Source organism: Magallana gigas, chromosome 6, assembly GCF_963853765.1.
Source record: "Magallana gigas chromosome 6, xbMagGiga1.1, whole genome shotgun sequence".
NCBI lineage: Eukaryota > Metazoa > Mollusca > Bivalvia > Ostreida > Ostreidae > Magallana > Magallana gigas.
The window spans coordinates 12,458,999-12,582,149 of NC_088858.1; the positions used below are offsets into that span (position 1 = coordinate 12,458,999).

The following is a 123,151-nucleotide window of genomic DNA, read 5'->3' on the forward strand; positions in this document are numbered from 1 at the left end:
AAGTTGTTTAAATTTATTAGTCAAGTAAATTGATGAAGTGACCATATTGGGCATTAATTTAAATGAAATTCAAAATTACTGATATGATTGTAGTGTTTTGGCAATTTTAAAATTGTTTGTAATATTAAATTTTGTTTTTTACGTATTTTTACATAGTATAGTAATTATGGTAATGTTTTGGGAGTTTATTAAATTTAACAAGCTCATCAAAGAAAATCATAGTCCTATGGGATCAATTTTCTGATATGGAGTTCCATTGTGCCATAGGAGAAAGTGAGGAAAATTTGAAACAACTAATTGCATCTGTCAAAACTCCTATTAGAAAGATATTGAAAGTTTTATCAACAGAAGAGCATTGCTTGGCTACCGGTATTTCCATTTACTGCAAAGGGAGGGGTTATTGTCATTTTGCTGGTTTTTCTTTAAATCAATTAAAAAAATATATATATTATCAGATACATACATTTGTAAATGTATTACCGTTATAGATATATATTTACAGTGAAATTCTGACAATTTTGATTTTAATTTTTCTTTGTTAACAAATTTTTTTTTTTTACAATTCTAGAATTAATTTTTTTTTGTATGTGTTCCAAACCTTTATTATTCAATTCAAATATTTGTCCAATTTGAAATTAGCCTTGCGGGGGTATTAGTCCCATTAGGACGGTTTTAGTTTGTTTTTAATTAATGAATACAAGTAATGTGGAGCAATATTAGCGAGTTTTGTTTTTGTTTTGTAGGTTCAGTATTGTTTCAGGATGAAATGAATCATTCCCAGGGTGCAACAGGAGGGGCGGATGTTGTGATAAATATGGATGGTTTGGATAAAAATAGGTTTCAGCAACAAATGCAACTGGTAGACCAACAAGTAAGTTAAAATCATTAATGATTATTTCTTTAAAAATCACATGATTACTAAATTCATAAATTCTCCAAATACATTTGATGTACTGGATTTGTGAATTAACTTCAAATATAAAAAAAATGGATAACTTATGGTACTCTAGTCAGTTAATAGTTAAGTCTTGTTGATGCCACGATAGTTGTTTGAACAACTTTCAGCAGAATGATGACACCCATTTTAATGAAAAAGGGAAAGTGAATTGACATTGATTTATGAATTTACTTTCAAGAGTTAAACAGCTGTGATTTTGTTCGGTACAGGATGATTACATACAGGACAGAGCAGATACCATGAAGAATATAGAGAGCACCATTGTAGAGCTTGGCGGTATATTCACTCAACTGGCACACATGGTTAAAGAACAGGAGGAAATTGTCCACAGGTCAGTCCAACATATTAAATGTGGATAAGAAGACTGAGTGCATCTTGTACCTTTTCTCCATCTTAACATAATCTTTCTGCATTTTTTTTTTTTTTTTTTTTTAATATACGTACATTTGTACATTTATTTTTCAGAATTGACTCAAATACAGATGATGCGGTCATGAATGTGGAAGCAGCACACAGTGAAATTTTAAAATACTTTCAGTCAGTGACATCAAACCGATGGCTAATGATCAAGATATTTGCAGTCTTAATTTTGTTTTTCATCATATTTGTTGTATTTATGGCATAAACCCCTCGTTTTACCCATTCAAAGAGTATGGACCAGTCATCACAAGAAACAAAAGCAGAACATTTAAACATGTGTAGTTTTCATCCCTTTGACACAGAGTAAGAGAGTAAGCTTGATGGTGAAAGTGTGGTAGTATGAGTTACTGATATGTGCAGGGATGTAACTCTTACAGTTTTGTTTCTCAATCTCATCTGTTATATTAAACTTCAGTGGTGCAATGAACTTGAAACATAACGACAGAAACATCTTGACTATCATCAGGTTTTACTTGCAAGACGGTATTTTTTGCAGTAATGTTTCATTGTTTGGTTGATGATCTAATACATTTTGATAGTATGTATTTTCCAAACCCTTACTCTGTTTATTTCTTCTTCCTGTTTTTTTTAATCGAGCTCCACAAGTGTTGTATATGTGTAATTTATAAAAATAATGTGGCAATTCAAACATTGTTCATGCAAATTTTGAAATTAAATAGAAAAATCTGAACCAGTTTTTGATTTCATATTATTGTTGATACGAAAAATTTGTGCAACTTTCTTTCAGTCTTTTTTATTTTATATTTTAAAATATCAGACGATTTATGTACTTCTTTAAGAATAAAAATGATTGCTTATGTAAATTATTGATTGAATATTAAAAGATTTTCATATTTTGAGTTGGTTATACATGTACAATAATTGCTTTAAGAACTTTTTTTTCTTAAATCTTAGAAAGTGTACCATCACTGATAGACTTTGTTTTGGTGTAGGTATGCAAAAATATTTTTGATCAGAATAAATATGTTGAAGTTTTTGATAAGTTTTAATCAATCAATATACACCATTTAGGTTGATAAAACTTTATTAGAAAGCAGAATTTATGTTTTTATTGGTAATTTGGCTGCATTTGAAAAATAGAAATGACACCATTTTTTCATATTTGAAATTTTCACATCTATAAATCATTGAATTTCTTGGACTATTGGAGAGTCATTAAGTAATTAATTGTAATTTTTCAAATTATGTGCTAAGAGGATCAAGCCTTTGTAATTCAACACTTTTGATATGTCTTAAATTATTACCAGTATTAAATTTATTAAAAGTAAACATGTTTTAACTGTCGAATACATGATTAATATACTGTTCTGTGTGATAAAAAACTGTTTGAACCCCAAAACTCTCTCAACATTTGGACATGCTTCTCTTAAGTATTTATGTCTCACTCAAAGCATATTTGTGTCCCAAAGGTGAAGCCAAGAGAAGTCATATACAATGCAAATGGAGTCAGCGTACCATGTACATTGTAATTAACAACTAATAATCATAAATGTATACAACAGACATGGACAATTCTGGTCCATTCTTATGGCTGATAATGAAGTTTTAAAATATCACACATTTTATTTCAAAATACATTTATTTTATTAAAATTACATTGTTTTACATATGTATACTTTGAATTGTTATGTGATGAATAAATGGAGAAAAAAAACTCATTGAACATGCTTATTTGTTGTGTCTTTTGAATGAATTTCGTAAATAGTATGAGTAATCCCAACCAACCAGCTTATATTTGAAGTTATACTTTACTCATATTTGACTTAAAACCATTTGGTTGCGTTTGAAATCAAAATGAGCAGTTGTCTTCATTTCAAAGACAGCTAGAAAATGTTATCTACGAATACAAAAAGTATCCTGATTCAAATTGGCGTGTAATAATTACTGTTCACTAGAAACTGACGTTGCTGTTTTCATATGGTGGTGTGTTTCAATTAAACTGCGCCTTTGTATCGACATAATGTTTAATTTGATTACTATATTTATAAATTAGCAGAAATTATTTGATTATGAAAGACAGCATGATGAAAAAGAAGTGTATAATACGAATAGGCGAAATATAAGCAATGCAAAGAGGTTATGGTTTGCTACAATTAATTCAGTAAATATGAATAAAAGCCTCATGCAGTTGGATTTGAAATCGGAATCTGCGGTCCGTTGACTATTGAGTTATGATGATATTCAGTCAAATTCATTAATACATACAATTTCAAAAAACAAAACATTTTATTGGCTATCGATAAGCAAATGTGCCTCATTTATTTGCTGTGTATTTAATATTTTTGCATTTTAATACTTTAAAAAATGTACATGCTATTCGTGGTTTCAGTAAGAAACTTCTATATAATTTGAAATTAATATAGAGTTAGTAAACTAGTGACTAATTTGACCTTTTATTTATTTATTGCTGGAATAAAACACCGCTTTAATAAGATTAACATCCGTCACTGTTATCCCACGTGCAAAGAATCTGAACAAGATTTGTTCAAACAACAGGTATATGTAGGATTAATTTTCTGGAAAAGTATCGTAGATGATCATATTCTTTTGTAAAGCCAAATTATGAAAACAATCTGGCAAACTTAATTTTTAACAACGTAACCAGTGTAATGGAGTCTCAATTCTGAGAATGACTGTGGTGCAAACCATTCAAAAATATACTAAATATTTCTCATCATTCAGTAAAAAAAAATCGTATCTATTTGCTCATTGAAGTGGGAGGATACGTATGGAGGGTAATCGTGTTCAAAAATCCAGACATGTTAACTTGTAAATCCGAATATGTAATCGTGTTGGTGTGTGAGTCTGAGTATGGATATGTGTAATTCTGATCGTGTAACCTATAAAACTCAGGGATAAACACTTTAGAGTTGACCCCGCAGGCCTTCGATCTAATTTTTCCTACAGATGCCAATTGCAGCTGTAAAATGCTGTTTGTTATTTACATGTAACCTGCCACTATAATACAAACTGTCCATCTGTAGTCTCTGCATTTGTATTTCCGTTTTCTGAAATATCACCGCTGACATAATGTAAAGTCTACAAGTTTGTCGAATTTTGACATGACCATATATGGAAACAGTGACGTCACCGATAGAAAAAAAGCTAGCTGCAGGTAAAGGCATGCCGCAATCGCCGGAATAGGGACGGAATAAATATATAATTTTTTTTAGGTATAATCATATTATCTCTGGATAACAACTTTTCTTCGAAAGTATTATTTTTTTGAAAGTTATCGATAAGAAAAACAAAGAATTTAAAGACATTGGTTTTGAGATTTTGATTAATATGAGACATGAGAAACGACACCCCCTTAAAAAAATAAATAAAAATTCCAAAGATAAGGTTAACTGTCGTGAAATTAAAATGTGTATAAATTATTTTTAAAAATGTTTCATTTTGCATTGTTGTGCAATGAATAGGGAAAAAAGCCTATCAAGCTTGTGAAAATTGGTATTTTTTAAAATTTCAAGCAATTATTACGGGATATAAGCATGACGTCCTGAATGTCGGTTCAATTCAGACTCACTTTGTGAAATTGGTTGATAAAAAATTTCCGGAGAGCTATTATAATACAGCTTTACAGCCACTTGTGAACATGTACTGTTTACCATAAAGCAACTACTTAATTTTGTAAAATTATCGTCTATACAGTATATATTTTAGAATAGTTTATGATTTAAACTCTACCAGTTCATATACGATCAAATTCATATGACCCACCACGTTCCTTACTTTCAGAAATCTTTTTTTATAACAGTTCTATACTCTGTCCCGGGTTTTTGCTTCCGCCACTTTTTGTTGATTTAACATAAAAATACACATAACTGTGAAAGAAGTACAGTTGAAATCGATGAAATGGAAAATATCCAAGATATCTTCATTGACAAATTATCCCTTTTCACCCAAAAAAGTTTACAGGAACGATAACAAATTTCTTACGGAGATTTATAATGGGAAATGTTTACATCTTTTCTCCATTCGGAAGTATTTGGGACACCTCGCGAAATTTTCCAACGTTATCACCCGGGCTTATTAATGGCTGATGCAATGCAAAATCCACGTAGACTTTCTATTTTGGGATGTGTATCGAAACCTGAAGCGGTAGAGGGGCGTTTCAAAACAGATAATCTGGACATTTTTCATATAAGTGGATGAACGTAGTTTGAGCTCAAAGGTATTTATAATAATCGAAATATCAAGCGAAAAGTGATGGAAGCAAAAACTCGGGACAGAGTATAGATTGTTTTATTATTTATCTTTCACTTGCACAACAAAATCATTTTGACATTTAAAAAAAGTATAAATACATGTATAGTTACATACATTTTCCGCAAAAAATTAGCAAATCTTTGCAGGTCGTTTATTCTAACTAATTCAGAAAAATAACAAGAGACAGGCTGTCAATGTGACAGCAAACCGGGTTTTCTTTTGTGTGAACAGAATTCATAATCCATTTGTCAATCCTGAATTGATAAATACTAACTATCCAAAGAAATGGGGTACTCTATATGCAATATTTTGCCAAAAAATGAGTAAGTTCAACAGCTAATATTTTTTTTCTCCATAAATTATCATAAATAAAAATCCTAGCAATTAGCATACCTCTGATATATTTATAATTGATATGCAAAAGAATAATTTCCTATCTCGAAAATCGACGAGGAGTTATTGGTACAATACGGGTACCTTTTTGGCAGACACTCGCCCGCCCGCCAATTTCACCATTTCAATAATCGAAAAACCCGGTTAAAAATTCTCTCGAAAAATTCTTAGAATTCAGAAGCAATGGAGCTACATGGGACCTCACGGCGTTCTCCGAACCTCATGCCGCTCAAAATATATTTATCCCCGTAGGAATTTTTTTGATCCGTCTCATTTCTAGAAAAGAGTACGCATTAACTTATTAATATATTCCATTTTAAATTTCATGTCAAATTATTTTAGAGAAATGAGATATTAGGCATTTCTTTTTAACCCTTATCATAAATTAGCGCATTCGTCACATCGGCGACGATTTTTACATGCATGACCCTCTTCCTGTTTGGTCCAGTTTCAATCATACCTCAAAAATTTTTCTAAAGATAATACCGGTATTTTCGATAGAAAAAGTGTCGTTCATTAAAAGCTTAATGCAACATTTTAGCTGAATATTATGTTTATTTTTCATCCATTCCGGCGATTACGGCATGCCGTTTCCCCGCAGCAAGGCAGCTGCCATATAAGGTCATGTCAAAATTCGACAAACTTGTAGACTTTACATTTGTCAATTTGTATTATGTCAGATGTGCTAATGCCGAGCCTGAAGATACAAATGCAGAAACTACGGATTGAAAGTGTGCAAAGTTGAAGGTTTGATTAACTGATGAAAGCAATAAAGTTGCAAATTGTGCATCATGCGAAAGAACTGAGTCAAATCTTACACGTGTTTATTCCTGAGTTTTATAGGTTACACGATCAGAATTACACATATTCATACTCAGACTCACACACCAACACGATTACATATTCGGATTTACAAGTTTACATGTCTGGATTTTTGAACACGATTACCCTCCATAGATACGTGCGTGTTGTTAAGGGGGAATATATCAAATATTCCACTAGTCTACAAGGAATCCCTTAGTTTATAATATTACATTATCAATCAGAATTTGAGAATACTTTATGACGCCCCCCCCCCCCCCCCCCCACCACAGATTAGGAATTTCACCCCACCCACCACTTTCAAAAATGATGCTACGTCCCTGTTATACACAATGTGGGTCATTCTGCGAGTATTGATCAGCTAATGAAATAAAAAATAAATTGATTTATAGTTTCAACAATATTATATATATATAATATCACGAATTTTTTATCAGTGTTATCAGATTAAATAAATGAAAGAGTTAACGTTACCTCTCTTGGATTTTATATTTCCTCAATACATAGTCTGATAGTTTTCGTCATGATTTGATCTCTATATGTTCAATATTTGTATAAGGTACTGAAAAACTACATTTCATGACGTTATAATTAGTATTTCAAGCTCATTCATTTCTGGTTGAGACATCAATGAAGAAGTTTAATTTTAACAATTTCACATAATAACTTTACTACAATCAGATCATGAATTATAACCCAGAATGACGGGATATGTTGCTATGCACTGGCGTCGGAAGCAAATTGAAGGTGGGGGGCTAGACTGATCCTCAGAAATATTGAGAGAAAAAACCCTAATTCCCAAATCATGAAAATCCTAATCCGGGGGGGGGGGGGGGGGGGGGTAGACCTATACTTCCAAAACAAAAAATCTTTCCGGCCATAACATTTTTCCCCAAATCATGAAAATCCTAATCCGTGCGGGGGGAGGGGGGGGGGTATTCCTTTATTCCTATAGTTCCACTTAAAAAAAAATCTTACCTATTATTTATTACAATTATGTTTCCTGCGAAAAAAAGTGGGGGGGGGGGGCCCTGAACCCTCTATTCTGCTATATGCCTTATGGTTACAGAGGCGGATCCAGCAATTTTGAAAAGGGGGGGTTCCATTTTATGAAAAACAATATGTGCAAAATTTATCATTTGTCAATAAACAATGACTTTTTGACCGTTTTCCGTGCGTATACAACTGTATTTAATAAACATTTATCTCATCACTATCTATTTCACATCTATTTCATCATCAGAATGCACTGCATTATTGAACGTTTTGCCGTTTTGGTTTAGGTAAGGAAGATTTGCATAATATCCAGCCTCAAGAAACCCAGCAATGAGAAAGTGCGTCTATATATATGCTTGATAGAAAAGAAACACTAAGAAACAAAAAATAACTCAGACTAATTACGACAAACTATCATAAAAATGGATATTTTGGTAAAAAAAAAAATTATGTCTTTGATGTTTTTAAATTCTGAACTATTTATCGATTTTGGTTTCTATCGATTGCCTTCTTAAATAATTAGGTCTAAATGATAGGATATGACAAAAGAATGGGAATAATTTATCTGCTGAATAAATGGTATGTGTGTAATACAATGGTAAAAGTAATTGTCGTCCCGGAACTTGATGTGACCTCTGTTATGGGTGCGCTACATCATCTGGACTAGTACAGATGCGATCATATTTAGAAAAGTTTTTAAAAGGTGGGCATTTTCATAATGGTTTACATATAAACCCTTTACATGGTATTTTTGTAACAGAATTTCCGATTCTTGGAAACAGAACAAAAAATGCTTTCTTTTGTGTTTCATGTGGGTATGAAGGTGTCTAGCATTCCAGAAAAATAGCATAACCCGCATAAGCGGGTCATGTAAGTTTCTTTGTATTTTTCGTATAAAAAGAAGTAAAACTCGTCTATTATTATTACTTTATTTATTTAACTAAACAATACATTAATTTGAAAGCGGCTTTTTAAAGTAAAACGAATGCGTACTTGAACGTCGTTTTACTCGATGGCTTGTCAGTTCAAAACTGTATGAACTATCATCATTCTTTTTAAAAAGAAATAGTCTAAGAGTAGAAAATACATTGTAGATGTTATTATAAATCTGTGTTTTAGCGATACAGCTTATATACTTTATTTCGATAAAAAGTCGATAGTTTTTTTTCATATAAGAACAAAATTATGGGACGCAGTACAAAATTTTTTCAATAAGCAATTTTAAAAGCATTTATTTGAGATAATTACAGTATTTCTATTATAAAATGGAAAAATGGACATTAAAAAGGCATTAAACGTTTTCAAAAAAAATTCATATGTCCCAGAGAAAGGGGGGGTTCCGACCCCCGGAACCCCCCCTCTGGATCCGCCAATGGGTTAGGTCTAACTTAGCAAAAAAAAAATAGGGGGGGGGGGGCTAAGTCCCCCCCTTACCCCCCCCCCCCCCCCGGTTCCGACGCCTATGCTATGATCAGAAAAATACAGAATTTTTATCTATAAGGTGATTCGTTAATGGGGAGACAACCTCGTTGTAATGTGAAAGACATTTCGATCCGCCTCTCTATTACAATTCGTATATCGTACGAGGTCACGTGGTAATTCACATGATTCACTCAGGAAACGCAACTTTCACGCGAGAGACTACCGAGGTCGGACGACAACAAAAAAGTTAAAACATGAAATATTTGGTTCTTGTGATTGTGGCTGTGCTTTTTTCAGTGGTGTCATCAGGCCCATTGTTTAAGTCGTGTGGTAAGTAATAAGTTGTGCGTCGTATTATCTGATTTACCATGTTCACCGGTCCTGAGGCTTAAATTTTCTGATGGGAATTTAAGTAAATAAATCGGTAAAGTGAAAATATCTTTGACGTTCCTGTTAGGTAATCATTGTTAAAGCTATGTTTGACATTTGAGACTCGATGATCGTGTGACTGTCAGACCAGTGCCCTGAGAACAGTTCGAATACCGGCGCCTGATATACCAGTTGGTAGAGATTCAGGGAGCCGGGGTTCGAATCCCGGTCTGGTCCGTCTTTATTTCTCCCCGTTACTAGCAGGTTACATTTGGTTCTGTGCCACCCAGGAACTGACAGGTTAACTCCTGCCAGGGGAAGAGCCTGTGATGATCTTCGAGGGCGAAGATCATAATTTTAAAGGGGATCGGGAGGAATATTGTGACAGTAATATATCAGTCTGGATCAAATACCAGCACAAGATGAATCAGTTGCTACAGCACCTGACTAGAGATTTAAGGGGGTCGGGGTTCGAATCCCGGTCTGGTCCGTCATTATTTCTCCCATCCCATTACAATTGCATTTGATATTAATATCCAAAAATATGGAGAATTTCAATAGGTCTTATTAATCAATTCTAGATATGATTAAATCATTCATTAAATAAATTTCTGATGATTACATGTGTAATTTGATTCTTATAATTTGTTTGATTTTCTTCACAGATGGTCTAAACAATGTGAAATCTGCCACAGTAACTGGATGTTCTGTCTCTCCGTGTACTCTTGTGAGGGGGAAAAACTCTACATTTAATGTTAATTTTGTTGCAGGTCAGTATATTTATTATTTACTTTTATCTTGAGCAACAGTGTGCACTCAAATTTGAAGGATGCACATACGGTACTTGATATAACTAAATTAAATTCAATAAATTGCGTGACAGTCATACTGATTCAAATCATTTGATTATTAGTGCCAGATAGCTTAGCTGGTAGAGCATCTGAATAGACTAGTCACTAAAATATTTTTGAATATCTTCCTTGTATGAATTTTAATTACTTTTCACTAAGAAGAACATTTTTTTTAGCAAATAACAAAAAGTGACAGAAAAAGAAACCTGGTAAACAATGCAACTTCATTTTAATACCTACTTCCTCAATCATAGAATGTCACATTGTATAAATGTGAAACCTTCCTGTGTTGTTGTAAAGTTAACTTTGATAATTAGTTTGTTTTCAATTTACATTATATTTTGTTCAAAAGTTTAATTTTTTTTTACTAATTCTGTTACCAGTAGTACTTTATTGCTGTTAGATTTTTATAACTTGTACACAGATCCATTTTATATCTGATATGTCTTGCTTTTAGCAAGTCAAAGACAAAAATTATTTTGAAAATTGATATCTCCTTTAGACAAAGCGGCCACTCAATTGACGGCTGTAGTCCATGGAATCATAGGAGGTGTCCCAATTCCCTTCAATCCCCCAAATACAAATGGATGTAAAGACTCAGGAATTAAGTGTCCTGTGGCTGCTGGAACCACCTATGACTACACAAATACCATTCCTGTTCTCAGCGCTTACCCTAAAGTATGTGCATTTATCACTTATTGAAAAAAGGTTATCTTAAGCTTTATAAAATTTAATAATACTGATAAAGCATAAATTGATTTACCAAATATTTTTTTCAACTAGTGGAGATATGACCACTGATTTTTGAACTCTTCTCCACATTTAATTTAAAGAAATTAAACTATTTTTTTTGCTTCCTTTTTCAGATAAGACTTATTGTCAAGTATGAGTTGGTGAATGAAAAGAAACAACCAATGTTTTGTGTGATGCTGCCAGCCCAGATCAAGTAAAAATAGAAAAGAAACATTAGGTGAATGATCACTGGTAACTTTATGCATAATTAATAATGTGTTAGAATTAAAGAATCTCTAAATCTCTTTAGAAGCACAGCTGATGTTTTTTTCTTAAATATTTTCGATTATCATGTTTTTACCTTTATTTGTTTACATTTATAAACAGAAAATGTGTTTAGAAAAGATGTTATGATTAATTAGGAATTTTACTAAAATTTTCTTGTAATATGGCAGTCTACTGTTCGAATATTAGACAGATTGTACAATCTATTAAAGAAATTTATTCATGTATTATAGTAACATGAAAAGGAATGCTCATGTATTTTTCTATTTGTCCATGTGTGTATGACTGAACTTCACATAAGTGTCTGCAGAGCATGCCTGCAGGGTTTTCAAACTAATTCTAGATTGCCTGACTTGTAGTAATATTATACTTCTTATGTTGTAATTTTCATGTTCTTAAAGTCTAACCTATAACCCCAGTCTAGTCTACTGATTTGGATATTTTTTAATAGAACATCTAAATGGATGAAACTTAATGTCGAGTGCACATTACATTTTCATTTTTGTGTACTGATGAGGACTTTGGTTGTACCACGGTAAGTGCAGCTACCGTGTCCTATCTGTATTATGTTTATGTTCACATGTTGTTGGGTAAATTGGATGCACATATTTCACATTTTTACAAAACATTCTCTACAAAATATAAAGGGTTATATTTTGGCACTTTTTTGTGCCGATTCTGTTGTGTGAATCTCGTGCATTTTCAGTGCACGGCTGTTAGTCGGGAAAGAAAGATTTTGTGAAATACATGTATATAATGATTAAGATACATGTCATTGGTTATTGTTTGATATGGACTAAATCATTTCTATTCAACAATGATAACAAAAAAATTGATCAAATAAAACGTTTCTCTTAAATTAGTGACTGTTTATTGTTTTTTATCAGATGGGTTAACATGTAATTGGGTTTTATGTATGTAAAATGGTTTTTGAATCCTAAACCAAAATTGACAGAAAACGACAATATTTACACCCACAGAGTATTTAATCCTATATTTTTTTACTATTTAGTCAAACTATTAATAATAAAGAAAAATTACATAAGTTTCAGTATCTTTTTATTTATGGAGCTCTTCTAAAGAAGATTAGTCATATTGCAGTCTAAAAATTGATGGGAACGATCGCCATGCCTTCATAATCCGTGCTTTTTTTTATAAGATATTTATTTCTTATTTCTTGTCAGACGCCGTTTATATAGAACAAAAAAGTGTGAAATGTGTATATTAAAGGAAGAAACATTGAAAATAAAGTTAAATTGATATCATTATAGTGTCCTACGGGTAATATCCTTTGCGATCACGCGCGCAAAATTATTTATAAATGAGTACATGTAATCAGCTAACACAATAATGTGGATCTGATATTTCTCTTAGTGTCGTTATAGTTATATAAGTTTGAAACCAAAAATGAATTGTATTTAAATAAAGGCGAATGCATGCGTATCCAAAGTCATGGCATATGCCTGTTCAGTTCCAAAACCTTCATTTTATGTCTCTCTGTAATCACTACATACAACTTGTGTAGTCAATGTTTACAAGGTGATTACAAGGCTTTTCGTGGCCAGTTGTTTACAAAAAACATGTGACTACTTGATATAGTACTCTCACTGCATAAGACTCTAAACCACTTCAGTTGCTTGTTTGAAGGAAACAAAATGATACGATGGATTGTTGCTCTTGCCTTGACATTTTAAGACTACTTACACGAACGTACGAGTCTGGAAGTGTTTTACAGATAAACATACAGCTTAAATACATTTTGACAGCGAAAGTGAAATAATGATTCAGAGAGAGAGAGAAAAAACACAACAGAGAATGCAAATGGTTTTATTTCAAAAAAGGCATAAATTCATATACAGCATCTTCGCTAGCCAAAGGTTTACGATCCACTCTGCTCCTATACAACAGAGAAGCACAGTGGATCGTAAACCCTTGGCTAGCAAAGATGCATATTAAGTAGTTTGATGATAAGGACTGTGACATAGAACATTACGTGTCAATTTCCATAGGAAACAAGAAACAAAATAGGTAGCTATTGTCGTCGGCCTTCAAATCCCACTTCACCGTTAGTCGTATCTGAAAAAAAACATACCATACTCGTGAAAACCATGCAAAAGCTATGTATACAGTATTGAAATTAGGCATGCACACACAAACACACACACACACACACACACACCCAATGAGGGTGTATATATGCAAACACGAAATATGGTGACCCGAAAACTCCCTGGTTTATACTATTGCACATAACAGGGAGAAACTGTATATGGTTAATGGATTGAAACGGACGATGAACCATGTAAAAACCTCAAGTGTTTGGAAAACTGAGAGAAATTTCGATTCATAGTGAGATACATTTTCGCTAGCCAAGGTTTTTCGGTCCACTTTGCTCCCCATATGGGAAGCAAATGGACCGAAAACCCTTGGCTGGCGAAGATGAGTGAGACATTTGAAAATAAGATACTGGTATCCCTTTTCATAGAGTCCATGAGTAATGTAATGTATAAACATATTAATCAATACTTACGTTAGGGTATGTGGGAAGAACATTGAAAAGGCCACTGTATGTGTACTGGTCCCCACTTTTTATAGGACACGTGATGTTACTGGACTGACAGCCATTTGGGTTTGGCATTCTGAACTTGATAGGTATACCAGAGAGTATTCCGTAGATCTCAGCGGTTAAGCCTACAGAATTCTTCGCTACAAATGACAATAGAACAGTTTGTTTATATCACGTTCTTCTATAGTTCATTATGATATATACAGATAGTGAAAATGGTAAAGAAACATTTTTTCTGTGTGTTGACATTATATTAAGATTTACAGGGGGAGAGGACAACACACATGTATAGAAAATTCGCGCCACTGATTTATAAACGGGAGGTAACTGTTATATATAATTGAATCATGTGACTCCAATGAGCTATAGCCTATAGCGTAATATTGCTACTAACCTGCGATAAATGTTACAGAAACGGTGACATTCATTCCATGATGAAATTTACAAGGTTGCGCTGTGCACGGAGAGATATCAACAGACTTTATGTCTGGAGTTCCATCTGTAAGGAGATTGTAATTATAATCTATGAAAATAAAGAGAATTTTGGACCCAAGAGTATTGTCTCCATGGTAGAAGTATTACATGTATTCAGAATTTTGAATCAATCTTGTCCCATAGAAAATGATTTTAAGTTAAGGCTTAGGATTCATATTCTGTATAGCGCAATACTGAATAATTTAAATATTATTTGAAATCAACAGTACTATGCAACATTTTATATTCTTTTGTTAAAAAACCACACGAAAAATAAGGATTGTGGACTGACTATCTTAGTACGCACTGTCCATTGAAAGTAATTTTGCAATTTGCTTCATATGTACCATCATGACTACTTATGCGCAGATGATAGGGTTGGGGCATTTTATTTATTTCATTCATTAAAGTAATCAAATTCTTACATAGAGACCTAACTAAAACAAATGATATAAATTGACTGTTATTAGCTATTTTTACTATTAAGGAGATTACCAACTATTTGCTTTCTAGCATTTCGGAAAATTAGCGTTAAATCTCACTATGGACCTACCAATTGGGTTTGATCTGAGCTAAGGCAGCAATTCTTGTGAACTTTTAATTTATGTAGCTATACTAACACTGACTAAGGTTGTAATTTTTTCGGTCGATAAGATTGCCATACGAAACCCCACAGAAGTGCATGCTGCATGAGACCTTATGCCTGGATATACAAAGCATGGTGCATGATCATTAAGAAAGCCGATGTAACTTACCGCATTTCTTGAAGTTGATCGGTTCACAGAAGCAAGTTGCCAGAACGCCAACCACCACGAGAGCGCACACGAGCGAGAGGGACATGTCTATTGTATTCCTTTGTTTCGTGTTGTCTGTTAATAGTACAAACGGTGAGTTCTTGCCGAGGTTTGTTTATATTCGGGTGAAGTCACGTGGAAATTGAATGGAAATGTCCCTACATGACCTTCGTTGCGCAAGAGGGATTTAAAGTACGTAGCATGAAAATATAAATAAAGTAATGTTGAAGCCAACTTTGATTTACTTTGGATGATTGATTTACAAATATGTATGATCAAATTCGGTTGATAGAGATGTATATATATTTTAATTGTATTGAATACTTATGATTCTATAAACTGACCCCATAATTCTTAAAGTTCGGTGACCTACAAAATCAAACTTTCTATCAGTCGGATTTATCTTATTTGGTGATAAAGTTGCAAAATTTAGGAAAATGTGTCTGATTTGGACACTAAATCGGCATATCCGCTTCTTGAATAAGATAGCTTATCAGACGATTCCAAATTAGGTTGCTTGTTTAGTAACTGTTGTTTGTGAATGTGCCGTTCTTTGTCCATCACAACTTAGTGACATGTGACTTGTTTACATGGTTCGTCAGGCAAAAAGATCGCACGTTGACTTTACGTCTCACTAAAACGCCATGATGATAATATTTAGAAGGAATATCAAGTTAAAAAATACATGTAAAAATACTTATTAATTATTATCTATGTCGAAAAGAGTGTATGTATCCATTCTGAATATTTGGATGACTATGTGTGGTCACCAATGAAAAGTTCTTTTTAACATGAATCAATGTAAATGTTTATAATGTTTGTTTGTTCATTTGTTTCTATCAAATTTTACAGTGTAGTTAGCAGAAGACGAGTCTGTGACGATACTTTACTTTGCTACAGTAATATATAATTAACTCTTTTTTGTACATTCATTACATATTTTATTACATCAAAAATATAAACGCACACAAAGAAATAATTGAATAAATAATCATGAAATATGTACAATGATGACTGAATGAATGTGAAACGCGCCGAGTACTGTCCACATTAAATTGGTAGTGGGAGGTCGGTCCTTTAATCAACAATTTGAGCAGGCCATAAAAAGCACACCATATCCTTCCCACTGTCATCTCTGATTTCTAGTTTTGCAACGAGAGAAACCTGAAACCAAGCATATATGACATTGTGAAAGCATGTATAGAATTTTGGTACATGTAATGTGAAAGTGGAATATTATTATATATAACGCTGATTCAAATTCACAATTTTCGCCAAACCACATTTAGTACGAACTGTACCAACATACAAAAATAATAAGAAAATCGACAGCTAATTTTGGGTTTTTTTTTATTACAACATGGAATCAAATGAGGACTTGATGAAAAATAATACAATTACCTTTGGATAGGATTGTTCAACCTTCAAAGCGTTTAAGTAGACAATTTTACTATTTGCATTTATTGGACCGGAAATGAGTCCCTGTGAAACCGGAAACGGAACGGGGACTCCACCTATGATACCATGGAGGACAGATGTGTATTTCTTGGATTCTATCTCTATTTAAAAAGAAAAAAATGATAATGATAAATACGACTTTCAATTACAGGCTTTGCAAAAGCATCTTAAGAATTGCATCTCTCTGTCTTACTCGAGGTAAATTCCACCTTCATGGTAACATTAACTCCTCTCTTGAATTGACATGGTTCTGATGGACAGGGAGTTATCTCCACTTGGTTTATGTTCCCAGTCACGGATCCTAGCATACGACAGATAATCACAATTAAAACATTGTTATTAATATAAGATTATAGTATCATAATCAATATGAACAATGCATTCTCGATATTTGGTAGAATTTCTACATATGTAATGATATATGGTATTTCTTAAAAACGGGGGGGGGGGGTTGTTTCAAGGTATATGTATTAGGTATTTCCAACTAAAAACGATGTCTAAAACATGCAACCGCTTCTTAATCGACAAACAATATCAAACAGTTTAGACTTTCATTTAAGTTTTTTTTTTAGATTACAAAATTGAGTTCTTCATAGGTAACAAAAATTTCCAGGAGATTGGACATTCTTTTATTATCTATCAATAAATACTAGTAATAAACATGTATCATATTATATTTCCTTTGTTTAAAGTAAATTGATGCAAAAAAATAATAATAATAAAATTATTAAATGATAGGTATATGAAAAAGTAGAGGGCAACAACATACCACAATCCTTGACGTTGATGACATCAGCTGTTACGCAACACGCAACAACATGAAAAAGAATGGCTCTCGTAACAGTGTCCATCTCTCTAAGTTACAGACGAGAAGTAAATGATGAATAATAAAACAACTCTAAAAGTACCAGGTCTCTTATAATGGAGTCTTTATATATATATACAACTGTTAAAACCCGGCCTTGTTTTTGACTTTGGAATCGTTCGATCGTTTCTTTTGTCATACGACTTTGCGCGATAACGACTTATGGGCTGATCGAAGTCAACTGTATAGGACATGTCGTTCTAGAGTCATAGGTTACATTGTACGGTATATATCTTGTGCTGACCAACTGAAATAGGGCAGATTACGGAATTAACATACTTAACGATTTGTAAAACAGGACACGTACAAGTTAGCTGACGGGAGGTCAAAATAAATTATAGATATTGAGGTGTTTATTGGGCGAGGTGACATTTTAAAGCTTTTACTTTTTAACGTTTATGTGTACAGTGTACGATGAACTAAATTGACAAAACGAACGTACATGTTTCATGAAATGTAAACAAAAAGGAATGTAGTATTTATTTCATTTTTAAATCGCAACACGTACATTTATTTGGCGTGTCGTAACTTTGAAAAAGATTCTGATCTGGAATTTTGGAAGAAACTGAAACTTCTCCTGTAAGTCTTTTCATCTGAATCAAATGATGATGCGGTTGTACTTAGGAGGAAACGAATGTTGCGTTTATTGGTGAATTAAACTGATAATTGATGATAATAATAACAAACCTATTTTCGTCCCTCTCTTCAAGTTGCAATATTGAAAGGACAAACTTTCAAATAAGGTACTTAACCAAACGGTCGCAGATGCAAAGGTTTCTGAATATTTTGAGCGGATAATAACTTTTCCCATTTTATGGTACTGAAGTATTTTGAAACTTGGCATTGAGTGTTAGTGTACCAATTTGACTCTGCCAAGCAAAATGTTCTTAGAGGGACAAGGTCAAGTTTTCAGCTATTTTTTTTAAATCTGAATGTTTCAATGTGGTATTTTTAATAATGAACCAAAATTAAAGTGTCAGTCGTCGAGATACAGAGCTTGCACTCTTTGTTATGTAAACAATTATCAGACTAAATTTTGTTTTGTTTTATTTTTTGTCTAATTACTGAATATTGAAAAGAAAATATAACGATATTGTTTTCATAACACCTAGCCAGGAGAGAAAAATCTACTAATAAAACAATTTTTTACTATTATTTTCAACAAACGTAAACAAAAAACATGACACGAGCCTTGATTACATAACAAAGAATTGTGAGCTCTCTAATAACTCGACAACTGACATTATCTCGCTGAACAAAAAATAAATATCCCTCATGAAGCTTTCAAGTCATCAACAACAAAAGAAACATGGTTTTCCGCTTAAATCATGAGCAGGCTCCTTTAAATTAAACAAACAATGTTTTCTGAAGTGAACAGTACATTGTAGTGTGACCTTTGATTGTCATGTATAGGGATCATGTACCCCTTCTTCGGTACTTGTGTACTAAGTTTGAAGCATGTAAAGTAAACTTGGATGTTCTTTTTAAGATAATGAGTGGGCAACACTTTCAGTCTTCCGGTTGATATCTTGAGGCGTTTGACCCTTGACCTTTTCCCCCGTGGCTTCAAAAACTGACTGGGTTCACTTAATTATCCAGCATAGGATTTTTAGGAAATTGATCAGACAACACTTGAATTTACAGTATGAGTATAAATCAATAACATTACATCATGATCTGGATTATTCATACTCCAAATATATATGTGTTTTTTCCCAATTTTCCTGTTTCCCGCAGTTCATTGTCTCATATGAAAAACATAAACCAACACAAAAATCGTTTAAGTTTTAAGTTTAATAAGAATCGAGATAATAGGTGTGGTGCTTAACCCACTATCATCGCGGGTACCACAAAACAAGCGAAATCTTTCCCTGTGGAATCCTGGATCTCCCACTTTACCACAAGAGAAATCTGTAAAATAAAGAACTCGGAATGATTGAAAACTCGAGACCTATGAAGATCAAATCAATCATTTTCATCTTAAATATTGAAAAAAAGAATGATTCTATAATTCTTATAATAATGTGTACATTGCTCTAGATGTCATGATGCAAACAATTCTAAAGAACAACATTTTTTTTCTAGATTTTAAAGAAAAAAGTATATACACTTAAGAAGAATTTTTTTTAACCAAATAAGAAATAACCGTGGGTATTATATACCGTAGGAGGCTGTGTGCAAACCAGCTCATTGATATAATTTTTAGCCTGTTTCTCATTCATTTGAAATATAAATAATAAAATACAGACTCTTGTGGAAGATTTTTTTCTTCGTTCGTAAAACATCAACAAAATCTGATATTGTGAAATCGGGCAAACACTCTGTGTTTGCATTAATACCTTAGGATAAGCTGGCTCTACAAAAATGGCGTTGGTGTATGTGATCTTCTGGTTCTGTTGGATAGGGACGGGAGGGTTGACATCGCCATTAGCGGTGGGGAATGGTACTGGGACCCCGCCTATAATGCCGTGCACGACCGTCTTAAACGTAGCGGAATTGGAATCTGAAAGTCAAATCAGCAAAGATCAGTAACCGGATGATCACATTTAAGTACTACCGGTATTGTGGGATAACACATTCATTGACTTGAACTGAAAAAGCACCTAGAAAAACCGTAAAATAGTGAAATGCAGAAACAGGGAGAGGACTTTTTTGGCATTTCGTACTACTCAACAGCTTGCAATAAAATTATTAGAAACTGCTCATATGCATTGGAAATGGGGGAAGGGGGGCTTCGCCCCCCTTTTTTTTTGCAAAGTTACACATTACTATATCCAAAGACCTTTTTTTTCTTGTCAAGATTTTTCGTGAGTCTAGCCCCCCCCCCCCCTCCCCACTTTCAATCAATTTGCTTCCGACGCCACTGGTGCTTTAGGCAGAGAAAAATACGAGTTTGCTTTTATTTTCGGTAGCCTCCACGTCACTTCAAGTAAGTTTTCAAACTGGTGTACGTCCAAGTGTAGAAACAGAAAGAAATTACGGCTTTAAAATGCATTGCATTCTTACTAGGAAGAAAATCAATGGAGATGGTGACGTTGGTGTTTTTCTTCAGCTGGCACGGCTCTGTGGGACACGGGTTGACGTCGACGCTGTTTATTTTACCCACGACAGACCCTGAAAGCAGAAAAGATACAGTGGATATTAATTTTTTTTTTGTTAATTAAAATCTTTTAAATAAATGACTTTCTGGTCCCTGTTTTGCATAGCGCACTATTTGAGATATTGATTTAGTGGTTCAAACGATTTTAACCACGATGTGAAAGGAAATCCATGTATACTGACTGGAATCGTGCACAAAAAAACGCTTATTTTTTAATTTATAAATTTGGAATTTCATGAAGATCAGATTCGAATAAAACGTATTCCCGCTATATAGTTTTGAATGAAATTTCGCTCGTGTATAATTTACACTTACCACAATCTTTGAATTTCACATTATCAGCAAAAGAGATGGATAATAGAGCCAGAAAAATGCACACGCGAATCATTTTAATCGTTGTCTATTTAAAATATTAATTAAATTGATGAAATCTACTAGAACCTTGGCGATCACAGCATTCCTACAAGGCCGGGGGTTATCAGGATAAAATACAAGGCCACTTTATCATTATCTGCCCTTATGGAACCCTTATCAAGCGAAAAATTGACCCGGAGTGTATGAAAGACACTGCAATATAATATTGCATGCATACTTTAATATATTACTTTCTTCAAAGTGCTTCCTGTGGTTTGATATTTCAAGCCTTTGTCTCTTCAGATTGGTACAACCCAGTACTGGCCATATTTGGAGTAGATTGTTCGATTAGGTTCAAAGTTCATGAATGCACACTTATCAAGTAGAGCAACCCCTCCCCCAACTGTTCTGAACTTCACCTACTTACTACTACCCTAGTTTTCATTGGATTAGTATGATAGTGTCTGTAAAACAGGTTACTTATTTAAACGGATAGAGAGAAAGATCGAGAGAGAGAGAGAGAGAGAGAGAAATTTTCTCTTTAAAACGTTTATACAATATATTAATAAAAACAGAGGAGCGATGCATCAATGTAGTACACAATCTTGATACATGTATGAGTAAAATCCAAATATAGGGCTCAAAGTTTGGAGGAATTTTTTTTTCGGTCGGGTGCGAAGGCCTGAAATTTTTCGCTCTTGTGGTACATGTATTTTGTGATTTACATAATATATTGTACCAAAACAATGACGTATTATATAATTAAAAATGCATAAATATTTGGCGCACATGCCTCGTTGTCGATGTTTTATTATGTCCTCAAGTTTGGATCCTATTCCGAAATTTTGCGCAAAATTGACTGTTATGCTAACTATAAATGTATATGTACTTTCAATGCAGCTTTCGAATGTAAGCGATTTTGTCAGATTTATAGTGTCTTATCATACATGTAAAATTTTCCACGACCAAAAATTAATTTGTCTGTATAGTAATACTATTTTCTCGACAGATGTTAATATTGAATTTCGTATATTTTAAAAATATTTTTCTTATTCTATCGGCAATCTGTCTAGTACGGAATCTCATTACAAAACATTGAAAATATCATAGCATACCAACAAAAATAGTATAAAAATGCAATGCTATGAGATTTCTCTGCAGTGCTATGATATCTCTATGCTATTATTGCTTTGTTAAAACAAATTATTTATTTGTTATAACAAATTGATAACTTGTTATAACAAATTATTAATTTGTTATAACAAAATACTAATTTGTTATAACAAATTGATAATCTGTTATAACAAACTACTAATTTGTTATGACAAATTGATAATCTGTTAAAACAAACTACTGATCTGTTAAAACAAATTAATAATTTGTTATAACAAATTGATAATCTGTTATAAAGAATTACTGATCTGTTAAAACAAATTAATGATTTGTTATATAAAATTGATAATCTGTTATAGCAAATTACTAATTTGTTATAACAAAATACTAATCTGTTATAACAAATTAATAATTGATCTGTTATAACAAATTACTAATCTGTTATAACAAATTAATAATTTGTTATATAAAATTGATAATCTGTTATATCAAATTACTAATTTGTTATAACAAAATACTAATCTGTTATAACAAATTAATAATTTGATATAACAAATTGATAATCTGTGATAACAAATACTAATCTGTTTTAACAAATCAATAAAAAATACTGTTGCAGCCCTAATACGCTTCCGTATTAACCCGTTGTGATATCATGGTGTGCTACTGTAGCGTATAATTTTGATAGCAACAAAAATCATAATACATGTATGTACAGCCTTGTCCTGGAAATATTTTTCATCGGGATCGGAGTGCGAGGATAAAAATGTCGTCTTAGAGTTTCGAGAGTCGTGAGACCCAGTTTGAAAAAGTTGCAAACATTTATGGAATGTCGGTCGGAAAGCAGATATTAACTGCACCAGTTCGGTTGCTGAGGAGGAAATCTGACTTTGCTCAATATTCATCGGTAATTGTTTTACAAAATCTACTATTGTACTATCAAAATAATGTCATGAATTTTAGACATGATCAATATGACCCAGTTTTTAACTTCAGGTAAGTGCGTGTACCCATTATTTCTTCCTATCTTTACCTCAAATAGAGTAAGGAGTGTCCCTCTCTCTTTTGGAAGTTAAATATTGACATGTCATTTTGTTAAAGAGAGTCAACTAACTCGGAAATAGAGACAGATATGAGAGACGTATTTCTTTTTCATGATACTCTTGTATTATATATTAAATTAAAGCTATGATGTACGTATATGCCTAAATTAATGAATGCTTGTTTTTTAAAAGGAAGAAATGTTTGAATTTTTTATCAAGCAACATAAGTTATAATCTTTCTGCAAATTATGCAATTGAATTCAAACACATTTGAAAGTATGGGATATAAATTCCAATTAATATTTTTTTACATTGTGGTCCAGAATGTAAACACCCCAGTTTGAAATAGCCATTATCATGTGATGTTGCAAGCTTTCATAGCATGTAAACAAGAAGTTAATGCAAAAGGGGTGTTCGTATGTGTTGGTAGTTGGATATCACATTCAGAGACAAATAAAAGAAAAAGACAGAGACATTAAAAAGTGTTTTGAGTCAAAAAAATATCATTTTCTCTAACATTTGATAACTCGAGTACTCAATTAATACCAATAAATAATCAGTCATATTTGTCACAATGTTTTTTAAAAACAGCTCATCATATTGACAAACTTTTGGTCTGCTTTCCAACATCACAAGAATTGTGTCAGGGCCTTGCAAGCATTACAACAAACATAATTGATACAATTACAAACAAGTGCATATATGATTAATGATATGTAATGTATGCATTATAGTTAATATACAGTGCTTGGTTATGAACATATAGCCTGGTCATATTGAAAATTAAATAAAAGTATAACACTGTATAATTGCAAGTAATATATAAGGAATTCATTGAATAGCCACCCAGTTTATATGAATATAAATTGTGTTGATATTGAATTTACTTCTTATAATTTTAATTGTATGCATTTCAGTGTAAAAAGTATTTTTAAGGCTGTTTAATTTTTCAAAGAACAATAATTGTGCAAAATTCAAATGTTGTCAAGCAGATTGATACATTTATCATTTGTCCTGTTGTGACATATAAGCAACATTCTTTTAAACTACATGTATTTTTTTCAGCTCATCAAATTTTTTTTCTTCCCAAAATTGAATTATTAATCAATGAAATAGTATTGTCGTGTTGGCAAAATATTTAAAATATAAAGTGATAATTTAAAAAAAAAAACTACACAGACTGTTACATTATATAGTTTGAATCCCCTTAGCTCTAGTTAAATTGACTTTTGACCTTTAAATTGTGTTCATATCATATCTTGGGTCAGCTCGATCTGCATACATGAATTTTGTTTGTACAGGTCAGCTCATCTGTTGTCATAAGTTTTCCTGTGTATTATTTAATATTTTTCTAGCTCTCACCAAAATATGGTACAAAAGATCTGGATTCAACATGAAAAAATTATTTAATAAAAAATCATTAAAAGAAAAGTGTTGATCTAGTATACAAATATATTTGATATTGTATATATACAAATATATATGATATTGTAAATAAGATTATCATAATATATCATTTGGAGGGGGGGGGGGGCACTTTTTTAAACTAAGTTTATTCAAATGAAGGAACACATTTATATAACATTTTTAAACTAAGTTTATTCAAATGAAGGAACAGATTTACATAACAATCTAATTATAAATAAAATTCAATTTATTTTATCTTCTACTGCTACTCAATTTCATCTTTTATTAGCAGCTGTAGCCCATACAAAATATTGATTTTTTTTATTAAATTGAAATTAATAAAGAATGGTTTATTTATACAGAATTTTAAATGAATTTTTTCTTCTTACTTGTACAGGATTCCATCAGAAATGGATTACTTGGGATGGTTGGAAGGTAAAAAAAAAATAATACTATAAAATACCTGGTAAATATCAAATTAGGTTTTATTTGTTGGTGTCATTTTCTTCCCTTACCATTAATTTTTTTTTACAGAACACCTCTTGTGAGAATAAATAAACTTAGTGATGAAACTGGTAAGTTTTTTAATTCATATTTCCAGAAAAACACAGTATTTTTAAAGACTTGTAACTTTCAACTTTATAGCTATATTCCATTCTATGATTTCAATGAAGTTTGCACTTTGGAATTAAATATTTACCGGTATTATTAAATATTGCTGTGCAGGTTGTGAGATATTGGCCAAAGCTGAGTTCTGCAATGGAGGTGGATCTGTGAAAGACCGAGCCGCATACTTCCTAATTAAAGATGCTGAAGAAAAAGGTTACATCTTTCTGAATGTGAAAGCTTAGGAATTTTATTAAATCATTATTTGGTACATGTATGGTGTATATATTTTGGCTTTTGAAATGGTCATCATATCAATGATGTCTTGCTCACATTTATGAGGAAACTGTCCGTTAGGCACAGGTGTTAAGTATTTAATCACAGGCATTTATTCAATATCTAGAATCTATATTAGAGTGTAGTATGTTTAAGTCTAGTGTTACTGTTGCATATACTTTAAAAATTATCAGAATTGCCATTTGAACACAAGGCAAAAGTAAGAATTTATCATTGCTGCTAATTGACATTCCATTCAATTCGAAGTAAGATACTCCAGAAATCCTCTGTGAAGTTATATGATAAGAATTGACTAGATCATAGGGGACAAAGTTAATAGAAGACAAGTTTACAGAGCTTGTTTGCTGACATTGTTTTAGGGCTGTTAAAACCCGGAGGGACAGTTGTAGAAGGGACAGCAGGAAACACTGGGATAGGGCTGGCACACATGTGCCTGGCGAAGGGCTACAGGTGTGTCATCTTCATGCCAAATAACCAGTCCAAGGTAGGATGCTGCAATCTAAAACACTATTGTTTTTTAGAGTTTTATTATGCTGTTATTAAAATTTAAAAATGAATGCACTTTCTTTGTTAATTTTCTGTATATTTTGATCTTGCTACCGAGATTAGTTTGTTTTTTTCAGGAGAAAATTGAATGTCTTCAGACTCTTGGAGCTGAAGTTTATCCTTGCCCTGTAAAACCTTGGACTGATCCCGATAACTATAATCACCAGGTCAGTCAGAACAGATTCACTGAGTTCCAAGAAAGTAGTAAAGTTGGAAATTAAACAAATTAACATGTATGTGACTGTGTAATGTTTCAGGCTGCTAGGTATGCACAGAGTTTGGAGAATGCAGTGTGGACAAACCAGTTTGACAACACAGCCAACAAAAGAGCCCACATTGAAACAACAGGACCTGAAATCTGGCAGGAAACTAGTCTGTTTACAATTATCCATCAAGGCTTTTTCAATATCATATCAAATATTTGGGATCTTACTTTCCTAGTTTTCACTAGAAATATTTAATGTACATTCCTAGGTTAATTGATCCTTTGATTTATGGATTTGTTGCTAGTTTTCATCCATAACTACATCAGAAGCACTTTTCCAAAAAAAATAAGAGTTGAAAAACCTTATTGATTGTTATTGTCAATGTTTGATAGTAAAAAAGTGTGACAAATTTCTGATATTGATGTAACATGTGCTTACCATTGGTAGACGGTAAAGTGAATGCTGTTGTGTTTGGCACTGGAACTGGGGGGACGTTGGCAGGAGTGGGCACTTACCTCAAAGATAAAAATAAAAATGTCCAGGTTTTCCTAGCAGATCCCCAGGTAAATGCTTTCAAATTATTTCTTCTCTGGTTCACTTACTTTTCTCTGATGAAGAGGTGGCTTACACATTCTAACAGCAGTTCTATATGCCCTATACTGATATAGAAATGGTATTTTTATGACATTTGGTGACAAAATTGAATATGGGTTTGATATTTCCTAATGAAATACTAGAACTATTCATTACTTAACAAAACTGCATGGTGTTTTTTTTCTCTTTTTTTGCAGGGAAGTGTGTTATATAACTATATAAAAAATGGAAAACTTGAGCGAACCCCTGGGGATTCCATAACAGAGGGCATTGGCCAAGGACGTGTCACTCAAAACTTGAAAGACGCACCAATCGATGATGCTCTGGCAATTAAAGATGTGGATGCTGTGGAATGGGTATAAAAGTACATTATTTAAAGATAGCACTGCCCATATTCTTACCATTCAATTTGTTTGGGATTATAATTTTTTTATTCATTATTTTCTTTTAAGAAAAAAGTTCCTATAGTTATGCTACATCAAGAGCAATAAAACAAATAAACATCAAATTTTACTGTATTTTGTTGTATTTAGATACACACATTTGCATTTTGTACAAAAAAATATTTATACTTATAATGGCAGGGCAGGAAATAGTCTGCTTTTTCTAAAATCAAACAATAAATGGGTATTAAATATGAGTTGCATGATTTACCACTCCAAGGAATATTTTACATGGTTTAAAGCAAGTAAATGTTTAAAAGAAGATAAATGAAAAGTTATATGTCTTAGAAATTAATCATACTTTAACTTAAAAAAAAAATCATGCATTGATTTGCTGTAGACCTTCAGACTTCTCCACGAGGAGGGATTCTTTGTGGGTGCATCTACAGGACTGAATATAGCTGCTGCCAAACAAGTGGCTGAGTTAATGGGGCCGGGCCACACCATTGTCACCTGTTTGTGTGATACAGGCCAGGTAGGGGAATCCAACAGATTCTTTATACTTGTATAGCAATTTTTCAAATATAAATCTATGAAATATTTTAGAGATTCTGGAGAGTTTGATTTAAGAATTGTTTGAATAAAACTTGGGTCTCTAGAGATGTACAAAAAAATTGTATGGAAATACCGGTATATGAAAAAACCTATAAAATTATTTCTTTCAAGAACCGCAATGCCCCAATTTGTAATAATATCATTGTTAAAGCATTTTGTCAGACAAATATAAGTTTGATTCTAAATTATTGAAACAGCAATTTGGCCCAAAAAGAAGGCCAATGTTTAACAAAAGAATATTGGGGGAAAATATAAAATCTTTATAACAATATACAGGTACACTAGTAAATTATTCAGATGTTTTTGTATAAGACTTCAATAAGCTACTTAATGATTAAAGTTATGGCAGTTTGGTTCACAGTCCTCATGTTCTGATTGTGATATTCCTAGAAATCATTGATGAAGAGATGTACATTGTACAAATGAAGATTTAATATTGCAATTGTTATTATTCTGTCCTATGGCACAATTATTATCACAAGGAATGTTTTTATGAGATGCATGTACAGTTAAATGCAAATGTAAAATGCAAATAATTATTTTCTTTCAAAACAAATTGGATTTTTATGCATTTATAAGGAACAGCCAGGTTACATAAAATGTGATATATATATATATATATATATACTTTTTAAACGTACATTTATGTTATCATCATATCAACTAATTTGAATGATGGTTTAGATATTTGAAAATATAACTCATTCTTTTCAGTGGTGTTTTCTAGAGCCAGTATTAGTTTAATTTCACAGGAGTAAATATATTCCTCCATTAGTAAAGGAAATTTATGCATGATTACTCATACTTTGATTTGAAATTAAAAAAAAATTACAAATATATATCGTTGTTCAGTCTTTCTCAAAACATAATATGCACTCGAAAATTTTAGAAAGGAATGTTGTTGTATGTGATATTGTATGTGCTATATAATTCATAAAGGAATGCTGTTGTCTGTTCTACATATTATATAGCACATACAACAGCATTCCTTTATGAATTTTGAAAGTGTTGGATAGGCACATGTATTTCTTAAAGCAATTCTTTCGGAATTCTTGTTTATGTTATGTCAATTTTTTAGAAATTTACTGAAAAAGCGTATTCCTCCCTACAAATCCAAAATATATATATATATATCCCTATATGATCCATCAAAAGTAGGAGTTGTCTATCTTACCTTAATATTCTTTGTTGTAGCGTTACTATGGAAAATTGTATAGTAGAAAGGTTCTTCAGGACAGAGGTAAGAAATAATAAAAAATTCCAACTGAAACTGATAATTTAGCATACCACTGATTTAACAGTAATTTCAATTGATAACACATTAGAACATGTATATGTTATATATAAAAAGGATAGTGATTCTTCAATTTGCAGATTCAATTTTCATTATACTGCAGAAATTTTGATTTTACTTGTTAATAGAAACACGGTTACATTTTGAAATAGATCATTTCATATCTTGTGTATCCTATCCCTGATTCTGATTTTGAAGTCCAAAGTCATTATAAGAGTGTAAGGCCAGAGCATCAAACAATATTGGAGCTCATTGAAGTTAACACATGTACATGTACTTGCATTTTACCTTCTTACTAGCATTTTTGTTAAATGTATAAACCATTTATTCGGGCTTTACACAACACTGTCAAGTTGCTGACAGTGTTCACAAGGCAATTGAAAATGAAAAAAGAGAATAGAGAGTTTTTGCAAATGAACATGTTGTTGTAGAAGGGGATCGTTGAACAAAGTAACTACTCAGTTTTCAAAATGTTCACATCTGGGAGTATACACACTTCCGATTGCTTCGTTTACAGAACTGTTTTGAGCAGACCCAACATTCCCATGTTTATGTTTTTCATGACGTTAAACTTACATTAAACAAATTCATCGTTATGTTCTAAGTATTGTTATGTATACATTTTTATATGCATTTGTTAAGATGCATTTTTAAGAGTGTGACTGTGTATGTCTACTTAAAACTTACTAGTATAAGTGCATTTTACACTCAGAATTGTACATTAAAGTTACTTACCTTCAACGTGACATTTATCATACATGTATAAAAGTAACAACAGCTTCAAAGTTTGGACTACCAATAACTGATGGTTAAAAAACCTTAATAGTTTTTTTTTTGGGGGGGGGGGGGTGTTAGTAAAGAGTACAGGTTAGAATTGTTCTTATATAAAGTTATTCAAACTGCAATTTACTGGTAATGTCTATTAATATATTTTGAATGATTTGGAAGTGATGAGAGTATCCAGCATCTAACACAAAATTGAACTTTGTTATATGAAGTTCATATCTATTAAAGTAAACTTTTAGCGATTAAAAAAGGATGGGTGAATGGAGCTTATTTAATAGGATATAACTTACCTAAAACATAATCCTATTTTTCTGTTTTTATTTATGTTTTTCAAACCCATCAATTGAATATTTTGATGTCATTGTTAACTTAACAGAAAATTCTAAAAATTTTGCCGAATGGATGAAAAATCAATAGCTAAGTGGATTATGTTGTAAAAAAAGTTATTATTCAATGGATCAGTCTTTAGTGGTTACTATAGAAATGAGTTTATATAACACAGTAGGTACATCTGCTCAATACTCACTAATAATAATTGGATTTAGATAGTTTACGCTTTAAAAACTGCTAAGCAGTTTCTGAAAAACTATAAATAAGCTGTCACAGTCCAAGTTTTAAGATATAAATTGAGTACGGTAGTTAATGAGTTAATTTCCTTTCAATTGATTATCAACTTTTTTTCTACAGAAAATAAGCAAATTAAAAGTCCCTAATGTCTACAAACAATATTAAATATATGTTTTGCATTTTGATGCATTATAGACACAAGTCATGTTGGGACCTAGGCAAAGTGTAAACCTTTCTTTTTTTTGACATAACACACAGAATTGAATTTTTTTTGAATGACCTCAATTTTTAAAGTGTCAATTTATGATTATTCTTCCCTTGTTTAAAAACAATTCTAAGGAGAGGACACGGTAAGTGTTTAAAACCGCTCAACCCCATTGTTTGTTGCTTCATTAAAAAGAAACACCTTTACAAACTTAATAAAAATAGATTCTATTTTTAGCAACAAAAATGAATGGAATCTTTTTATATTACCACTGGTGTAAACAAAACATACTTGTTACTTGACATGAACAGTTTATTTTGTTTCCACTTAAAATACTTTATAAAACTGTTAATGTACGTGTATGAATATGTACATGTATGACTATTTATGTAAATGTTTTGTACCCTGAACGTTTTCCGTCAAAAAATAATTCTATTGTGTGTGATTCAAACAAGAAGTGCTTTGCATGTACATGTAATCAAATTGGCCTCTATTAAAGATGCTTTCATTGTTGATGTTTAACAGAATTATTTCGTTTGAAGAAATTATATATTGATATCTATCTTTTATGCGCATGTGTTTAGACCCCAAGAAAATAGAGATGATCAGATTTTAACAACATTTTCAACATTGTCATGTACCTGTGAATTTGTAGCCTTTGAACTAATCCTCACTTATACTTGGTTGGTATTAATTTGAGGCTATGAACACATCCTCTTTCATGATTAATTATGGAAAATGATTGTTATCTATGACACGCCATATTGACAAATATGAGCTAAACATAGTTTCACAGTTGATAAACTAGGTTTTATATCGACAGTTAACTATAGTTTACAAATTGTAAACTATAGTAAATGAATTATTACCTATAGTTTTATCGATAAAACCATATCTAACAGTTGTAAACTATAGTTTACGAATACCAATCTAAGTTTGTCTGTAATGAAACGTTCACAATAGATTTTGCTAATAAAAATTGATTCACATCTGCAACTACAATTTACATTCATGAACTATAATTCATAAGAGTTGTTTATCATAGTTTCACAAATTGTGAAACTAAATTTATCAGATCAACTATGTTCATCTTGGATAAAGGCTATGACCGTCCTTTTCTCAGAAGAGAATATCTATTCCTGAGTGTTTGTAATGAGAGAGAAAACAATGCATAGCATAAATTTACTGGTATATTTGATTAAACTATTATCATGTATGTTTATTTTTATCCTATATTGTCCCCTTTTGTTTAGATAAATCCCCTTTTGGAAACTTTTTAAGATTGGGTCCCTTAAGCAAAAGATGTAGTCATTGATCAACTCAATACCGTATTAAATGTATTTTATAGTGTCATTGCTGTAATATAGAAATGTATAGCATCAGGAAAATCAACAGCATGTTATGAAACTCAAAGAGGTGTTTATGAAAATTATGTCCTTGATAAAACAAGTGTTCAATTATAAAGTCTGGTTGCATGTTACAAAAGATACATATTTTATATTTCTATGAAATTTGATAGAGTAAATTTTGTAGATTAGCCTTTAGATTGCTACATATTACTTAGTATACAGGTACCAAACTATATACACATGTATCTTGATTCTCTAGACGATTTATTTGAAAATAGGGAGATACATTTCTCCAATTTTTTTCATTGACTTAGAAAATTTGAATATGATAAAAGTGTTATGTTACCGTTAAGATCATGCTGAGCTTTGGCAAGTCTCTTGAAAGTGTGTATATTTAATCTGCAGTGAAACTTTAGAAAACAAATTACAATTCTCATAGCTGTTGTTTTTTGTGTGATTATGGGAAGGTACTTGTATGTTATGGCCATCCCAATGTTAGCGCTAACATTGTAAGAAAAATGCCAGAAACAATTTTTTTTACCCTAGGCCTGTTACATGATTATTATGCATGTCGCCATTTGTAAATTATATTTTTCTTCCAATGGAGGCCTCAATAAAAAGAAAACCAGAGAGATTGTCATTTTTAGAAAGAACGAGTAACAGAAGCATTTATGAAATTTTTTATATTATTTGAATTAGACTAAGATGTATGGGAACATCAATAGTTTTACAACATCAGTGAAAAATAATGTATCATATTTGTTGCATTTATTATAAACATTAATGAATCCAAACATTGAACATACATATAAATACATGCATGATGATTTAACATTCTAATATTTGAAGGTAAAACCATCATGGAATGAATATTTCATTATGCAGAAATGTACATGTTTACAGGTTTTAGTTGATTTATCTTTGTCTATTCTATACGAAAGCCCATTGAGCTCATTTTCATAGGTAAAAAGAATTATTTTTTTGCGAATAAACGCGTAAGTTTCGCGAAAAAAAAAATGCCTAACTTTTGTGAATAAACGCATAATTTTTGCAAATTCACGCCTAAACTTCGCGAATAAACCTGAAACTTCAATATAAATTTGTCATTTGATACAAGAACTCTTAATATGAAGAATAACAATTGAAAAGTGTGTCTGACAATAAATTTTTGAGATGTTGAAGCATAGTTATGTGTTATAGAGTTGATTATATGCTGTATCTGTAGTAAATATATCAGTGTCAGTATGATAGACAGATTAAGTAAAGCTCTCTTAGACAGTATTATAATAAAACATACGATTGAGAGAGAGAGAGAGAGAGAGAGAGAGAGAGAGAGAGAGAATGTTTTGTGATAAGACAACTGAGTCTTCTTTATTAGACCATGTGTATCATTTAGTTAGCTGATGTCCTACAGATGAACTAGCAGTCTGATTACTCTTCACTGGCTCCATTATAATTATTTTGATTTTCGTGACAATCAAAATATAACAATGCCAGCGAAGTTTTGATTGTAATCAGACTGGTGTGCTTAACATTACATCAGAATTGTTCTTTCATATCCACAGCAATGATTAAGTAGGCTAAGAGTACTTTAGTTCTTGGTGGGGCCCACTTTGAAGAATCTCGCTCTCAATTATATTTTCAATTACAAAAGCACATCTACATGTGTGTTAGACACAGATGATTTATGTATGCTACTTTAAGTTACCAGTACATTATTTGATAGAAAGTAATTATTGCTTTGCTCCTCAAGATGCAGTTTTGAACTTAACCCTGAAATCAAGAGAAGAAAATGCGATTTATAAGAAAAAAGAATTCTATGTTTCAAAATATTTAAAGATAAATCTGGGTTACATTTAATGATAAGTAGTGAATTTTTACGAATGACTCATTCCAGGAATGGCTGGGCTTAAATAGGACGTCTTTAGATAGTAAAACGGTACAACTAAATGGCATTATGATATGGGATTCAATGTTTTCTTTAAGTTTGATTGCATTTTGGTGTCTTCATGGAATGTTTTTTGAATATCATAAATAAGGAATTCCATCAGAATTGTCGGAGGCAATTAGTATGTCAGGCTTGAGTGCTCAATTATAACTCTTGAGAATTTACATAATCTAGCACTTAACCAAGATGTATGTTAAACTGCTTGTGTATGCTCAGTAGAAAGAAGAAATGAAACAACTTCAGGCAAATGAATAGTCTTAGTTACCATAGTGAAGATCTGGTTATTTTGGTTATATTTTCAGAACTAAAATCTTCTCTCTCTCTCTCTCTCTCTCTCTCCACACAGCAAAAGGCTGTTAATATTGAAATCTTAATTAACGTTGCCGCTTCCTTTAAGTCTGATTTCGTACATTTTACACTGTTGATGGCACATGTACTCGGAAATGCTGTAGGGCAGAAAAACACACCACAAACTAGCAATACTGAAATATTTGTTGGTGACATATAGCTAAATGCACAGTGTCAGTGCCCATAACCTTGTACTTAATCCAAGGTTCATTAATCTTATCATTTCCCTGCGTTGAACTTGCCTTTGGTTATTTTCAGTCGATACTAATACAATTGTGAAAAACGATTTCCATTATTTTCTAAAAGTCATTCATTCTGAAATCAAAGCACCTAGACATAAAATACATATACACATGTATTGACTTATAAACTCATCGAATCTTTAATCACTGAAGCAGAAAAACACCAATTAAAGTCGATTCTTAAGATTATCAAGTCTCACCCTTACATGTACCTTCCTTTGAGTGATGTTGATGAGTGAGAAGGATTCTAGTGTAGTCTAACATTAGAAAACACATACTTCAAGCATAAGTGTATTTGATATATTTTTGAAGACTGCACTGCCGAATGTCTACAGTTTGCTAACCATCAATACAATCAATTTGGAACGTATTTATATCACTCATTTTATATCATCATTGCAGTCTTGTTTCATTATGGGAAATTGATACAGTTCCTGCTTCATAAGAGTGAAAGGAAAGTAACACTTAAGTTTTTCAATTACTTTCACTTTCATTAGGACATCTACGATTGGTGTCATTATTGATAGCGAGGGAATGTTACGTGAATATTACTCAATAATCAAATACATACATAGCAATGCCACAAATCTTCTCAAATTGACAAGTGTTCTAGCCGTATTAAGCAGGGCATTTTGACATGCATGATCGTTCACTTAATTTTATGATAGAAATTTGTAACGAAGCAAAACTAATGTTAAAGTTTGTGAGTCGATTGGGTATTACGTAAAAACAACCAGTCGACCCTAATAAGGTTCTCCGACTCTCAGACCGCAAAGTTTAAAAGTTTTAATTAAGATGGTATTCTGGAGTTTCAATTATTGTCATCAATGTCCATCTGATTTGTATCGGGAGAGTTCAGTAGGTGAAGTGGAGAAACTTGTATTACCGTCAAACAAGAAATAAGCTTTTACACCGTTTCACCACTTCACTGAAACAGTTAACGATTACAGCCCATCGTAAGAAAAGAATGAATATGCTACAACTCGTTTTTGACGTATTATCCCGTATGTAATAGTGATCGAACCTTGCTAAGGGATGGACACCGTTAATGAATTTTACTAAACTACCAAATATGGAAGAAAAAAAAAATAACAGTTGTCTGAAAGCCATAATTAGAATTGATCATCAGTGCTGCAAAAATAGAGCAAAAAGTTAATAATATATGAAAGTGACACTTAAAAAATGTGTCTAAATGCCTTTTTTTTTTTATTAAAAACATGTATAACATTCACAATAATCTAATTTTATGGGTTGTTTAGCAAGTGTTTTTTTGAGGCACCCTGTTACATGACTTCTTGTGTTTTAGGTTTGCTGGATGCCGTGCCCGAGCCGTATCGTAGGTCTTTGCACGACTAACACGACGGTCATTTTTCAACTCCTCGTGGAACTGGTGGTCTTCAGACCATGTATTCGAGACCGACAACGTGATAACTCAGCAATACTCTTCCAATCGAACATAAGTGATTCAATTTAGATTCTTTTAAAGTATACACAGGATTTGTAACCCATAAACTTAAATTAAGATTTTTTGAATAAGCACATTAGTAGCTTGTGTATGTCTTAAAGGGACATGTAACGGTGATTATTTTGTTTCTATGAGTGAAAGGGATATTTTTCACGGTTATGCAAACAACCTATGCTGCTGATAAGCGTAAAATATACGCCTATTGTTTTTCTGGTCAAATATGATATTTGATTATTTTTGTACCATGCTGATATACTTTTCAATCTTCGGTGCTAATGTTAAAATTACTATTAAGATGTTACGAACATCCGATCATGTAGCAAGATGATAGTAATGTGGTAGTAGCATGATCCGAATTGACTATACTAGCATTTTTTATTTAAATTTTGGCGATATCACAAGTGTTTATGATCCACTCATACATATTTTGTAATAAAAAAAATCACAATGGAACACTGGTTTTAATTCATTTTATTTTTGACATGAATTAGGATTGTCTTTGCGCTGCAATAAAAAGACGAGTTTCTCGTAAAATTTGGTAACTACGAAACGGTGCCTTGACATTCGGGGCATCGTTGGAAACGTGCTAGTTAACGGTCTCGCATACAAACCGTGGGCTTACTTGCTGATTATTTTTTATATTCTAGTACAAATGTAAATACATATATATATATATATTTATTAATTGTTTTATTTGGTGTTTTATTCAGAGACTGTGGTATAAAAACATGAACTGTTGACAGATTTTAAGAACCAATATCACTTTTGGTAACATTTCCTCCGGGTAATTTCTTACCAACCAACTGGAGTATCATTTGAACTACTAGTACTCTCGAGAACGACAAACATTCGAAGAGTTGGTCCACGGTCAGTAATGCTTTGAGAGCCTTGCCTCGGGTTTCTGACGTTGCCCTCATCGGAACGTTTTTAGTCAGCTAAAATTGGCTTATAATAGCAAGTTCACATACGAAGATGATTTGCTTATAAAGGAATAATGATTTATTAAAATATAATTAAACGGTAAGATATAAAAAAAAGTAGGTCGACAAGATTAAAACATATAAAGAAATTAATCAGTGCTTTTAAATTGTCATTTTGTGACATATTTTTTTAGTCTTACATGGGGTGTAGAGAGCTGATTTTCAAGTTGAAATGGTGAATAAAGGAATATCGGCGTTAAATACCACGTAAAGTAAAAAAAAAATAACTGCTATTGTTTCATATGTAATGATTTTTTTTTTATAATATAAAGAATTAATGATATATTTGTAGGAAGTTATTTATATTAAATGTTTTGTCCCAATCAGTCTATGCCATGTTTTCCATTATACATATTTTACTGGAGAACCATTATAAGCCTCTCTGTTGACTTTTGGTGACTTAACATCATTACGACAGTTAAGGGGCTTTTTGTGTAAAATGCATTGCGTGTCAAGAGAAATAGCATATGCCAAGTTTTGTATCATTTGTAATTACAGCTAATCCCTACGCAGAATGGGGGAAATTAATTTATTTTGTTTCTGCAATTGTTGTCAATTTGACATGGAAAAAGTCTTTGCCTTAGTCGAGTTGTTCTTTACAATTCCCTGTGTAACTATTATATGAAGTAAAATACTTTTATCTATTAGATTAACTACAAAATGTTCATTTAAAGTTTACGATCGTGTAACTTTCGTTAATACTAAACATTTTGAAAATTGCTTTTACACTTATTGTTTTCAGTTAGTCATGCCGAGTCAGTTTTCTGTAACTTTGTTGTCATGAAAGATTTAATGCATGAAATCTCAGATAACATAAAAGCATATCTTATTTAATTGGAAAAAATAAAAAGGCATGCATTTCTTGTTCTAAATTAAAGAAAAAAGATACACGTGTATTGTTTTATGTGAAGTACCATGGCAAGGTATTTTTCTTTCCCTTTTCATGACCGTATGGTGTGTCCAATGTCATAAATATACACAATACGTAGAAATATAACCCTTCTACACCTAAGTCATGAAAATAAGTATTCTGATGCTGTGTCTAATCAAAATGACTTCTTGAAATTGTACATCTTCTCGTTTTACATAATTTCATGAATAAAATGATTTAATGTTTGAGCAAATTACAAAAAGGTGCACGATTATTTATTAGATTAAAAGAAAAACTTTTTATTAACCATAGAAGATTCGAATTTTTTTTTCAAGATTTGCTCTTTAACATTGTATGCAGAAGGCTTACATACCGGTATTAGTAATACCCGCTGCCAAATTCAAGTGATTTTTGGCATCATGATATACATGTATATTAAAATCAAATAGTCACATAAAAGGAACAAAAATAAAACATAAAAAAATAATGTAGATTATCCTTTTCCTACAAATTTGACAAAAAAATGATAAAGAACTCCCAAATTAGGAGCATCTGTTCATTGTAAATTTATCATATCGATTAACCAACGTGTGCGTGCGTTTGTATACAAGTATGCGAAACTTTAGCCGTCCGACTTGACTGTTTCATTTAAAGAAATATATTTAAAAAAAAGAAAGATTTAAAACTGAAACGATGCTAATCCTGAGAGACAAAGCGATAAAAAAAGTACGAAAAGAATGAATAAGCGTTTGCAGTACTGCTGCTTTAGGCTTTTATTTTCAGTGTGAAAATTGGGCCTTAGAACAAGACTTTGATCAGGATTTAACAACTGAACATTGAAGGAAATTTCTCAAAAATTACAAAGTTTTAATCGTAGTATACCATCAATATAAAATATCTACCTCTGGGACAAATACTTTGATCGTGATCAGACATAGTCGATAAAGCACGCATCCGAATCTCCAGGGTAATATCATCAAATTCTTCTTTTCATACAACATGCACGGTCATTTATCAAACACTACATGAAATTTACATATTTACTGCACTGTACATATTTATTTTTTATACATGAACTTATTCTTATTTTCCTAAATTCACTTTGAATCACAAATGACACGATGTACTCTACCCAAATATGGTTATTTAGATACCAATTTGACCACCTCTGCACATTTTAGCGGGAATTTGGTCTGAGAAACAATTCATGTACTATGTACAAATGTACTCATTCCGATTAATTGATCTGGGGTTTTTATTAAGTTTTTGAAAGAACCTTGAGGAAATGCAGTTGAGGTTTGGGTCACTTCGTACAGCTTGCATTACTTAATATGGAAATACCCCAAACGAACTTCCGCAAATGAAGAAATATTGCGCAGCGTTCTGTTATCTAAAAGCAGTGGATTATATGAAGAAATATTTATGCCAGCGGTGGAAATTTGTTGCAGAAGCTAACGGGCGTTTCCCTGAAAAAAGCTTTTTATCAGTTGTGTGGGCAGATCGAACAATTAAGAGCGCCTTTTTAGTGATAAACTATTTGCTAATCTTAGTGTCACAAATCACACCATGAGATTAAGGAAGGAAATCGTACTTATGCAGTGGGCAACTTCGTCTTGAAACAGTTTCATGAGAGAGAGAGAGAGAGAGAGAGAGAGAGAGAGAGAGAGAGAGAGAGAGAGAGAGAGAGAGAGAGAGATTACGTAATTTTATATCCTCAACATTTAGGTTTTCCCAATCGCTGCCAGTGATAACATATTGCAAGACGATCATGAATGTCAGTTTGCTACTTAAAAATAAATTAGAGAAGTCACATTAGATAAAGGAAATAGCTATGCTTGTGTCAAAAGCAATCTCGGTGTAGTGAAGTGCGATATTTCCATGATGTATAAAATGCTGAGTCAATGATGAAAGAAACTTGGAAGTGTTGAGAGAAAAAAAGGTTGTTGAAAAAGACGCTCCCTAAACAAGTACGGTAGGGTAAAAGCCCTGTTGCTACCATAAAGAGGTAGACATTGGACAAACAATCATCTGTACTTGCTAAGTACACCAATTGGCATTAAGAATAGAGCGAGGAACAACATTTTAAACATCTTATAAATACAGTATCGAAAAGGCGCTTTTGAACTTTAATTTTTTTAAGGTCACCTGAGTCACTGAGCGGTTGGACTAAAACCATCAATATTAATGCAATCTTTGAAAAATCACCTCTTTTACTGCTGGACATCAAGCAGTCAAACTGCTGGCATGATTGTAATAAGCTTAAGCCTTGAGCTCTCTGCCTTAGGTCAGGGGTGCTGATATTAGGGTGAGGCTCTAATGATTTTATAATGAAAATGCATTCTTTCAAAATCTTGTTCTTTGATGCTGAATATTATTTAGTTGAACTATAAGTACAAATTTATGATGAGGAAGAGCGCCTCTTCCAAAATTGTGAAATTCATGGTTCCTGGGTAGGTGTTCTTGTGTTAGGGTGGGGCTCTAAATAAGCAGTAATTTTTTGAAAATCTTCTCCTCTGCTCTTGGGTATTAATCCGATGAATTAAGTAATTAGCTTTGATATGGAAGAGTGCATCTTCCAAACTTATGAATATCAAGGCCCATGGATCAGGGGTTCTGGTGTTGGGCAGGGCTCAAATGATCATATAGGATGTAATTTCGACCATTTTTTTGTACTAATGATTTGTTCAATTTTGTCACTGTATGTTATGCTACATTTTTAAAATAATTTCGTTTTTTAGAATTTTGAAAGTGTGTTTGATTAAAGCTGCTTGGTCCGATTTTTTTGTAATTACAGTATCAAAATTTTTTTCATACAAATCATTTATCTTAGAAAGTTACGGACTTTCTCCTATTTACACCAGCAGAATCAGTCTCCTTTCAAAGTTAGAAATATTCAAAGTAAATAAAAATAATTTCTCTTTGGGCAAACGAAAAAACAAACCAAAATGCATCACGTGAATGTTTAGAAAAGGAAACCGCTTGGTTTCGTCCCCCAAATGATTAGAGTTATTCAACCCGCATGCTATGCATCGATTGTAAAGAAAGCAGACTTTAGAAATATTAGCGAACAAAACGTACACATGTTAATTTGTAATTTGTCTGATCATTTCGACCTTTATTTAAAGCGATGTCAAAGTCGTAATACAACCATACCCGTCTAATCGTCAGGGGTGAAATTTAACATGAGGCGAAATAACGCGGTACCTTTTAATGACATTTGTTTTGTTAGCAAATTTTGTACGTATTTTTCTTCATTGAAATTTGGCATAATTGACTGGTAAAACTACCGCAATGTTTATTATTATACATATACTAAGCACAGCCATCATTTAAAAGCGTGCATAAAATTTGATATAAAATCGGACCAAGCAGCTTTAAACGATCCTGGAATATTAAAAATGGTTTCATTTGTCTTGTAATTTTAATGAACATGAATACATACATTTCAAAAGCCACAGTACGGATACTCAAGAAACCGATAAGAACCATGGGTCTCTTGTACATTTTTTACAAGAGTTTTTATTCTGCAAAGTATTTCGAACTTTTATTTAAAACTTGTACTTTGAAGAATCTTTTAATTAATTTCAGGTTTTTATGTATGATATGATGGCAAGACTTAATGGAAGTTATTGGTACTAGTCTTATGATTTGATCATCGTTTATTTTTTGGCCTTGTCTGGTCTTCGTTCAACAACCTCCTATATGCTAACGTACAAATAAGTAGGATTGCTCACAGAAGATAATTATCCATTTTAAACCTGTAGAGTTCGAATGCAGGGTACTTAGTATGATATTGAGAATAATATATACCAGATGAAAAAACAAGCAGTGCTTATATGTCTATCTTGTGTTCCAAGATTAGACTTAGAGACCCCAAAGATTCCGATTTATATTGGGGTGCCAACGTTATTTCTTAATATGATAAGAAGATCAAGAATGTATATAATATTTGTAAGTACCTTTCATTGATCATTGTATTCCTGGATACGGTTCTTAAGCTTAGTTGTAATTCTACACTTTATCGTCTAATTTTCTAAATGTAGGTATGTTTAGGAAATGTATTATGCGGAGATATGTAGGCTGATACATCTATGTTTAGCAACGACACTAATGAGGGAATAGCTGCCCTCGTATGTATAAATATGGTCATATGGAATAAAGAATATGAGGATTGTTTAATCAATAGTGTTTAATAGCGCTCTGGAATTTTGCAACAACTTGATTATGGGATTTGAATTTTCCATGAATCATAAAGACTGTCATAAATAAAACATGTCTTTTACTGTGAAAAGATTTGCATTGTATTTTTATTCTTTATATTATAAAAAAATATGTTTCAGTTCTTTTCAATTCATAAATTAACTTTAGAACTTAATCGAATTATATTGATAATTTATAAGCATATCTTAATGCATACCATAAGGATAAGGAAGAAACAGGCATATCATGTGTTTTTCAAGTTTTGAAATTATGAAAATGTCATAAACAACATGTAGATGTGTCAAGTTGTGTAGAGTGCAGGCTTGTCAATCTCTTTGTTTTCATCTTATTTAACTGGTAACAGATGTGAAAGAATTTCTAAAATGTGATTGGGAAAGGATAGGACGATTTTTGAGACCATGTAAGGGGTGGAGAGTACTTGTAGGTAGCGATCTTCGACTAAAGCCTACGGTTTCTGTGAACTCTGAAATAATCTCACAAAATGAACGAAGTTTCCGCAATATCCTTTTCTATTGTTTTTGGTCATTTTGGACTCCAAAAAATTTATAAGATTATCAGGATAGCTGAATTTTTTATGCTGATTTTCAAAACACTTATGTACTCTTTAAACACAGCATAATTGATAAAAATGTTGTGGTTTACAAAAATAATGTGTAAACAACTATGGCGTAACTAGAGGAAGGAAGATCCCACGTTCACATCCTATTGTTGTGATTATGCATGAATCCTCTGTGTAACACTGAACCGTATCACCCTTTTATATCTTGTCTCATCAACAGAATGTTGTTAATGTTTGTTTATACCTTGCAGGGAAAGGGTTTCTCGTACGTTGGGTTTTAACGGGTCTTTGTTTGAAATACGTAGGGTGCTCAAGGTTAAGGTATGATCTCAGCGAGCTTGAGAAGACTTATCCGAAAAGTCCGGAATCCTAGTTGTATTCAGTTCGTGGAACGGAATTAAAATAATACTGTAAATGTAGATAAATCTGTAAAGCAGTATCAATTCAAGACTTATATGTCATGATCATTTCCGCGCTGTTCTGTTTTTGGACTTTCTATTCTATAGTATTTCAATATGGAAATTTTAATTCTATAGGATCGAAACGAAATGCATGTAACATGGGTTTTCTGGACTATGGATCAAACCCACAGTTTATTTTATTTATACACAGTATATAAAACCCATGCAAAGTACGATTGTACCCAAGATTTAACCAAATACTAGTCTAGTATTCTTTGGTTTTTTGTTATGTCTTTTTTGCTTTTTTTATTTTTTTGTTTTTTCACGGGTTTTTTTTTGGGGGGGGGGGTTACATTTTTATCTTTCATTTTTTGCCGTGAGACTCCAAATGACACATCTCATATCTTTAAAAAAAATCGCATAGGGAAAGTAATCATTAACCGACGATGTTTAGGCAAGCATGGCGGAAAAGTAGCCATGTACTTTGTATGTAGTCTTTTCATTAGTTATTTTCTTCAACCTGTTGTTGTTATAAACAGTATATAATTTAACATTGCGGTTGTTTTGTTTACTGATAAATTGCACTTGTTCCCTCCCACTTTATTTGCTACTGTCGCACTGTTTTTGGTTCAAATTGTTGCGCAGTAGAAATATGTTGATGGACATTCATAGTCGTCGTACTACTAGTACTCGACACGTAATGGCACCGCCATTTTAGTTGTTGAAAATAATGCTATCAAAGTCCGTTGTCTTTTATGAGGATCGCGGCGAGAAATTAACTCGTTTGTATTGTGAACTATATGAATTTTGAAGAAACAGAGGCTGTCATTTGATTATGTCTATCGAGAATAAATTCAAAAATGTTAAAGTAAAATGATTGAGAATGATGAAAATTAAGTGTATGTATAGAGACAATCGCATTGCTATGCAATTGATGAAACACAGAATTTGGTGTTTCATTGCTCATTTATCTTCACAATATTCGATCAAATGGTGTTTCAGTATACGATGATATTTCCTTTACCTAGCTTATGCATAATTGTTGATTTGGTTATCAAACTAATCTGTAAAACGACCTGTGTTTGATAATAAGTAAGCCTTGGTGAGAAAAAGATTTACATTCAGGCAGTTTTGTAATTTGTCAACAAGTACACCAAAATATAATTCTGCCTTTTCTTTGATCAAAATTAAGGATAATATTGCAGATATATACATGTAGGTATGATACAGTGTCAGATTTTTTTTCTTTGGGAGTGTTCTGTTGATAATACAGTTATTTTCGGCGCAAATTAGAGAACAAGACTCCCGAAGCATGACATTGGATAGCGGAGATGCGATAGAGCTACTCATTAAAGCATTATCTTGTTCATTTTTATACATTTTTCTCCTACATTCGGTAAGCGTATATACATTTACGACGGTAAAAACCAAAATTAGTATGGAAAAACCATATTCTATAGGTCTTTTGATTCCGTTTTGTATTTCAGGTCGTTCGTGAAAACAGTATTTACCGCGGGCATAAGGAAATATGTATTTATATTACATGAATCAAGTCCAGTTTCTAGATATCTTCAAAATAGCATTGCGAGAAAGCCGCTTGGTGGAAGCCTTAAATATACGTACATGTACACAGTTTGTCCTCAGTTTTTAAATTTTTAGAGAATTCTTTTCAAAAGTACTTTGATTTCGCGAATTTATTTAACTTAAATTATTGTGTTTATATACATGCAATACATGTTATTTTATGAGATCATAGTACATCTGTGTATATATGTACATGTATACATAAAGCATGAATGGTCATGGCCATTTTTTATACTTTAAGAGTTCATTTTTAAGAAGCATAGTTAAACTCAACCCTGTTTAATGATATAGGAAAACACTTAAGTTCTACAAAACTGAAACATTTGGAAATTTCTTATTCAAATAATATAGTTTATGTTTAGAAAAATAATTTTTCAAGTTTTTAAGTGGATAAGGTGGGCAGTTTTTTTTACCACCCAACCTCCTGAAATCTCCAAATATAGACGTCTTTCTTTATTGTATAATAATGCCATCACGCTACCATCCTCAGGGAAAAGCCGCCATTGCTCTTTTAACAGAGGTTTCCTTATATGGCTATCGCTTGATGGAGATCAATACTTCACTGATGCGCCAGCCTGTGTACTATGGCAAGTTGGTTAGGTACAAGAGACAGAAAGACTGCATTTTTGTTTAAGGTTGTAGTTGTCCACCCCTCAAAGTTTTTAAATTAAAATGGACTTGATGCATTTCTGAGCAAAAGAAATGGCGATGATTTAATTTTCTATTTTATAACTGGTTTCACCAGCAGAGTGAACGCATGCCTTGCCCTTATAGTATAAAAAAGGTGTGATGTTCGAGCTTGTAAGATTAGTATGCAGTAGTTGACCGGGTACGATGCGACATATCATTTGCTGGACCATTAGGCTTAAATTTTGTCGAAAGCCCGTGGCTGCATTACCATCTTCTGGTCAGACAAATCATATGTTGCTCAAGACAAAAAGGCAGGACTTTCAACGTTATAGTTATAGTGTGAGAACCATATCTTATTCCTTGTCATTGTTGACTAGTAATTTGCTAACAATATGCTTGTGATTAAAAATATGAATTATAAACTTTGTCTAGTGTACATAAACTTTATATTAATAAGAATTTTATCAAAATAAAGACTTAATTAACCAAAATGCTCTTCAGTATTTCGTTAAAAATATCTTTGTACACTTGTTTCTCGATGCATTATTTTGAATAGTGATAAATGCGATGTAATAAAATAATGTATTTCAAAATTTATTCTGAGATTATTTTTGTTCGATTCGGGATTTTTTTTAGTGGACCTTATTAGGGCGTGCCTCAAATTTAAGCGGAAAATTCCGCGTTGTGTGGCTCCTATTTATCTTAGCAGCCAGCTGTCATCTATTTATATTTTACGAGAATAAACTGCCACACTGTATCTCCTTGAAAAATATGACATGCATTTAAAATTTAAAATCTACATCCTTTTTGTAAAGATAAATTTATTACTAATACACTCTGTGGTTTGATGAATACATCCGCAAGTGAAAAACATTTGTCGGGAAGGTTACGTCTGTGAAAACATTATTTGTGAATGTCACTGCATTTATTTTCATATAACCTATGAGCTTCATTATATTTTAATAAGACGCAGAAAATAACAAAATGAATTAAATCTTGTATATTTATTAAAACCAGAAATATGCTCAACTGAAACGTACAATTTCTAGAACAGCAAAATTTATGGACAAAAAATTAATATACAATTAAAATGCATAATATTTCCGAACCAGCGGTAAATCTTTGGACGAGTTTAAGCAAAATATGAATAAAAACATGAGAAAAACTTGAGTACCAGCCTCAAAGACAAAGGGACCAGCCCTTAACCGTCTTATTGACGTTAAAGAAAAATGTTAGTGATCAGTCAAGAAAATAGACAAGCGATTCCTTGTAAGATTTCTATCAAAATCAAAAACAAATTCTCCATCTTAATTTTCATTAACGACCAGCGTTAACGAGGGGGTGATAGAATGAGGGTGATGATGACATAGATAATTGATAACTTCAAAAATCTACACAATAAAATGAAGGTACAAGTACCGATCTAAAAATACAATATCGTTTGGAAAAAATATATAGATGTTTGATAACTTCAAAATCTACACATTTAAAAGACAGCGAGACCAGCCCAACAATCTTGTACAAACGAGAAAGTACACTTGACAGTACGGTACAAAAACACATGCAAAAGTACAATTGTATCAAAGATATAAAAGTGTCCAGTTCCAGCCAGTGGAACTTTGCACAAATTTGTCCAAGCATATTTATTTACACAATCTAAAACTCGAACGAAAAATGTTTGAATTCCGGCCAGCGGAATGGTCAAGTCCTATGGCTACCTCCGGTCCTGCGGATCGCATGGAAATGACGAAATAGTAGAAGGAAAATGGCAATATGCCATACGGAAAGAAAATCGTAAGTCGGAACTTACACAACGGCCTACTGGGAGTCTTCGGTGAAATCCTGCATACCTGTAATTTTTAAAAATAAAAAAAAATTAAAATATTGAAGAACACATTGTTTGTTGTTTGTACAGCGAAAAATATCGGGGGAAATTTACTGGGTAAGATGCTCAAGTATAACTTACCACTTGGCGTGCAAGAAGAAATGAGTTGTTTGAGTTGATACAACTCAGGTTCCGGATGAACGTCTGGGGTCATCCTGAAAGCCGGGTGATTTGGCGGCGTGGACGTCATTGACAGGTCCATCTTTACCGACTCCAAATCCCAGCAGTCAGTCTCCAGTACGTCATCCAATGAATCGCTTTCAAAGCCCGATTCCGGTGTGAGGGCAAACGATGAGAAGTCATCGCTGTTGAACTTGTCGTCTGCTGCGCTGATTGTGCTGTAGGGAGATGATGGAGATGGGGAGTTCTCGAAACTCATCACTTGCTGATCATCGCTTCGAGATTCCACCTTGACCTGCACTGTCTCATCTTTTGGTTTCTCTGTGAACTGTAGGAATTCTTCGATATCGAAGTCATTCGTCAGAGGTTCATGGTTTTCTTTGCAGGCTTCGTGTTCGATGGGCTCTTCTTTGATGGTTATTTTCTCCCTCGCAATCTTCTGAAGCAGTAGGATTTCTTCTTCTCTCGTCAGCGAAACATTGTCTATTTCGTTGAAAAACGAATCAACGTAATCAACGTCAAGGCTTGGCAAGAGTTTTCGCGGCTCGCCATTTGGATTCATAGAAGCATTTGGATTTAGTTGTCTTTGCTTTAAAGCACAAAGATGTTTTGCGATGAGCAATGGATCTATAAGTTTGGTCTCTTTTACTGTGCGCACGGGCTCACATTTCTTTGGTGGTTCTGGGGATGAAACCGGTGAAGGCTCGGGCGTAAGATAACATGGTGGGATACTGACATCAGGAACAACTTGCTCTAATCGTTTCTCTTCGTACATTGGTTTCGGTGAGAAAACATCAGACATGTAGCTTTTCTCCTTTGGCGACATCATCACGGTGGATAGGTTATGGGCGTACATGACCTGCATGGGCCCCTGTCCTATTCCGCGATGATCTCCTCCTCCAACGTGAGGACCAAAGGTGTTCCTGTAGATGTTACTTTCAAATGATGGTGGCAGTGGGGTGGTGTCTTGTGGTGGAGAGAATGTGTTTCTGTGCGCAAGACCATTGATCATGCGTGGAACTTTGACGGGCGGTTTACATGTATAATTTTCTTGGATCTTCCTCTTGAGGGCTTTGAGTGTATCGGTGTGACCCTGGCGTCCGACGTTTGGCTGAAACCCATTTTTCATAAACATAGTGGATTGGTTTGCTGCAACAGGGTTTTGCATATAAGGTGCCGTTTGCGCTGTGAGCGCGTTATCGAAAGGCTGCTGACGAGAGAAGAAGGGCGGAGGGAGAATACCAGAAGATGGGGACATGACATTTTCCATTGCTGGTGTAATGGGAGCACAAAAAGCAGTACCAAAGAAGAAGTCGGGAGATCGGGCAGCGTAAAGGGCGAACAGTTGGCCCTGGACTTTGAATTGGTAGGCTTCCTTCTCGCTGAAACAAAATAAAAGAAGCTCTAAATTTATGCACAAAAACCTATGAAAATGAAGCATCAAATCTTATTTATAGTGCATGTTTACTTTAACTACGTAAGCATTTACCTAATGACTTGGTTAATGCACAGAATTACTGGATCATCGCTGTTTGACAATAAGGCTTGGCGAACATGCATAACGATGTTGACCCAAATAATTTCGCCCGATGCTGTAATCATGCGAACAGTCATCATGCATCCCATCTCATGTCGAGACTTGATCACTGCAAAAGAAATTCCGAAGTGTTATTTTTATCAAAACTGCATACCAACATGAAACAAAGGAATGCAATTATTGAAACGGAAAATATTTCTGAAGTTAAAAAAAAAAAATCTTACATTGCACATGTTTCTCTCGGGCTTCATAAATGTCTTCGGGATGCAGATAAGAGTACCAAGATTTGCTGCAGATGTCTTCATTTTTAACCCCAAGATGATACTCCCCGTTCTCAGTTAGCTCGATGAAATTCATATCGAGCTGATGCACGCTCTTAAAAACCATGGTGTTGTTCTGAATAAGGCTTTCCTTAATGTCGGGAGTTATAAGAGGAGAACAGAGCGCCATGAACACTTGTTGCTCTGTACCCGGTTCCTGTCCTGGCACAGTTGCAAAGTGTCCTTTTACATGCATCACCTACGAGAGAGAAAAAAACATAGAACATGAAATTATTTATTCCCACGATCTATTTCTTCATAACATATGTTCTTTCTCAAATAATGCGGCACTCCAACCTTCTAATCTAATCAGAAGCACATGTTACGATTTACGTCTTCTGATGTTCAGACGTCCCATATCCAACTTGATTACACAACTTGAGTGTCGCTACATTTTCTTAAAATGTTACTCTTTGCTTTCAAGTGTTCAACAGGTGCGCGTATGTAAATGTGGTGTGTATTAGTCATCTTGACTTCTTCGGGGTTTTTTTTCTTTTCGTTTTTTAACTGTTTCACCTTTGTGGTTTAGTATTACCTGCGGGCATTACCGGAGATAAAAAGAGAATACGTCATCTCTGTCATAGTTATTAATCCGGGCAGAATAATTTTTTTCACAAGAGTAAGATGAAATGTATGATAATGAGTGTTCAGTGGTCCGCGAAATTCGCCATAAACTCTATGACACGGAACATTTGTAACCGGAAACTATCATTAATCATATGGATCCATCTATCTGTCCTCTCCCTCGGGCAATACGTTGGCAGACGTCCAGAAATATGTCATACTTTTATTTTCTCTCGAGCAACTTTATAAATACTGTAGATATTTAGATATATATCAAAATTGTTGCCATAAGGATTTACATTTTTTAATGCAGCAAACTTAATAAAAAATAAAAATCGATACAATATGTGCAAAACGCGCATTCGTATTGCACTCTACACATTAACAGTAGATCTCCTTTACGTCTGAAGTGGTGGGCTATAAAATTACAATAAACGGGCTCTTTGAGGGGGTTTTATTGTGTGTGACCCACTCAGTTGCGCTTCGATCGATAACTGTTATACTAGATTGCTTCCAATGTTTTACATGGCAGTTTGCCAGATCTTTGTGAAACAGGTAACAGTTTAAGGGAGATAAAGTGAAGAGGACATCCGGCTTTGTCCCCGATAGACGTCATCAGTCTAACAGGAAAACTCTCCAGGCGCATTAGTGAAACCAAACACCGGCTCGGGAGAGCTATAGAGTGTGTTTAGAAATAAACTGAACTAAGATATTTACCTTGACGTCGCCGAAGCCAGCTTGTCGCTTGAGTGTTCTGGACATGTTCATTCTACAGAAGAAGGCCACCTCTTTATCCGGATCAACTTCTCCGGCGCCGTGTAAAAGCTGGGCGCGAACGGTCCCATGGTCGCGTTTGTCAACGATGTCAAATAGACTGTCTCCTTGAGTCTTCATGTCGACCTTTAAAATCAAAAACAATTTATTTAATCCGATTGTTTTTAATATACTTTAAAAACTCAATACTTTTGATTAAGGTTTCGCTGAACTAATTGTTTATGTAATGTACCCACCATTGAATGACCCAAATATTCAGTAACATTCTCCGAAATGTACACCAGTTTTCCTTCACGTGTGGTAACAAGCAAAAACCCAGTCAAAGACTAAAAAAGAAATTAAATATGCATTAAAATGTATTACTTCTTTTTAAAGGGAATTGAGTTACGCCATTAAACAGTGGTGGGCGAAGGAATGTTACAAAAAAAACTATTGAAGTAGTCTGTTTCTAATTCACTTCTCATAATTTAAAACGAATTTTATTGCTGTGTAATATTTTGAAAACGTCTATCGTTTCCTCTCATATCTGTATGACCTGTTACCGCTGACGTCAATCTAGACTAAATATAGACATTCGCCGTTGTGTTGCGATGAAGGTAAAAGGGACATGTTTATGGTGAGCCTACACACATAACATGCTAACTGAAGTCATTATACAGAGTACTTAATCAAATCTTTCGCTTGTACTCTGTCTGCTGTCTTAGACAGTGCTTCGATGAGCCATTAAAATTCACCGCCTCGGGCTAATATCATATATCACTCAACGAAGCGAAAAAAAATTTGACCTTTAAGCTCTATGACGTAAATGCTGGAATCTATTATTCTAACAGGTAGGTTAAATACCAACTGTAGAGAAGCCCATTTAATACGTACATACAAGACGTAATAATGTAAGCTTAAGATTGAATTACCTGTGAAAAATCGCATGGTGAATCCGATGAGGTCCCGGGTGTGGCATTAAATACTGAAAATAAACAGATGACTGTGTCAGTAGAAGTTAAGAGGCTTTCGTCATCGTCTGATAAAAATTTAACCCGGTGAATAGACATTTTGATAAACACCAACACACACACACAAATCAAAAAATATATATAATTTGTCAAAAACTTACGTTTTTGTAAGATATTACATTTCCGGATAAAAACACAACTGAGGGACATGATTTGTAACTGAGAGAGGCGTTGTCTGGCGCTCTCAGGGAGGGGCAACAGATCCCGCAGGGTTCCGATCTCATTGTTAATTTGGTCGCGGCGTTGTTTGGATGCGCCCTTGTTCGATCTGAAAGAACGAAGAATTTTTTATCTTCAATGGCGGAATTTTCCGTTTTGACTACCCACTCACAAAAATACACGGCAAGTATAGTGGACATCCATCCCAGAATCAGTCACTAAAACACAACACCAAATACCTACCTTTCTAGGTCCAAAAGAGCCAGCTCTTCTACAGGACTGGGAGCCATTTTGACTAATTACTCATATAAGCATACACTTATTCCCAAAGTAAAAGCGGACCAGCCGCTCTTTAAAACGCACCACTCTATCAAATGACCTACAAACGGAGGTTCAGGGCATATAAAGCGCATATACGTCACTCACTTTTTCTATTGGTTGATTCAGTCACGTGGGGCTTTTTTTTTATTCTACGTAGGTATATTATTATATATTAAATATCGATTTGAAATACCGCTAAGATTATAATGGAATTGACACCAAAGTGGTTATCAAAAACGTATCAAATTATAAAGAGTATTCAGTTCTTTTCAAAAAAGGTCAGCTTAAAAGAATGTATTTTCAAGCACACATATTTTCGGGGGCCCAGTGAGCGTAAAATTAATAACTTTGCGTACATTTAAGAAAAAATTATATGTAGCAAAATGTAACGCGGAATGGCGTTTATACAGTTCTCCATTGTTCTGTTGCATCCTCGTTAAACATTATGTCAAACTTGCTATTGGACACGCCTATAAATATTAACAATTTCCATTAATTACACTTCAATCCGCGACTTGAATTAACAGTTTACATAAATATGAGTACCAATGTATCCAAAATCGTTATAACTGTACGATATGAACTTTTAATATTAGTTGACATTCCAGGTTGTTGGTGGGTTGTTGTTGTTTTTTTTACTTTTTAAAAATTTGTTTTTATACTTATTTATTATTGCAGATAAGAGTCTTTAACATCATCATTAATTTCCTATATTTTCTTATTTCATTTTTGCAAATGCGAGTTCTTAATCTTATGAATTCTGTTCGACTGATTTTAAGTAATTTTTTTAATTCGAATAATTTGAGCTTAGACCCGAAATACCAGTATTCTCTAAAAAATACATTCATGGATGTTTGAAATGGCAGGTCTTTATCGAACATTGGCTGCTGTTTAATGCAAACTTAAAATGTTTCTAATAATGTCAATGTATTTCAATATATAAACAATTAAACCTTTATGTTAAGAAGAATATGGTAATCTTGAAATGTGGTAAAATCAATATTCGTATCGTTGAAATAAGAATAAGGAATATTTTAAAGGCATTTTTGACCCCCAGCAATCGTCTTCAGAGAAGGTATCAATGTTTACCATATATGGTGAGCGCTTGAATTGCTCTTTCTATATCGTTTCCATATCGCGTAATGCAACTGATGTTGGGATCAATAAACAGAATCTAATGCACCAATGCTAATAGAAAATACAATGCAGAAATACAGAAACCAGCATCCAACGGTAAAACTTCATAAATCGTTTATTTATTTATTTCATCTAAGTACTATGAACAATTACACTGAGCAAATTATTTAAGCAAAGCTTTTTTAAAAAAAACCATAATTATATAAATATTGATAGTACACAAGGTTCGAGCTATAGTTTATATAATGTGAGGGTCACACCAGATTGGCCTTCCGTGGGATAGATAAGAATCAAAGCCAGAAGAGACGGTCCAATAACTGGTGTAACGAACAGATGTTGGATTTCTCGTATTCTGAATATGGGAACGCAAAGGGCACTACATTGAGCGGAGGTACATATGTGTAGGAACGGGGCTTTATACTTTGTATTTAAGCTTCACATTAAAATGTTAAGCAGTCCAATAAAACTTCTTTAATTTGCGCCGAAATAAAATTCACCTCTCCGTATAATTTGCAAACTATTGCAATGTTCTGATAAGAAGTTAAGGGTAATAATTTGAGGGGGGGAAATTGGGTAGAGTAATTGGTACTGCGTAAGTTTACCATAAAGTTTTGTTTAGTCTGCCATTTTGTCAAAATGACATAGATGGCAGAAATTGTCGTCCGTGCACTTTAACCCACATTAAATTGTTCAAATGTTGGTGAGCCCTAGTGAAAATAAACTTTTCTAACTTAATGTAGTTATCCTTAAACCAAAACGATTTCTGCTCAAGAAATATAAATGACAGTTATAAAAAGTTGTTTTCTATTCCCAGTCATCATAATTTTTATGCAACGATTTACTGAATTAATGAATTTAGTTAATTTCTATTTCATGCAGAGGGAAATACACGACAAAAGACCGATTCATAGTGTTACATAAATCGAACCTGGAAATCGTCCTTTGTTAAATGGTATTACCAGAGATCAAAATGAATATTAAGTTATCAAGTGCAGTTTTAAATTTGATGTTTTCGCCCAGATGGGAATAGAGACTTTCTCAATCATACAACGATGCTTTAAGGAAGTTGTCTACATTATGTAAATATTTCTCATATTTCAAATTCAATGTGAAAGCATCGTTCTATCTATCTAATTATCTATATTTATGTGTGCATTTTTTATTCCTTATCTGAAATAAGGCGTATAATTATTTGTTCAAGTCAATTGTCTTATCTGACTTTCCTTGTATTTGAAAGGATAGACAAGTGAAGACAACTAATTTGCATATTTAAATACGGCTGTGTTAAACCACAATCACAATGCTACTTCTAGCAGGCCATACTGCCACCGCATTGTGAATCTCTTAGGGACCCCCATTTGATAGGTTTCACATGGAGTGTTATTCGGTCAACAGTACTATCATGACAGTTTCCGTTCACCCATAGAAAACATTATCTTGATCTCAATACTCATGATATGATCTTGTTCTCGATCTTTTACTTTCAGACGTATTATCATAAAACTACTCCGGACTGATCAGTTTACTTAACTAACCTGCAGTAGATCAGATGTTCAAAAATATACCTGTTTTATTTGTGGATAAATTTTTTGGGATTATAATACCGCTATTCATTCAGTTTAAACCCCCGAATTTTATGACGTACATTTATTACCATGACCTTTCTCGCTTACGTCGAAATCCCCGAACAATAGTTGATTGAGCATTTAAAAACCCTCAATGAACTCGTGGGGTTATTTAAAACTGGATAAACTCTATATTAACCCGGTGTCCCCGGTCGTTTGATTATAAAACCTTCGTCGTACCATCCGTGTGTATTGAATAATAAATGAACAAATACGGTAAATGCACCAAACAACGCAAAAGTTACGCATATTTTGATCAAAATAAGTAGATAAACAGGATAAGCTTCCCTGGACATTGTCCAAAATCTGGACATAACACAAATATATACGTAACGTATCATAGCAAAGCTATTGACCTCAGAGCGTTCTCTCTCTCTCTCTCTCTCTCTCTCTCTCTCTCTCTCTCTCATCCTTTTAAACAATCTGGTAAAGATAAGACATTCATGCAGTAAATGTTCAAAGCAATCGGTTTGTCATTTGCTGTATAATAAAATAATCAAATGAGATTGTTATTTAAAAGGCAATGTCATTGCAACAAAAAAATCATAAAGATTTAACCAAGATGAATGCGAGGTACCACTCGGTGCCCGTCACAAAACAGTGTCTTGGCGGGCATTTTGTGTCAGTGTAAATGAAAAATTAGAGTTGCAAATACTTCTTTAAGAACAAAAAAAAAAAACGTAGCTTGGAGGTTTTAAAGATAAGATTGAGTGCTTATACACACGTGAATTTTTATTTATATAATTTTTTAAGCTGTACATTTTATGTCGTAATACATCACGTCGTCTTGCGGCCCAGTTGTTAAAATATATCTCTCTCTCTCTCTCTCTCTCTCTCTCTCTCTCTCTCTCTCTCTCTCTCTCTCTCTCTCTCACAAGTAACAACTTGACCTTCCAAGCAACTCCCAGACTCTTGATATTTTTTCTCTTTTTTGTAATTTCTCTGAAGACGTTTTGCCTCTGGCAATATTATGATATATAAAACCGCTTATGAATAATTCTTTGGATCATTCCGACACTTAAAAATTACAAGCTCTTCTCTATTTACAATGTATGTAAACACTGGTTGTGGCGGAAATAAAAATGGGGGTTCCCCAATGGTAAATAAGTCACACTCACTTGAATACAATACAGGTTTATTTTACGTGGACATATAAATAACTTGAGGAAGATTAACGATGCTATATAGGAATTTCCATCGTATGACTTTTAAAACAATAATTTAAGCCTTGTTCTTTATAAAGCTAGCATGAAGAGGCGTTTCAATGCACTATACCCATAAAGGAGTTATTTTGATACCGACCATATATGGATGATTCGAAACATATGTATCCTAATGAATTATTAGTTTTCGAATCCAATTATTTACACTGAAATTCAAATTGTGCATGAGTAAATCTAAAGATTTAAGTTAGTTTTAGTGATATATAAATCATTTTCATCCGAAATCAGAAACACAGACCATGTATAAGAAGTAGTTGGAATGTTTGTGTTCTTCAAAACAAATGTATACACATGTAGATATTTTATGATATTGTTTCCAAAGACCAAAATTCACAATGATAGAAACTATTGCAAATGATCAGAAGGCGTATTTTAAATTATCATGTGTAGAAGGGGGTCTATAAGCGACACAAACAGAGAGTTGATTCCAGCCTCAAGTTAATTGTCGAGTCTGAGATTGACGATGTTGTATCGTTTATAGCAAAAAAAAAACCAACCAGTCATTCCAGGTGTGTAAGAAACAATTGAAGTGTGTAAGTATATGGAGGAGATGATTTTACACTTTTGCTGATCAGAACAAGACTCCTGTTTACTATGCAGTACATTAATTTCACCACAGAAAGTGACAAGTGTCGTCAAAGAACAAGGTAGAGCGGCTGACAGAAGTTGACTTGGTACGAGACTGACGGACGACTGACAGTTATGGATGCCTTCTGAATACATTACAGCCCACAGGAAACAAGTAAGTGTACGGCAATACACTAAAACTGTTGGCATTGTGTTTTCTATAGCTTTTTGTTCTGGTATCGAGAAGCACCACAAAACTGATCTGATGAATAATTTGTCCATATTTAATAGAGTGTTTCTGACTTATATTTTATAACAGTGTGCAAGTATGTAATTGTAAATGCTAATGAACTTCGATATCAATCAATAAAGATTTGCATGTTTAAAAGCAAACTTTGAAAACTTTCGGATATAAAGTACAAGTAGTCAGCTAAACAGAACCTGCATATTAAATACCAACATTTATTAGATTTAAAAAGACATATACTTTACACTTTATTGATTTCATCTAAATTATGAATTTTAAACAGATTGAATAGGCAAGAACCTGAAAGTACTGTTGTGTTTTAAAAAGTTGGCCTTTTTTACACACATTCTCTAACAATGTAAAAGATATACTAGTAATATCATACGCCGCTTAAAATTCGTCCATTTACGATCACATTATTGGACAAATAATTCTTGCAATGCATAATTTACCTTATATACATTGTATGAGGATGGACCGTTTTACCTAGTGTTTAATAGTATTTATATATAGGCGAATGATTTTTTTCTCCAGCAAAAATAAGGATCATTTCGCCGTTCGCGTAAGCTTCTAAATTTAAGCAAACAAGTTCAATGAATGTTGAATGTAAGGACAGACCGTGTGAACTAGATGAATTCATTGATGTAAGACTTATAATCCTAGCTTTATAGAGGGATTAAAATGGGTGTTACGTGACTGGGGTTTAGGGGGAATTCAAATGAAAAATTTTCGGGGATCCTTTTTTTGCGCCAATAATACAAAATCTTTGCTGATAATCCTGAAATCCCCGATCATGATATCCTCTGGATTTTAACAAATTTGCCACCTCAAAGTTAAAATAGCTTACTACCTACAGGGAACATAGACTCGTACTTTTATAATGACTACTACCATTCACTATATATATATATATATAATCCAAAAGTTCGTGAGAGAGATACTTGTTAATCAGAAGCTGTCTGAAATCTATCGGCAAAAATAATTTCTATTTGTCACATTTTTCTTTTGATCCGTTCAATAAATCTTTCTTCAATCTCCAGGGAGAGTGAAGACGGGCGCTACAAAACCATTTACTGAAACTTGAGCCTTTTCGTCAGATACTCTCGCCTCATACGGACATCACAGAAAGATAATAAAAATATATTACTAATATGGTTGACGATAACGTCACTGACACTTTAAGACATATCTTTGATTTTCAGGTTTTATATTACACCAGCAAATGAAACACCTTTCAATAATGGAATATTTCACTTCTCTGAGAACTTTGCAGGTCAATCCTTTTTTCAATCAATTGACAAGAGAAAATCTACGACGAAGGTTTGGCAATGAAAAAAAAATGGTCAAAGATTTGTAACATTGTCAAGATAACGGTATTTCTATTACCCTCTCTCTCTCTCTCTCTCTCTCTCTCTCTCTCTCATACACACGTTAAATAAAGTTCTCTCTCTCATACACACACGTTAAATAAAGTACAACTCATACTACCTTTTGGAAACTAATATATTTTCTCACCTGAGCATTTAATTAATTCAACAAAAACAACAGTGTTACACTGTGAAAGGATAACAGCGTAGTTTTTTAATATGATATGATTAATTTGAAATATGATAATTCTGAGATGTGAATCGGTGCAGGAAAATGTGTGTCTAACAAATGAGTTACAAAAGTACGTGTATAAGCTATAGTGTATGTTTTACTACCGAGTGAATGGTGTTGTCACAAAGATTCTATAATTGCACTTCATGCAGTGAGAATAAGACATCTTAGACACGCTGGATGACATGGTAATCTGTGTGTTATCTGTATCTACACTGGCAAATTTCAAGGACCTTCGGAAATGCTTTACGTACAACAATTATATATATACTTCCAGATTTTCTGTTTTATTTTATTTCTGTTTCAGTGCCCATGCATTACTACTTGAGACAACGACCGTTTTGAATCATATCGTATTCACTTTCTTTCACTTTCGAAGCTATAAAGACATTAATTAATTCGAAAGTACTTATGGTGAGTCAGTGATATATCAAGTTGAAATATGTTGGATACAGAAAAAGTATCGCAAGGCTCTGATATTTACTCCCTAATGTTTTTTTTTTCATACAGAATTGTATACAGATATCGGACATAAGGGGGCTTGTTGGTCGACGTCATTTTTAGACTGTATTACTATCATTATAAAAAGGACTGTATATATATATATATATATATATATATATAAAGATATGGGAAAATATTTAAATTTTAAAGCTAAGACATTTGGATCTTTTTTTGTTACTAAAAATATTTTATACCTTAACAAATCAAATTTAAGGAAAATCTTGTAGGCGACTTGTTGACCATTGAGCCCCCTGAAAACACTGGCTTAAAATTTCTTTAGTTGATTTGTCGGTTTATTGAAATAGTCGAATTCTAACGAATATCGGTACTACAGCAGCGTAATATCGAACTGCATGATGCTATGTTCACTAATATTAGACTGCCAAATGTAAACAATTTTTAGAATACGGGAACAGGTTGATGAAACCACAGCAGATTTTAATCCTATGATGTACATTTATCTTATATACACTGTACTAAATTCTTATCCTTCAATGTCAAAAAATCGAGTCATTATTTTCCCATTATGTCTCATTGTTATAGTAAATTAAATTCATATAATTCTGTTTAAAGTAATTGCATACAATGTTTGATGGTGTGTTAGCTCTTAAATAACATCAGTGACAAATAAATTACTGCAAAAGATACGCTTACATAACTATGGTACGCTAAAATGACATATTATAGGAACAGCCATAGCATGTTAGTTTTCAAATGTAATATGGTATGCTAAGATAACAGAATAATAATAAGAAGCGACTGATGTAATGTTAATATATAACAAGGCCCATAAAAAATTGTGTTAAAGGTAACACTGATTAAAAAATGAGGTAGGTAGGGATTTTTTTTTTAATTTTATCATATTTTTTTCTGCATGAATCCTAAGAATGTTTGTTTGTGTCATATTTAAAAACAGATTTTTTAATAGAAATGATATAAAATTCACAATCGAAAAAAACCCAGACATTTAAAAATGGTAGGATCAGGGCATTTTGTAGGCCTTAACACACAACGTTTATTTTTAGGCCCAACGGTTTACTACTATTATGACTGCACGCTCTGATACTGTTATACAAGCTCATATCTTGCTGCAAGACAAGAAGTAATGCATTACATACATGTACGTGTAGATGTACGTGTACCAATACCATTAGACCAAACTCAGCGGCAGCAACGAAGGTCTGAATACTTATATTGAAACTACTCTTATCTGGAAAAGATGCGCCAAGTGGTTGCTGTAATAAGCATGCAGGGGTTGTCTTTCTTCATTTGGGTTAGCCCATGGTATATTGATCTTGCTTAGGTGGATAAAATTAATAGGTTTAAATTATAAGTGAATCCATGTCTTCTTTTTGGAGGTTATTTCATTATTAATGAAAAATTCAGCTGCACATTTTTTCTCTACATCCTCTCAAGATAGGTCGGATGAACTAGGTATCAAATGGAAAAATATTTATTTAAATGTTTGTAACTGTTAATTAAGCATAATCCAGTTTTGTGAACGAAAATTGAAATGATTTAGACAGATGGTGAACAGGAAATCAATCTTTAATCTGAAGGACATGGGATACTCAACCAAAAAAAAAAAAGGAAAAGAAATGAAAACTTGTGAATATAAGGAAGTTTTCGACAAAAGCCGATCTTATTTTTGCATTTTTCCTTGTATCTACTGTATGTTGAAATCTCGAAAAAAGCACATTCTTGGTCAAATAGGTACATCTTACATATAAATCAATTAATCAAATTTAGTCTTCAAACAAATAATACGCTTTAAATGGCTAAATATTATTAACATGTAAAATTCACTTTCCATGCGTCTTTCATGATTCTAAACAAGTTCTAAGGAAACATGTATGATAAACTGTTTTATTATACATACATTAGAATTGTATGTTCCAAAACTACAACAAAGTTTGCACATGGGATGTCTCCATTACTGAACATTATGACAGGCAATAAAATCCTTTTTATTATATTCTGGATATCATGATGTTATATCGATTTGAATAGGTCCTTGTCTAGCCTTTACAAAGACTTTAATAGGGCTGCATAGACATTGTCTTATTTAGACTTTATTAATTTCCTTAAGAAGAAGAGCCTTTTTTAAAGATATAGGAAAATATTCAAATTTTAAAGAAAAAATAATTTGATTTATTCTTTACTGAATAAATATTTTATAGCAAAAAATAATCATAAATTTAAATATTTGTTAGGCTTGTTGATTACTTTGGTGCCCACCCATTCCCCTTGAAGCTGCAATTACGTTGCTTTCTCTGATTACACTGTACATTATTGCTGTGTTTATTTAAACAATAAAATACTTTCTTTGGTGATTCATTCGGGATATGAAGGTAGCGGCATTGCAGGAAAAATACACAACCGGCGCTAACGAGTTGTGTATTTTTATTTATTTTTTCTACAATGATCGTTACCCTTATAACGCACATGAATCATCAAAGAAAGTTTTATATTACCATCTTTTTAACTAATTAATAAATTGATTACGAAAAGTAAGTAAAATTCACTAAATTACTATTAATGTTCATAAGAACGAGCCAAATCATCTCTTGTGAGACTTTGATCTTAACATCATCTTTTCTTAGGTCGCTGTAGGTTACGACCAATCGATAAACAGTGCGTGTCAATTTCAGTCCTGTCCGTTTCTTGTCAGTTTCAGCTGCTGTAGATTTCGACCAATCAATAAACGGGGCGTGTCAATTTCAGTCTTCATGGCTGTTTTTATAGAGCTATAAATTAATAAGTTTCGGAATACTACTTAATAGATGTAAATATAATGATTTGTCATGCAAAATGTTAAACTTAAAGGAATAAACTCACCCAACAGATTGTTTTAAAATGATATTTTCATAGATCTTTTTTCAGTTAACTTAACAATTATACTGGGGGGTTTTAAAACAGCATTCAATTTAAGGTCATGGCAAAATGTGAAGGAAAAAGTCCTTCGGGGGATTTGCCGTTCGATGCACAAACTTTTTAAACTATAGAAAGTATTTATGAGATGCAAGACACGGCTAATTTAAAGCTAATCTTTTTTCTGCAACAGTTATAAGCATCAAGTATTCGACGGTGGCAAACATTATACATTGTGTGTGGTAAACGTAATGTCATCATTGAATATTTAAAACAATTTTCCACCGGGTTCTGTGTTTAATTTTTGATGCAGCGAGACATTGTTTTAGTTTTATAGTACAGATGATTCCAGAGCAGTCATAGATATCTGTGTGTTTTTGACACACTTTTTTTAGTTCTCTACTGACCTTTGATGACGTCAATGGAACATCAATAATTCTAGGCTTACCTTTTATAAATAACCTTGGGACTAAAACACAAACCTGTTCCAAAACATGTTGAAAATATTACGCATTTCAACATATTAATAAATTATTTTTAATTGCTGGTTTTGTTGTTAGAATTAAAAAAAAATAAATCTCCTGGTAATTCTATCTTGAACTCTTGACTAATACGCATGCACACAAAAAAAAATACACCTACCCCATTGTTGACGTCGAATCTTCGGGATCATCTCTGCTGGGTGTGGCCAATAGTCGATGATATGTCCTCGCTTTGCGTCGCGTGTCAAAACTTTGACCCTGGTTAAACTCTGAACGACTAGCCTGCCTGTACAAAGCATCGTAAGTGCTACACTCAGTACTTAAACCCGACCCCCCGGGAATATCAGCAGTATTAATAGATAACTGTTGGTGACTTCTGGGGACATGGTAATCGGGTACGTGTACGTGGGGATAGGACTGGTCCTGTGGTTCCGTTTTCATTTTAGTGTACGTATATTGACAATTATCTCCATATTCCAAGACTTGTGCTACATTAGACTGTTGTTGTTGGACATTGCGTCTGAATTTGAATGGAATGGGTCCAGTGTTAGAGGAATGATGCGTTTGGGGATACATGCAAGCAAACAGACTTGTGGAATACCTATCCTGTGTACTGCATGGAAGAACGGTAGCGCGACAGCCAACCCCACTGAATTGAAAGATAATTTTCTTGTTATATTGAATTTCAATTTCCAGTTAATAAGCATTCAAAAAGATCTTTAATTCAGAAGATGTTTTATCTAAATATTATTACATGTATTTGTTCGAAACTTCACCCCCTCCCCATGCACACCCATCCCCATGCACACACATTACAAAAACGCACGTGTGCCGCGAGTAAAATATGTATTGGTTTCTAACATACGATCGGGAGTGGCACCATATACGTCCTTATTATCACTTCATTACCTTCCTTTTATAGAATATCTGTCTATAGGTTGCTTATACCTTCTTCTTCTTTTCTTTTTTTTTTACAATAACACTTTCAGCTTAATCCGAATCTTTAGTTCATATATGTATAGAGCAGAGCAAAGTGTAGTATATTTATCTATTTCATATTTTGACGAGTAATTTATTTTAAATTTGTTAAAGTTTTCCCGAGACATTTCAAGGTAAAGTGTCAGAAAATTAATTAAGCAATAAATCCAGCAGGCCATAAGGTAAACATAACAGATAAAATCCTCATGGTTTTAACTATGTGTTATTCTTAACCCCTCCCCCAGTTTGCCTCAATCTTGTACAGTGTTTGTGCGAAAGTTTTAGATCGCCTAAGATTATAAAAAGATGTCGATATGTTGGCTTTTCTTTATTTATAAATGTAGCTAATAATCATTTTCCATTTTTAATTAGTTTTTCTAAATCTAATTTTAATTTTATATATTAGCAATTGTTTTTTGCTCAAATGTCAACTTCAACACGAAGTTTAATTTGCAACAAAATTAATAATACGTCACGAATTCCGAAATTTGAACAACAATAAAGACGACATGATCGGCAGATAAATATAAGTTTAGTGACTGGAAACAAACATTTATATTTTGGCCCTAGACATTATAGTAATTTAAAACATAACCTCAATTCTAAATACGATCAATTTATTAAGTTAATATGCTATAACTTTAATTTGATTCAGCACCCACTCTCTCTTTCTCCCCCCCCCCCCCCCTCTCTCTCTCTTACAATCACGATAAGAAAACATTTTGTAATAAAAGTTTTAAAACGATTTATAATCTTTGTATATTTTTATAAAAATGAAATTCCACACTGTGATAAAATCAAGAATTATATTTAAACTACTGAAATTTAATTATTTAATCTACTGAAACTTCATTTATATCTTTGAAAAACCCTTAAATTACAATGTCCTGTTTTCATAATATATCATGTTTCCTTCTAGCCCTGGGTGGGTGTAGATATTAATCACTGCAGGGTTTCCCCAAAATCTTATACAATTAACCTCTGCTGGTGCTTTTAATTTTTTTTTTTACTTAAAAAATCTGCGTGTCCTAAAGTTTCAAGCTATTATAACAATTTTGTTTCACACCATTAAGGAAAATAAATTACAATAGAGTGCTGACCTTGTATTCTCAATGTTGACAAAATTTTGCCCCATCTGACTGTACTGAATGGGCATCTTCTCATCGGTGTCAGTCTTAAAGGGGTCATACAGATGTGACCTTGTTGTTAGGTCGAGCGTGTCGTCCAAGCTCTGGCGACGGCTGAGGGTGGAGGATGGGCCAGGGTTTAACCCAAGGTCCAGACTCTTTGATACGCCCTTCTCCAGCCGTGGACGACTGGACATCCTCTGAGAACACGACCGCTCGGAAAAGTCCGCCAGTGGATTGTAAGTGTCCCTGGGGGTGGAACCCTCGCCCGACTCCGTCCAAGGAGGTGCTGCACGGGTAGAGGTGTAAGAGACGGTAGCCGACCCTCGCTGATAGAAGTTTGATATAGTTATCGGGATGTCGTGTTCGAATTCACAGGAAGCTCTCCGATATTGAGTGGAGGAACTCGAGGCCGGTCCGTGAGGTGTATTGGAGCCGTATCCACTCTGCGAGAAGTCCAGGGGTAGGCGTTGTCGAGATGACCCAGGGTTATCCATAGCAAAGACGTTCAAATCCTGCGTCGTTGAAAGCAATGGTGCGCCCGTCTCTTTCACTTCACCAAAGACTGGGAGAAAAAGAATCAAATTAGCGTTCATTTTCTCTCTTACTACAAAATTTAATCAAAGGATACAATATATCACTGTTACATGCACTAGTTGTACATATTGATTTACCTATATAGAAAGCGCATCTGACCCTTAACAAATGCAGTGTGCGTCAAGTTTGACGCAGTGTAAACTGAAACTTCAGGTAAACGTACCCGTGAGCCACCTCAGTAAGACTATCATCTGTTTGTAGGTTCGAGCGTATTTAAACTACACGTGCGATGACGTAGTACCAATTGATTGGCCCTCCACGTAATCAAAGATTGATTAAGACACATTAACATTTATGTCTTGACATTGTATAATTCTTTACAACTGGAATTGGCAATTAGTAAGGGACTAGTGAGAATAAACAGAACGATCAGAGGAATGAAACAGCAACAGTTACAAGCGCATTAAATAATAAAAATCCTTACACACAGGCCTCTGCAGTAAGTGACGACATTCTGTTTCCAAACTCATCAAATTTTCATTAAAGCGAGCGTTATATCGGCTCGTCTGTGACGCAAGCTTGTGACATAGAAACCATATCGGAGTAAATTATTTATGTCAAAAGTCGAGGCTGGCATCAGATGTTTATTATTAGAGAAGAACATTACAATCGTTAGACGACAAATTGAAAACAGGGATTGAGTGGGAAGCAGTCATTACTTTCCAAACTGAATGAAAAATTTATATACTACACACAAAGAAAACTTGTTTATCGAAGGTAACAAGATAACTATGTATTTATACCTACAAAACAAAAACGGACTTCACATATAATCTGCGGTAGATATGAAACAATGAATGAAGATACGGGCTTGAAAAAATCAATTGGAATCATACACTCCTAAAGAATTTTTGAATTTCTATTCATTAGAAGAATAAAAAGATATATACATTGCGAGCAGCGATGAAGCTTTAGTGACTGTCAATTTTGAAATAAGATACTTTTTGGTGGTATTCTTACAAACAGACTTCGACGTTGTTGCAATTAAGACCCGAATACACGAGTTCGTCAGTAGGCAAATGTACATTTCATACAGACGGATTCATCATCAAACGTATACATTTGAAACACTGTGTAATGCTAACAATATAAAATTGAAGAAAAAAAATACATTAGTATATTATTTCAATCCTCTCCCATGAAATAAAGTATTTAAGTAATATATTGAATACGATCGTTCTATACTTACGTTCACAGTGCGAATCTCCTGTAAAAGTGAAAGACACGTGTAGATTACAAGATATCAGTGGGTAAACTGAAAGTACGCTAATCTATCCCTGACGGAATGTCACGTCATACTGTTAAAATTAGATCGATCAGGGGGCGATTTTCATTTCGGAGTAAGATTTTTTTTTAGACGCCTACATGGTAGCAAGTGCGCGTTTTATAATTTTTCTCGAAGTTCCTTCAGGAATCGTGCACCAATTTTTAGACTCATTAAGTTACAGTGACTGAAAAAAAAATCGCCAACATAAATGGTTTATTAGATTTTTTTTCTTACATAAAGTGTGAAACCAACTTTTCTGCTTATGCTAATTGCTAAGTGAAAATTAGTAATTCTCTTGAACAATTATAATGTTGTTTGGAGTGTGAATATACAGCAGTTGGCTTTTAGCACTTCTTCCCAATTGTCTTGTCAAAAAAGATCCGGGACGTAAGGAAGCGTGAAAAACACTGATGAAGTGTTGATAGCAAATAGCAAGGGAAACTTGCGTCAAATTAAAAAAAAAAAACTTTAACATTAATGGCTTGCCCTGGAAATACAGTCGAATGATCAAATTGAGCAACTTAGAATTTTATGATTTTTTGTTTTGGCTTTAAAGCTGAAAAGAAACAGTATCAATATTTTGTTTCTGTCATGTTCTTACTTCCTTTTATAAAAAAAAATGTTAAATTTGCTTTCATATTTTTGAACAATTGATATGGTTAATCTTTGCTAAGATCCCAGAAATCGATTTTAATAATCAAATAAAATATACGACATTCCAAAGTATACCAGGAAAGACATTTCAATCTTCAGAATCTTGTGCGTACAGCTGCCGAAGGGTAAGATTTCCCTCATTGTAGGATTTTCCCCGCTGTAAAATTTCTCCAATTGTACGTTTTCCCCATCCCGTCATTTCCCCCGTTGTTCGATTTCCCTCATTGTAGGATTTTCTCCCAGGAAAAAAAATCCTACTCTAAAGCAGACTTTTCATTAAGAAAATCCTTCTATATGACCATTTTTCTCTTTATTTTCAACCAAAGTGGTATTTCTCCCATCAATCCTTAACGTTGTGATTTAATTTATAATTATAATCAATAGTATATAACTCTATATAGACGAATAGTCAATAATTTTAATATTAGCTCGTCCGAAAAATATTGGCTGGTCAATATTTTTTATATTGACCGACTATTAATATTGTCGGGCGATATTTCGTCCCACGGGGGCAAATATAATCAATGAAAAATACTTGTATAATTTTAGTGCAGCAATCGAGTTAACATGCACATATTCAATAAAAGATGGGAATACATGTTGTATAATATTTTGAAGAATTTATTGCATTCTAAAATCCATCTGGATTCAGCACCCATCTAAACTACTTATATCTTTTGAGAGAAAAAGAAGAGGGCACTGATTGGGCAAAAGGGTACAGCCATTATCTCAATTAAGAAATGAAGTATTTATATGATATGCAGGGCGTTACTGGAAGGTGACAAGTTCTACTCTCCCTCCTCGGAAAGATGATTCTAGAGTTTGAATTTTTTTTGGGGGGGGGATTATTTCAAAGTGGCGGTTTTTGGCGTGAAAGTACATTAGAATTAGTTTTCGCAGAATGAGCGTTTCGGTGGTGTTAGGGATAATTACGTAATCTGAATGTAACCAATTAATTCACCACCATTAGTTTTAAGATTCACATAGTAAGACATTGAAAAAAAAACCACAAGACTAGATAGTGCCAACAAAAAACATTTACCTTAAAATAAAGGTACTTTGCTGACGGACAGCTGTAGTTAAAATGCAGTATCATGATTATACATGTTTATAAGCTGTGGTTTTGTAATTAAGTTATCAATGAGACTCGTAGTCTTGACTTATTTTTTGCCGACACTTTTTAACAATAAATCGCTCTTTCAACTTTTAATTGTTATGCAAACCTTCGTAAAATGACTATTTTATTGCCCATAGTCCCTTACAATGTCAAATACTAATACCGGCATGTGACATGTGATCTCCCTTTCTAGCATCTTTTAGTGCATATACGTATTTTTCTAAGATGTAATCTAAGGTGCGCACAAAGAATTTGAAAGACGAGATCCCCATTTAGATTTTCTAAGATTATGTAAGTATAACTTGCTTGCATATATCTGATCAGCCAAAGATTATTGTTTATATAAAATTTAAAGATAACGTGAAACTACCGGCAAAGGAAAAACATTTCCGTGTTTTCTAAGGCGAACCCCTCCACGTTTGTTTATGATAACCATGAACAATAATACAATTTGAGCTCTCCTGACGTTTCTTGTCGCCTTGGTTACGGGACTGACCTAGTTTACATGAATAACAAGACTTGTGACGAGAAGTCGCTTCCACTGTAGAAATGACATAACAGATCACGTGATAACAAACGTATTTATACCCAGTGCAGCTAATTTTGTTTTCGAAAAAAAAGTTCAAAATCAAAGCACAAAGGCGTTGTAATGAAGATTTTGAATTATTTGAAATATTGAATCGTGTCGATACTAATTTACCAGGGGCCAAAACGTTTTTTAGGGCGTAAAATGATGATAGAGCAAAGTTCTGGTTCTAATTAAATGGGAATCTAGCAAAGCAGATATCAATGACATTTTGCAACTAACCTTTATACCCAGTTTGACATAGTGTGATTATTCATATACATGTACATATATTGACATCCACTAGGTATTTTCATCTCATATGAGCGATGAACGCATACTACTACAGACGAAATCGAATCACGGCGTAACCTTTTTACATTGATTTGTCAGATACGCATTCCCTGATCTTTTTACACTGCATTCAAACGTTTTTATTAGCAGTGTCCTGGACTTTTCCGGGTATTAATTTACAAAGTTTATTCAAGTACCTAAAATGAAAGTGTCTATCTTTTTCTAAATGATACATGTATCTTATTTCATACTTTATGGATTTACCAAATAAGTAAAAGTAACTTTTATATGTAGAATGACTGATCTTATCTTCTAAAAAAGTGTATAGTGTATAAACTGGAGGTGTTTTTAGTAACTTAATGTGAATGAGTTTTTCTATACAGTTAATTTGCATGAATAAATAGTGCAAAGGGTCGAGTTCGAATCATGTCTGCAACAAACTCAAATTTTTAAAGCAGCGTCTATCTAGTTTTTCCAGTTTTAACTACTTCATGTTGGTCAAAATTTACTCCCTTGCTATTCAAAGGGTCAGAATATTTAAACTTTAAAATGAACGAATTTTCTAGAGAAATCATATCAAAGAACAAGTATTCCTAACGAAAATATTATGTATGCAGTATAAGATGACCGAGTAAGCCTTTAATCTAAATTCCTTTATTTACATTCACAGAGTTTTGACTTTCTGAAAATGCTGGATACACTTGATTTAACTTTCATTGTCACAGAATCAAGACACTGTATGACGTAGTACTAATGATGTTCAAAAGAACAACACGTGTTCAATGTATCATGGTTACGAGCCTCGGGCAAGTGGAGGCAGCTCCGTCAGCCTGGAGTAGTCCATGGGTTCGATACCTCGCTGTGGGGAAATTGGACAACAACAATTTATCATTTATAACAGCAAAAAACCTTGGGTTTTTAAAAAATTATTCAAATGGGATAGTCGTTTGCAGGATTGAATATTGCTTGATGACGTCATCCCGGATTCATTTAGACGTAAATACTGAACTTTAAAAGTACGTTTGGAACAATTTAAAGTATATTATTGCATTGTTCATTAGTTTTGTAAAAATGGAAAAACATGAAACATTAGTTGATAATCATAAAAGTTTGTTAGTCATGCAAACACACCAATTGAATAGAAAAGCCTGCGCTGTTCTCCAGTTAATAGAAAGTATTATAAAATAAATATCGTTTATATTCTATTCTCAATTTATATGAACATAAAGTTATGTTTCTTTCATCAATTTTCTTTGATTATTTGAAAAGCATGCTTATCTGGTTTTTTTACAGCCTTTCAAAAGCAATTTACAAAAATGACGTTAATTAAGGTGTGTTTACTAGATAAATTACCCTATATCTCTGGTTCAACCGATCATATTAAAGTCAATCAAATAAAAACAAAATATCTAAATACCTCGGGGTGGAATAAGGTTATACATGTATATGACATATATGCATGTCAATATTTGCATGCCGTTCGGGCAGTTTCCAAGAAAAAGAAAAAGAAAGTATGGAAAAAGAATGAATTTAAACCAAAACTTTCTCCTTGCCTGTAAATGAAATCGGCTGTACGCAACTCCCTATCAGCAAGTTATTTCACTTCTCCCTAGTCAGCAACCTTCTCCCTACTCAGCAACCTTAAGGTGGTTCTCCCTACTGAGTAACCTTAAGGTGGCGGGATGGTCAACAAGTTAGTAATCAGACCTGCTTTAAACTCTTAAATATGATATACACGGCTGTGAACTACATTTTTTCATTGAGTAAAAAAAAAATCCAAGCTTTTAACATTAAACTATTTTCTATATCTTTATACAGAACTCTTCGTCGAAAGGAGGTAAAAAGTAGCCTTAAAATGGCAACAACAACCCTTCAGCCCTCGTAACAGCTGTTTAGCATATCAGTATTATTTGACCTTCCCAAATCAGGTCGGAAATTTAATAAGTTATTGTTGTTTTAATGCATTACCTCAAACATCTTTTTTAAGGGAAGAGTCTGCGTTCTCATTTAAAACATTTTTACCGATACATAAATATACGAATTTTGAAAATAAAGTTACATTTGAAAAAATGTAATGTAAAAATATTCAGTCGGCTCTGTAATATATTAAGATTTTTTTCGTCATTGGATATATGTAGAACTTCTTTTATGGTTTCTGATTTTTTCATTATATGTATCAAATCTGGAAAGTTGCAACAGCCGTATGTCTTATGCAAGCAACGAGATGATCCTACTTTTCCAAAAGTTCATTTGTCGATTCAAGATTTTGTGGTAGTAAGCAAATATTTGAGTTTTATTTTTTAATATTATCTTTCTAACACGGTCTAAGGAGCAACTTCCGACAGGCAAATCAATATTTCTAGAGTGTTTAGTGTTTTAAATTTTTTTTTAAAAATCGTGAAATAGATTTCAAAAGCACAGATAAGCACAAATTCAACTTAAATGAATTCCGAACATAAATATTGCATTATGAAAAAAAAATATATAAAGTGGATAATTGAAAAACTAGAGTAAAACGTATATGGTGACATTACCCAGCTCGCTTTAATTGACAGGGTGTTAACTTTTACCTGCTCCTTTGGGAGGACTAGAAAACAGCTAAAGATTTGGCGTGACATATATTTGAGATTATATCAGTTTTACATCATGTTTAAAACTTCAAATGAATTTTTAAAAAAAATAATAATAAAAGGGTTCGAATGAAGAAAGAAATATCGAAAAGCTCGATTTCTGAAACATGAACTTATATAGTACATGTATATGACTGCGCTAGATATAGTTTGCAATACGATAACACAGGAATCGAGTATACGGTTATAGACACTACCAGGTGACTGAAATCGATTGTGGTCTAATAAGTCTATTTTTAAATGCAGTTTCTTTTTTTTTAAAGTTTAAATATGTTATGTTTCTAAGCTCTGAGGTCAAAGCTAAGACAAGCATTGTCCTTACAATACAGAGTAAGAGGAGAGTGAGCTCGTCTGAGTTTGTTTGCCAGTGAGCAAATTGTTAACGCAAAGACATTACGCATTTTCATAATTCTAAATTAAGGACAAGAGCGTACAAGGCCTGACAAATACCCCCGTACCCAGTATTTTCAAATGGCATATGAACATATAAAAATTCTTTACATTTGAAAGTGTGCATCAGTACATGTACATGTATAATATAGAACTGCATTATCTGACAAATAAATAACACACATTAATACATGTACTTGGTACTTATCTTCTTTGTTTTATTTGTTTGCTTCCTAAACATTACAGCATGATCTCATATCTGTGCTAGCGCTATTTTTACCCGACATTGTGGGTACAGAACATGAACATTACGTAATTGTTGTCATTATATAAATGGTATTGGATATCTTTTTATAATAATCCAACAAAAAAGCAAAAAAAAAATGTTTTACTTAAAAGCAAATGATTTAAAAATAAAATGCCGTCTATACGATTCGAACACCCTCTCCATCGAGAAGGATGGACTACGAGCCTCCGCGTATGACAGTGAGCTACGTTTTTTTCTTTGTTTTTTTTTTAATACTGATTTTATTTGAAATTACATACAAATTGCTTGAGGTAATACCTCCGCAGAGGCCCTCGTTGTATACCTTACCTGGGGTGCCAGGGGCCCCCTGGATCGGTAACTATGTAGCAAAAAAAAAAAGAGGATACCTTATACATTTATATTTTTACAAAGTAAATTAAGTTAATAAAGTGAAGTAATATAATTATAATCATAGTAGATCATACACATATCTAACTTAATAGTGCGAATTTGTCATTTTTTTTCCTTATGTAAAGATTTATTGAAAAAAAAAAAAAAAAATATATATATATATATATATATATATATATATATATATATATATATATATATATATATATATATATATATATATATATATATATGAAAACAATTCTAAGTCATAATTTAAATACAATTTACGAATAAACATGTAATAGGAATTGACAATTGTGAATATAGAGAATATAAAATGCGGTACTATGCGGTAGGACTTGCTTCTACAGTCACAGTTCTTTTTGTCCTATACCGCATAAAAGTACGAGAGCCAGGTCGCCCTCTAGTTCATTATATTCTATTACTAATTATACAACATTATTGTTATTACTATTTCATATTTTACAATTTACAGCATTTCAGAAAGAGTTTTAAGTATACAGTAATCAAAATTGACAGTTTGTGCTTGCTGATTTACAAGGAAAAAGCTTGCAAGCGATGACCTTAAAAATAAAATTAGGCCTTCATTTGTGACATTGTCTTCCATCAATTTACATTTCATTTTGTATTTAAAATTTTTACATGCAATGAAGGATATTACATTGTTTAAAACTACATTGCTTTGGTTTCCATTATAAATAAAACCCAAAACAAGATGTTTCCAAGCAATATTAATTTTCAGTATAGCAGAAACCTTTTTCCAGATGTTTTTTACAAGTATACAGTCGAAAACTTTTTTGTATTTTCAATTTCTCGACAATACGTACAAAATTTATCAATATTTTTATTCCATTTGCTAAGGTATAGATTATTTGGCAACAGATTGTGCAATAATTTAAAATTAAATTCAGCAATGCTTTTATCATTAATTTTTACAATTTTTTCATCATATATTTTTCGCCAACACAATGAGTTTATGTCGCTAAATTCATTTTTCAATTTACTCTCCATGATAGGTTTTTTGGATTTGTCATCAAGTAGTATTTTATAGAAGAAGCCAGATTTCGTTTTACCGATATCTTTTATTTCTCCTTGTAATTTAAAATGAAATTCATTTTTGATATTTATATATCTCCTCCTGCTTGTATCATTATGTATTTTAGAGTGAAAAACGTTTTTTAGTGTTAGATATTCACAAAGATAATTTCTTTTCGATTTTAATATAGTAGCTATTTCATTGAGCGATTTAAAACCATTATCATTCACAAGGTCTTTCACATAATGAAAGCCGCTTTCGAACCAGTTCTGAAAATATAAAACTTTTCCCTTGTATTTAAAGTTTACGTTAAACCAAATATTCTGCCGTAATATTTCTTCCACAGTATCAATGCTTTTTGGAGTTTTGCATTCATTAAATGCAGTAAATACCTCTTTGTAGAATTGTGGAAGTCCTTTCAGACTATTAAAATTAGAAGTGTTTGACAGTGAGCTACGTTAACACATTAGAGTAAAGGGGATATCTTTAACTGGTTGACAATAATTAGTAAAAAAACGTTTTTGGTGAAAAACCACAAATTTGACCCATTATGGGTCTAGACTCCATTTTAATAAATCATCAATAAAAATAAAAGAAAACTTATTCTTTAAATAAAAGTGCTTTTAGGGTGGAGTCAAGACTCATTCATACCTGTATTTTGCAATTTAGAACTGTGAATGATCCAAAATTTTGGCATAAAACGCTATACAGCTTAATTTGGAAATATATACTTGTCGTGTTTTTAGAATGACAGCACAATATTGACTTCTATCGTGAAATTTATACTAAAAACAATACATACAAGCCAAAAATTTATATTCTAACTTAAATTGAAATTTTTTCGTCTTCATTGCCCAAAGTGGGGGACATACAACGCCTTGTACGTCCCTGTTCTTTGACCGGGATTCGAGCTTGCAAGTTTTCACTTACGCAGCAGCCTCTCGGCTAAATGACCAATTCACTGTATACACAAGGCCAAACCAGGAAAGGTGGAATGTACTCACTGTACAGGACGGATACCGACAAGCATGCAGACCAGAATTATATTCAAATACTTGATAATAAGTTCTATACTGACTCTTTAAAGCTCATTCATTTGTCATTTATTTCCCGTTTTTGTCAAAGAAAATATAGGGCAGTCATGCCGTGCTGCTTAAAAAGTCGTGTGTCTTTCGAGTTTAGTATCTTTCCTTAAAAGGATAAAATAAAAACCCGCTAGTGTTGTATTGAATGCTTTATTACTCAGCGCTATGAAATTAATGTGATGCACAACATCACTGCCAGTCAATATATAAATAGACACAGGTTATAATCAGAGACTTGATACAGTATTATACAAAATTCACAATCAGTGAGCCTCTGTTGACTCAAGATCCATTTGGTAAGAAATCGACCAAAAAAAAAGAAGAACATCTTTTAAAATCAATTCCTTCCATTTTCAGCCAGTGAAGAATTCTTCAGTCTCTTCCATGTAGATTTTCAAAATACCAATACCTTGCAAGTCTTTGGAGAATCATAGTTCTGTTCATCGCCATTAGCAAATCGCAGAAATCATACACTGCTGCCAGTAATTTAGATTGATGATAGATTATTCAATGTTACAAAGCTAGAAATCCTGAGCATGCAGGAGGACGTTCCTTCCCCCGGGCAATATGGGGGCTCCTTTGTAGCTGGAGTGGCTAGCAATGTTGAGTGTAAATTCCATGTCAATGAGAATCAGTAGGAAATAAAATCACATATAAATGCACACTCTGCGACAGATCAGCCATTGCTGTTGAGGGGCCTGGTAATGGAGTTGTTAGTTGACATCACTGCCAATTCCCACCTGTAAACAAGCAAAATGTTCTTTGAATACATAAAATCATTCATTTTAAGGTTTTGTTTTGGATTTATTAAACTGATGCCACAGTTTTTGTCATTGACACTTTTTGTTTTTTTTGTATGCTGAATTTGAAACAACACCATAAAACCTAGTCCAAAAAATACCACAGCGCAGAAAAAACTCTTAATTATTATACAGTAGATTCTATGAAAGACAAAAAACTTTAATGTCATCCACCTGTGCATGATATGAAATATCGGTCAAAAAATAAAAACCGGCGGTCTTAACGTTAAACATTCATAATTTACGACTTGACATCAAAATAAACCAAATTTTTTATGCTTCTCCTGTTGAGAGTAGCTGTGTGTGTGTGTGTGTGTGTGTGTGTGTGTGTGTGTGTGTGTGTGTGTGTGTATATATATATATATATATATATATATATATATATATATATATATATATATATATATATATATATATATATATATATATATATATATATATATATATATATATATATATATATATATATATATATATATATATATATAAAATAACATGAGAAATATTTCACTTTGTGGATTTCATTATTCCTAATCTTCATATCATTTTCACAGACCCTAAAAAACATGTACTTCCGAACTCAATGACTACGCGCTATCTTCAAACAGTTTATACCAGCTACTAAATAACATGCACTAAACCCTGGGTTCTCCATCATACTGATTATATTACAATAACAATAGTCCTAATGACAGACAAACTCGAATGTTGAAATGTACAATGCCCCTTGACCAGATATACAGTACATGTACCTAAAGCCTCAGTCATAACTGGCCGTACGTGTTTGGTGATTGTGCGTGTGCTACGAGTTTTGTCAGTCGTAGCTCCCGTGGCTGATCATAGCGTTAAAAATCGTTTTGAAGTGCTTGAGAGTACAACGTAGAACCATTTTAACAAGAGCTTGGACTTTGGATAGTTGTGTCAAACAGCAATGTGACGTAGGCCTGTCTATTTCATTGCTGGACACTCAGTTATGGCTCTTTGAAATCAACAAGATTTGTCTGGCTTTTGAGCCAAGACTACGCAATCGGTGCATATTTAGCTTGAAATCGCGTCATTTTGAACTTGTTTTGACGCAAGAAATAGATAGCTACATCCAACCGAAAGTCCAAGGTCTTGTTAAAATGGTTCTAAGACAAACGGGCGTTTGACGTGCCAGTCGTAGGTGTCGCATACAATTTTGTTTGGACAGGGGCTGCCACTCGCAACGTGCGATGCCCGCAGGAACCGTACTTCCGGTTTACAATTACCGTGCTCCAGACGTACGTTTGCCTTGCGAACGGCAAGAAGAACTTTCGCATCGTAGGTTACCTGCAAGTCAATCGTACCGACGTCTTTCTGTGCCCCACGACAGATGCACGGACAATTATTAGTTTTCACATTAAATAAAGAACATTTTTTTTTTACTTTGGACATGTACTGAAATATACCAACTGTACGCAAGTAAATATTGAATCGTCAAAAGTACTTTAGAAATAGAAGACTTTTATTCTGTAATTGCTGCTTTGGCCCGGTGAATACACTAGCCAAGCTGGACGACACAAATGAAGAATGGTTTTAAAACATAATTCTTTTTAAAATCTAATACCACAAAATATTGAAAACTTCTATGAAATCTAGGAGAAAAACTGCGCAAAAATCTAATTTCATCGAATTAATTATCAACTGATAATTTTCCTCACCAATGTTATATCTTTAAATAATTTACAAGTTGGTTAACCCGTTGTTAAAATATACAATTTTTTCGTAAAATCTTTGACTAGACTTTTAATTGAAAGTAAAAAGCTATATCAAATTACTTTGCTTTTACAAATGTTATTATCAAAAGAGTGACACCATTTACACTTCATTCATTTTAAAATCAAAGTATTCAAATTCTTTCCTGGTATTCTGATTTCAATACAATTGTGAGAACAATTTTATAAAGGTTTAATGGTTATATGAGATGATAATCAATATTTTCAAAATAGAGAAAGTACTCCATAACAAAAAATAATCACACTCAGGAAAACTTTCTCCATTAGGATGTGTTGGAGTATTTTGTGTATGGTTTTGGTTAAAAATATCGTTCTGCGCGTAAATATCATTTTTCTTCTCCTTACTCCAAAACTATACATGACTCTATCTTAGCATGCTGCAGGTCGAAGTGATTTGTAAATATAATGCCTTTCTTCTACAATATATTTCAATATCCAGTTCCTTTCTTGTCCTGTTTATATTCTTTGCCTTCCATCTTTTTGTCAAAAAAATGTAATTGTTTGTTTTTCTTTGGTTTTAAGAAAGGGGTTTATAGATTCTTTCATTTGATAATTTGATGGATGGTAAAACTGTCGATTCTATTATCCTTATGGTGACTTTTTTCAGTCATTTTTCATATGAAAAAAATCTTGTTTATTTTTGTTTTTTACACACCATTTTAGTAACTTCAATGTGTGACTTTAAGTTTGAATTTTTGGGAGGTGGGTCCAGAACTCCTCCTAGGACCCCCCCCCCCCCCCCCCCCCACCCCCATTCTAGATCAGCATGTGACAGTGACTCACAAAAAGTTTGCCAGAATTTCCTCAAATGTGCTGTGATGCTTTCACCAGATAAATGGTTCCAGACTACTGTTTCACTTACTTGTGTTCAGTAGAGACATGGTACATAGAGGTCGTTGTTTCACTGACACTATCCAATAAGAACTGAACTCACCTGATTGTTTTAGGCAGACTGCTGACATCTATTTTGTTTTCTAATATACAAAGTTTACATAGTGTTGTCAGTGAAGGGGCTGAAAAACAAAAAACAAACCTGTCAATAATTGATACACAAACAAATTCAAATATTCCTTTATTAATAAGAATAAGATCTGTCATTATACAGTTAAACTCAGTCCAAAAAAAAACTAATCAATATAGAATAACCAAAAACCAAGTCCTCTCAATTGACCACTAGATGTACTGGAGTGAACTTACACATTGGAAATCAATATGCCTTAAACTTTCCAAATGACTTTGGGTCAAAGTTGTATTACTTATTTCAGGTCAAAGGTAATCTTTTTGTAAAGTATTAGCTTCCAGTCATTGGTTGGTAAAACTGGACTTGAGTCAAAACCAAGTAGATAAACATGTTATATGGGAAAGCAGATCTCTAAATAATCTATGCATCAATAAAACTCTACTCTAGCAGCAAAACCCAGATCTCTTGGTTATGAACTATAGCTTTAGTAGATGTAATTCTCTTTATTAGAAATGCATACTTTGTTATTTTTTTTTCTAATAGCCCAGAAGAGGAGGGGAAGATTTTTAAAGATTACAGTTTTTACTCAAACTCTGAGTTCTCTGAGTTGGGATGTGGTTATCAAATAACTTTAGAGAAGTGAAATATGAATTAATTGAATTAAAAGTTTATGAAAAACAAACAGGACTCAAATGACCTAAAAATGACACAGAGTTCCTGAACACGTTTGTTTAAGTTAATTAAATATAGAACAAAAATTCATCACATATGACTCCAAATATTGATTTTTTAAAATATCAGATACACTTTGAATTGGAAAGTAATCCTGAACTTTCTTTTTTAAAATAAAAAAACAAGCCACTGAAAGTAGCTCTCTAAATAGCATACGATGCTGTGATCATTTTGAACAATTCAGGTGAAAAAAAAAAACGAAAACTTTTTTGCAGGCATGAAGTAAAAATTCAAAACATGGGATTTTCATTTATAGTGTAATGAAAAAAATATTCATAAGTTAACTCTAATTTGGAAGTAAGCTAGTGTGTATTTCTTTTCTAATACCAGCAATTAATTTGGTTTTTACTTAAAATGAAGGAAAACTATTTTCTCATCTTAAAATCTGAGTTCCCTATTGTATAGATTCCTAATCAAACCAAGGCAAATAAAATCTGCAGAAAATTGTGAGATCATAAAGTCATTTGGGGTATTCAAAATCACGTTTTACAACTTGGCTGCAAAATATATAAAACACACACTTGTAATTGTTTGTTTGGTATCAATAGAAAGGAGATTATGTCAGAAAACAGATCTTTGTCCATTATATTTCTATCTTTTAATAGCAACATTGACAGGAGTTCTTATGACACGACCATTTGTGTATTGCGGATCACTTCCGGGGGATTTTGAATTAGTAGCTAAACTGACACAAAACAGTCACACACAAAAAAAAATACTGAAAGAATGATTCCTTGTTCCTTAATTAAATTGGTAAGTTCATCTTACTTCCCTACAGTTTAAAAATAGCAAAAATATCATAATTTGAGTCAATTAATGCTTTTGACTACTTTAAATCAAATAACACCCCTAAGCATTGCATGTACATGCTATCTTGAGGATCCTAGACACCCAGTGACTTCTACTTTTTTTATGACAGTATGTCACAACATGGCGATTTGAACTCATTGTGAAAAAGGTTATATTGTCACATTTTATTATCTCTGTGGCACAATGGGTGTCGCTTTGGTCTATCAACCCACAGTTTCGAGTTCGAATACTGCAGGGACTTTCTTTTTCATGAACAGCGTTAAAATTTAAAAAGTTGATTTTTTCCCCCAGAATTGAAAATGTTTTGGTCATTTTCAAGTCAAACACATGCAAAATATCAATATCTTTCAGTAATTTAGAAGAATTGGCTTGTATGTAGAACTTTTCCGAGGTGTGTGGAGGACCCTTAACAATGAGTAAACGTGAAGAGACCAAAATTAATCCGTCACCATATTAAAAGTCATCTTTTATAGCCTTTACATTGGAACTGTCATTGCTTTGCATAAACAAAAACAAAAAAGAAAAATATTCACTATACACAAGTGGTAAGCCCTGATTTATTCGTGTGCGGTCAAAGTGTACATGCACATGATTCAATATACCCAAAACTGTTGAAAATGCATTAATTAAGTGTACATTTGATAGGTTTTGTGATAAACCTTTAAAGTTCTTGAAAGCTTATAAAATTGCTGATTTATCAAAATACAGTTTGCCAATTTTCTGGGATTATTAAAGCTACAGCAAAAATTATTAAAATTAAAAATTTCCTCTATTGAGGTCAGTGAGTACATTAAATAAATCACAAATCAATTTAGTAATGTACCATATATTTCTCTTTAAATTTTGCATATGGATACCTTAAATACTGCTGATGAAGACTGTAGGTTAGATTCATTTGTTGATGTTTTGTACATTGCATATTATAGTGACACTTCAAGCTTCCAAAAACACAAAACATAAGGTGATTTCAAAAACCCCAAATGACTGGATGCAATAATGTGTAATTATATTAAAAGTTTAGGAATCAAGACTTTATATTCTCGCAATCTAATACAAAACGAATAAATTTTAAAGTATTCACATAAAATAAGGAATCTAAAGTACTAGTATTACAATGCAATCCCTTGCAACTTAAATCTTCCAGGGTTTGCTGTAAGCAAGATGTATTTTGAAAAATTATACATGTACAACTAAATTGTAAATACCGGTATATACTTTCATCCTTCCTTCTCCAGGTTTTAGATTCATTGTTGGTTTTTATCATTTCAAAGATCTTCTCTCAATAAAGATTTCAATTTTGGTTTGTTTTTGCAATTTTGTATACTAAAGTACATGCATTTGTTTTTTAAAGTGTTGCATCAAGAGATTTAAATACCCCGGTACTGTAAATTCCTTATATTACGCGAGTACTTAATTCAGCGATCCTGCTGGTTTGTATTAAATCGCGAGGATATAAAATCGCGAACGTTGAACTTGTCTCCTTATTTCTTATAGTTTTCAACTCTCAGAAAATAATTGTGAGATTTTGAAATCCGCGAAGGATGCTTCTCGCGATTTTACACGGATATTAATTCCTCGCGTTTTATTAGGAATTTACAGTATTGATGTACATTAGATGTGTACCAGTTGATAGTTGGTAATAATGGTCATTACTGGTTCATGGTAGCTACTAAGAAAAAGAAATGAAAATTTGTTAAGGAATACTATATACCCTAGTATACAGTGATCACATCTATAGAGTTTTTTGTATTAACCTCCATATTGTTTTGTTGTTTAAAAATAAGTTCAAATGTGGTCCACTCAAACCTGTTTTTATTTTCTATATCTGATGAAATTTTATACATTTTTAAGCAGACAAAGGCCATACTTGTCAGTATCAGTTTAAAACACTATACACAGCTATCGCTTGTTTTTGTTGCCATCTGTCCATATGTTCCCATCTCCTTTAACAAAAAACAGATGTTCTGACTATAAGAAGCTTGAAATGAATATATTTTTGATTTAAGGTGGTATGGGACATATGTCGATATTAATGTGGATTAAAGTACATTGTCATTCAAATACTTTCATCTACAAATTTATTATCCCCATCAACCTTAAAAATGTACGGTATGTGATTGAAGAGGGTACAAATATATTACCAATAACATTTAAACAGAATCAGATGTAAATCTACCAATGGGAAAAATTGTTCCTAGTGACATTGTTCAATGATCATTGAATGAAGTTTGGTACTGTTTATATGAGGTCCAATAAAAAAATATGAAGACTTTTGCCATAGCTGTTTTTCTTAACGTCATTTTGTTACTTAATTTGGTAGACATAATTTAGCAATAGTTAAATAATTTTAAATCAAAAAATGAAATATATTCCTTTATTTCTAAGAATACGAGTATTTAAAATTCAATACTGCAAAAATGAGGTTATGACGCACGATCAAAATTTGTGTTATGTCAATATTATACAAATATTGACTGGGGTTGAGGGCAACATTGATTATATTAGCCCCCGAGGGACGAAATATTGCCCGACGCGAAGCGGAGGGCAATATTTTCGTCCCAAGGGGGCTAATATAATCAATGTTGCCCGAAAACACAGTCAGTATTTGTTTTGTTATATGAAGAAACAAATCAAAATTTAAGAAAGTAATTGAAAACAGATCGCCGTAATTTTCTCAGCTCAACAAAGAATTCACGAATTCAATTTTGTGCAAAGTTCATTTTCAAAATATCCTCCGCATCAAACGGTGACTAGTGATATTCCGCCGACTGTAAGAATTAACATACAGATGTTCTACCTGATTTTCCTTCTCAGAAATTCGCATATATCCGTTATGATAGCAAACCGTTGCATTGCGCGTCCGTTGTTTACTTGCCTTGACTGACTCTCTATTATGACGTCACCTTGTATTGGAGGTGCGAAAGGTTATTTACGTCATCGTTTACAAATCAACAAATCAGAGGCGATTATTTGAAACAGAGGGAATGTTCATTAGATATTATTCCTAGCCGGTCAATATCAAAAAAATATTGACCGGTCAATATTTTTCGGACGAGCTAATATTACAATTAATGACTATTTGTCTATAAAGAGTTATATAGTGAGAATATTCTACTGAATATAACAATAAATTATATAACGTCGAAAGTACCGTAATATTTCAATAAATTGGGCTATAAAACCGAATGATATAAAATTAAGTATTGTCATGAAATTCTATATATGAAAAAATGACGTGATATATTGTTTCATGGAGTAGAAACCATATCCACCTCCCAACATTCACTTTATTTCTGCAGTCAATAATCTATGAATAGACCTCATGGGAGGGCTATATTTGAACAATTATAACTACATGTATTGACTTACAGAAGTCCAGGATGTGGAGATCAGAATGGTCTATAAGATCACTCTCAGTGGGTTCCGAGCTCTCTGCACTGTTAGGACTACAAAGACAAAACCCATAAACAATATCAGCATCCTATGGGGAAAACATCACTTCCGTACACTTTATTGTGATGAAGGACATTCATGCTGTAGGAAAGGTTTCATTCCTTTTGCAATTATAGTGTTGTGCTGTTTTTTTATGATGTCGACCAGTATTTTTCATCAGCACAGGAATATGTACATGTACATTATAGCCCTAATTACTTCACATGTATGCCCCTCATGTTTAATATTCATCCCAATTTTTTCTTCATTTATTTTTTTGTCTTAAAAACCCCCAAAACCTGATGACCCTTTAATATTTCAAATCTAGGTATGGCTCTGCTCTCTGAGGGCTTTATAACAATGATATTGATAAACATTAAACTACAAGGAAACTTTGATAAATGATTTCATAAAAGCAGGATTACCTTGTCCCCCCAAATAAATAAACTTTGTCCCCTATCACACAACAACATTGTCTTCTTCTTGCTGTGGGTCCTTGACCTTTAACCTTGATCATAGACCACTGCATCCTCACTGCAAATATCAATATCAGGTACAGAATGCACACAAACAAAATTCATTCCTTGTGACAATGTTTACGAATTAATTTTCAAGGTCTCAATAAAAAATAAATAATAGAAAATAGAAGATGGAAAGTAGGTATATGTGATTAATTTTGAAAGTCAAGGTGAATTGATACAACAGTTTTTCACTTACCTGGATCAAATCTGAAGATATCTCGAAAATGAAGATCATGAAGGCCATTATAACCTCCAAAAATATACACATTTCCTTTATAAACAACTGAAAAATAATACAAAAAGAAATTTAAATGAAGGAAGACCTACTGAATGAATTTTCACAAGAAAGTGTTGATCTATATTTGCAGGAATAGAACTTGTTCTTGTCAATCTTAGAATCTTGATAACAAGGGGCATAACCTTCTATAAGGCTTGATTTTAAGTTCATAATTCGTTTTTACATAAATTTATACAAAATTTTACATTTAATGCATGCAAAAACTGAAACAATTCTATTGTCAGTTTTATCTGTAAGTGTTTACAAAAAGTCAAGTTGCCAATACATAATGTAGTTTTACAACTGAATAATATCAATGATATCAATGAATCTATTGTGAAATTTAATTTACAAAAGCTTCAGTACAGCGCAATGAATAGGTCTAAACATAAAAGTCCTAGAAGACTTACATGCTGAATGGCTCCTTCTACCAATGGGCTGGATTCCATACGTCACAGGTTCCATCCAAGTGGATGTTGAGGTGTCAAACACCTGTATTTTATTGCAGTATATCTCGTGATTGGTAAAGATTTCTCCCCCATAATCACTGCGACCTCCAAACACGTACATCAGATTACCTAACCCTGTGGCCGAATGAAAGTCTCTCCATCGAGCTGGCGTACCCTGTCAGAATTAAATGTACAACAAATATTACACAGGAATATAATTACGGTACTATAAAATTCAAGTGATTGTGCTCTTGAATGGCAATAAATAAACTACTGGTAATAGGAATAATATCAAAGCAACTACAAACTATACTGCAACACTGGAGTTCTTATAAGCTGCAGAACTGCAACTCTACAGGGTCAACCAATTCATTGTGCTTAAATAGAGTGGCTTATAAATCTAGGACTTATTTATCTAATTCCTAAAACAGCATGTTGAATTTCTTGTATATTTTACTAACCCATTCCTGTTCCAACTCAGGAACTTTCTTAAACTCACAAACTCAAAGTAAAGGAAAGTTTGGGTTTTTTTTACAGGTGAAACTATGGAAATGAATTTTACACAACTCACTTTTTAAAGTTGGTGAGCCAACATGTTTAAAGAAATTCTAAGGTAAGTAGAGAAACAAACTCGGTAGACAATTGTTTACCGGCGATCAAAAATTAAATTAACATTTCCATAAACTGTTTTAAAAATTTGAAAATACTTATATCGTAAGTCCAAAATTAATACATGTTGTTGTGTGCAATACATAACAATTGTTTTGCATGCATGAACTGTAGCTCTATTGTCTGCCAGCCTATAGAGAAACAGATCTGCGGCTACATTCCTCATATACATTTACATGTACTGAAAAAATCCTTATCAGACCATTCTTCATGTCTATTTATTATACAAATATATTTACTGGTAGATTTTAACATGTACATGTTCGTCTTTATACATGTACATTTCAACTATATTTAAACACATCGATTTTCATCAAATTAATAAAACACTTCATATAATCATATCTAGTCACTTTTACCTTCACATTAATCGGTTCCCACATAAATGTACTCATATGCAAACAATGGACTTCATTGGAGAAACGATCAATCTGAAAAATAACATTTTATATACAATTACCTATATGAAACCATACATCTTTAGACCTGCATTGCTCCTAATGCAGAAAATCAAAATTAGTAAAATATCATTAGATGATATAACTGAGTTGAATTGTGTCCCTTACCTGCTCTTCATAGCCACCAAATATGTACATTTTTCCATCTATCACACAGGCTGAGTGCCCATCCCTGGCATTAGGAACCTTTCCATTGACCTTCGGTGTTGACCACTTTAGGGAAGCTAAATATTGAAAAGAGAAATACATTCAAGATGCTCTATTAATGCTTGTCTATTGTGACCCACATTCAATATATGCTCAAATTATGCTTTTCTACAATGATAAGACATTCAGATAGCTGACTGTTTATTAGATCAATCGTAATCATTTATTATAATTGGGTATAAATCATTGAAAAATTATTCTTTTTTTGACCAACATCTCTAAGACTAAAGATTTTCTCCACTGATCAATATTGCTTAAAGGTATTTGAACAAACTGAAACACGTCAAAGAAAACATACAAAATGCACAAGTAATAATAATTCATAATTTACTTTACTTTACCAAACATTTGGATTCAGTGAAATAATCTAAGGTTTCCCTTACCACTGTCAAAAGCATACAAAATGTTACAAGCTCCATCTTTGTCATTTCTGCCTCCCCAAATATATGCACTGTTGTGGTACCCTACACAAGTGTGGCCATAGCGCTGGTAGGGGACACATTCCTCTTCTTTGGCAGGGGGAATCAATGTCCATCTAAGTGATACTGCAGTAAGAAGTTATAAAATCATAAAATTGCATATAGTACCCATGGCAAGTTTATGTCTTGGTAGGTAATACAGTGTTATCTAATTGGAAGTCTGTCACCAACAAAATGTCAGTAAGTTGGCAGGGAAAGCATGTCCGTTTGCCCTAAAATGCATTCGCCCTTAGGTCCATTCGCCCTAAATTCCGTTTGCCAAAGGTCTGTTTGCCTTATTTCCATACAGAATTAATATATTTGTATTTTTTTTGTATTATAATCATTTTAAGATTATGAAGAGATATAAAATTATTTAAAACAGTACTATTAGAGCACCTTTACACAATAATAACAACCAAATGACTGTCACTGACCTGATAACGTGAATTATAATACATATATATTTATGGTACCGTACACAGTAGTTTGATACAGTTTCATGTTCCATCTACGTACATGTATATATGTCATTTAAAATGCTTATGCTTGGGTATATAAATTCTTCAGAGATAGTCTAAGAATAGGTGCTAATCCACTGCTGACCTTCTAACAGGGCCAATTAATGTCTCAATTTCTTTAATTGTTTAAAAACATCAAGCAAATTACCGGGTTATCATTAAACAAGAGGCCCAGGGGCCATATCGCTCACCTGAGCAACAATTGCCTTAACTCTAATCAAATTAGCATTACAGTATCAAAATCAAAATATCTTGACATCTAAGTATAAAGTACAGTAGATCTTGCTCAAAAGTTACATATTTTTTTGGTAAATATCCAGCCCATTTTGTTGTTGTACATGTAAGAAGATATTTCTCTATTCCTATATAAACAACCCCCCCCCCCACACACACACACACTTTATGGCCCTACTTTCCTGGGAATCATGGTTTGATCAAATTTTATTCTGCACAACTTGTGCTTTCACACAATTTACTGCTTTTTGGACTGAAAACTTTCCACTGGCAAGAATATTTTTAAAGATTTTCTCTATATATTCCTATGTAAATATTCATCCCCCATTGTGGCCCCGCACTACCCCCGGGGACCACGATTTAAGCAAACTTGAATCTACACAATCTGAGGATGGTTAGTTTTTGAGAAGAAGATTTTTAAAGATTTACTCTATATATTCCTATGTAAAACTTCAATCCCCCATTGTGGCCCCACCATACACCCGGGGGTCATGATTTTCACAACTTTGAATCTACACTACCTCATGATGCTTTCATACAAGTGTCAGCTTTCCTGGCTGATTAGTTTCTGAGAAGAATATTTTTAAAAATTTTCTCTATATATTCCCATGTAAAACTTGATACCTCCATTGTGGCCCCACCCCACCCCCAGGGACCATGATTTGAACAAACTTAAATCTACACCAACTGAGGATCCCTCCACTCAAATTTGAGCTTTTCTGGCCTAATAGTTTTTAAGAAGAAGATTTTTAAAGATTTTCCTGATATATACCTATTAAAAAATTCATCCCCCACATTGTGGCCCCGCCCTACCCCTGGGGACCATGGTTTGAACAAACTTGAATCTACACTACCTGAGCATGCCTCCACACAAGTTAAGCTTTTCTGGACAAAAAGTTTTTGAGAAGAAGATTTTTTATATTTTCTCTATATATTCCGATGTAAAAATCCATACCCGATTGTGGCCCCACCCTACCTCCGGGGACCATGATTTGAACAAACTTAAATCTACACTAACTAAGGATGCCTCCATTCAAATTTGAGCTTTTCTGGCCTAAAAGTTTTAAAAAAAAATAAGATTTAAATTTTGAAAAATGCCAACAAATTTTCAATGATTCTGAATTATCTCCCCTTTAAAGAGGGTGTGGCCCTTCATTTGAAGATACTTGAATCCCATTCACCAAGTGAAGCTTTGTGCAAAGTTTGGTTGAAATCTGCCCAGTGGTTCTGGAGAAGAAGATGAAAATGTGAAAAGTTTACAACAATATACAACGACAACAACCACAGACAATGGACAAATTTTGATCAGAAAAGCTCAAGTGAGCTAAAAACAGCAAGACAATTACCGGTATCTATAATTTACGGCATTAAAATCTAACAATTAGACAAATGACGTCTTTTTGAAGGAATAAAATCATACAATGTACGAAATAGTTACTTGAAGTAAAGCAATTTGATATAAAGCGAACAAGGTTTAGGGCGAACGATAATTAGAGCGAACGATAATTAAAGCAAACGGACACTGGGCAAAGAGACTCAGGTGAACAGGTAGATAGGGAAACGAACCTGATACCATTGGCATATATGAAGAAAATGAGTTCATTGGCCTCCTACTTATTTGCTGCAATAATGATCAAATAATAATTCTGTTTTAAGGTCAAGATCAATTAATTAAATGAAAGGTGCCTACAGGTTCATAAAATTTAAGATATAAATTCTTTAAGTGATGCTTCATAACAATAGCTTTGTTCGATAGGGTGTACCTGGGGTAAAATTTATGGTAAACACAAGGAAAAATCATGTTTCAAACTGTCATTTTCAATGAAATATGAAGGAATTGAAGGACAAATTTCGGAGTTTTGTCCATTTTTGACTAATAAAATATATCTAAGATGCCTACAGTCTCCCGCAAAACGGAATTAAACAAGCACTTGACCTCCTCTTTAAAATGATGTCAAATTGAATATAGGTATCGGGATTACTTTTCTCATGATTTAACATAGAATGTCATGATATTGTTTCATTTTCTACAAAATTCCTTTAAGCCATAAAGTAAGGAAAAAATATTCTTCAAATCAATCATGACGTCATAATGGTTCTATCACCAAAAAGACACTCTGGAATCATTTACTAAATCTTGACCTTAATGTATCTATTTAAGCATACAATTATATACTATACTCTGTCCCGAGTTTTTGCTTCCACCACTTTTTGCTTGATATTTCAATAACTACGTTCATCCACTAATATAAAAAATGTCCAGATTATCTGTTTTGAAACGCCCCCTCTACCACCTCAGGTTTCAATACACATCCCGAAATAGAAAGTCTACGGAGATTTTGCATTGCAACAGCCATTAATAAGCCCGGATGATAACGTTAAAAAATTGCGCGATGTATTCAGAGTGTATTCCGAATGGAGAGAAGATGTAAATATTCCCCATTATAAATCTCCATAAGGAATCTGTTTTCTGAGTGGAAAGGGATAATTGTTCAATGAAGATATCTTGGATATATTCCCTTTTAACGATTTCAACTGTATTTCTTTCACAGGTATGTGTAATTTTATTAAAAATCATCAAAAAGCGATGGAGGCAATAACTTGGGACAGACTTTAGTATATAATTATATATACTTCAGTATTACAAGGGGTATAACCGTATTGGTTGTCATTGTCTCTTTGTGTTTCAATACCAGCAAGATTCATATCTAGTATGTAATTTTATCATCAATTTCAAGTTAATCTATATGTTCCACATTATGCTTTGAAAAGGGACAAAATAATTACTTGTATCGAGGACGTGGATATCCATGGGTCTTGTTGTTTCATAATCTTCACCCGTACAGTACCCTCCGAAACTGTAAATCTTGTCACCAATAGCAACAGCAGCATGATTGACACGGCGGGGTCCACCCTCCAGGTGAACAGTCCATCGCTGCATTGTCTGGTTCATAACAAAATGAAGCTTAAACTACTATTCAATATCGACGTCTTTAAATCAAACAAGGTACTTTAGCAAGTCATTTTTACGTACTGTCAATACTGTCAAATAAACTTCAATATTATCAGTTTTTGACAAAAGAATGGACTTTCATTGATATTGTTGTACAACAGTACACAGACAACAAAGATTTTTAAGTATGACACATCTGTAATTTGCTGAGGAAATTCGGAGGAGGATTAAATATTTTTACCTGCAAAATGATAGTATGCGATTACAATCCTTTCCAAATCATAAATCAATAAATTATATAAAATATATGTATTAAGTTCTTACCACAATTTCGATGTTTGATCATAAATTAAGTTTTTTGTCAGTGCAATTATAATGTTTATGATTTACGTCAAGTAAAATTCGATCCGAAAACAAAAATAATATCCGGAAAGTGAAAGTCTACTATTTTCACCACAGTGTTCGAACGGAGTCTTATTTGTAATGAGCTTCATGCTAGTCCTTTTTCTGACTTTCATTTCTTTAAAATATATGTTTTATATATATATTTTTTCCTTCTTATACCAGGGATGTATATACGTCCCAGCTTATATTGATTGAATGCTGATGAAATAGAGAATAGGCTTTTTAAAATCCTGGTTGAGGAAAACAATTGTCATGGTGATGCAATTTTGATAAGTAGCAAACTCAAATTATGGGATTCATTATTATCATCTTTCATTCAATATTCAAAACATAATTTAAAATATACAAAACACAAACAAAAAATAAACTTTTCTTTTTTATTTCCTTTTTAGTATCCAATTTAAAAAATGGTGCAAATATCTTTACAGCTCTAATTGATTTTGATGGTTCTTATCAGAAAAATTGTAGTTCACCACTCAACATAAATTAGAAACTTCAATGGAGATATATTCTATCCATTACAGGCGGCCCCTTTATTAACATCAACAAAGCTACATGAGAGTTATCAAATAACATGTTCCCAGAAACAGGTAAATCAAATGTGCATAAGTAAGTTCAATAACATACAAGCTGTATCATCTGGTTGGAATGTGTACCAAAGAAATACCACACTTTACAAATAAATGCATATGTGTAAAATAATATCACTACTAGTACTAAAGCAGACATGCCAATAGTGTGTTGATATGTCTGTGCACTACATCATCATGGAACACAAAATCACAGTAGTGTATCTCTACATGCAATAGCACCATGTCATAATAAGGACACTTTACATGTCATTATAGAGACTGACTTAAGCATGCACTATCAGAGATACATGTACTTTAAACAAATACATGTGTATATACAAGCAACTCTTGTACATGTACCAACAATTTACATGTACCAAGAGACATGTCCAACAACAAATATAAATTGACAGATTGCAGAAAAGATAAACACTAGATTCACAGTACTAAAGAGTGAATGACATTCATTTTCAAATCATAACTGTGTCCTCTTCATTAAAAGAATGCCAATTTTTGGTAGATGTACTATAATATCTTATCAACCTTTCAATGCATAGAACTAAATTGGCAAACTAGGAATGCTTAATTCCTCTAGAAAAAAGTTTGGTCAGAATAGACGACTGAAAAAGACCCCAAAATGATTTTGTTTGAGGACTATGTACGGTATTCATAATCTTTATTCCGCTGGCTTGTCATAGAAAATGTAGTTCACATATTCCATTTCTCAAAGGTTTCTTCATAGTAATCAGTCCCTATTTTAGAGGAAGAACAAATATTGATGTTTTTAGATGCATAACCGAGTGAATCGACGATGAGAGAACTAGCTTTGGGTCCATAGTCCAGAAAAAGCAGATATTCTTGGAGGAGACTGGGGATAGGAAGGGAACGGATGTGACGTTCCTGGTATCGCCTCTTCCTCGCAAGCTCTATCACAATGGAACGTCTACAGGCATGGGCCAGGCTCTGTGTGGAATCTATAACAAATGAATAAAATGTCAACAAAAATACATGCATAATGTCCTGCTGTAATCTGTGATAGGACCAATTATCAAAAACATTCACATATTCACCAGATTTCATTCAATATTGGCAGCTGTGACCAAATTCTAATGTAAAGACTCTTTATATATTTATATCATATTCTTATAATACAGGTATCATCATATTCATATACAGTGATTATTTATATATTTTATTCAGCATTGTGCTCATACTAGTGAATCTGCATATCCCAATGATTTAATTTTAAAGTGTTAATACTTGTACAGACTGTTTCAGGTTCTACATAATAATCAAGGAGCATTCTTTCTTCAATTTTGAAAGTTATAAAAAAAACTATAAATTTTGAAAATTCACTTACCATAATTTTATTAAAAACATTTTTCTATCCCATTTGACTTACCTTCAATGGTATTGAAGTAAGAGATGACTTCCTCATTATAAACATGTTTCTTGAACTCCTGACTGATGGACAAGTTGGTACAGAACGTGAACAGCAAAGTCAGAACAGGCCACAGATTGACAGTCATGCTGCATTTGTTAAGCACCTGGTACAAGTTGTACTTAAACACCTCTTGGTCCTTGTCAGTGTCTCTGATACAGCTCACCAAATCAGCTTTACATAAGATAAGTTTGCAAAGATACTTCCCAAAGATTTCCTGCTTCACACCTGTTTCTGAAGTCACTGTTAACAATGTTTTTACATCTCTCTCAATGGCCATTAATGTTGTCACATTACCATTGGCTAGAGAATGATAGATATTGGGGTTAGCTCCGTATTTTAGAAGCAAGGTAAACAGATCACTATTGTCAGAAGCAAGGCTCATCAGTAAAGGAGGTAACTCCTCTGGTGTCTGCGCATTACATGGAAGTCCTTTATCAAGCAAGTACTTGACACCAACCAGTGTCCAATTCAATGCCACGTGACAAAGAATGGACACATTTGTACTGTACTGCAGAGTTGTGAAGAGAGGGTTGAAGTGAGCGAACACTCCAAGTGGGAGCTTAGTACAGATATCCATTCCATCCTCCATCAACATTTCTAGACATTCAGTGCTCGATGCCTGGATAGCCATCACTAACGGGTGCATGTTTTTACTGACATTTCTGTACAAGCAGTCTCTATCTGTAACAGGCAGCAGGACTTTTAGGCATCTATAACAGAAGATACAGAAATATTAGTTTCATCATTTGGTGGTGTTGGATAATTCATTTTCAATACATGTACTATATGCACATTTAAAAACTGAAAATACAGAAAATGAACTGAGCTTTACACTGACTTTGCATGCTCTTTGTAGATGGCAAAATGTGCTGCCACACCCATGTACTCTGTGACTGGGATGTTGGGGTTGGCATTGTGAGTGAGCAGCAGCTTGATACAGTCCTCATGGCCCTCCTGGGCCGCGATCAGAATGGGAGTGGCATTGTCAGTGGTGGTTTTGTTGACAGCCTCAAGCTGACCTTTACAAAAAAGTTCCTAAACATTGTCAGTGCTGTTAATCATCTTATAGACTTCTCATGAAAAATCTTTATATACAATTATTATAGATATTTTGAAAAATTCAAATATATTGTGAAGCTACCCATTTTTTCAGGTACATGTAAGATAATTATTCTTCATTCACAATTTCCGGCTATATTGCAAATATATATCATGATAAACCATTGCTTTTAAATATCAACATGTCTTTGCTATGAAATCTTAAACCACTATGGGATTTTTTTTAGATAAAGCAGTCGCAGTATTCAAAGTAGGTTTTACAGTACTGAAGAGAAAACTACCTATTTACTACATAATTTTATTCATTTACAGAATCAACAATTTATTAATTACTTAATATCCCCTTTTTTTAAATTTCTATCTGAAATGTTTTACAAAACTATAAATCAATTTTACCTCTGTCTTTGGCACATTTCAGCAGAGTTTCAAGGCAGTGTATGTGTCCAAACTGAGAGGCCAAAAAAATGGGTGTAAGTTTATGGTCAGCCTCCAGGTCTAGATAACCCCCCTGGTCCAGCAGTAATTCCACCATGCCACTGTACCCTTTCTCTGCGGCTAAATGTAGGGGAGAGTACCCAGTGAACACCTGTCTGTTCACATCAGCTCCGTGCCGCAGCAAACATTTAGCACAGCTTAAACTGTTTGCATTTACAGCTGTAACAGAAGAAAAATATTATATATTTAATAATTCAATTATTATTATTTGATTTCATAGATTGAAAAATTGTTGGGAATGAATATTTCTAAATTACCAACCTTCAAACAGTGGTGTGTACATTTCATTTGTTGGACTATTAACCTCAGCTCCATTTTTCAGCAGCATCCTGGTACATTGTAGATGCCCCGCCCTCGCTGCGAGTAGCAAGGCTGTCTCACCCTCAAATGTCTTCCAATTCACATCAGAATCTTCTGTCAAAATCAAAGGTCCAATGAATTTTATGTTGTAGAAAAAAATTAACATAATTTAAACATGATGTCTTCTTAACAGTAAACTATACGGCACTATCAGTAACAAGTCTTACGACATACTATCTACAGTTTAATGTGGACAATCTTGATCAATTTCATTTTCCACCAAAAACATGAGGTAATGAAACAAATAAATACATTTCATTAGATGCAAAACTTAATTTCTTAAAATTCCATGCATCAAATCTTATCTCTGGCATGTGTTTTAATTGTAACCGACATCCTCTACTCTGACCTTGTCTAAGGAGAAATTCTAGACAACCAGTGTTCCCTGCATAAGCAGCTTCATGTACAGCTGTCCAACCTCTGTTGTCACGGACATCATAATGTTTACCTGAAATTATATAATAAAAACCTACAAGTACTCAGATCACAATCATCAAATTAGCACAGATTCTTATCATTATTCTTATGAGCATATCTATCTTTTGTAAAATGCACCATATACAAGTGAATGTAAATGAAGAAAAACTTAAAATGAATTTTTTGAAAAACCTGCTTTGACAGTGTAAAAGAAATGGTCAGGATTTTCAATTGAATATAAGGCTGAGAAAACACTCTCTCAGTAAAAGGGAGTACTTTTTTAACTGAAAGTGTTGATTTTTCCAACATTCAATAGCTTTCCAATGTTTGGATAAATATATTACTGGTAATAGCATTTCTTCCATAACATAATCTTGTGCTTGGCAAGAAATAAAGTTGATAATAAAACAAAGGACCCCAATAAATGATATAGATTAATATGATATATTTTCACCATGCAGTCCAAATACCAGTGTCGAGGCCATGATCATAAATTGAATATCATTACCCTTCATTCATCTTTGAAATTACATTCTTAGGAAGAGATGGATTTTTTAACACTGACACGAGTTTACCTTGCCATATCAGATTCTGCAAGGACACCAAGTCTCCGATTCTTGCTGCTAAACCAACAGAGGAACAGGAGTCTGTATACGCTTCAGTAAAATCCATTTGCCAGGTCACATTTCACAAAGAAGCACAAAGCTAACCTCTACAGAGATTTTTCATTCCCTAAAAAATATATTATTAAAAAAATTATCTACCGGTAGTATTTTAGATAGAATTCATTTGTTTACATTACAAAAAGTTACTAGTAAAACTTAGACATTCAGACATTTCATTAACTAAATTGAAATCTCAATACTAATTTAAAACATTCTAATTGCATTGATATGATTTCCCACTTTCTATCCAACAGTTATAATACTAAATTGTTAATTTCTTTGGACCTGGTTTTCCTATTGTTTTCCAAAGAGGTCACCAATACGCATTTTCACATCAATTTATCAGCATCTTCGCTAGCCAAGGGTTTTCGGTCCACTTTGCTCCCCATAAGGTTTATGGGGAGCAAAGTGGACCGAAAACCCTTGGCTAGCGAAGATGTTTATCAGTGGATTTAAGCAAACTGACCAAAGCATACCTCAGTACACTAAGCCTTAAAGATCAGATTACGGATCTGAGTAGGCCCTAGTTCAGTTTTGGGCTTTTTATTTTGTTTTGTTATTTTTTTGGGGGGGGGGGGGTTGCTCTTACATAAAAAATTCTGAATATAAATTTTGCGAATTTGCATACTAATCAAACTGTGATGCATTCACATTTGTCGTTTAACACTTTTTGACATGTCCCAACTAAGACAAACAACATGAACAATGATAAAGCAAAGTGGCTTCCAGACCATAGTATAACATTTTAAAACATTTGCTTTTACTTGCTTTGTGCTTTAAAAAACATTATATTCAGAAATTCCGTAAGGCATTTCTTCATATGATGAGACAGTGTCGATACACAAAGTAATCTACTGATTTTCAGATTTAGCAGTACCATTTTGGTTCGCCATTTTTAGGATAAGTTGTTCATACAACAATTCGTTTTCATTTTAAAATACGATATTGTTCATGCATTCCCATTTAATTACAAATTTTTGATTAAAAATATTTTAAAACAATCAGATGATATTTAGTCTCAAATAACTTTTTCTAAAAATATACATTTTAAATGTGTCTGAATTGCAACGAAACGTATATGACTGAAATATTGATAATCTTTTTTGGCCATGGGTAAAACAAGATATCGGTCAAAACCGAGACGGACGATCATGTTAATATTTACAACCACTGCGTATTTTCTCCTCTATTTCTAGCAAAACGATTTTCATTCACAGCGCTATAGATACTAACAGTGCCGAAATCTACGGCTTCAATCTAATTAGTTTATTGAGATTGGTCTAAAACTTCAGTTACCACAAAAAAAAAAAAAACAATAAATAAAAAAAAATAACGAAATAATCATCTTTATGTCGGACTAAAATTTCCGTATATGAAGTATTTTTGATTTGAACATATTTGTTGTACAAAAATTACAACAGGGATTGGACACAAGTTCAAAAACTTAGATCGCCCTCTCCCAATACAAGTATATAATACAGTAAAAATAATGTATACACAACATGTAAGGTCAACAGATCATATGACAGTTATACATAAATTTTCAATGGTGTCAATTATTTCTTTTATCAAATGAACTGGTGCACATTAACCATGATTTAAGTGATTTCTCCAGAGACATAAATAAATAAAGATGTAAATATTTAAACAATAAATCTTTTTTTTGGTGGTGGTTCATGCGGGTATGAAGCTAGCGACATTGCAGAAAAAATACATAACACGTGTAAGCGGATAATGTATTTTTTTCTCCAATGAATGTTAACGTTAACACCAACGCGGGTTGTGGGGTTTTTTTTTTCTCCTATAATGTTGCTACCTTCATACCCGCGTGAATCAACAAACAAACCATTTTATTGTATAAATAACACACATCCTTCCTAATATTTATGAATAAATAAGAATACATGAAAATAAAAAATAAAGGAATAAATATGATGTTTGAAATGTCTCTGAATGAATGATGTGGTAGATTATAAAAGTCCTCTCTTTAATATATATGTAGTTTATGCCGAAGTTACTTTGCTTTTTTAAATTTTTGAACTAAATTCATTAAAATTCTGATTTTATATTATGACATGGATGGAACTATATGAATGTGCTGGAAAGAGTGCATCATTATTTTACGCTCAATTTCGTTAGTTTTAGTTTGATAATTATAAGGTTTGAGATTACATCGACTTTTCTCAAATTATATATGACTGAGGAGGAAATATGAGAAATTTACACTGAAAAGAAAAACATACCATAAAATTGATCTATAAAAGATAAAGAACTATATAAAATTAGTAATATAAAAAAAGTACTTTTCATTGTAAAAAGTATTTAAATTATGACAATGATAATAAATCATTCGTTGACAAGTGTACACGCCATTTGAAATGTTTTGATTTTTTAAACCTGTACAGACCGACGCAAAGCAACCATATATTTGCGAGCTATCTTTTTTTAATCGTTTTAGATAAATACTGGTTTTCCAGGAAGAAATTGGCTACAATAAAATATTAAGTTTAGCTGATCTTGAACTTTATATTAAGTATAATTAATGGATCTCAATTTGCTAACCGCTTGTCAGTACATTCAGTACTTTGATTTTTTTACGACCGCAACCGGCATATTATAACCTAGTTTACCAACACCCTTCACTTTACGCTTATGTTTCGCACAGAAAACGACGACAACGATAATTACGATTATCAATAACAATCTTTTAAAACCGTATCTGACGCAATGGGATCTTCCAAGAAACATAAAGAGAAAGATAAAGACAAGGAACATAAAAAGAAAAGGAAACATCGATCTCGTTCTCGATCTAAAGAGAGAAAAAGACATCGGCATGACCGTGACAGAGAATATTCGGATCGTGAAAGATATCGCAGAGACGATGGCTTCCACGAGAATGAAGATTACTATCCCAGAGAACTGGATGATGTTGATAGCAAGAGTTCCTTTAGAGGTACACCAAGAAACAAGATGATCAAATCCTTAGCATAATTAATAATTGGCATATAACGCAGTGATTCAATATGCAGCTATATTCAGATATTGTGGTGAATTTTGTTTTGAGAATTAGTGAACTTATTTTAAAAATGTTTTATGAAAATCGATGAAACTTTTTTTTAGCAATATTAATTTTAACAACCGATAGGGTGTAAGCTTTTTATATATGACCCGAAATGGTTAGAATTTTCTTATTGCACTGAGTCATTCAAGTCATACACAAATGACTTGAATTGTATTTTGCTACAGTTGTCCAATATTATTAATTCATGATTTTTTAATGATATACAGATAGCTTGAAAAAGCATATGTCAACATATTTTCCAATTACTAATTGTTTATCTTACATACAGAGTCCTACACAGATGCTCCAGAGACAGCGGGAGGATCCAGTGGGGATGTCTCTCTCAGCATTGAAGAAACAAAGTGAGAATATCTCTGTAACATTACTGAGAGGGGTATTGAATATTAAAGTCAGTCAAACACATTTCTCACTTTACTGTGAGATTAGATTTGGACTAATAATTGATAGCATAAGTTTAATCTCAGTCGGTTATTTGGTGTTAGAGAGGAAAATATATGCAAGTAAGAATAACATGAATAACAGGAGGGGATTGGGGAATGTAAATTTTTGTTTGAAGAAATGTTCTTGCATGATATTCACCAGATATCTTCATGTAACTCTTAATATTTCTATTCATAGTCGCATCCGAGCCAAGTTAGGATTAAAGCCCCTTGAAGTTGGTAATGAGAAGAAGCAGCAGCACACTGGTATGTTGACGTTATGCTTGTGGTAAAGTTATATTTATCTGTAAATGATATTAATTTCATGATAAATGAGGATAAGTTTGTTCAATTGATAGAAAATTGGTTCAAGTTAAGAAGTATTTATACCAAAGTTTTCAATTTATTACAATATCATAAATTGCTTATTACCAGTATTTAGAACTCTATTTATATAAACTTGAAAAAGAGACACTTTGTTCTATTAAACTAAAAATCTCAGTCTTATGTATTCAAATTTTAGTTTTGATTATATATTGATTCTAGATCTGTATGGCATTCATCTCTTGGTTGGACACCAAGTTGTGATTTCATGAAATGAAGAACCTACAATATTGAAGCTATTAGCCCAATTACATTGATTTCTCCTCTGGTATTTTAGATGATGGTTACTTAATAACACAGGAAGGGGATGTTCATAAGCCTGCACTAAGTATAACAAAGAAGAAAGAGACTGAAAAACTCTCAGAGAGAATACAAAAAATGAAGGATAAAAGGAAAATCAAAGATAAACTTGGGTAGGTTAAAAATTACTTTGCACCAGAAAGAAATAGCAATGCACCATTACTTTGCCAAAGATATGTTACGTTTTAAGCTTGGTAATTTGGTTATGCTAGTTTTATAAGAGTGGTTTGTTTTCTAGTACAATAAAAACCCTGGGAGAGAGTGATGAGGAGGATGATGCATTAGCATGGGTGAAAAAAAGTCGACAGAAACAGAAAGAAAAGGAGCTGGCTGAGAAAAGGGTAAGATAAAGTTGTATGACAAATTAGTTTATGAAATGATTTACCATATAAACTCTCTAGTATGCGTATACCTTCACTCATGCATTATGTGTATCTGAACATTTCAGGCCAAACAATTGATGGAACTTGATGAGGCTTTTGGACTTGAGGACATTGTTAAGGAAGAATTCAAAGGCAATCAGAAGGTGAGTTAACAAATGCCTATTTAGAATTTTCCTCTTTAGATAGTTTGAATTTTTTTTTCTAAAAAAATTCTGCTCTAACTTATAAGCCTCAGTCAGAAGATAGATATAATTACTGATCTTTTGTATTCTGGTATTTATATATGTACATCCATGCAGATATTTGTATATTTACATTTTGTTTTAGACAATGCATGATTTATATTTCATTCTAACAGGAGTACACATCAAAAGATCTCAAGGGTTTAAAAGTTGAGCACTCTGTTGACAGATTTAAAGATGGACAGGCTATCATCTTGACACTTCAGGACAAAGGTTTACATTTACAATTGCATTTGCATTTATAGTCAGTGTTAGATTTCCCCATAAATACATGTACATGTATATGTACTTTTGCAATTATTTACATGTACCATTAATTTATGACTATGTACAATTTAATTATTTTCACTAATGAAATAAACTGTTGAATTAACCCTGTATTGGACATTTTATGATAAGCCTTTTATTAATATGTAATATCTTCATACAATTTATCTATTTATCTTCATAAAATTTATCTATTGATTCAAATATCTGACTTAAAGTAGTCCGAGTATCGCACTATGTCATAATACGGATTTTACAATATTGGTTCGACTATTACAAAGCGTTTTTGATACCCGGTATTGATTTTGCTCTACATCGCTGTTGTAAACAATGGCAATAATAAGCAATTAGAACGGTAATATATGTATTCTATGAGAGATAGAAATGATTAATGTTGAGAAACTCGATTCTGTTAAAGTAAAATGAAAAACGAAATTTCTGATTAACCAGGATCTCAGGTATGCTTATATCTTCTTTGTTTTGACCCCCCCCCCCCCCCCCCCCCCCGAATTTTTCTTTTGCTAAAACCGGTTTAAATTTAGAGACAGAAGCTATTTCGAATTTAATCAATCGTCAATTAATTAATGTTTAAATCATATCTAACATTGTTTACAGATCTAGGCAGAAAACTGTAGCAAAATGTGATTTTTACGGATTTTTTCGTCAGGGTCTGCTTGGTTTAGAGCTTATAGCGTGAAAAGTAATCCGTCAACATATAATTTATTTCACCAAATCTTTTTTCTAAGATGTCAATCTATAGAATAAACACCATGAATTTAAGTTTGAGTCCATAAAATAGTAAAAAAATTACCAAACGCGATACTAGCATTGCATTTTTTGTATTCTATTTTGATACATCAGGTCCATAAAGCGTACTTACTTACAAAAATTTGCGCAAAATTATTGATGAGATATGGCTTAAATAAATATTTATACTCTATTTTGTATGTTCAGTTCTAATTTTTCCAAAATTGGTAATTATTTTTAGGAAAAACGGACGTCTCACAAATTTCATAATTGTCAATAATGTTCGCAAGGGGGTATACCCGTCTGAGAGGTGATAACAAACAAACTAGCATGTAAACATACATATTTTCTTTTGTATATGTATTGCTAGAATGTATATTTATTATTTAAAGCTAAGCTTTTAATGATTGAGCCCATTTAGTGCCGAGTATAGGACTACCTTAAGCAGATATACCACATCTCAGAAAACACGTTTTAAAGAAAATGCAGAAAAGATATCACTTTCTAGTGCTGAGTACAATAAATTTTAATCTAATGTTGATGGCACCATACATGTACAAATACATTGTATTTTACAACGTACAACATCTTTGTTTTAATTTGAAGGGGTGCTGGATGAGGAAGAGGGAGACACTCTGATTAACGTGAACATTGTGGATGATGAAAAAGCTGAGAAAAATGTGGAGCTTAAGAAAAAGAAGCCAGACTACAATCCTTATGATGCTGGCGATGTGGATGAATATGGAATGGTAATACATGTATTACTTGTATATGTTTATAAATTTACTATGCATATACATTGAAAATATTGGTTTGTTTGTTGCATACCAATAACAATGACAATTATTTTTTTGTTTAAATACTGAAATACATTGTACATGTATTTTCAGTTTAAAGAGAAGAATGTTCTTGAGAAATATGATGAAGAAATAGCAGGTGCAAAGAAAGAGAAGTTTCAGCTGGGATCTGGTGGGAAATTCAACACAGACCCAGAGAAACAGATGGACGAGATTCGTCGACAGCTGCGAGAACAAAGCGAGTCCTTGGGAGGCGTGTCTCTGAATCCCATCAACGAGTACCTTACCCCACAGGAATTAGCAGTTAGTAGATCACCATTGTTACATGCAGTTCATAATATTTTAAATGTAGTTAATGTTTCAAGCTTGTAGATTTAAGTTGTCTATATTGTGCCATTACTTGCATACATATGAAATAGATTCTGTGAGTCACTAAAGAAATCCTGATTTTCATTTAGGAAATTCTGAATTTTTTTGGGTAGGCTTTGATTAGAATTTATTAGCAAATTGATTTTTTTATTTTTATGTGTATATTTAAAAAAAAGGAAGCTGCCAAGTTTAAGAAAGTGAAGAAAAAAGTGAGAAAAATCAGAAAGAAAGAGGCATTAAAGGCAGATGATCTCCTTCCCCTACCAAATCAAGATCTTGATGACACAGATTATGGACCAAGGTAAAATTAAAACTCTTAAAAAACACATACGCAGTGTAATATCCTAGAAAAGCAGCATGTATACTTGCAGAAACTTAACAAATACTTGTAAATAGAGTTAAATGACAGGTATTCTAGATCTAGTGTTATTTTGTTCAAGCAAAATTATTCTTTCAGAAAAAAAAGCAGAGGATATATAAAGAAAGAGGAGGAAGAATATCCGGATCAAGCCAGCCATGAGAATAATGGCTACGGACAGACCGCTCCCATTGTTATAGACTATGCTCATGGTCACACTGCGGTCACCGTCAAAGAGCAGCCAATGGATGTAGACCAGCCCGATGAGGAGGAAGGTAAATGTACACAGTTCTTCGGTTAAATGTCATTCAAAGACAAATTCATTTATCGCATGATGTGGGGATGGCGTTTATCTATTGAGGTGGAGTTTAATTTCATGACTTTAAGAAGCAATAGAAATGAACTAGCCAAATTGCCAATGAAAGGGGCATGGTCACGATTTTGGTCATATATTATTTTTCTGTTTTTAATGTTTACAATGCATTTCCAATAGTCAATTAAACTTTTTTACCGCGTTTTCCAACGGAAAAATCCGGTTATTAAAATGGAGAAAATGGCGGCCGGGTGGGCGGCTGCCAAAAGGGGTACCCTCATTGTATGGATAACTCCTCCTACAGTTTTCAAGATAGGAAGTTGTTCTTTTGCAGATTGATTGTACACAGATCATAATTCTAGGATTTTGATTTTTGATTATTTGTGAAAAAAATACCAGGTTTTGAACTTGGTCATTTTTGTCAAAATAATGCATATACATGTACATGTAGGGTACCCTCATTGTATGGATAACTTCTCCTACAATTTTAAAGATAGGAAATTGTTCTTTTGCAGATCAATTGTACTTATATCAGAGGTGTGCATATTGTTAAGATTTTGATTTCTATAGAAAAATAAAATTTATAGAAAAAAAATACCAGCTTTTGAACTTAGTCATTTTTTGGCAAAATACTGCATATAGGGTACTCCATTTCACTGGATACGGTAGGTAGTGTTTATCAATTATGGGTTGACATGGATTATGGATACAGTTCAAATAAAAGAAAACCCGGTTTGCTGTCACATTGACAGCTTTCACTTGTTAAAACATATTTTTGAGTGAAATGTTGTCAAATTTAAAAATTCGAAACCATTGATAGCATTTTGATTATAATGAACTTTAATCAACATTAATATTGATAGATGTCCCGTACCACCTTAACTTTATCTTGATGAAATTGATGAAATTGACTTAAGTGATTTGTTTGTTTGGTTTTAAGACTTAATCGGTCCAGATGAGGATTTAAGCAAAGTTGTGATAGAAGAGGATGAGGCAGAGAAAGAACTGCACTCTGCTCTGTCTAAAGCCAGGAAACTAAAGCAGAAGAAAGAGGGCTCAAGTGTGAGTAAGGTAAGACTAGTGCAAAGCAAGTTCCTTTTTTATATCACATGTAAATGTATCTGACAAGCAGATAAACATGAAACAGGACACACTTTTGTATATTTATGCCCCCCTTCGAAGAAGGGAATGCATATTGCTTTGCTGCTGTCTGTCGGTCGGTCCACCAACAGTTTCCGTTCATTTTCTTCGCAGAGAATTAACATATTGAAATGAAATTTGGTATACAGGTTCATCATGATAATATCTAGGTCAGGTTCGATATTGGGTACGATCGAGAAATTTTGGACAGAGTTATGGCCCTTGGACGTAGAAAAATTCTAGTTTTTTGCAGTTTCCACTTATTTTCTTCGCAGAGGATGAACATATTGAAATGAAATTTGGTATACAGGTTTATCATGATAATATCTAGGTCAGGTTCGATATTGGGTACGATCGAGCAATTTTCGACAGAGTTATAGCCCTTGGACGTAGAAAAATTCTAGTTTTTTGCAGTTTCTGCTCATTTTCTTCGCAGAGGATGAACATATTGAAATGAAATTTAATATACAGGTTTATCATGATAATATCTAGGTAAAGTTTGATTTTGGGTATGATAGAGCAATTTTCGACAGAGTTATGGCCCTTGGACTTAGAAAGAAGTTTACGTTCATTTTCTTTGTGGATGTTTCCATAGGAGGGGGGCATAAGTGTTTCACAAACATCTCTTGTTTCAGTTAAAGTTCTCATTTGTTTGGAGAGATGTAGAACAACTGTTATACAATGTATTAATTAAATGTAAAGTATAATGATGTAAATGTTCATGTATGGTACAATGTTTTTACCTTTAAGGTAGCAGAACAGGTGCTCTCCAAGGTGAAGGCTGAACCAGAGGAAGCCCTGCAGGATGGGAACATTATCCTGAATGCGACGTCTGAGTTCTGTAGAACACTGGGGGATATCCCGACATACGGACAGTCAGGGAACCGAGAGGAGGACCAGGAAGAACTCGTTGTGAGTCTATTTATATACACGTACATTATGAGCATGTATTATGTTGTACTGATGTAAAGTATGAAGGGGAAAGTGTTAATACTTTAACTATTCTGTATACTGTAATCCAATGTTTATAATAAGTTGGTGAGATTTTGCAAGAGCATTGTTGTCACAAATATTCTAGCCCAAAGTGAGTTTTTTTTAATGTTGTTTGTAGTTGATATATATATTTTATATTGAAAAATGAGTTGTGAAATTCATTTATAGCAAACCAGATTGATGCTTATAAATAATGAATATAATTAGGTTTACAGTTTACAGCTTACAACTACTGTATATTTTTGTAGGCCAAGACTGCTATTTTAGTCTTTTAAAATACATGTACAAAAATTTCTGTAGTCATCAATTCAGAAATTGCAAATTATAAACTAGCATAATGATAAATGAACCTATTTTGGAATCACAACATAAATTTTGCACATGTACCAGTATAGTTAAATCTGCCCTATCATTTTGTGTTCTCCTGATTTTGATGCATCTATTTCCCTGCAATTTACATGCATTTTGATAATTGGTTTTCAGGATTTTGAGAAGGAGCTTGAGGATAGAAAAAAACAAGAGGAAGACGAACAGGTTACTGGATGGAACGCGGTGGAAATTGACGAGACACCTGTTAATATCACCGTAAGTAATATATGTATATGAGATATTGGTCTCTGGAAATTTGATGATACGCTGGAATTCACAACTCCATAAATGCAATGCGGAGCAGTTGCATTTTTGATAACTTAATACATGTATTCACTAAAAACATAATAATTGCTTATTGTCTACATTTAATACATGTACTTGTAATACAGGGAGAGGAACAGGCTGTGTTAGATGATGAGCCGGTTGTAAGCTCTGGTGTTGGAGCTGCCCTGGAGTTGGCCAAAAAGAAAGGTGTGTGGGGGATTTCCCTGTTGTTTTATCATCAGGCACTTGACATTGTAGTCAGCAAATCTTTGTCAATTTGTGTGATGTGATGATTAATTCTCTCTGTCTGCAGGCTACATTGAAGATGAAGAAAAGAAGCTGGCAGGAGCCAGGAGAAGTAAGGCCAAGGAGGAGCTGGAGGTCCAGAATTACTCCATAGAGGACAAGAGATATGAGTAAGTTCCTGAGCAACAACTGGCAAAACAGCGACTCAATCAACGCAATGTACTGTTGTGAAGATATCGCTCATTACTTAACACTGTATTTAGTCCATCCTTAAAAAAAAAATTGCCGTCCAGTCCAGGGGCTTTTTTACCCATGAGGAAGGGAGGGATTTTTTTTTTCAAACTTGAAGTTTAACTAATTAAAGATTGGTAAAAAATAAAATCTCCATTTAAAAATATTTCTTCATTTTTTGCTAATAAAATTTTATCAGCAGGGGGTATTTCAATGAGGCCAAAAGCAATTCAAACGAACAATAATTTTATTTTGGCCTCACCTCTGGTGCTTTGCTACGGCACATATTCACAAGATGTTTTGATTATGGCTGGTGTTCATCTCACCCAAAGTTGTCAACATTTTTTTGTAACTTGAACACTGAAGTTTGATATTAATTTAATCTTCAGCGACCTTGATGAAAAATATAGCAGGAAGAGGGATCGTTACAGTGGGGGAGGGGGGATGATTCAGGACTTCAAGGAAAAAGATGGATACAAACCCGACGTTAAGTTGGAATATGTCGATGACAGTGGTCGAATGCTGAATCGAAAGGAAGCTTTCAGGCAGTTGTCTCACAGATTCCACGGAAAGGGTTCAGGCAAAAAGAAAACAGAGAAACGAAGTAAAAAACAACAGGAGGAGCAGGTATCTGCCTTTATATTTTAACCACCTGTCTATAAAAGATGTTAAACTTTACAGCTTTGTCCAAGGTCTTTGTGTGCTCTTTGCTTTAAAAGCTGGACACCGCTCTTAAATGGACACTGTCCAACAAATTTCTCTTTCATCACTGGTATCCCTACACCCCTATACAAGCCACAGACCTGTTAACAGTTTAAAGAATTTTGCTGTAAAGGTCTCACCTGTGTAGATGTACTTCTTGCCTTGCTGTGTTACTCGGTAGTGATGAAATAATCAAATTTTACCAACTTTTTTCAAGCCAAGAGAGTACTTACACCAGTTAAACAGGTCAATGCATTATTTACAAACAGAATATGCACATAAAATAAGAAATATATGCATAAAATCCAAAGACCATGAAAGGGATACCAAGCGTTGGCCACGGGTTTATATATCTGTGTGACGATTCCTATATACGAGCAATGTCCAGTTTTAAGTTGCCTTAAAATATACATGTAGAAAAACAAAACAATCTCAAGTACTTTGAAGAATTATGCATATTCAGATTATAATTTGCTGTGAAGAAAAAGGAATAAGATGCACAAAAGATTCATGTTAAACTGAGATATATTCAATATTCTTGTTGTATTTTAGTTAATGAAGCAGATGAGCTCTACTGATACACCCCTCGGTACCCTGAACATGCTGCAAGAAAAACAGAGATCAGAAAAATCTCCTTACATCGTGTTGTCTGGCTCCAAAGGATTTTCATCGTAAGTAGTGTGGAAACCAGTGTTGTAGAATTTAAGAACAATACAAAATCCATAGGTCCATTAGACTTTGTTATGATAAAAAAAATTACTGCATTAAGTCAATTCATTGCAGTTTATTACTTAACACTTTTGGATTACTATGAATTCTTGTAACCCAAAAATACTCTGTAAAGGGGTGATTGAAGAACTTAAATTGATTTTTCTAATTGACCATTGAAATTTTTTACCCGTTTTTTTTTCTCCAGAAATTCCATCATCAAACCAAGCCAAAATTGATTTTCATGAGAAAAAGCGAAGTGGATTTTCTGTTTAGGACTTTTTTAGTTTATATGAAAGAAATATTCCATCATCCAGTCACAACCGAAGGGATTGAATCTCTTGTTCAATTGACTTTGTAGACCGCAGTTCACATGCAATGTTTATTGTGTTACATAACATTTGATTGTCATTATTTTATCATTATTAAAATAACATACAATGAAACTTGAACAAGTACTATTTGTGATTTCTAATATTGCATGGCCTTTTTTTCTCACTATATTGTGGTTTCATTATTATTCAAGGGTATCAATTTTCGTGGATAAGTAAAAATTACAGTTTTAAGGATGCGTAAATTCGTGGCCAATGTCCCTATCAATACAAATGTTAATAGAAATTGCACTTCAATGAACACTTAATTTCGTGGATCAACGTAATAACGAAATCCACGAAAATTGGTATTCATCAAATATTGATGAAACCACAGTATTGGATTGATATTCAAAACTTATAACATCATACAAGACATTTGAAATTATTTCATCCCAGTACTTGAAATATTGTTATTCTGAAACTGATGAGTTGATGTTGACAACATTTTCATTTCAGTCTATAAAGACAAAATATTGATTGATGTCCAAAATTATTTTAAGGACACAAAACAATACGTTTTCCTACGTACATTCTATATTTTAGAACAAGACATCCAAAAAAAAAATAAAACAGCAATTTTTCTTCTCATATTTGTTTTATTAAACAAGGATGAAATCTCTATAATCGTAAAAAATAATACATTGCTTTAAAAATAAAAAGTGACAGTACATGTAAAACAAATGAGCACTTTTTTCCCAACATTCATTCCTTGATTTACAATCAAAATAAACGTCTATCAATTGTAAAAACATTAAAACTGGAACTCATCCAAATCTAAGCACCCAATAAAACAGAGTTTCATGGACATAAAACAGTTCACAGCTGAGATAGCTGACCATCATATTTACTATAACACTTGCATCAGATGATGCTCAGTATGAAGTATAAAATCAGTAAAATGTCCTGGATTGGTGTTTCATTTTTCACTTGGCATCGGAGAAATAATGTTTGGGAGCGAAACATTCATTAACAACCGTTAGTTTACTTCAACTGGTCATACACATGCTTCACTGAGTTACTGGGATAATGAACTGCGATTCCTATTGTTAGTTGAGGTGATTCTCATTTGGTAAAAGCCTCTGGAGGAATCTTGTTTTGTTTCTACAAAGTGAGATAACATAGGTCAACAGTCATGACAATACCACACTACAGTTATATCCACTGAATGTCAAATATTGATTTGATGCAAAACTTTCCAGAAAAAAAATAAACTTGTTTTTCGTGTATTTATACATGTCAATATACAATGTATGTACACATGCAAGTTGAAAAACTTAAATCTTTATTATCGAATGAACAGTGTAGAGTCTTATGTGTTGCACAGAGATTGTTTGACTTTTACCTGTAGCTCCAAAAATATTTCCCCTGATTTCTCGTAATTCCACCCATTTTGCTCCAAGCACCTGCAATTCATATTACAAACATTTTATGAATATAGTAAGTGCTGATTCCAGAGTTTGGAAATTACATTTAATGTAGTGGCAAACAGATTCCCTTATAAATGTAACTTTGGATCTTCCCACAGCTTTATCTGGTTATGCTATTTGTAAAAATTCTTTGGTTTCATTAATATTCATGAGCATGAATTCTCTGAGATTTGCTAAAGCACAGATTTTAAGAGATACATAAATTTATGGACATTATTCCTACCTAAAAATTGTCTAATTTCATCATAATTGGTTGAACAAATAATTTTGTTTATCTGCTCTACAACAATCCCAAAACTTTGGTACTCAATTGAAAAAAGGATGAAAATCCAGTACATAGATAATACATACATGTATATTATATATATAATACACAAACATACTTGATGGACCACTGATGGTTCATGCCTGACTGGGCAGCAAACTGCTGAATCATCTGTTGTTGTTCCGGGGTATATGTGGAGGGGGTCTGGGTGAAGGGGGCCGGGGGAGAAGACTCTGGGACAGGACTTGAGGACGGGGTGGGGGCAGGGTGCTTGAAGGCATTCTACAAAGAAATATCATAAACAGAGTAAATAAAAGACTGGTCACTGAACTATTGTGAGAGCACATTTCTGTGAATGAGTTTTTACAGCTTCATCTGTCCAAAATGATATGCAATTCTCATTGCTATTGATAGGCCCAATGCTAAGAAACACTTGTAACATATTTTTGATCAACACAGAATATAGTTAAATACATAGCTTAAAGCTGGTTTTCTATGCACAATTGAAAGCCCACTGATTATGTTCATGTAATTCATACAATTTAGCAATGTCAACTGAATGCTTGTTCGTATATTACCATTAACAGAAAATAAACAGAATTTAAGAGTCAATTTCATTGAAATAAAAGATCGTAATTTCAGTAAATCTCATGATATATACCTGGATTTGCTCCCTAGAGGCATTTGTTATCGTCAACATGTCATTAATGATGTTCATCCTGAAAGTAAAATAAACATAATTAGTTTCCTTAAAGCAATTTTATTCTTTACAAATTTACATGTTTTTAGAATCTTTCTCTTGACGTCAATTTTCATTTTACAATTCACTTAGACAGTCATAAGACATACCCTGCCCCTTGTGGAACCGTTATAAACCTACGGCTAAACGCTCTAATAGGAGGTCTATCCGACTTGCTATCAGCTAAAAAAAAAATTTAATTTAACAAATGAAGATAAGTATATTTTTCTCAATTTCATTTTTATGTTCAGAGCATTCTTTTTTTTATCAAAACAATTTAACAGTAAAGTTACATATTTTGTTCAATTTTTATTGTAATTGGCAATTACAATAATTAAATATCTTTACATTTGCAAATATGTTTCCTTATATGAACCTATAGAATAGTAAAAACGTTCAATTATGTACGAACTTTTTCATGACTTTACAATAGTTATCGCACTCGCTTGTGGGTTGAATCATTGAAAAATTAAAAACACAGTAATTTTTACAATTCTAAAGATTTGCGTTTTTCAAATGTAAATATAAGTAATAAACAGCAATCATATCACAAATCCAACATGGGTGTACACACTGCGACCAACAAATTGATGCGTTGAGAGATAACACTACTGGGATCACGAGTTGCAGTTTTTTTCAATAAGCATTTTCATTTGCTGTTTAGTACCCGCCCTCTTTTACCTGTACAGTGGTACATGTGTATAAGTGACTGTTTTGATAATTTATGTACCAACTGCCAACTGTGTCGTTTACTCTGTATCAGGACTGCAAAAACTAAATCACTGCGATAATTGTCAAAGAGATCTCACAATAATTGCTTTCTGTTTTTTATGGTGTAATCAATTGTCAAAAATACACTTACCATTACATTTTTCAGCACAATGCTTCTTTGATAAATTCAATCATTTTTAACTCATCAATTTAAATTGAGGCAGTATTTATTATGTAGCTGATTCCAAAAAATTCACAATAGACACCGACAATAAATGTTGCATAAATATTGCATTTTTTTTAACTTCAACCGATCAATGACACACTTCACAAGTGTGCATGTGTTTTCAAACATGTACACGAAACTTGAAATTAACAGCACAAACGTGTCCAATTTTAGACTGATCTGTGATTAACCTTATTTTGTAACTCACTCAGTCTTTAGAGACAATAATTTGATTACATGTACCTCAATATTCATCAGACAATATTTACTACTGATGTTGACGCTTTACTCACTGCTGACTTTCTCTCAAACACGCTAATCAACCTCAGATTGTAAAATTCAAATGCAGATCAAGTCCCCATTTCACAGTTTTTTATTTATATAAACAAACCACACTTCTTCATTTTACAGATCTGGTGATGATATATCAAAGATTTTCAATACAGATTGTTTATAAGCAAATACCCGTAAGTGAAGACATATGCTGTAAAACATCTAATGGATTTCATGGCGGGTCAACCCGAATTTTCCCGTGGATCTACATTTTGCAGCAAGCTTTTTGTCTGTTCAACTCGTGTGATTTTCCACAAATGATACATTACGAATGGTAACGTAAAATATATTTGTTTACCAAATAGTTTCTGACTAATTTCTTAACAATAAGTTGAATAATGTATGTTATTTGATGAGCGAAGTCCAATCTGTGACTTTAATCTATACATTTATGCACCCATCCAAGCTTTTAGAGAACTTTTCTTTGCTTTATTTCACTAACATTATTTATACACATGTACGTAAACTTTGCCTCGTTTGTTCTCAAATAACTCTGTATGTAATTTTTATTAACTTGCAAGTACAACTTTTCTTTCTCCAACATTTGCTTCCATGTGCTAACATCATGTTCTCTACTTGCATTTGATATTAAATGGGCGGGTCTATATAAATGCGCTAATCAGAATCTTTGTTCCAAATCGCAATTAAAATTCACATCAATTAGAAAGTGTCATCACTCAATGCAATGCAACATCCGCCATAGCTTGTACATTCATGTAAGTTTTGCAATAAAAAGTTCACCGGGATATGAATTTGGTTGGTCACATGATCAACCAAAATCATATCTCGGTGAACTTTTTATAGCTGTTTATTTCTTAAATGAACATATTTGAACAGTAATTGAAGGCAGTGTAAATCAACTTTTTTTCAGCATTCTCACTTACTTTCTTTGAATACTCCTTCTACTACAAAACTTCTTAGAATTTCCTGCAATAAAAAATGTCAAATTCAAATGTGTGATTTCTACATATGTACAAGTATATGTATTTATACACAGCAGACAAAGAACTGCTGTAGGTAAAGCTCCGAGTCTTTTATTATAGGCCACTTACTGAGGAGTGGTCCACATCCACAATAAAGGAGTTGTAGTCGTGGGTTGTGGAGGGCAGATCACACAGCTGAGCCACTATGCTTATCTGCCCTTGCTTCAGCAACTTGTTTTTTCTCATTGTTTCTAAAAAAAAAAGAGACAGACATTCCTACACTATGTAGTTTTGGGCTGAAGAAAAAGAGGTTTTAAGCGAAGATACACTTAGTCACAAGGTACCATTCTCTGTATTTACATGTATTAAATCAAACATTTACCTGAAGTACTTTTGCCCATTTTGATGAAGTTTCGACTTTCTGAGAGATAATCATGAACTTTAGGTTGACTGAAAAATAAAATCATCAAATTCATTTACATGTCTGCCCTTTTTTTTAAAAATATAAACATTTAAGATTTATCATATACCAGTACTTTAATATAAATTTAAAATCTGTATCAATGAGTTGACCATAAACAGAACTAAATCAAGAATTATATTTGTATTAGACAAAGCAAATAAGCTGGTTTATCTTAAAGAAAATTTAATAAACAAACCGAATGACTTACGAGTACTCTATATTGGGATTTTTGGCCACTGACAATGAAAACAATGCCTGAAAGATAAAGTAGAAAGAGTTTTACAACCTTATACCAGTACATATACTGTTTACATTGACATAATCATAACAGAGACAGACAGGGTTTTCCACACCTCCTTATTATAAGCTTCCACTAATGGCTGTCTGTTGTCAGAATCGTACAGTGTGAAGAACGCCTTTAGGAAGTTGACAGTGGACGTCTGTATGGAATCATTGATGAAGAAACTTCCCTAAAAATAACCAAATAACCTAGTGTTCATGAGCAGATTTTACAACAACATAAACACGCAAGGAATAGACCATTGCTGAAACATGCATTTACAGTACGTGTATGTACCTGACTCGTTTAAAAATGCAGCTTAAGGTAGCTCCATACTCGTAAAATTATCTAAGGAAAGTTGAAAAACCGAACTGATTTCGACTTAATAGACTTAAATGTCATCAATTGTTAGAAAAAATATACATGTCATCACACTTTTTGAGATGCCAGATAAACATAAACTAAAGCATATTTTAGCATTAGAAAAATGTATTTTTTTCTGTTATAAGTAAAATCTTGTAGGCAGAAATTTGTTTTTCTTGTTTAATTTTAATGTCAACTTTATCAGAAAACTAAAATTACAAAAATATTTTAAAATTAATCGTTGGAATAAGAAAAACTATAGCATTTAGACATACAACTGAGAGAAAAGTCAGAAAAAGAGTTATTTCCCCTTTGCATAGATAAAATATATAAAAATTTGGAAATTTAGTATAAAATTAAGTGCGAAAATATCTTTAACCTACCAATAATTCTAATTACATCCATGTGATTATATTCACATAATATAAATAAAACTATCTTGCACAATGTTTAAAGAATTCAAAGTTTTACAAAAAAGTGTGACATCACAGAACACTGGATCTACTTTAAGTCTAAATTTTTATTTGAATTAACATTAGAAATGCCTTTAATATGAGTAACTATGTGCATGGATGAGAAACAAAAGGTAAATTTTCATCATTTATATTCCAAGAAAATAACAAAACAGAAATAAAATTTAATCAGTTTATGATATTTGAGCTTCAATATGAAAACAAAGCAAGGGTTTGACATACTGACCTTTACTGCAGGGAGCTCTGAGCTGGTTTCAAGGTCAAAGGTAATTGGAGGTGGAAGGGTGTGACCATCCTATCACAAAATAAAATTTTGATGGATGAAAAAATGTGCTTTCTCATACTCCTTGTCAGCAACACAAATGAAATGGATATTTTTTTTCCATCTTTTCATATCAAAATTCTTGTAAACAGTTTCTAGCGAGTTAAAATCAAAATATAAGATTAGTTCATTCAGAGTCAATGAAATTCTCATCTTTATTGATGATCAACCAACTACTTACCAGTGTCAAAACTTTGGGAAACTTCTTTCTTATGGCACTAAAATGAATCAAATTTGTAGAAAACCTAGCATTTTAAACCTTACATATTCACAATATAAAATACATGTCCAAGTACATTCATCTGTAAATGTTCCATTATTTTACAAGCTAAAGAATTGTTTAAGATGAAATCAAATAGCATGGTGGTTAAATTTGGACAAGATTTGCCATACAACAATGTATTTTTCCTTCCAAACAATAACTGAATTTAATTCTTAACAATACTTCAGGAACTATATGCTTGTGTCTGCCATGTGACAAAAAAGGAAAAAATATGAAGCATACACAATATATCTAGTACATGTACCATTGAAAACTGACAACAGAAAACAATATGAAAGAAATGATTTACACTTTTTTCATTCCATCGAACCCATTTTTACCCCATCCACATCCAACCCATTTTTACCCAATCCGTCTCTTTCTTTTCCTCAAATTTTGATGCTGATTGAAGTACAAATTCTCTTTGTATTGTTGGGAATGATAAAGCATTCATCACAGAATGAACATTCCTGATGTGTGATGATCTGATCATTCATGTCTCTCATTTAGGCTATTGCCTGGTCATTATCTGACAGATTTATTCTGACATCTTATCTTAACACAGTGAAAGTGATGGAGAAGGTTTGAAAAAAAGACTTACCAAATTTGAATGAACTGAACATTACAGCAAAACTTTTTTGGTGATTATTTCCTGTTCTCTTTTTTTTCTGGTTTGAATAAGAAATCTCTTTTTTTATGAAAGAGAAGAATGAAACAATTTTCCTTTCCATGATTATGTTCCCATAATAATTACCAAAATTGACAATGACAACATTTTAATATTGCCATTCTGACCACACATCATGCTTTGTCTCATCACTTTCGGAAGTGCCAGTTGCCCCTGTTTTAGGTAGTCCCTCCTAGCACGGAGAGATCGTACCCGTCATTGGGAACAATCTGCGTCACTCCATGTCAGATGTCAACAGCACGACACTGCGGCATGTCAATTAATCTCTGCTGCTTGTTTCTTACATGTAAGAAAAGACATTCTCGCCACACAACAAATCTATTTGTTTGGTACTTGTTTAAATTGTGGAACCAACAAATTTTGTGTTCAATGTTTATTCATACTCAATTAATGCCAAATGTGTACTAGTCTAAATTGAATTAGCTTTTAAGAAAGAAAATGTTTTCAGATTAAAATGCCCTTTTTTTCAACTTATTTCTGTGGTTCATTCACATTTTCTCTCATCAAATGGCAGAAAGATGAAAATAAAATTAAACTTTTACAAACTGTTGTTTGCTAAATCTCTACTGAATCATTGTATGACAAATCTTGTCTAATGGAATATCACTGCTATGTTATATGCTAAATATAATTATATAGATCCTTTCAATCTAAAATCTCTCTTCTCCCACATAATGCCACAGTCACTTCTTGAAAGCAGCACAGTATGATGGAGTTCTTTGAGAAGACATTGCCTGCTGACGGTTAGGAGGACACAAACATCTCTCTCCACACACCCTTGGGTACACAGACCAGATTGCATTACCTAACGTAGGAGTTATTGTCTTTGAACTTATCACAAAGGTCGTTGCCATCCAGAATCAGGTGATCCAGCTTCCAGTCCTGCAGCTTTCGCAGTTCATCAACGTGTGACAGCTACAAACAAGTCAGGATTACTGGTGTAAATACATGTAATAAACGTGAACTATCGTATTTCATAAACATTACAACTGATGAATTATTATATGTACATTACATTCGGAAAACCATTACATGAACATTACATGCCATAAACTATTGCATGTAGATTACATGCCATGTAGAAGTCAATCAAATGTTTCATTCCTTTTCATCAGATTAGAAATTAAAGCTCTAATAACCAGTAAACTTTTTAATTGTGAAAACAATGTTTTCATATAACTGTTCACAGAGGACTTTTATACCTATATTACTTACTTTGTTCTTTCCTAAGTTTAGTTTTTTAACATTTGGGGCTTTTTGGGGCAAGTCTCTCATGGCTTCCAGTGATATTAACCTATTGTCGCTCATATCCAGTTCTTCTAACTGTTCAAACAAAACATTTACAGTTTATATTTCTTCCCATTATAAATTCTGATTAATGGTCAAAACTAGACATATCTCTGAAATCCCAGACAAATCAAAGGACTGACTCTCACCTCAGGAATATTCTCCTCTATGACCTTGACCACATTAGTCATTACACTTCTGCGACTTAGTGCCATAAAGAGATTTTCTGCTGCTAATGCTGAAATCAAAACAAAATGTGATTCACTGGCAAATCGTAAAGCTGGGTGTTTTTGGGTTTTGTTTTTTTTTTACAATTTTCAACACCTTTTGGTAAAGTTTCTTAAATAAGTGCAACCTAATTATGTTTTAAAAGATATGATATTCTAGTATGTGAACATGACTGAAAAAATAGCAATTTTGGGGGGAAAACTTAATTGCTAAAATATTTGTAGCAAACAAGTATACAAAAGTCCCTGCCACATTCACACTTTAAATCTGTGTGTCACATTTTGTGAGTCACATATTTTGATACATGTAAATGTATATTCACTGTGCTAAGATGTTAGGCAAACATTTGTTGATATATTACAATTTCAGAATCCTAACTTCAAAAGGAAGATCTGTTTGAAAGCTTTTCTAACACTTACACTGGTCCTTGGCCAGGCAACTGAGGTTGAGTGCTTTGGTTGAAGGGTCATATCTCGCACTCATGCACAGCTGCAAAGTAAAAACAATTGCTGATCTTCATTTTCAATGTCCATATTAAACATTGTAATAACTGTTAGGTACATTATAATATCAATCAGAAACCATGTATCTGGAATTTAAACTAAAAATTAAGTTTATTAACACTTAATTAAGCATCAGAATAAATTTTATATGAGAAAAAATAAACATTTGAAAATTTACTGTCAAACTCTTTTCAATGAAACAACTGATTACCCGGTAGATGTAAATTTCAATTAGTGACAGGTTTAAAATACATGTACAAGAAATATGTTTACTTTCAGTTTCTCTAGTGCCCCACTATCTAATTCTGTTACGGGTGGTGGACTTGGTTTAACCAGCACAATCATCTAAAATATTAAAAACATTGAATCATTTTCTGGAGAACATCAAATCAAACAACATCTCTGCATTCTTATGGTTGATTCCTGACAATAAATGGTGCTACAATAATCACATGTACATGTATGAAATGCTATAATAAGTCAAATTTAGTGATATTCATGGGGTATGAGACACCTCCATATTGTGGCATGTTCGATATAAACAATAAAATAATCTCTAATTTTATACTTTAATCTTTCACATTCTCGATGACTTGCAGCGCCGGCACAAAAGGTAAAGTGTGGGCCACTGATCTGCAAACCAATACCTTAAAACCATTGGGAAGTTGTATTTTCTTGTCTTGACTTCTTATTGCATTGGCTTCTTGTTTCTCTTGCACAAAAAATACAGCCTTTTCTTGTTCGAAGTGGAACTAAGGAACAGAAAATAGGCCATTTTGCATAATACATGTACAGAATTGATGAGTAAAATGAATACTGGGTATATAATTCTAAAGGCAGGATAAATGTGCTATTATTAAAGCTTACATCCACTGGTTTGAAAGGAATGTTCACTCTCTCTGTGAGGGATTTTAAAATGAAATCTTTCCCTCCTTTTTTGCCATAAGGTATCTGTAAAAAGGGAAACATGCACATGTTTTAGTGTTACATTCCTAATATTTCAAATGAACAAAAACAGGCGGCCTCTTTTTAAAAATTATAACAAAGGCTACTTACGATCACTTTATACCACTGAGGACTATCAGAATCTGTAAATGGAAGTCCCATTCTCTGCATCTTGGAATAATTATTTCCTCCATCTAAAATTGATATCATTTTTTTATTTCAAAATTACAATTTTCTTTAAAATCTAGCTGTAATTACACAAACATGTATGTTCAAACTTACTCTTGTCTACTTAAGTAAATGCTAATTTATGAATACAACTATAAAAGCACATACATGATAGCCCCATAATGCACTTATTTTTACATGTGTTTTGTCTAATCAATTAAAGCCTTCTTTACCATTCCTGTTCCTTCCTCTTCCTGCAGAGCCCCTACTAGATGTGCCATAGGGAGAACTGAAATTTAAAAGAATAGCTGACCAACTCAAATACATGTATTTTTAATTCAACACACAAGGTTGAAGTACCATAACTCTTCTCTGAAAATAATGTAAATGTACAGTGTACTACATTTGGCTGTGTATTCTAATTAGCAACTTTGGCAAAATGCAGCTTCCGCTTAATCAAGTACAATCCCAAATATCAAACTTATATTTTGACAAATGGGTACATTTAGGAATGCGCTAATTCAAATCAACACTAACCTATTAAAAATTCATTATCTGCCTAATATTGTACATGCCAACTAGAATACATTTACTGTATCAGCCCATATATTTTCCAGTACAAGATCTACTTTGTATATCTATGAAGCATCAATATTAGGCAAATAGATAGCTGATTTTTTTCCCTTCAAAAAGGTTATCAGTTACCATTGGGGAGATGCAGTTTTTTTCTACTTATCAAATAAAAATTAATGGATACTTTCTTACAATCTTTGTTTTGTTGAAGGCCCTGGTTCATCGCCCATACTGAAATCTCCATCTGGGTCTACTCTGCTCCGTGGGTTTGGGCCCCCTCGCCCTCTTCCTCTTGACCTACTGTATCTACCACCCCCAGAACCTGCAAACAAGATAAAAATTAAATTTCAGATATATTCATAATAAATATTTTAATCATGAATTCAACATTCAGCAGATAACAGAAACACTACATTAAGCTAATGGGTTTTTTTTTTTTAATTTCCTTGTCACACCAATTTTATAAATATTCTCATCAGCACCAAAATATCTTTATTCACAAATGTATAATATTTTTCATTCCATATATATCAAAATTATAAAAACTTTTTATTTCATAACACCAGAGACATAAATAACAGAGATGGGCAACTTCGCCACTGGCGTGTTTTGTTGTTGAAAAATGGTACGGGACCAACCTTACTTTGAGAACTACATTTTAGTAAACTGAGATAATGATCTTAAACCAAAAGTATATTGTTTTAATGAAAAGTGTGCATAGGTTTTAGACATTTTTGAAACAAAAACTTGAAAAATAAGATTAATATATAGAAAATATATTGGCCAGCTATAAAACATCGGTGAAATCTCGGATGACGGGTAGGCAACTGCCTCCTAAAACTCCTCTTTTAATATTGTTTATATGACATAAACTCGTGAAAATATAATATTTTGAATGTTTTGGTAATAGGTTTTAGCTGTTTATATTTCGATATAATTGTTTATTAGAAAGATATACTGATTTAAACTGGAAACATTTAACAATAGGGACCGCGGGATTTCACGAGAATTCGATCAGGTGCCAATCTCTGTTATTTATGTCTCTGATAACACCAAATACAATTTCTGTAGGCTACTATTAATCATTGCATCAATCAAATAAAGTCCAATAAAACAAGATTGACTCATGGAAAAGTAAGAATAGAACAAAAACTATCTGGAGGTAACGTGTTATTGTGGTCACTGTGTACCTCTGTTCTGATACCCCCCGTGGCTGTATCTACCACCCCTCCCTCCACTGTAACCACCGTACGGTCGGTTTCCTCGGCCACGGTTCCTCTGCTTCCCACCACCGTGGCTACTGCCTGAGTCAGACCATCTGTCATCATGATCTGAAATAACACATCACTTTATAATTCATTGCATCTTACAACACACTGATTATCTATGATCTAATAAAAACAGAAAGTTGGAGGGGGTGAAAAATTGGGAACTGAAACTTCAAAGTGTTATATTCATCTGATCTACTCGTTTCAAGCGTATAATTTTGATACATCATTCTTGTGTAATAGTTTAACATAAACAAAACATATGCCTCGTTAGCTTATCATTTTACCAACAAGAAAATTTGCTTAGGTAAAGGATAAAAAAAGATGCACTATCACGTGCATATGGAACACAGTGGAAAACAGTGGAGCTGATTGAATAACCCACTGATATTATTCGAACGAAAGTGTCCATAGAATACGTATATTGTGTAACAGAAAAGATACCCGAGTTATTACCTCCAAAGTAGCGGCTACCATCCCTTCCTGTAGTTACTGAAAAGTTGGCCATTACCTCTAAAATTATCAGCGTTATTTACGTCATCAAAATGTGTGTGCTTGATTCTATTTTCTAAACCGGAAGCACGCGTTCCGTATAGATAACCCCATTCCTCGGAAATATTGCTAGTATACATGTATATGCAGGGAAAATCAGACTTTTTTAATTTATAATTAAGTCATTAGGGCGTATTGAAAATAATCAAAAGGAAAGTTCTCAATCTACAAACCTACAAAAATCGTTAAAACCACCTTTTTTGCATCCCTTTCGCTCACAGGAAAATTTCCAAGTCAAGGATTTCTAATCTGATCCGCTTCTCACAAACTTCGTGCTCCGAAAATAGTGATTGCATCAGCTATAATTATGACCCCCTCCTTCTTTTTTTCGAGTTTTACGTAAACACAGTTTTATAACAAAATTTATTATCAAGAATGTAAATGTGCTTCAATTACTTTATTTTATCAACAAATTTAACATATTGACAATGAACAAAAAAAGTCCGGTTTCGAACTCTAGATTTACAAATAAATTCATATTTAAAAAAAAATAGTATTTTAATTAAGAATTGCAACGTTGTCACGGAAAGCAGAAAGTTTTAATTACGTGTCATATTAGTAAAATATAAATAGCGAGTGTTAATAACTTCCTATTAAATTATTGTTTCTTCTTTTATCCGATTAATTTTATTTATGCGCGGGTGGGGGGGGGGGGGGGGGTGACGTCGCGCACGATACTGGTGTTACTTAACGTTACGCTTATAACGTCAAACGGCGCACAAACGCAACGTCGCATTCTAAAGATACTCAACTCCTTAAGCCGATATATGATTTTAATTCATTTTATATTTTACCTATTCAAATCAACTCTAGATTTAGCGTCTTTATTCGGGGTCTGTACATGTTCATTTAAAACTTTAAATCTTTTTTTTTTTTTATTAGATTTTTATTTATCGATATGCAAAATCAAACTAAATACAATATAATTACTGTAAATTACTTTTGAATAAAACATAAACTAAACTATACACTAATGGCATTCAAAACCTACTCGATCATCAAATTCACCAAACAGGATTTTATTAACTAATGATCAAACAGAAAACTTGAAAAGTTCACCCCTTTCCCTTTCGGGAAAAAATTAAAATACTTGTATATAAATACACGCCTGTTTTCTAAGTTCTGAAATTATTGCACCAAATATTCGCAAATGCTTTGTAAATGCATATTTACGAATATTACTATTATAAAGTCAATAACTTTATGTAACATGTAATATCACTGTGACAATTGTGTATACTGTATGTATTATCATAAGGAGAGGAACATGTAAGTTGTAAGAATTTGTTTCCAATCCTCCTGTGTAATTTACACAATAAAAATGTTCAAATCATTGTATGATCAGGTTTTACAATCTGTGGGGTTTGTTCGCGCGTGTATTTTTCGCGACATAGTACGATAAAGCGCACATCGCGATACGTTAACTCCGCGATAATGCTTTGCAATCGATGTGTTATAAGTATACTTCTAATTTAACCCGTCTAACCATTGCAATGATAATTTCTGAAGATGATTTTCTAAGTCTTCTCTTTTTATTGGACGGATGGTTCTTATTACCTTTAAGTTTGATTCGCCCGGTCAATATATAAGACCGTTGACCAGTATAATGCGGACTCTATTGGTTTCACACCGGTATGGTTTGGCCACTCCTGGGCTAGTTATGATGAATTACCGCACGCACCGTGACGCTACAAGGTGATGATGAGGAAATGATTCAGGTATATTAATTAGGCACCACATGACGGCACCTGGTCAGATATCAGGTGAAAATTCAAGAATGACGTTAACACAAGCTCGTTGCTTAAATCGTCAATCAAATTATATGTAATTACTTTTCTGCTAAATTTTGGTGCAAGCTCCAGCAAGCCTTAAGATAATTAATTTTTGACCATAGATAATCAAATATACATCAGAGCATATATTACTTCATATGAAGTTTAATATCTTTCTTGAGATAAAACAATAGGCATAAATAAATAAATAAAAACAAACAAAAAACAGCAACACAACAACAACAACAACAAAACAACAATCAGACACAAGTTACATACATATTCGAGGACAGGAAGTTTTTGTCCATTTTATTCATATGGGTACGATACAATAA

The 123,151-nt window shown here is 33.0% G+C and overlaps 12 protein-coding genes across 18 annotated transcripts in view; 4 read left to right on the forward strand and 8 right to left on the reverse strand.

Moving 5' to 3' along the window:
- The window catches only part of LOC105340691 (syntaxin-5), an 8,575-nt gene extending 5,509 nt beyond the window's left edge, over positions 1-3,066 (forward strand). For both annotated transcript variants that reach the window (XM_011446868.4, XM_011446867.4), the window contains exons 8-10: positions 744-871; positions 1,168-1,289; positions 1,424-3,066. In XM_011446868.4, the coding sequence (XP_011445170.2) occupies positions 744-871; positions 1,168-1,289; positions 1,424-1,583 (410 nt within the window). In that variant the 3' untranslated portion in view covers positions 1,584-3,066. The remainder of the gene's footprint in view (positions 1-743; positions 872-1,167; positions 1,290-1,423) is intronic.
- A 6,347-nt stretch (positions 3,067-9,413) lies between these two features.
- LOC105340690 (NPC intracellular cholesterol transporter 2) lies at positions 9,414-11,563 on the forward strand. Its single transcript, XM_011446866.4, has 4 exons — positions 9,414-9,574; positions 10,279-10,383; positions 10,967-11,142; positions 11,331-11,563. Exons 1-4 carry the CDS (start codon positions 9,499-9,501, stop codon positions 11,412-11,414), a joined length of 441 nt encoding a protein of 146 aa, XP_011445168.1. The 5' UTR covers positions 9,414-9,498; the 3' UTR covers positions 11,415-11,563.
- A 1,729-nt stretch (positions 11,564-13,292) lies between these two features.
- Positions 13,293-15,458, reverse strand: LOC105340689 (NPC intracellular cholesterol transporter 2). Its single transcript, XM_011446865.4, has 4 exons — positions 15,277-15,458; positions 14,442-14,546; positions 14,012-14,187; positions 13,293-13,557 (listed from the first exon to the last, which is right to left on the reverse strand). Exons 1-4 carry the CDS (start codon positions 15,359-15,361, stop codon positions 13,471-13,473), a joined length of 453 nt encoding a protein of 150 aa, XP_011445167.1. The 5' UTR covers positions 15,362-15,458; the 3' UTR covers positions 13,293-13,470.
- Positions 15,459-16,232: 774 nt separating this feature from the next.
- LOC105340688 (NPC intracellular cholesterol transporter 2) lies at positions 16,233-17,707 on the reverse strand. Its single transcript, XM_011446864.4, has 4 exons — positions 17,543-17,707; positions 16,967-17,074; positions 16,717-16,874; positions 16,233-16,479 (listed from the first exon to the last, which is right to left on the reverse strand). The coding sequence occupies exons 1-4, from the start codon at positions 17,622-17,624 to the stop codon at positions 16,393-16,395; spliced, it is 435 nt and encodes a 144-aa protein (XP_011445166.3). The 5' UTR covers positions 17,625-17,707; the 3' UTR covers positions 16,233-16,392.
- Positions 17,708-19,414: 1,707 nt separating this feature from the next.
- LOC105340686 (NPC intracellular cholesterol transporter 2) lies at positions 19,415-21,297 on the reverse strand. The gene is made up of 4 exons (XM_011446862.4): positions 21,054-21,297; positions 20,645-20,752; positions 19,978-20,141; positions 19,415-19,549 (listed from the first exon to the last, which is right to left on the reverse strand). Exons 1-4 carry the CDS (start codon positions 21,124-21,126, stop codon positions 19,463-19,465), a joined length of 432 nt encoding a protein of 143 aa, XP_011445164.3. The 5' UTR covers positions 21,127-21,297; the 3' UTR covers positions 19,415-19,462.
- A 1,645-nt stretch (positions 21,298-22,942) lies between these two features.
- LOC105340687 (uncharacterized) lies at positions 22,943-36,559 on the forward strand. Its single transcript, XM_011446863.4, has 12 exons — positions 22,943-23,112; positions 25,053-25,090; positions 25,190-25,230; positions 25,382-25,477; positions 25,918-26,042; positions 26,182-26,271; positions 26,362-26,476; positions 26,758-26,873; positions 27,102-27,260; positions 27,688-27,822; positions 29,097-29,142; positions 35,948-36,559. Exons 1-12 carry the CDS (start codon positions 23,035-23,037, stop codon positions 35,995-35,997), a joined length of 1,089 nt encoding a protein of 362 aa, XP_011445165.3. The 5' UTR covers positions 22,943-23,034; the 3' UTR covers positions 35,998-36,559.
- Positions 36,560-46,341: 9,782 nt separating this feature from the next.
- On the reverse strand, positions 46,342-52,123 carry LOC105340685 (neuronal PAS domain-containing protein 4). The gene is made up of 9 exons (XM_034469790.2): positions 51,965-52,123; positions 51,664-51,830; positions 51,464-51,516; positions 50,789-50,878; positions 50,496-50,678; positions 49,119-49,413; positions 48,847-49,003; positions 47,319-48,739; positions 46,342-47,202 (listed from the first exon to the last, which is right to left on the reverse strand). The coding sequence occupies exons 1-9, from the start codon at positions 52,009-52,011 to the stop codon at positions 47,171-47,173; spliced, it is 2,445 nt and encodes an 814-aa protein (XP_034325681.2). The 5' UTR covers positions 52,012-52,123; the 3' UTR covers positions 46,342-47,170.
- Positions 52,124-60,614: 8,491 nt separating this feature from the next.
- On the reverse strand, positions 60,615-66,260 carry LOC105340684 (uncharacterized). The gene is made up of 3 exons (XM_011446859.4): positions 66,189-66,260; positions 64,376-64,967; positions 60,615-62,946 (listed from the first exon to the last, which is right to left on the reverse strand). Exons 2-3 carry the CDS (start codon positions 64,897-64,899, stop codon positions 62,454-62,456), a joined length of 1,017 nt encoding a protein of 338 aa, XP_011445161.3. The 5' UTR covers positions 64,900-64,967; positions 66,189-66,260; the 3' UTR covers positions 60,615-62,453.
- An 8,572-nt stretch (positions 66,261-74,832) lies between these two features.
- On the reverse strand, positions 74,833-90,381 carry LOC105322159 (kelch domain-containing protein 3). Its single transcript, XM_066087777.1, has 11 exons — positions 90,262-90,381; positions 89,772-89,928; positions 86,155-86,316; positions 85,673-85,788; positions 85,466-85,537; positions 84,399-84,612; positions 83,908-83,994; positions 83,616-83,724; positions 83,128-83,204; positions 78,190-78,268; positions 74,833-75,438 (listed from the first exon to the last, which is right to left on the reverse strand). Exons 2-11 carry the CDS (start codon positions 89,923-89,925, stop codon positions 75,375-75,377), a joined length of 1,134 nt encoding a protein of 377 aa, XP_065943849.1. The 5' UTR covers positions 89,926-89,928; positions 90,262-90,381; the 3' UTR covers positions 74,833-75,374.
- Positions 90,382-90,981: 600 nt separating this feature from the next.
- LOC105322158 (ankyrin repeat and SOCS box protein 3) lies at positions 90,982-96,302 on the reverse strand. Of its 5 annotated transcripts, none has more exons than XM_011420704.4 (8): positions 96,232-96,302; positions 95,265-95,421; positions 94,622-94,720; positions 94,174-94,326; positions 93,814-94,071; positions 93,197-93,377; positions 92,317-93,068; positions 90,982-91,888 (listed from the first exon to the last, which is right to left on the reverse strand). In XM_011420704.4, exons 2-8 carry the CDS (start codon positions 95,359-95,361, stop codon positions 91,623-91,625), a joined length of 1,806 nt encoding a protein of 601 aa, XP_011419006.3. In that variant the 5' UTR covers positions 95,362-95,421; positions 96,232-96,302; the 3' UTR covers positions 90,982-91,622. The 5 variants fall into 5 exon arrangements, with proteins under 5 accessions (XP_011419006.3, XP_011419008.3, XP_011419003.3 ...); XM_011420706.4 differs by having other exon boundaries at positions 94,174-94,323; positions 96,123-96,275; XM_011420701.4 differs by having other exon boundaries at positions 96,123-96,275.
- A 1,685-nt stretch (positions 96,303-97,987) lies between these two features.
- LOC105322157 (U4/U6.U5 tri-snRNP-associated protein 1) lies at positions 97,988-108,132 on the forward strand. Its single transcript, XM_011420700.4, has 19 exons — positions 97,988-98,307; positions 98,705-98,777; positions 99,055-99,122; positions 99,517-99,652; positions 99,778-99,880; positions 99,988-100,065; positions 100,281-100,377; positions 101,785-101,927; positions 102,069-102,278; positions 102,521-102,645; positions 102,802-102,977; positions 103,956-104,086; positions 104,906-105,067; positions 105,632-105,733; positions 105,910-105,991; positions 106,098-106,200; positions 106,651-106,888; positions 107,516-107,634; positions 107,880-108,132. Exons 1-19 carry the CDS (start codon positions 98,082-98,084, stop codon positions 107,908-107,910), a joined length of 2,403 nt encoding a protein of 800 aa, XP_011419002.3. The 5' UTR covers positions 97,988-98,081; the 3' UTR covers positions 107,911-108,132.
- A 489-nt stretch (positions 108,133-108,621) lies between these two features.
- On the reverse strand, positions 108,622-121,082 carry LOC105322156 (nuclear RNA export factor 1). Of its 2 annotated transcripts, none has more exons than XM_066086700.1 (24): positions 120,949-121,082; positions 120,467-120,555; positions 119,417-119,532; positions 118,885-118,940; positions 118,595-118,677; positions 118,406-118,489; positions 118,186-118,290; positions 117,812-117,883; positions 117,455-117,524; positions 116,957-117,045; positions 116,736-116,843; positions 116,326-116,435; positions 114,752-114,788; positions 114,475-114,543; positions 113,486-113,602; positions 113,341-113,387; positions 113,052-113,119; positions 112,799-112,920; positions 112,631-112,673; positions 110,587-110,659; positions 110,399-110,456; positions 109,856-110,019; positions 109,388-109,448; positions 108,622-109,146 (listed from the first exon to the last, which is right to left on the reverse strand). In XM_066086700.1, the coding sequence occupies exons 1-24, from the start codon at positions 120,998-121,000 to the stop codon at positions 109,108-109,110; spliced, it is 1,932 nt and encodes a 643-aa protein (XP_065942772.1). In that variant the 5' UTR covers positions 121,001-121,082; the 3' UTR covers positions 108,622-109,107. The 2 variants fall into 2 exon arrangements, with proteins under 2 accessions (XP_065942772.1, XP_034325678.2); XM_034469787.2 differs by having other exon boundaries at positions 119,417-119,546; positions 120,415-120,555.
- Positions 121,083-123,151: the final 2,069 nt, after the last annotated feature.

What these genes read in the sequence shown, in the direction of transcription:
- LOC105340690 (XM_011446866.4), top strand. Translation starts at nt 9,499, where the DNA reads ATGAAATATTTGGTTCTTGTGATTGTGGCTGTGCTTTTTTCAGTGGTG. An exon ending in CCCATTGTTTAAGTCGTGTG is followed by an intron (nt 9,575 to 10,278) that starts GTAAGTAATAAG and finishes TTTTCTTCACAG; the next exon opens with ATGGTCTAAACAATGTGAAA. An exon ending in TAATGTTAATTTTGTTGCAG is followed by an intron (nt 10,384 to 10,966) that starts GTCAGTATATTT and finishes TATCTCCTTTAG; the next exon opens with ACAAAGCGGCCACTCAATTG.
- LOC105340689 (XM_011446865.4), bottom strand. Translation starts at nt 15,361, where the DNA reads ATGTCCCTCTCGCTCGTGTGCGCTCTCGTGGTGGTTGGCGTTCTGGCA. An exon ending in GATCAACTTCAAGAAATGCG is followed by an intron (nt 14,547 to 15,276) that starts GTAAGTTACATC and finishes ATCTCCTTACAG; the next exon opens with ATGGAACTCCAGACATAAAG. An exon ending in TTCTTCCCACATACCCTAAC is followed by an intron (nt 13,558 to 14,011) that starts GTAAGTATTGAT and finishes GTTTTTTTTCAG; the next exon opens with ATACGACTAACGGTGAAGTG.
- LOC105340688 (XM_011446864.4), bottom strand. Translation starts at nt 17,624, where the DNA reads ATGGACACTGTTACGAGAGCCATTCTTTTTCATGTTGTTGCGTGTTGC. An exon ending in CATCAACGTCAAGGATTGTG is followed by an intron (nt 17,075 to 17,542) that starts GTATGTTGTTGC and finishes GTCGTATGCTAG; the next exon opens with GATCCGTGACTGGGAACATA. An exon ending in GAAGGTGGAATTTACCTCGA is followed by an intron (nt 16,875 to 16,966) that starts GTAAGACAGAGA and finishes CTTTTTAAATAG; the next exon opens with AGATAGAATCCAAGAAATAC.
- LOC105340686 (XM_011446862.4), bottom strand. Translation starts at nt 21,126, where the DNA reads ATGATTCGCGTGTGCATTTTTCTGGCTCTATTATCCATCTCTTTTGCT. An exon ending in TGTGAAATTCAAAGATTGTG is followed by an intron (nt 20,753 to 21,053) that starts GTAAGTGTAAAT and finishes TTCTGCTTTCAG; the next exon opens with GGTCTGTCGTGGGTAAAATA. An exon ending in TAGAGCCAGCTTATCCTAAG is followed by an intron (nt 19,550 to 19,977) that starts GTATTAATGCAA and finishes TTTATTTTACAG; the next exon opens with ATTTCTCTTGTGGTAAAGTG.
- LOC105340687 (XM_011446863.4), top strand. Translation starts at nt 23,035, where the DNA reads ATGTCGGTCGGAAAGCAGATATTAACTGCACCAGTTCGGTTGCTGAGG. An exon ending in TAAACTTAGTGATGAAACTG is followed by an intron (nt 25,231 to 25,381) that starts GTAAGTTTTTTA and finishes ATTGCTGTGCAG; the next exon opens with GTTGTGAGATATTGGCCAAA. An exon ending in TGCCAAATAACCAGTCCAAG is followed by an intron (nt 26,043 to 26,181) that starts GTAGGATGCTGC and finishes TGTTTTTTTCAG; the next exon opens with GAGAAAATTGAATGTCTTCA.
- LOC105340685 (XM_034469790.2), bottom strand. Translation starts at nt 52,011, where the DNA reads ATGGCTCCCAGTCCTGTAGAAGAGCTGGCTCTTTTGGACCTAGAAAG. An exon ending in ATGTAATATCTTACAAAAAC is followed by an intron (nt 51,517 to 51,663) that starts GTAAGTTTTTGA and finishes GTTTATTTTCAG; the next exon opens with TATTTAATGCCACACCCGGG. An exon ending in AATATTTGGGTCATTCAATG is followed by an intron (nt 50,679 to 50,788) that starts GTGGGTACATTA and finishes TTGATTTTAAAG; the next exon opens with GTCGACATGAAGACTCAAGG.
- LOC105340684 (XM_011446859.4), bottom strand. Translation starts at nt 64,899, where the DNA reads ATGGATAACCCTGGGTCATCTCGACAACGCCTACCCCTGGACTTCTCG. An exon ending in GTCAACATTGAGAATACAAG is followed by an intron (nt 62,947 to 64,375) that starts GTCAGCACTCTA and finishes CTTTCAATTCAG; the next exon opens with TGGGGTTGGCTGTCGCGCTA.
- LOC105322159 (XM_066087777.1), bottom strand. Translation starts at nt 89,925, where the DNA reads ATGCAGCGATGGACTGTTCACCTGGAGGGTGGACCCCGCCGTGTCAAT. An exon ending in TTTGTATGCTTTTGACAGTG is followed by an intron (nt 85,789 to 86,154) that starts GTAAGGGAAACC and finishes TTCAATATTTAG; the next exon opens with CTTCCCTAAAGTGGTCAACA. An exon ending in TTGGTGGCTATGAAGAGCAG is followed by an intron (nt 85,538 to 85,672) that starts GTAAGGGACACA and finishes GTTATTTTTCAG; the next exon opens with ATTGATCGTTTCTCCAATGA.
- LOC105322158 (XM_011420704.4), bottom strand. Translation starts at nt 95,361, where the DNA reads ATGGATTTTACTGAAGCGTATACAGACTCCTGTTCCTCTGTTGGTTTA. An exon ending in AGAATTTCTCCTTAGACAAG is followed by an intron (nt 94,327 to 94,621) that starts GTCAGAGTAGAG and finishes TGATTTTGACAG; the next exon opens with AAGATTCTGATGTGAATTGG. An exon ending in TTACTTCAATACCATTGAAG is followed by an intron (nt 91,889 to 92,316) that starts GTAAGTCAAATG and finishes CATTTGTTATAG; the next exon opens with ATTCCACACAGAGCCTGGCC.
- LOC105322157 (XM_011420700.4), top strand. Translation starts at nt 98,082, where the DNA reads ATGGGATCTTCCAAGAAACATAAAGAGAAAGATAAAGACAAGGAACAT. An exon ending in CTCAGCATTGAAGAAACAAA is followed by an intron (nt 98,778 to 99,054) that starts GTGAGAATATCT and finishes TTCTATTCATAG; the next exon opens with TCGCATCCGAGCCAAGTTAG. An exon ending in AGGACCAGGAAGAACTCGTT is followed by an intron (nt 105,068 to 105,631) that starts GTGAGTCTATTT and finishes ATTGGTTTTCAG; the next exon opens with GATTTTGAGAAGGAGCTTGA.
- LOC105322156 (XM_034469787.2), bottom strand. Translation starts at nt 121,000, where the DNA reads ATGGCCAACTTTTCAGTAACTACAGGAAGGGATGGTAGCCGCTACTTT. An exon ending in AATCCCAATATAGAGTACTC is followed by an intron (nt 113,120 to 113,340) that starts GTAAGTCATTCG and finishes TTTATTTTTCAG; the next exon opens with TCAACCTAAAGTTCATGATT. An exon ending in TGGATGTGGACCACTCCTCA is followed by an intron (nt 112,674 to 112,798) that starts GTAAGTGGCCTA and finishes TTTTTATTGCAG; the next exon opens with GAAATTCTAAGAAGTTTTGT.